Raw genomic sequence first — 142,300 nt, 5'->3', positions numbered from 1 at the left:
AGACAAGACAAAGGCCTGGTTCCCACATAATGCTCAGCAAGGAGGATTTAGATTTTCGTGCATGAGCAGGTAAGGACTCACGTGAAGCATGAGGCTCAAGCACTCCCCCCCCCCCCCCCCGGTCTCCTGCATGTCTGGAGAAGGAATAAACCAGAATTTAGCTTTACTTTAGCAGATTCCTGCTTTTTTTTTTATTCCAAGTGTGAACCAGAAATTGTGTTCTAAAAGAAACTAGCCGGTTGCTAAACAAACCAAAGTCAAACCTGGATTGTTTTTCTGATTTGTTTAGCAAGCAAGAGTTTCTTTTAAAACTGAATCATACATATGGACAAACCAGGAGTCTGCTAAAGCAAATCTAAATTCTGGTTTAGTGCATGGGAGGTGGAGAGAAGGTGGGGGAGGGAAACACTCAATCTTAGCACTTTGCATGAGCCCATTGCTTCTTGTGCACATAATGCTGAGTTGTAGTTTAGCTGTGTTACTTGTGAGCAGAGCATTTCGTGGAAGATGGAGCTGTCAGTGACAATTAGACCTGATAGCTAAATGGGACCTCCATGTTTAGAGGCAGTGTACCTCTGAATTCCAGATGCTGAGGGCAAGCAAGAGAGGATAGCAGCCTCCATCTTGCTCTGCTTGTGAACTTCCATGGGGCATCTAGTAGTGAATCACCCATAGTGGGTGTACTGGTCTGATCTTGCATGGGGAGTTCTTACGCTTCTTTTGAAATCAGACAGAGATAGACTTCTTCCAAGGTTTTGTGCGTGGGGCTGCTGTTTGATTCTAGAACATGATGGCCCTGTTCAGAAGGTGATATCAACCACAGCTTTAACCACAGTGAATAAGCCGTGGTTTAAGGTGTCTTCTGAACGGGGCCAGTCTTAGGCGGATCGTACAGGTTAATGTTTTGAAATGTGTAAACCCCCACACTTCTGTCTTAGGACTAGTTGGTATGTACTGTGCCACTTTGGCAGAGAATTAGGGGTGGGAGGAACCTGAAAAGGCTTTTCTAACTCCACAGTTGGTGGGCCTGGGAAGGGCCATAGCTCATTGTCCCTTTATAGAATCATAGAATCATAGAATAGCAGAGTTGGAAGGGGCCTACAAGGCCATTGAGTCCAACCCCCTGCTTTGTATGCACAGGGGCTAAAGATCAGTCTTCAGTTGAACAGAACTCAGGTAGCAGAGCTGGGTGACACCCCACTCTTTAAATTGGTGGAGAGCACCCAATAGATGCATTAGATATGTGATCCTGGTTCCAAGGCACGATGGCATAAGAAGATGCCTTCTATAGGCTCTGTTCAGAAGACACCTTAAACCACGGCTTTAACCATGGTGAATAAAGCAAAAGGCTTTATTCGTTGTGGTTAAAGCCATGGTTTAAGGTGTCTTCTGAACGGGGCCACAGTGTCAGACCCTTGGTCCATCCAGCCCAGTATTGTCAACACTCGCTGGCAGCAACATCTCTTCATGGTCTCAGCATGGACTCCCCCCCCCCCCCATGTCAGGGATTGAACCTGGGACCTTTGCATTCAAAGCAGGAGCTCTGTTGCTAAGCCACGGCCCCTCCCCACCGCTTCTAGGCCAGTCTTGCCCAATCTGGTGCCCCCAGACGTTCCGGACCACAACTCCCAGCATGCCCCTGGTCACGTGAGGTGCTTCCAGACAGAGGGCTCCTCTGCTGCTGTTCCAAAGTCACTGCACACAGCTACACCTTGCCCTCCTTAGCAGATTTTTGATAGTAACAAAAAGAGGGAAGGAGCAATGGGGGGAAAAACAAGGGAGGGGGTAAAAATGGAAGGCAACCATGACTGGGCCCCCATAACATGCTGTGAAGAAGGCTGGGCAATTGTACAATCACAGCACCTACTGGAAGCACACACCCCCAATGGCCTTGAGTGCAAGCAGCCAGCCCTTTGACCCATTTCCCCACCTCTGAAATGGGTCAGCTAAAAGCCTCAGCAACCTTGCATGGATGTCATGAGAGCATGGAATCACTTTGGGCTGAGAAGGAATGACATTGGGTTGGATCCAGACTTCGTCGTGTTTGGAGTACACCCATAGGAATCAATAGGACATAAGTTAATCAGGAGTGAGTTGTCCCATTGATTCCAGTGGGTCCACGCTAAACATGGCTAAGCCTGGATCCAGCCCATCATACGATAATAATGAGAGAGGTTAGGCCTCATCTAGAGTACTGTGTCCAGTTCTGGGCTCCACAATTCAAGAAGGATGCAGACAAGCCGGAGCGTGTTCAGAGGAGGGCAACCAGGATGATCAGGGGTCTGGAAACAAAGCCCTATGAAGAGAGACTGAAAGAACTGGGCATGTTGAGCCTGGAGAAGAGAAGATTGAGGGGAGACATGATAGCACTCTTCAAATACTTGAAAGGTTGTCATACAGAGGAGAGCCAGGATCTCTTCTCGATCCTCCCAGAGTGCAGGACACGGAATAATGGGCTCAAGTTAAAGGAAGCCAGATTCCAGCTGGACATCAGGAAAAACTTCCTGACTGTTAGAGCAGTATGACAATGGAATCAGTTACCTAGGGAGGTTGTGGGCTCTCCCACCCTAGAGGCCTTCAAGAGGCAGCTGGACAACCCTCTGTCAGGGATGCTTTAGGGTGGATTCCTGCCTTGAGCAGGGGGTTGGACTCGATGGCCTTGTAGGCCCCTTCCAACTCTACTATTCTATGATTCTAGGTCCATCTTCATGGCTTCTTATAGATATCTGGCACTGCAGGCTAGACTGGAAATAAGTCCAGCCTTCCGTGTCTACAGTTAATCATCCACCCAGCCAATCAATCAATCAATCAATCAATCAATTTTGGAAATCTGGCAATGGACCCAAATGCAGAAAGAACTAGATCAGCACAAAACAGGCCATGGCTAGACCAGGCCTTTGTCCCGGGGTCATCCCTGGGCATCCAAATGACACACAGGGGATCCCAGGAGCAGGCAGGGATGACCCCTCCATTTGCCTGGGATAATCCTTAGGTCTAGCTAAGGCCAAAGTCTCAGACTGGTATAGTGGCTTCCACAGTGCTACTCTGTGGTAAAAGCTCCAGGCATGCTCGTGGTCAGCAACATCTCTCCAGCCGATCTAGGAATTTCTTGAAGCGCTATTCGTAAAAGCTGCACCTTTGCCTCCCTCAAACAAGGACTCACCTGCTGTCTGTGTGAGGCTTGTTCCTGACATGTTTAATTGCCCACAGCCTAGAATAGACTTGAGATCCCATTTATCTCAGTTTTAGATGCCATCACAGAAATTGTGGAAGCTCACCCAGAATCTCAGATTCCCTTCATGGTGTGTGTGTTATTAATCAACTTCCTAATGGTGTCAAAGGGCCAATTGAAAATATATGCTTAGCAATCTATCCACAGAACCACATCACCTCTATGAATCGGTTAGTTTGAGCCCGGAATTTTGGCACAAAATTAGAATTTCCTTAGTGAGGTTTGTGTGTGCCTGTGCTTAGGTCTGTGTGTGTGCCGTGTATGAACATCGCCGCCCGTTAATATCTGCAAAAGCGTTATCAGTTCACCGCAGAAACCATGCTGTCATTGTTAGCCATAACCTTGGTAGGGAAAATAATGAATTGTTCTTCCAGGGGTGAGTAGGTTGCAAGGATGAGAAAGAAAGAAGGAAATTGGAGCCTGCCTGGAAAGTCCCTTGCTCTGAGAGTTTCCAAGCAATTATTGTCTTTGAAGGAAGTGCTGAATGTTTGGAAAGAGTCGTTTTCTGGAGTCTCCAGAAGGAGGGTCCTGTGATGTGTACACCAACCTCTCCCAACCTGGTGTTCTCCAGATGTGTTGGGCTAAACCTACCAGCATTTCTCAGCTAGCCAGCTGGGAGGTCTGGCCCAACACATCTGGAGAGCGCCAGCTTGGGGAAGGCAAGTGTAGATCATCTTATGAATTCTGTTTGTGACCACAGAAGAGAGCTATCCATCTCGAGGCACCAGCTGTCTGTGCTGTTTTGTGACTTTCCTACTTTAGCGTTATTTATTGAAATAAAGGATGCCAAGTTGCTGGAATGCAAGTCTGTGGGCAGGGATACCTATCTGTGAAGGCTGTTGCAAAGGCTGGGTACCAGAACTAAGAAGATTCACCCCAGAGGGCAAAGGTGGGGGTGGGGTGGGGACACGGAGGAGGGCCTCCAAGATGGAGCTGAGTTGCTGGGCAAGTTTATTCTGGAAGAAATGATTCTGAAGAATAACTTGGCCCAAGGCCATTGAGAGATTTAAAGGTTAAAGCCAGCACTTTGGATTGAGCCAGCCCCTTGAATGATTATTGCCCCCAAAACTGTGTGCATGGTGCTGCACAGGTAGGCCCTGAAAGCGAAGCGCCTCCCTTTCTGTCCTTCAACCAGGCCCAACCTCTGAAATATGGGTGGGTTGCCCTGGGTGACAAACATAGGTTTGGAAGGACTTACATAATAATGCTCACCCTACTGCCAGCTACAAGACACCTATCTAAAATACCTTTTTCGGGGGTAAAAAATAGAACAGCCCATTTTCATCTCCACTCATGGAGATTCTTGGAAATGGCCTTGGGAGACAGGTAATTCAAAACAAAACAAAACACGGATGCCCCATTCAGACACCACTTCCTGCCTTCATCTATTCCTTCCTCCTCCACTGCCTGGAGCAGGCTTCGTCACCCTATAGCCATGACGCTTACTTAGAATCATGCCCCATATCTGTAAAGTTTACTAGATGGGCTTCAGCCAATGGCTGTCTCTCAGTCTATTCCACCTTGCAGGGTTGTTGGGAGGATAAACTGAGCGCAATCCCACACAGCTCTGAGCTCCTGGGAAGAAGGATGGAATAGAAGTATTAAGAAATAATAATACTTAAAAATTGTAGCTGGTGAGTTCCTTTGCAGCTAGTTAATTTACTGCATCCCTCTCAAACCATGTAAGTGTGTCATGTTTAGGGTGACCCTATGAAAAGGAGGACAGGGCTCCTGTATCTTTAACAGTTGCATAGAAAAGTGGATTTCAGCAGGTGCCATTTGTAGGCATGCAGGAGCTATACTCGAGTGACCAGGTACAAAAGAGGGCAGGGCTCCTGCAGCTTTCACTGTTGTGATGAAGAGGGAATGTCACCAGGTGCTGCATCATGCCTACAAATGGCACCTGCTGAAATTCGCTTTTCAATGCAACTGTAAAAGATACAGAACCGCTGGTCCTCCTTTTCATAGGGTCACCCTAGCTCATGTTAACAAGACTAAGGATTCGCATGCTTTGTACCTACATTTAGAAACTCTTTTTAATGGGCCTTTTCTTTCGATCGAACCTATACCAACACAGCAAGGTAATACGCTGTGCTGGATCTTCATGCGGTGCTGACTCTCTTATCCAGGACACACACGGATGTCATCTTGTTCCTCCTCCAGATTGCTGAGACCTATGCTTTCCTACCGAGAGAAGCTGTGACCAGGTTTCTGATGAGCTGCACGGAGTGTCAGAAAAGGATGCATTTTAACTCCAACGGTGTGGAGCCGAAAGGTAAAACAGTTGGCCTCCATGGGGCCACCCTTCACTTCCTTGCCTTTGCTGGGCATATATTCCAAATTATTTAGCATAGGATAATTACATCTCTTAAGACCTTCTCTGCACGCTACTGTGCTTGTAATCACCCAAAGGCTTTAAACATCACAGCTTAAACGGGCAGCAGTGTCAGAGGAGGACACAGCGGCCTACTCAAGGTGACTACCTTTGTTTTGCAGCCTGTGGGCTTCATGAATTGCCCTTTCTTTCCTGTGTTAAGGCAGCTGAGGGTTCCTGCATCTCATCTCTCTTGCTTAGCAATGACTTTGCAGAACTATACTCGGAGGGCGGGGTGTGGGTGTGGGTGTGTCGTCTGCTGCAATTCCACTGGAGGGCAGAAAAAATGCAGAACGTAACCTTAGGTACAGAATTCAGCTACCTGAGAATCTTGGCTCCCGTTATAGAAGAAGGGAAAAGAAATGGTGGCTGCAAACAGATGCTTGAAATTGTGTGGGCTGAAACCTCAGGAGCGAGAGGTGGCTGAATAAGATTCCCAGGGGGTGGTGAAGAGGCATCAGTACCCTGAAGAACGCCTTCGCCTCCTACCACATGACCAGCAAAACTAGAATGGAAAAATACGAAATTAGTCAAAGCTGTAGAATAAATTGTGCATAAATTCACTCAGTTTGCATAATGGATGTATTGCAGAATTCTATTTACCTTGGCACAAAATTCAGACGGCTGGGCACAGAACTGTAAAATATTATTTAGCATAGAGTATACACAGTCCTACTCATAATATAAGCATTTGTAGCCTGGGGTCTATCTGAGGAACTTAGTTATTAGAAATCTTGAAAATCCCAAGTCCCACTTCCTCTTTTCAAATTAAATTTCTGGTCATCATGGTTCTAGAGATAAATCTGAGTATATGATGGCAAAAAAAGGCCATAAAAATAAGAAACAAAGTTATCCGTTGTTTTCCACTGCATTTTTTGGGTTTAAGTTCATTTCCCTTTTCGTGAGTTGACAGCCCCGAATTCAAATGCCATCTTTAATGTGAGTTTACCCAGTTATTTTGGGCAAGTCATTACTTTCCAACACCAGTTCATTATCTGTAAAATCGGAATAGTATATATGTCACAAGGGTGCTGTGAGGAGAAAGCAAATAGAGATTGTAAATGCTTTCTAAATCTAGAAGTGCTGTATAAATGGTTAATGGAACTAATGTTGAAATCTTGTACGTCAAGGTTTTCTTTAGTTTTCCTAAAGAGTCCCTGTGGGGAGAGAATGAAGGGATGGTGGACTAATACCTTAACCTCCGTCCCCTAAAGTGGCCTGGCACTTTTTCTGAACCATTTTCCCTCCCTGGTTGACAACTGCAGGATCAGATAGTCCCAGGGCATGTCTACACCAGTGTTTATCCCGGGGATCATAGAATAGCAGAATTGGAAGGGGCCTATAAGGCCATCGAGTCCAACCCCCTGCTCAATGCAGGAATCCACCCTAAAGCATCCCTGACAGATGCTTGTCCAGCTGCCTCTTGAAGGCCTCTAGGGTGGGAGAGCCCACAACCTCCCTAGGTCACTGGTTCCATTGTCGTACTGCTCTAACAGTCAGGAAGTTTTTCCTGCTGTCCAGCTGGAATCTGGCTTCCTGTAACTTGAGCCCTTTATTCCATGTCCTGCACTCTGGGAGGATCGAGAAGAGATCCTGGCCCTCCTCTGCGTGACAACCTTTTAAGTATTTGAAGAGTGCTCTCATGTCTCCCCTCAATCTTCTCTTCTCCAGGCTAAACATGCCCAGTTCTTTCCGTCTCTCTTCAGAGGGCTTTGTTTCCAGACCCCTGATCATCCTGGTTGCCCTTCTCTGAACACGCTCCAGCTTGTCTGCGTCCTTCTTGAATTGTGGAGCCCAGAACTGGACGCAATACTCTAGATGAGGCCTAACCAGGGCCGAATAGAGAGGAACCAGTACCTCACGTGATTTGGAAGCTATACTTCTATTAATGCAGCCCAAAATAGCATTTGCCTTTCTTGCAGCCATATTGCACTGTTGGCTCATATTCAGCTTGCAATCTACAACAATTCCAAAATCCTTCTCGTTTGTAGTATCGCTGAGCCAAGTACCCCCCATCTTGTAACTGTGCATTTGGTTTCTATTTCCTAAATGTAGAACTTGGCCTTTATCCCTATTAAATTTCATTCTGTTGTTTTCAGCCCGGGATCATCCCTATGCATCCAGATGACGCACAGGGGATTCCGGGAGCAGGGAGGGATGATACCTCCATTTCCCCGGGATATCGGCAGGCCCTTTTAGCCTGATTATTTATTTATTTATTTATTTATTACGTTTTTATACCGCCCAATGGTCAAAGCTCTCTGGAATGATCCTGAGGACCTCAGGTGGTGTGGACACCCATCCCGACTTCTTCCCTCCTCCCTATGAGTAGCGGGGTTCAGTAGAGGGAAGGAGCTGGACTGGGGGGAATCCAGGGCCATCAAAGTGAGAGTGCGGAGTGGGGTCAGGGCTTTTTTAAAAAAACAAACGAACACCTCACTTTTTCACTGGAGTGCAAGCGTGCTCCAGCTCCTCTTCTAATTAAAAAGAAAAGAAAAGGCGGGCACGACATCCTGCTTCCTCCCTGAACATCACGTGTGCTGCATGTGAACCCAGGGGGAGGACCTCGCGATCAGCATATCAAGAGATCCTCCCCTCCCCTCCCCTCCCCTCCCCTGGTGTAGACATGCCTCCAGAGACAAAACCCTGATTGAAAGGCCCGATTCAGATTTTTCGTATTTTGAAGGCTGCAACTTCAGAAGAAGACTATTTATTTATTTATTTATTTATTACACTTATATACCAGCCCCTGGGCGGTTTATAATATACCGGCTCTCTGAGCGGTTTATAGAAATTCTAAAATTGAGATAAAAGCGGGTATACAAAATTTAAAATTCTAAAACACAGAACATACACACATAAAGCATTAAAAACCGTTTAAAAAGCTAAACATGTGGGTGATTAAGATGTGCCGCTATATGCCTGGGCAGAGAAGAAAGTCTTAACCTGGCGCCGGAAAGATAGCAGCGTTGGCGCCAGGCGAGCCTCATCAGGGAGATCATTCCATAGTCTGGGGGCCACCACCGAAAAGGCCCTATCCCTTGTTGCCACACTCCGAGCCTCTCTCAGAGTAGGCACCCGGAGGAGGACCTTAGATGTTGAACATAGTGACCGGGTATATTCACGTTGGGAGAAGCGTTCCATCGGGTATTGTGGTCCTAAGCCATGTAAGGCTTTATAGGTCAAAACCAGCACCTTGAATTGGGCTTGGAAACGTACAGGCAGCCACTGCAAGCGGACCAGAGCAGGTGTTATATGGTCGAACCTTCTGGTTCCCGAAATCAGTCTGGCTGCTGCATTTTGCATGAGCTGCAGCTTCCGAAATGTCTTCAAAGGCAGCCCTATGTAGAGTGCATTGCAGTAATCTAACTTGGAGGTTACCAGAACATGGACAACTGAAGCCAGGTTATCCCTGTCCAGATAGGGGCGTAGCTGGGCCACCAACCAGAGTTTGTAAAAGGCACTCCGTGCCACTGAGATCACCTGAGCCTCAAGTGACAATGGTGGCAGGTGGGCATTCTGCATGAACCCCACATGCAGAATGCCCACCTGCCAACTTTAGCCTGGCATTTGCCGAGGTTCATGAGAAGGATTTGCAATTAAGTTTTAAGCGTGTCCAAAGCTAATCTGTGCCTCATGACATATTGTGCCCTGAGCAAGACTTCCTCCCCTTGCTCTGTTTCCTCCACCCAGTGCAGTGAGAAACTAGCTGCAGCCGATATAGCCAGACAAGCTACATGGCTTGTATCCTCCACAGTTTGCAAGAAGAACCTTGGCAAAAGTGCCTCTTCCGCAGCAGGAGCGCCTAAAAATAAACCAGGCAAGCCAAACGTTTTTGTGTTTTTTAAAAACCCTTTGTATGCAAGTTTTTGTCGCTTTGCCAGAAGCGACGGGGGAAAACGAATGACCTTTTTGTTCTAGAGCAGCCTTCTTCAACCTGGGGCGCTCCAGATGTGTTGGACTGCATCTCCCAGAATGCCCCAGCCAGCTGGGGCATTCCGGGAGTTGTAGTCTAACACATCTGGAGCGACCCAGGTTGAGGAAGGCTGTTCTAGAGCTTTTTGCTCTCCCTGCAGGGAGAAGGTGATGATGGAGGCACCCTTGTCACCTGTGAAGGAGAGATAGATAAGATTATATTTGATGATCAACTTTCGCAAAGAACATTATCTTCCCCTGCATTCATCTACTGGGAATGCAGCTAGACCCAGAACCAGCCCCGTGTGTTGTCTTGCAATGTTGCCTGTTGAACCTTGCTGGTTCGAGAGGATGCTCCTGACACCACTCAGCCTTTCTACAGTAAAGAACGGCATTGTTTAGGCACACGGGCACTCTTCAAGGCCAAGTGTGAGCTGCCTTAGTACATGGCACTTAGCCAGTGCCATAGGCTGGAGAATAAATATCAGTGAAGCAATGAACTGTTACAGGTGAAGTGTCAGATTCAGGCTGCAACACAGCCTCTACCCTAGAGCAGGGCTGGGCAACTGGTGGCTGTCCAGATGTTTTGGCTGGCAACTCCCTTCAGCCCTAGATAGCATTGCCGATGGTGGGGGTTGTAGGCCAAAACATCTGGAGGGCCATACGTAGGGTGACCCTATGGAAAGGAGGACAGGGCTCCTGTATCTTTCACAGTTGCATAGAAAAGGGAATTTCAGCAGGAATCATTTGTATATATGGAGAACCTGGTGAAATTCCCTCTTCATCACAACAGTGAAAGCTGCAGGAGCCCTGCCCTCTTTTAAATCTGGTCACTCTAGTATAGCTCCTGCACCTTTAACTGTTGTGCTGAAGAGGGCATTTCACCAGGTTCCCCATATATACAAAGGACACCTGCTGAAATTCCCTTTTCTATGCAGCTGTTAAAGATACAGGAGCCCTGTCCTCCTTTTCATAGGGTCACCCTAGCCATGTGTTGCCCAGTCCCGCCGTAGAGGCTGTGTTCTCTAAACCAGGGGCCCTGAGGCCAGGTAACGCTTTGATGACCCTACAGGGGTGAAAGGTCAGCCTTGTATTTATACCAGAGCCAACCAATCCAGCACCCCCCTTACTCCCTACCAATCACAGGGGCTGATGTTGTACGCCACTATTCCCTTCTTTTCCGGAAGGTGTTTCTGATTCCTGAGTGTACACAGTCCCCAGTAATTCACTGTGCTCAATCCCAGCCTCAGGCCCAGAGTCCTTTTTTTTTTTTTTTTGTATCTGCTGCCACTGAACACTTGTTACTGGCTTTCATGCTGATTTCCCTCCATATGTCAGAGTAGAACATTCAAACCCAGGTCCTCAGGGCCATGCTGAGGGAAAAAGTGGGATTTATGCATGATTACTAGCTAGCGTGAATGAATGATCATCTTCAGTTTGCAAAAGTGCATTAGCGTCCTCTTCACATTTCTCGTGTGTGTGTGTGCGCCTGCCTGTGCCTGTGTGTGCGCGCGCACTGCAGGAGCTGAGGCTGAGAGAGTTACGGCAGCCCTGTTGCCAGGCGATGAAGACCCTTCCTCTTGCCTCATGGGCGTTGTGAGGGAGGCAGGCTGCAATTAAGGGCTACAGCAGCCATAGAATCATAGAATAGCAGAGTTGGAAGGGGCCTACAAGGCCATTGAGTCCAACCCCCTGCTCAATGCAGGAATCCACCCTAAAGCATCCCTGACAGAGGGTTGTCCAGCTGCCTCTTGAAGGCCTCTAGTGTGGGAGAGCCCACCACCTCCCTAGGTAATTGGTTCCATTGTCGTACTGCTCTGACAGTCAGGAAGCTTTTCCTGATGTCCAGCCGGAATCTGGCTTGCTGTAACTTCAGCCACTGCATCCCTGGTTTAGAATAATAGAATAGCAGAGTTGGAAGGGACCTACAAGGCCATCGAGTCCAACTCCCCACTCAGTGAAGGAATCCACCCTAAAGCATCCCTGACAGATGGTTTTCCAGCTGCCTCTTGAAGGCCTCTAGGGTGGGAGAGCCCACAACCTCCCTAGGGAACTGGTTCCATTGTCGTACTGCTCTAACAGTCAGGAAGTTTTTCCTGATGTCCAACTGGAATCTGGCTTCCTTTAACTTGAGCCCATTATTCCGTGTCCTGCACTCTGGGAGGATCGAGAAGAGATCCTGGCCCTCCTCTGTGTGACAACCTTTTAAGTCCTTGAAGAGTGCTCTCATGTCTCCCCTCCATCTTCTCTTCTCCAGGCTAAACATGCCCAGTTCTTTCAGTCTCTCTTCATAGGGCTTTGTTTCCAGACCCCTGATCATCCTGGTTGTCTATTCAGGTACAACATGTAGCGAACACTTTGTTGGCAGGAACCTGTCATATTTTTATTTAGTTTTTTTTTACATTTATTTTAAGTATTTATAAATCAGCTTCCTAGGAAACGTCTTGTCAAGGTTGTGCACAAGAATGCAAATGCTATAATAAAAGCACAATATTAATTATATTAAAAACTTTAACCTCCCCCAAATAACAAAAGAAAGCAGCGATACTTTAAAGACAGCCTAAAAATAATTTATGCCTGTAGAAACAGTTTTTCACCAGTGTGTCCAATGAAAGCACATCAGTTCAAAACCACTCGAAAGAATTAGGGCCCGTTCAGAAGACACCTTAAACCATGGCTTCAACCACGGTGGTTAAGCCAGAAGGCTGGGCTGTGTTCAGAAGACACCTTAAACCATGGCTTTAACCATGGTGAATAAGGCTTTTTGCTTTATTCACCATGGTTAAAGCCGTGGTTTAAGGTGTCTTCTGAACACAGCCATGCCTTCTGGCTTAACCACTGTGGTTAAAGCTATGATTTAAGGTGTCTTCTGAAAAGGGCCACAGGCTTTTTACAGCCTTTTTGACTTAAGGGGCCAACTTTACATCTCTTGGGAGGGAGTTCCAGAGAGTAGGGGCCACTACTGAAAAGGCCCTGTTTCTAGTGCCCACTAATAGGAAAGGCCTTCAGTGCTGGCCTCAAGGCATGGGCATGTTCACATGGGTGCAGGTAGTTCTTCAGATAACCGGCCTTTAAACCATTCAGGTCTTTAAAGATCAAGACTAGCACTTTGAGTTGAGAACGGAAACAGACTGGTGACCAGTGCTACTGATACAGAATTGATATAATGCATTCAACTGCCTAGCTTCAGAGAAAATTCTGTACCAGCTGAAGTTTCTGTGTCATCTTGTACAGCACCTAGCATAACTTTAAATAATAATCCTGTGTTTAGCTGGAAGGGGATGACTTGCTAAAGCATCTGATGAACTTTGTAGCAGACTATGGATTTATTCTTCGGGCTTTCATGCTGTCCATACTGCAGTTCAGTGGTAAAGCATACGGTTGCACTCAAAAATCCCAGCTTCAGTCTGGGGCATCTCCAATTTGAAAAAAGGATTTTGGTGCACAGATGGTATGGGATGCCGGTAAAACAGAGCTATTTTAATTATAATGTGAACCCTAGTTGTTGGAGGGATGGAACCACAGAAACACCTACCTGCACACATGATGGGACTGTCCACATGTGCAAAGGTTTCGGTTCCAAGTCTTTGCTTTCATAGGTGAGATTACACACTGTCTGCAAAACTGGGACTACTATATAGACTCTAACAAACAAATAAGGCATAAAGTGCTCCTGTCATTTTCTAAAACCGGGATAACCGAGACCTCGTTTTCCCGGAAAATGGAGGGATCGCCCCTGCCTGCTCCTGGGATCCCCTGTGCTTCATTTGGACATAGAGGGACGATCCAGGGGGAAAAGGCAGGTGTAGAAAGAGCCCAAATAAGGTGTAACAGGGGAGCCAGGTTAATTGTTCTTGTGATCCCTGCCTGCTCTCTTTTAGCCAAGCACTCTTCTTTTAGCCTGGCACCGCTACTGGAAGTGTGTCAGGGAGCAAAATTGGGTGGGATAGCTAATACTCTGGAAGGCAGAAACAAACGTCAAAGTGATCTTGATAGGCTGGAGTGCTGGGCTGAAAACAACAGAATGAAATTTAATAGGAATAAATGCCAAGTTCGACATTTAGGAAATAGAAACCAAAGGCACAGTTACAAGATGGGGGATACTTGGCTCAGCAATACTACAAACGAGAAGGATATTGGAATTGTTGTAGATCACAAGCTGTAAACTGCCCAGAGAGCTTCGGCTGTGGGGCGGTATATAAATGTAATAAAATAAATAAATAAATAAATAAAATATGAGCCAACAGTGCAATATGGCTGCAAGAAAGGTCAATGCTATTTTGGGCTGCGTTAATAGAAGTATAGCTTCCAAATCACGTGAGGTACTGGTTCCTCTCTATTCGGCCCTGGGTCGGCCTTATCTAGAGTATTGCGTCCAGTTCTGGGCTCCACAATTCAAGAAGGACGCAGACAAGCTGGAGTGTGTTCAGAGGAGGGCAACCAGGATGATCAGGGGTCTGGAAACAAAGCCCTATGAAGAGAGACTGAAGGAACTGGGCATGTTTAGCCTGGAGAAGAGAAGATGGAGGGGAGACATGAGAGCACTCTTCAAATACTTGAAAGGTTGTCACACAGAGGAGGGCCAGGATCTCTTCTCGATCCTCCCAGAGTGCAGGACACGGAATAACGGGCTCAAGTTACAGGAAGCCAGATTCCAGCTGGACATCAGGAAAAACTTCCTGACTGTTAGAGCAGTGCGACAATGGAACCAATGGAACCTAAGGAGGCTGTGGGCTCTCCCACACTGGAGGCCTTCAAGAGGCAGCTGGACAAGCATGTGTCAGGGATGCTTTAGGGTGGATTCCTGCATTGAGCAGGGGGTTGGACTCGATGGCCTTGTAGATCCCTTCCAACTCTGCTATTCTATGATTCTATGATGCAGTGGAGCCTGGGCATTTAGGCAGCAATGGGGGAAGGTTCTGTTCCTCTCATGCACCTTTGATTGCAAAAGTTAGACTTAACACTGCCACCCCACCCCACCCCCCAGGCTTTATATGTCAACGGGGAAGACATGAGAACAATGAAATGTGGCTTGCTCTCATTGTGCCTTGGTTGGGGCTTACGCTTGGGGCACAGGTGACGATGCAGATATTGTTTGGCTTTGCTAGCTTTCAAAAGACATCTTTCTTCTTCTCCTGTTTACTTATAGAAAATGAGCCTCCTTCGTCCCTGGTCTCTGGCATCATTGACTACAACATGCCGCTCACCTCCACCTATTTGAAACAAATGAAGCTGCGGGTCATGAATTCCCAGGAACAGGTGAGCTGCTTTTTCTCATCACCTTATCCAATCAGCCTCATTCCAGCAAGCATGTGGAAAATGTAGCGTGGCATTTCGCTAATACCTCTGTTAGGACTAAGCGGCTGTGTTCACAAGGAGGACCTTTAAACCACACTGAACAGGCTGGGTAGAAAGACGGAATAACGAAAATGTTCGTTTGTGTGTGTGCGCGCGTGCTCTGGGTGAAGTTGTGGTGTTACACCCAGGCTTAAGTTGTTAATGGAAGAAGCAGGCTAATTGCACTAGAGCTGTGCCTAATGCAAAATGTCTTGGGGTCCATCGAGAAGAGAAGCAAATGTACTTCTCCCCTTTGGAAATATGAAAGCAAGCCAGTAGCCCTGACTCTGTCAGAATTTTCCCAGGGATGGATGTCAGACTGACTGGTCTGTAGTTCCCAGGTTCCTCCTTTTTGCCCTTTTCAAAGATAGGGACAATGTTAGCCCTCCTCCAGTTGTCCAGCACCTCACCCGTCTTCCATGATTTTGCAAAGATAATAGACAGCGGTTCTGAGAGTTCTTCTGCTAGCTCCTTCATTACTCTAGAATGGGAAATTTTTGGAGCAGATTATAAAGAAGTCAGTCTGTTAGCACCTTGAAAACAATGCAGTGATTACTAGAAGCCAACATGGATTTGTCAGGAACAAATCCTGTCAGACTAATATGATCTCATTTTTTGATCGGGTAACCTCCCTTGTGGACTGTGGGAACTCTGTGGACATAATATATCTTGACTTCAGCAAAGCTTTTGACAAAGTGCCCCATGACATTCTGATTAACAAACTAGCTAAAAGTAGTCTAAATGGAACAGCTATTAGGTGGATCCACAGTTGGTACAGAATTGGACTCAAAGAGTGCTTATCAATGGAACCTTCTCAAACTGGGGAGAGGCAACGAGTGGGGTGCCGCAGGGCTCAGTACTGGGCCCAGTGCTCTTCAACATTTTTATTAGTGATTTGGACGAGGAGGTGCAGGGAACGCTTATCAAATTTGCAGATGACACCAAATTGAGTGGGATAGCTAATACCCTGGAAGACGGAAACAAACTTCAAAGTGATCTTGATAGGCTGGAGTGCTGGGCTGAAAACAACAGAATGAAATTGAATAGGGATAAACGCCAAGTTCTACATTTAGGGAATAGAAACCAAATGCACAGTTACAAGATGGGGGATACTTGGCTCAGCAATACTACAAACAAGAAGGATCTTGGAATTGTTGTAGATCACAAGCTGAATAGGAGCCAACAGTGCGATACGGCTACAAGAAAGGCCAATGCTATTTTGGGCTGCATTAATAGAAGTATAGCTTTCAAATCACGTGAGGTACTGGTTCCTCTCTATTCGGCCCTGGTTAGGCCTCATCTTGAGTATTGCGTCCAGTTCTGGGCTCCATACTTCAAGAAGGATGCAGGCAAGCTGGAACATGTTCAGAGGAGGGCAACGAGGATGATCAGTGGTCTGGACAGAAAGGCCTATGAGGAGAGACGTAAAGAACTGGGCATGTTTAGCCTGCAGAAGAGAAGGCTGAGGGGAGACATGACAGCCCTCTTCAAATATTTGAAAGGTTGTCAAACAGAGGAGGGCCAGGGTCCCTTCTCGATCCTCCCAGAGTGCAGGACACAAAATAATGGGCTCAAGTTACAGGAAGCCAGATTCCACATGAACATCAGGAAAAACTTCCTGACTGTTAGAGCAGTACGACAATGGAACCAGTGACCTAGGGAGGTTGTGGGCTCTCCCACACTAGAGGCCTTCAAGAGGCAGCTGGACAACCCTCTGTCAGGGATGCTTTAGGGTGGATTCCTGCATTGAGCAGGGGGTTGGACTCGATGGCCTTAAAAGCTCCTTCCAACTGTACTATTCTGTGATTCTATATCCTAGTGTCTGTGACTAAGGCCTTAGCTAGACCTAAGGATTATCCCAGGCAAATGGAGGTGTTGTACCTGCCTGCTTCCCAGATCCCCTGTGCGTAATTTGGATGCACAGGGATGATCCCGGACAATCCTGGGATGTAGGCCTGGTCTAGCCATGGCCTAAAAGAAAATAGGAAATTGACAAGGTTCTATTGTTTGCCTGGTGTATGTTTTGAAGGAATCTGTTTTGTCATTTCTGGGTTTCCATGAAGCTTCATATTTATTTGTAGGAAGGAACTTCTACCTTTGTGGGTTTTGTTTTGTTTTTGAAGCACAGAATAAGCCAAGCCCAGCTTAAAGAGGATCGTTTTGTTTCGGATGAAGAGAGCGGAAAGTGTCAGAGGGGGTAATCTGTTGAAATGGACTAATTCCCTTCAATCGCTTTGGCCTGAGAGTCAACCGAATGTTTGCAACGTTATTGTTGTTTTTCATCTCTGATTGGTAACCTGTCCCTTTGGTATCTGAAAAAACCGAGACGCTGAACCTGGTTGTTTCTGTCTGCTGTGGCTGGGACATTGTAAAGCCTCCCCTTTTGCTGCCGTGTCCCAATGAGCGAGACCCACGCATCTTTTGTGGTTTCTTTTTCCCTCCCCAAGAAGGTGTGGCGGAGATATTTCACAGGCCTATGCTTGCTTGTCTTAGGTGACTTGGATGGTTTGGCAGAGAGCATTGGAAACTTTTGATTAGGCTGTGCTCAATCCCATCCCTATATTAGAATCGCACCCAGGGTCTACGTGCTGGGATACATTCAGGAGAAAGTCAACCTAATAAATATCAAAAATAACATTCCTTACTGTAGTCCTGCCCATTGAGTCTATCCAGTGAGTCTACCCAGTGAGTCTACCCTGACCCCCTTTCCCCTCTCACCCCCCTACTCATTACGTTCCCTGTACTATGTTCGAAGTACGACGTTTGTTTATTTATTTATTTATTTTAGCATTTATATCCCGCCTTTTTTCCTCCAAGGAACCCAAGGCGGCGTACGTAATCCTCCTCCTCTTCCTCTCCCATTTTATCCTCACAACAACAACCCCGTGAGGTGGGTTGGGCTGAGAGTCCGTAACTGGCCCAAAGTCACCCAGTGGGTTTCCATGGCCGAGTGGGGACTAGAACCCGGATCCCAGTCCAACACTTTAGCCACTACACACTGGCTCCCAATTATCTTTGCTAGATACAAGACCGACCTGAACAAATGTATGAAGGTTTGGATTTTCTGTTCTAACGTCAGAATTGTAGCCCAGTTGGGGGCAGAGAGATCATATGATGTTGGGACTTTCCACCCACTTCCATCATTCAATTCCCAATTCCATAAGTTAATTATGTGCAACAAATAATTAACTTAAGGAATTCTGGTCCACAAGAGATGGTGCTGGCCACTGGCTTAGATTGCTTTGAAAGTGGATTAGACAGATTCGTTTTGAATTGCTCTGTCAATGCGTGTAGGTCACGGTAGCGAGAGTTGGCGGGGTCATTCTAAACCTCCTAATCCCTGCTCTATGCGGGAAATCCAGAGCTAGACCAACGCCGACAGATGGCTGTCCAGCTCCTGCTTGAAGACCTCTGAGCAAGGGAAAGCCACCTTCCAGGTCATTGGCTTCATTGCTGAAGGGCTCTTTCAGTTAAAGAGTTCCCCTTAATATTCATCTAAAATGATCTCCGTGCTAAATGGGCCTCCATGTTCAGAGGTGGGGGCTGGGGGCAACCAGTGGACTGTCTTCATGCTGTGGTCGTGGGCATCCCAGAGGTATCTAACTGACCACTGTGGAGAGCAGTGAACTTTGGTCTGGTCCTACAGGGCTTTCCTATTCTTATGAATGCACAAAGATAGCCAAAGTAATATTTTTTCTTAGACAGGTTTTTGCTGCTGTTCAGAATCTGATCAAAACATCGTGTTTGGGGCAGCGAAGGCGCTGTTCTCCCAAGTCAGGCTGCTTCTTGACCCTGTGGGCTCCATTTCTCCCTCCTCTGCTGCTGAGGATTGGGTCGCTTGTTTGAGTCATGGGGAGAGGTTTTTTGAACCCCCATTCTGCTGTGCCCCTGGTCTTTAATGGTGGCATCCCAGGGATTATGTAGGGCTGGGGGTTGGATGGGTCTGTCTCACTGCAGGCAAATGGATTCAGTGGCCGTTTGATCTCTTCAGTTCTGTGCTTCCATGAGAAGCAGGTTAGTGTGCTTGTGCGTCTCATTTCAGTAGGGGCTGTGCAGGATTGAGCCCATTATTGCTCTTGAGGTGCATTAGCTGCATTCCAGTCTGGAAGCCAAAGTGGATTATCAAAATATTTTATTTTCGAAGCCTTCTTCAGCGGCAGCCAAGATGAGGTTGTTTTGTCAGCGTACAGCAGTAGCTGCTGTTGGAACCCAAATACCTTATGTCCCTGGTGGGCTTCTGGCTGGTTGCTATGGATCTGCAAGACTCATGAGTGCTGTTTTAAGGGGCAAAATGGCCACAGCGAGGGCCAAGCCCTTCCTCTGCAGCACATCCTCAGCCAGGGCTGGGGGGCCTGTGCCCCACCAGATGTTGGATTCCATTCTCCATCAGCCCCTGCCAGTCTGGTCAATGGTGAGAGATGCTGGCAATAGTAGTTCATCAGGTGTGTTAAGAAAGGAGGGGTGTCACCCTTGATACAGGGAGAATGAGAAGACTGGGTATTGTGGAAGCCTAGCGAAGTGAGTGGGAGGTTAGCATCGCTTCATGATGGTGAGGATTAATGCCTTGTGCTCTTCTTCCTCCAAGGCTAAAGGTGCTTCTATAGAGTGTGGGGTGTGTGTGTTTTGATTCTGTCATTGCTGGAATAAGCAAACTACCCTTTCCTTTACATAAAATGGTCCTCCTACAAAACTTCCCTCTTCAAAATTATTATTTATTTGATTTATAGCCTGCCTTTCAAACCCAGTGTTCATCCTAGAACCCAGGGTCATCCCATGAAGCTGACTGGTGGGAGATCCAGGACGAATAAAAGGAAGGACTTCTTCACACAGCGCATAGTTAAAGTATGGAACTCACTAGCCCAAGATGTAGTGATGGCCACCAATTTGGATGGCTTTAAAAGGGGGTTGGGTCAATTCTTGGAGGCAAAGGCTATCAAGGGCTACTAGCCCTGATGGTTGTGTGCTATCTCCAGTATTTGAGGCAGTAAGCCTGTGTGCACCAGTTGCTGGGGAACATGGGTGGGAGGGTGCTGTTGCACCATGTCCTGCTTGTTCATCCCTGGCCGATGGCTGGTTCACCACTGTGTGAGCAGAGTGCTAGACTAGATGGACCCTTGGTCTGATCCAGCATGGCAATTCTTATGTTCTTATGTTCAAGGTAACTGATCACACAATAGTCAGGCACCATTGAAAGCTTAAAATAACATGAGCCAATAAAAACAAAAATAAAGCCATTAAATGAGAGCTAAATTTCAGAACAATTAGCAATTGTCCAGTTTTCTACCCAAAGAGAAAAATAAACATTTGTTTAGTGGTGCCACTTGATTAAAGATGTCTTAGTCCATTGATTGATTGATTAATTAATGGATTAACTGTGCAATCCTATACATATTTACTCAGAAGTAACCCACATTGAATTTGATGGGACTTACTCCCAGGTAAGTATCAGATTATGCAGCCTAAATCTGCATAAATCTGTATGAGAAAATAAATAGTTCTAAAGAAAAAGAATCTTTTTTGCTTATAGATGATGATCACATGTTGCAGAAGTTATCATTTTAGAAGAGGGGGAATTCATTCTTCTCTTGCATAGGGAGGGAATCCTTCTTCCAAGATGGTACTTCCTATCTGCAGTTTGTATTAAATATTTGTATTAAAATATTTTTTAAGTTTAAATTTTAAACCTGCTTAGAAATAGGGTAAGCTGTATATAAATTTTAATAATAACAACAACAACAACAACAACAATATCAAGTTCATTAGTTGGGGCAGTAGATCGCTAATATGAAGCCTAACACAGATTCAGCCCTAGAATCATAGAATAGCAGAGTTGGAAGGGACCTGCAAGGCCATCTAGTCCAACCCCCTGCTCAATGCAGGAATCCACCCTAAAGCATCCCTGACAGATGCTTGTCCAGCTGCCTCTTGAAGGCTTCTAGTGTGGGAGAGCCCACAACCTCCCTAGGGAACTGGTTCCATTGCCGTACTGCTCTAACAGTCAGGAAGTTTTTCCTGATGTCCAGCTGGAATCTGGCTTCCTTTAACTTGAGCCCGTTGTTCTGTGTCCTGCACTCTGGGAGGATCGAGAAGAGATCCTGGCCCTCCTCTGTGTGACAACCTTTGAAGTATTTGAAGAGTGCTCTCATGTCTCCCCTCCATCTTCTCTTCTCCAGGCTAAACATGCCCAGTTCTTTCAGTCTCTCTTCATAGGGCTTTGTTTCCAGACCCCTGATCATCTTGGTTGCCCTCCTCTGAACACGCTCCAGCTTGTCTGCACCCTAAATGGCTTGGAGCCAGGCTATCTGAAGGAACACCTCCACCCATTTGTACCTGCCCGGACCCTAAGGTCAACCTCAGGGTTCCTTCTCTGTGAGCCCTCCAAAGGAAGTGAGGCAGGCGGCTACCAGGAGGAGGGCCTTCTCTGCTGGAGCCCTGCCCTCTTTTGCATCTGGACACACTGGCCATAGCTAGACGGGGCGAAATCCCGGGGTGATCCCCAGGATCATCCCTGTGCGTCCACATGACACACAGGGGATCCCGGGATCAGGGAGGGATCATCCCTCCCTTGCCCCGGGATCTCGCCCTCCCCTTTAGCCCCGGTTTTTCCACAGTCTCGGGCTGAGCCCAAGACCACGGAACAAGTGGCCACGCACCGCGGGTTGACCCAGCTCCTCATGATTGTAAGCCTATGCGGCAGGGTCTTGCTATTTACTGTTTTACTCTGTACAGCACCATGTACATTGATGGTGCTATATAAATAGATAATAATAATAATAATAATAATAATAATAATGATTCCTTGCGAGGAGCCGGGAGCTGCGCCCATCGGGGGTAGGGTGGGGGAAGCGTGGAAAATAACTTCAATTTAAAAAATTACTTCCCTTTTGCGCACGAGTGTTTGTGCGCTGCTGGCCCTTTAATAAAAAAATGGCGGGGTTGTCGCGCGTCGCGTGTAAACAGCGGAGGGATCTCTCAATAAACACAGCGCGAGATCTTCCCTCCTCTGTCATGTGCTAACAGGTAGGTCTAGCTAAGGCCACTAGCTATACTCCTGCATCTTTATCTGTTGTGATGAAGAGGGAATTTCACCAGGTGCTGCATGCATACAAACAACACCTGCTGAAATTCCCTTTTCAACACAACTGTTAAAGATACAGGAGCCCGGTCCTCCTTTCCATTTGGTCACCCTACCTAATATAGCAGCTCAGGTGAGGGTAACTCTCCAACATCTTCTGCATTGAAGACTGACTGACTTAGGGAATTTACATGCCATTTTTTTTTTTAACACTGTGCTACCAAAGTAGTGTACAATTAAAACAGCGATATAACACAATACAAATAATTAAAAAAAGAACAAGTCAATCAAAATGAACATAAGAACATGAGCAAAAATAAGCAAGAAAAGCAGAGAATTGCAAAAGCAACAGTCTGGTAATGTCAGAATTCTTACTTTGTTTTTAAAAATCTCCCTGTGTTTCCTCAGTAATCCTTTCACACCTTTGTCGTTGAGTGAGTTCTACTACCTACCTGGTTTATTTCCTGCTTCTGAGGTTTTCAAAGGTTTTTTTTTAAATGGTTTTATTTAATGTTTTATTTAATTTTTTAGCAATTTGCCCCTCTGATCCTTTTTGTGCTTGATTTATTGATATATGCCTCATTTGCACTTTTTAAAGGAAGCCTTCTGGCTTTTTACAGTTTCTTTGTCTCTGCTGTACAACAATGCGGGTATCTTTTGCTTTTCTAATCGGATTTATTTTATCTGGATCTCTATCACAGTAGATTTATATAACTATTAACCTTCCTGAAGGGACGTGACTCTTCTGACTCCCCCCACCCTCCACCCCCAATTTCCTTTTAACTAATCTCTTCGTTTTTGAGGAATTCCCTCTTTGGAAATTATATGCAACCGTATTGAAGTTTGATGCCTTGGCATCTAGCAATGTTAGCCCTGAGGATGGCAAATCTCCTGAGTGCCGTCTCCCTTACCATCCTCTGTTCAGTCACTGAGGTCATCAGATGGGATGCTCCTGGTCATTCTGCATGGACCTATGGTCCGATTGGAGTCCACTCCGGAGTAGAGCCTTCTGTATAGAGGCTGCATTTAGGCTTTTTAAAAGCTTCCATTTGTGCCAATTGCAATGTGGGGGGGGGCGGAAGGGGGCTTCTGATCCCCTCCAATGCTAACCTCCCCCTCACAAAGATTTCTCCCTCCTCTGCTGCAACCTGGCTTTTAAAAAGCCTAATAGCAGCAGGGCTGCTGCTTCTGGGGTGGAGAGGGTTAACCTGCCCCTCCCCAATGGCCTAACTTACTTGAAAAATTGTAACATGGGGGAGGGCATTTTGAGGAGGGGGAGTACGTGTTTTGTGTGTGTGTGAGTGTGTGTGTGTATGGTCTTGCCCACTTCACCTTTGGTCCCATTCACCACTGTAATGCATCTAATTTACACTTCACCTGCAATACCGAATCTGGGGAATTCGGAACTATGTTTGCAGATTACCTATTCGCAGGGATGCATGCAAAATTCCTTCTTGTGCCCCCTTCAGCTTCCATCTACCCACACTGGTGACCCACACTTCCTGTTTTTAAATATGTCCCTTAAAATTCATGTTTGAGTCTGCAGAAACCAATAAGAGGAAGCTGAAAAGGCAAGTGCACCTTGTGGGCATTCTAGCACTCCGCTGGTGAGCAGGAGTGGTGCCGGCCCTTGGCATCATCCCTCCAGCCCCCCCCCCCCCCAAATTATTTTAAGACTAGGAATCTTCCAGTGAGGTTGATTGGCAGGAGATTCAGGACAGACAACAGAAAGTACTTCTTCACATGGGACACAGTGCCAAAAGACAGGGCGATTGCTCTTACCCTAGAAGGCTTCAAAAATGGATTAGACAAATTAGACATGATAGTGAAAGGGAGGTCTGAACTAGGGCTGTGCACGGACCCCCCGATCCACTCCGGATCCCAATCCGCAACTTCCGGATCAGGTCCGTCCCGCATCGATCCTCCTATGGTCCGCTCCACTCTGGCACCAGGTAAGGCCCCCCCTACCCCCTCAAAACTGCCTCCATCGTGGTCCAGCGGCGGCTTCAACTGAGGCCGAGGACTCAAACAGGAAGACCAGACCGCAGCCATGGCCTGGTCTTCCAGTTTGAATCCTCAGCCTCAGTTGAAGCCGCCGCTGGTTCGCGATGGAGCCAGGTAAGCCGCCCTGCCCCATACCTGGCTTTGCTGCCGCATAGACTGCGGCAGCGCCAAGTAAGCCCCCACTTACCTTTTTTTCGGAGCTCCGGATCGACGCGAAGGATCCACTTGGTCTCGATCCGCTTCGTTTCGATCCGCAGCTCCCCCGACCCGATCCGTCTCCGCCTTTGTCGGAGGCGAATCAGGCCGCCTCGCTATCGCTTCTCCGATCTGAAGCGAAGTGGAGCACAGACCTAGTCTGAACTCTTATTCAGAGGCAGAATATCCCCAAATACGAGACGGTGGGGGAACAATGGGAGTGGGGGGGCTCTGTTGCCTTGAAGCCCTGCTTTTGTTGTGATCAGGACTGGATGTACCTTTTATCTGCTCTGGCAAGGCTGCTCTTATGTTCTTAATTTTCTGCAGTGATAACTGTTGAAAAATTGACCCCCAAATAAAACACAAAAGAAGTTTGTTGCTTCTCCCTCTTTGTGCTAAACACTAAATCCAGTGGAGTGAGCTGTTGCTGGATAGTGTGGTGTAGTGTGGTGTCGTGGCTAAAGTGTTGGACTGGGAGTTGGGAGACCCGGGTTCTAGTCCCCCACTCGGCCATGGAGACCCACTGGGTGACTTTGGGCCAGTCACAGACTCTCCGCCTAACCTACTTCACAGGGTTGTTGTTGTGAGGATAACATGGAGAGGAGGAGGAGGATTATGTACGCCGCCTTGGGTTCCTTGGAGGAAAAAAGGCGGGATATAAAATAAATAAATAAATAAATAAATAAAGAAAGAAAGAAAGAAAGAAAGAAAGAAAGAAAGAAAGAAAGAAGGCCAGTAATCAGAAATGCGGTGGTAGTTGCTGGAATCACACTGAATTCCCCAGGTTCGTTCCCTGGCATCTCCCATCATAAAGGATCCCAGCTCATAGGGCTGGGAAAGTCCTTGGAGAGAGATTGCTGCTATTTGAAGCAGAGGGCACCGGAATGAAGGACGCAGTGGCAGCATGGGAGAAAGGCAGCAGGGTGCTTGCAAAAACCTGGAACGAGATTTGTCAGGAGATGGCAGCTAAGCCAGAAAGCCAAGTGGGCAGTGTGGACTTCCCCATCCTGAAACTCAGATTTCTTAGTAGGTTCTGACGCCGAGGGATGAATCTACTGTCACCCAACTCCTCAAGTCAACCCGTCTCTCCCTCCACCTGCCTGCTATGCTCATGTCGCCTCATCTCCTCGTGTTCTTTCTCTCAGGTGTATGGCTTACCACTGGTCCCCTTTGTCTCCTCCATCCATTCCCGTACTTCTCTGTTCCTCTTACTGCCTCACTTTGGTTCTTCAAGGCCCAATCCTTTGGTGAACCTTGAAGAGCTCTTCTCCCGTCATCTGGCCATTCTGTCTCCTTTCACCATCCCCACTAGAAATCATGCCTGCTGCAATGATTCAGACGGTCTGGGAAGGGGTGCATAATGGTACACTGTACTAGACACAAATACACTGTGCCAGTGCGTCATTACGTTTTTTTATTTTATTTCATTCACCAGATTTATATAGCGCTCCGCATCCAAAAGGTATAGTGACGTGTCTGCTCCAGAACTAGAACTAGGATGTTACGTGGCGTGGAGCTGAAGTCTTTAAAACGCTTTTGTTGGGAAGACTTGATGCATGGGTTATTGGTGTGTGTCTGAATATGGGGTGCGCAAGAGTGTGTGCACACACGCGAAGCCCCAGCAGACATCCCATGCAGCCCAAAATGTTGTACAGTCCTGGTTTAATCTTAAGCTCATGGCCTGCAGGGCCAGGGAGGAATTCTCCCTGACGTTGTACCATGCAGCGATCCCTGGTGTATTTTGTCTTCCCTTTGGTGCATGAAAGAACTGGGCGTGTTTAGCCTGGAGAAGAGAAGATTGAGCACTCTTCAAATACTTGAAAGGTTGTCACACAGAGGAGGGCCAGGATCTCTTCTCGATCCTCCCAGAGTGCAGGACACGGAATAACGGGCTCAAGTTAAAGGAAGCCAGATTCCAGCTGGACATCAGGAAAAACTTTCTGACTGTTAGAGCAGTACGACAATGAAATCAGTTACCTAGGGAGGCTATGGGCTCTCCCACACGAGAGGCCTTCAAGAGGCAGCTGGACAACCATCTGTCAGGGATGCTTTAGGGTGGATTCCTGCATTGAGCAGGGGGTTGGACTCGATGGCCTTATAGGTCCCTTCCAACTCTACTATTCTATGATTCTATGTAGCTTGGCTCCCTTGCTTGAGTTATCGAGAGGTGTTTGCTCTGCAGCCACCTTTCTGCTGTGAACTTCTCTGCTTGGTCTGGTAGATGAGGAGAGGGAGGAGCTGGTGCATTGACGGCCCTGCTTCTTGGCAATGGGTGCAGACTGGACAATGTTTTAGACTTCACCTTGTAAACCGCATGTGGCAAACTTGTGCCTGGGCTGTACCACTTCGTACTGCAGCTGAGGCTGGCATGATGGAGTGTTCTTTCATGGGTAGCGGTGTGGGGCAGAGAATTCCTACCCTTAGAAAATGTGTACGTCAGAAGGAACGGGCTGGAGCCCTTCTCCCTGGCATCTGCTCTTAAATGTGCAGGGATATTTCATTTGGCATGGCGGAACATTCCATCATGTGAGCCCCCACCTGCAGCCTGGTGTGGTACAGCCTGTCTTCCACCTCATCTGCTGTTTATGACAACTTGGCACAAGGCTTTGGTTACTCTAAATCAGCCTTCCCCAACTCCAGAGCTCGCTGGGGGATGCTTTGAGTTGTAGTTCAACACATTTGGAGGTCGAAGTCGCTGCATAATTTAAGCAGAAGCTAACACATGCTGTGACTGTTTCCACCACCACCCCATGCACCTGTCAGGCAGGAGCATGTGACTGACCATGTACAGAGTTCCCACAACTCCATATCCACATTTTTCACTCTGTGTGTTAGTGAGCAAGGCTTACCTCTGAATTTTTCTTCCTTTGAATTAAGAATATTTGGACTAGGGATCAAATATTCCGAAAGCGTAGGCAATGGTGTGTATGTGTGTGTGTTTGGAGGGATCTGGATTCTCAAGCTTAGGATGCATTTAATTTCTTTTATGGGCTGCCGTGCCCGCCTATTTAAAAACAGGAACTACTTTACAGAGTGGAGATTGCGTTGCTAGCTAGAACAAGTGTTACTTTCAAAGAGGGTCTGCTGTTGCCACTTCTGCCATGGGTGCCTCCCCGCTTCCAAAAACCAAATCTGCCTGTGAAGCTTTAAAACCTTTTGGTGTCTTATATTGGAATACAGAGCTCAGTCCTTTTTTAAAGTGAGAATTACCCGAATGGGTTGGTTTTGAAGTCCTGCCTTCGTGGGGACCATAGTCAAGTGTTATGCCTCTGGGTGGCAATGGAAGAGACACCGTTTTTGGCGGTCAGCGTAGCAACCACAGAAGAGAGATTGCCGTGGAGAGAAAGGTTGGGTTATTAAAAGCTATGGAGTGATGGGATCGTTTATACGAAGTTGCACAAAGTGTCTCTTTGATCTGTAGTGGCAGCTCGAATGGTTTGCTAGGGACTGTTGATTGCTCCCATAGCCACTGCATCTATGGAAGAGCTTCGGCTATGGGGCGGTATATAAATGTAATAAATAATAATAATTTGGAAGGAGTGCAGTCTCCCTGGTCGGTCACTGCCTTAGTCAAGAGGTGCTTGATAGTGCTTTGTCTCTCTTGGCATGATTCTCCTCCTCTCCCTGAACGCATCCTGGTAGCTAGTCCTTGTTCGTCCTCCCACCCATTCGTTTTGTATAAGTTAACCTTGTGCTACTTTTTTTGTCCCAGCATGTACTTTGCACATACATTGACCCTCGCCTACCCTTCTGTTACTGAAGTTGGAGAGACTTTTTGACCTCTTCAGAGTTTTCTTGGAATGTTACCATACTGAATCCCTTCGGGTCTGTTCACTCTTGCCCCCCAGACTTCTGTTGGAAGTTGGAAAAACTATTCAAGTAGTTTTGTATTCCTGTTAGGTTATATATGGCATGATGTTTTTATAAAAATTTAACAGCTCTTTATTTAAAATAAAGACTACATTTATTTATTTATTTATTCATTTATTACATTTCTATACTGCCCAATAGCCGGAGCTCTCTGGGCGGTTCACAAAAATTAAAAACATTCAAAGTATAAAACAACAGTATAAAACCATCATATAAAATACAATATAAAAGCTCAACCAGATAAAAAGAGCAGCAATGCAAAATTACAACTTTAAAACACCAAGTTAAAATTTATTTATAGACTGTTAAAATGCTGGGAGAATAAAAAGGTCTTCACCTGGCGTCTAAAAGCATATAATGTAGGTGCCAAGCGAACCTCCTTAGGGAGCTCATTCCACAGCCGGGGTGCCACAGCAGAGAAGGCCCTGCTCCTCCTGGTAGCCACCTGCCTCACTTCCTTTGGCAGGGGCTCATGGAGAAGGACCCCTGAGGATGACCTTAGGGTCCGGGCAGGTACATACGGGAGGAGGCGTTCCTTCAGATAGCCTGGCCCCAAGCCGTTTAGGGCTTTAAATGTTAATACCAGCACTACAGACTACACTGTAGTCTGTTAGTTAATTTATTGTTGAAGAGGCAGTCAGCCTTTTTAACTGTAATCTGTTTGTGGAAGACCTATAGGAAGTGTAAAGGACAAGGAACCAGAAGCAGTGTGGCTAGGAAAACTGAGAGCAGGGTGGGAGTATGGCTAGTGTTGGATTTTGATGATCAAACAAGATGTTTCAAAGGCCTGCTCAGCTCTTGGGGGCTCTTTGGCAACTGCCCAGATTATCCAATAGCTGCTCAACCCTGTTCCCTGAGATTGTTGAGAGGCGTATCAATTAAATAAAAACTTTACAGTATAAAAGAGGCCTTGCCTGCGGCTCTAAATTGCCCTGCCCAGTTTCAGCTTCAGCTTCCTTTACAAAGAAGAGGCTTCTTCCCTCCGATAGGAAGCAGGTTGAAAGTCTTATTTAAATGAACTTATTTCAAAAGCAACAGTGCTGAGCGAATCCTCATCCAGGCACCTGGGTGGCCTTAAGAAGCCACAGCCTCTGATGACGCCCTCAAACCAGAGGTGACCCTGCTACATCCAGCAAAGCGGGAGGTGAGCAGGTCTGGTCCCATGGGACGCAATCCACCTGGAAGCTCTCCTTCGCGAGACTCGCCGAAATAACGGGCACTTCCATTCTCTCCACTGAGGTTTGACCAGGAGAACTTATTTATTTCACTTATTATTGCATTTGTATCCCAAGGAACCCAAGGCGGTGTGTGTACATAATCCTCCTCTCCATGTTATCCTCACAACAACAACCCTGTGAGGTTGGGCGGAGAGTCTGCGACTGGCTCAAAGTCACCCAGTGGGCTTCCGTGGCCCAGTGGGGACTTCCCAGGCCCATAGTTTAGCCACTACACCACGCTTCCCGGCGGCTGGGGTGGGCTGGGGGACTTCCTGCCTCGGGCCCGGCGCTGCCTTCCGCTGGCCCGTGCTTCCAAGTCTGCAGGGGCTCGGCCGGCGAGGCGCTGCAGGAGCCCCCCCCCCCGGAGCTGGCTCGGTGCGCGCACGCGCGCCGCGGGGACTCGGGCCGGAGCGCGGCTGGGCTGCCTTCCCGGGCGCATCCTTCGCTCCCCGCCTGCCTCGTACCTGCCTTCCCTCGTCCTCTCCCAGGCAGGCCGCTCTTCAGGAAATGGACGGGCTGCTCTCCCTGGCGCTCCGCGCGCGCGTCCACCCCTCCCCTCCCCTCCCCCCTCCCCTCCCCTCCCCACCCTCCGGCGGCGACACAACACCGCTGTGTCTCCCGCTGGCTTTCGCTTCCTCCCTTGCGCGCTCCGTGCGCCTCTGCTCCGCTGCGGGGCGCGCGCTCCTCCTCCTCCCCCTCCCGGGGTGCAGGCAGGAGGCTCCGGCTCCCCCCTCCCCTCCGTCCCCTCCCCAGCCCGCTCTTCTCCGGCTCTCTCTTCCTGCCTGCCTCCCTCCCCCCCCCCGCGCCTCCCCAGCGCCCGAGCTGGGAGTGACGCGCTCCGCAGTGCCAGCCCCCCCTCCTCCTCCTGCTTCCCCTCCTCCTCCTCCTGCTCCTCTCCCCTCCCGGCGGGGCGCTCCTCCTCGGGCAGCAGCTGGCTGTCAGCCTCCTCCGGAGCGCCCCCTTCTCTCTTGGCCGGGGCTGGCGCAGGCCGGCGGCGGGCCCCAGGCGCCGCAGCGGCCCCGCAGCAGGTAGGCAACGGCTGGGCACGGGAGCGCACGGGCCACCTCGGCCGCGGGGAACCCAGGAGGAAGGAAGGAAGGAAGGAGGGCCGGGCGCGCCTGCTTCGCCAGCCGACGGCGAGGAGCCGCCGGGTCGATCGGGCGCGCCGGGGCGAGGGGGGGGGGGGAGACTTGTGGGGCGCAGAGCGGGTCGCCCGGGGCAGGTGGAGCCCCCGCCTGGCACGGGGCTCGGAGGCGAGACGGGGCCGGGGGTGCCGGGAGGGGGACGAGCCGCCAGGGGGTGGGGTGCGCGCGCGCGACCGTCGGGCGTGCGGATGAAAGAGCCCCGGAGGTGGCCGCGCCGGGCCGGAGGGGCTCCCCGGCGCCCTCCCTCGCGCGCTTCACTTTCCGGCAGCCCCAAGTGCTCCACGCTCCCGGGCCCCCTTTTTTTTTTCCAGGGGGCGGTTCCGCGCGTGGACAGTCCACGGTGCGGGGGGAGGCACGCGTGGATCCGCTTATGGAAGGGGCGGGGTAAGTTTGGGGGAGCGTTAAACAGAGCCTGCCGCTAGAGGGGCGCGTCCTTCGGGGGGGGGGGGCTTTTGTTTGCCTGCCTTGGCAGGAATTCCTTGAGATCCGTGTGTTGCGCGGGGGGTGGAATTAAGATCCGATTGGAGAGGAGCGCGCTCAGGGAGGGGGGCGTGGGTGCCTGTGCGTGTTCGTTTGGAGTTGGCCAACGGGCCGCATCCCCGGTGCGCTTGGAATGCGCTTGTGGGGGGGGGGGCGCGCAACGGTAAGAGGTGGAAGGAAGAGTGTTCGGCGGTGCCTGGAGCGGTGCGGGGGGGATCGAGGAGGAGCGCGGCGAAGGGGGCGTGTGGACACCGGGCTGAACCCGCACCCCGGCCGCGCGTCCTGCGATTGTTGACAGGTTGCATTGGTACAGGGAAGGGGGGTGGGGAGGTGGGGGGGAGGCGGGGCCGGGGGGCGGCCGCGCCGTCGCTGCTCCGCGTAACGCCTTCGCTGCGCGCGTGTACAATGGAGAGCGGCCCCGACGCGCCTGCCTCGGGCCAGGAAGTTGCCAGGAGTTTCTGGGTAGGAGCGGGCGATGCGCCTGTCCACATGGCCACGCGTCTGGAGGGGCTTCCCGGACTTGTTGGGGAGAGTTGCGCGCGTGCACACGCTCCGCGGGAACGTGGGCATCCGCGGAGGGAGCGGCGGGGCATCGTAATTCGGACGTGCGCCGGAGCGCTGTGCCCGGCTGGAGCGCTTGGCATCGGGCTGGCCCTTGGGCGGGGGGCGGGCGAGGGCGAGGGCGGCGGGGCGCGCGGAGCCCTTGGCCGGGCCCCGGCTCCGTTGGCTCGAGGAGGGGGGGGCAGAACCTCGCCGTTTTTTGAAAACTCCCTCGCGCGTTCTGATTCCAGACCGGCCCGAGCGACCGACTGACTCTCCCTCCCAGGCAGCTGCCCAAACCGAATCGTCTGGTCTGGCTCGCCCCCTCCCCCCTCCAGCACCTAGAACTCTCTCTCCCCCCCCCCACCCCCGCCGGCTGCCTCTCATTAGCGTCTCTAATGAGCCCGATGCCTGGAGAAAGGTTAAGGTTAGCGCGTCCTTCGCTCCCCTCCCCTCCCCGGAAGAGTACAAAAGCGCAGAAAGAAGAAAGTGGGGGGGGGGATGGAGGCGGCCCTGGAGGCGGATCAATGGGGAGCTCCAGACCCATCAATTCGCCCAGGGAGCTGATTCTCCTCCTCGACAGCATCGATTTTCCCTTTCCCACCCTGGGCGCAAGGAGACACACACACACACCCTTTCCTAGCCTCCCCTCCATCATCTCCTTTCCACCTGGAGAGAAGGTGGAGGAGGGGCAGCGTGTGTGTGTGTGTGGGGGGGGTGTCTCTTCCCTGCCATGCCGATGCTGCTGCTGCTTCTCCAGAGCTTCCCTTTTGGGTGGGGGTTGGAGGATTGGACTGGAAATAGATTTCTCCCTAGAGGTAAAGCTGGGCTTTATGGGTCAATCCCTGCTTCAGGCTGCAACCTCTGGGCACCAGCTCGTTGCAAACGCTCCGTTAAGATCTGCCTGCCTGTGTGGGAGGGGAAAGGGTTGGTGCAAAACAGGAAGGATAAAACTCTCCAGCCAGAGTTCTGAGGAATGGGTGTAGCTGGGGGTAAGGAAGTTCTCCCCAAACAAGCCTTGAACGCCTAGCAGTAGTTTTATTAGTGTGAAGTCTTCTTTCTCTCCTCCCCCCCCCCAAGGCCCTTTGCCTTTGGAAACCTTTTCTCGGACCAGATGTTTACTTCCTGCAGGGTGGGTGAACAATGGAACTGGCGTCACTAGTTAATAGTTTCTTGGCAATGCCTCTTCCCTGAATATTTGGTTGAACAGACAGCAGCCGACTGTTGGCAGGTTACAGGTTGGGCAAAGGGGAGAGTTTGGACCTGGAACGGCACAGAGTGTTTCTATTGGCTCTCAGGGTAGGGTAGAGTAGGGTAGGGCGTGTGTTAATTCCATATACCCCCTGTTTCCTGTGTGGTCGACAAGGAAACAGAGTAGGCTACGTCAGGTTCCTTTTCCGTGATTTTGAATCCAGTGCTACTTTTATTTCAATTAATTCTCCCCTATCTATAATGCAGACATTTTGTCCCTTTTCTCATTTAGAAGGTGTGCCAGGTCACCTGGAAATAAGTCCCATTGAATTCACTAGGAGGTACCTCTGAGCAGACACAGGTAGAATTGCAGTCAGCCTTTGGCTACAAGCCATCTGCTTTCTTTAGAGTAGCCCATTAGAAGTTGCAGAACTTTTGGGGCAAGTCTGTTGATTGTGGCCTTCATACTATAACAAAGAGTCTTTAAAGACTAAGCAACTTATTTGTGGCATAAGTGTTAGTGGTTTGTAGTCCATATTATCACAACAGTCCTGTAAGGCGGGGGCGTTGTCTCCTCTCATTCAGCCCACAGGCAGTAGAAACTCTGTAATATTTATTTGTTTTATTTATTATTGTGTTTATATCCCACCGTTTTTTCCTCCAAGGAACCCAAGGTGGCGTGCATAATCCTCCTCTCCATTTTACCCTCACAACAACAACCCTGTGAGGTGGGTTGGGCTGTAGTGATTTGCCCAATGCTGCCTGATGAATCTGTGGCAGAGGACCCCGGCTAATTGTAGTCTTAACTGGATTGCATGGTACTTTGCTGTGGATAGCCTCACAGTTTTAGATCCCGGAAGGACACCCTCTTGAGAACTGGGTTTCCACAGGAGGGCACCTAAAGAGGTCTTTCCAGTTGTTGCGCACATCTGTGGGATTCCCTTCCCCTTGCGACATGCCACAGCCTGAGCTGCATTGCGTGACCTTGTTTCATTCTCAGCACATTTCAAGTGCCCGAAGTGCTTCTCAGCTGGCTTTTGGTGGCCATGGATGTGAGTGTGTGGACTTGAACATGGGGTGTGGATCGGAGTTTTGTACGCGGCTTATTTTGCGTGATTGTTTTTCAACTGATTTTTTTTTTTAAAAAAAATAAATCTGTTCTGAGTCTGAGGGTGTGGAGGGGTTAGCAAACCAAATAAATGAATCCATCTTTCTTGGATTTCTAATGGACTTTGGAACAGGCTGCCAGGGTGTGTGGGTTTTTTTTTGCCTCTGAAGGCTGAGCAAAGATTGCTTGGCTTCAGGAAGGGTGGTTTTAAAGAGCTTACCTGAAAGCAGTTTTCAGTTGCTTGGTATAGCCCTGCTTTGCCTCCCACCGCGTCCTTTTTAAACAGGCCTGGAGGCAGAAATCCGGAACCCTCTTTCTATAGAACTTGCACCTTTTTTGCCTGGAGCAACGGCATATGGAATACACTCTCATGTTTAAATAACTGTCTCTTTTTTACATCTTGAAAAGAACAGGAATTGTGGGTGACAGATAATCTAGTAGATATCAAGGATGTTCATTTGTAGGGTGGCCCTATGAAAAGGAGGACAGGGCTTTGTATATTTAACAGTTGTATAGAAAAGGGAATTTCAGCAGGGATCATAGAATCATAGAATAGCAGAGTTGGAAGGGGCCTACAAGGCCATCGAGTCCAACCCCCTGCTCAGTGCAGGAAACAACCCTTGTGCTGCACACACCCATTTGTATGTATGCAGCACATGGTAAAATTCCCTCTTCATCAAAACCGTTACACCTGCAGAAGCCAGTGTGGTGTAATGGCTAAAGTGTTGGACTGGGAGTTGGGAGATCCGGGTTCTAGTCCCCACTCAGCTATGGAAGCTCACTGGGTGACTTTGGGCCAGTGACAGACTCTCAGCCCAACCTACCTCACAGGATTGTTATTGTGAGGATAAAATGGAGTGGAGGAGGAGGAGGATTATGTATGCCGCCTTGGGTTCCTTGGAGGAAAAAAGCAGGATATAAATGCAATAAATAAAAATAAATAAATAAATACAAAAGAGGACAGGGCTCCTGCAGCTTTAACTGTTGTGATGAAGAGGGAATTTCACCAGGTGCTGCATGCCTACAAATGACACCTGCTGAAATTCCTTTTTCTATGCAACTGTTAAAGATACAGGAGCCCTGTCCTCCTTTCTATATGGTCATCCTATTCACGTGAAGCCCATATACACATATAGAGCTCTTCTCTCCCCAGAAAACTGATCAGGCTTATGTGTGTATAATGTATGTTGAGTTTGCCCATCCGTTTGAAGATTTCAGGCATCTCACTTTGAGCACACTTACCTGGCACTGCAACCCCAAGGCTGAATGACAAACGCTCACCTAAGAGGAGGTCTCATTAAACTAGTAGGATGTACTTCTGTATAGAGGTGTACAGAATTGTTCTGTTGTGTTGTCTTGGAAATAAATTGAGTTACAGGGAACAGGTCTCTTAAGTAAAAGTGTTCAGGATCAAGGGGTGTTAGTCAAATAACTGTCTTGTTTTTAAGTAATTAATCAACCGTTAATGTTAAGCTGATTACAACAGCTACTTCTGTCTCAGCCCAGGTGGTATTTTGAACATATCGTTTAATGGAAGTGATTATTTCATTATAATAAATGAAAGGCCTATCATGTATTGTTTTTAAAATTCTTATAGAAGCATGGTTTGAATCCAGGGTTGTATATAGACCCCTGAAACACGTCCCCCCCTCTCCTTTCCCCAACAAGGCTATCAGCACTGAACATTCTTTTAGGGCTGACAGCTCTGATTAAAATACATCTGCAGCTAATGTATTGTAATTGATTAATCAAGTAATGCTTCCAGCTCCATTCCTTATATTTTAATGTCTTAGCTGGTACAGCGTGCCTGACCAGCTTCTCTCCTGTTACACCCAAGAGGGGTACAGTTTCATGCAATGGATCATGATGAGAGCAGCACTTGCTGTGAAGAGCAGCACGCATTAGCCCGCCTGTCAGAATGGCTTTCTCTGCAAGTGATTTGTACGGTATAAAAGCAGATACCTCCCTTTGTCTTTTTGTGTGGTCTATGGATATGCCCCTGGGTTTCATCAGTGATGCAATTGATGAAATACCCCCAGTATCCCAGGAAATGCTTTTCTGTGGGTTGAAGTAGTTAAGTCCCAGGGTCAAATGCGGCTCAGTACCTTCTAGGCCTGCTCACACGGCTGTGTTTAATCCTTGGTAACTTGGGTAAAAGGGTTGTGATCACCATTGAGGTGGAATACTCCCCGGGGTTTCTTTGGCCTTTTGGATAATATTATGTAGGGTAGGCCCACAATGGCCAATTCCTGCCTTTTCTTCGAGCATCGAATATGCACTTGACGGCCACACCCCAGGGCCACTTTGTATTGTCCCGTTTTTGTTTTTAAGCACGAAAATGAGTATTCTGCAGAAGGGGTTGGAATGTGTTCTTCAAGTGTTGGTTACATCTCACCTCTCCTCCCACACTGAGTTTTAAAATACCTTTCTAAATGCTTAGATTGTGCTTCTCTCCTTATTCACTCACTTTCACAAGTTTTCCTTCCTCTATCCTTAAGACTCTGTCCACCCCCTGTAAGCAATGTATAAAGGGGCACGTGCAACGTATTTCGGATTTCCCCCCCTCCTTTTTAACATGCATGTTGCCTTGTGCTATTTTTAGGAAAGGTGGCTAATACATTTCATAAGTACAATTGTATACCACAGAGCTGGTGTGGTGTAGTGGATGAGAGACTGAACTATGAACCAGGATGTTCTCGGTTCAAATTTCACTTCTGCCTTGAACTTGATAAGCGGCCTTGGCCAGGGAGGGATTCCCCAAATGTGCTGATAGCCAATGCAAGAGCATCTCCCCCCCCCCATTTCAAAAAATTGGAATCGCAGTGGGGGCAGGAAAGGATGAAAATTCTTCTGCTCTTAATTTAAACTAACCAAAAACTAACATGATTGGAATTGACACATTTAGTGTCTCATTCTCCCTCCCCCAGCTGGTAATATGGAGATAATAATATCTAGTAATGCTACCTTAGCATTACTAGATAATGTACACTTGAAAGCGCTCTCCAAATACTTACTGCTGTTATAATAATTGTTGTTGTTATTTCACATTTAAAAGCCAATTCCTGGCATTTGGACACGCTCTGGGCTGATCAAGAAAGAGAACCCAGGGTGTGGCTATGCAGAGGACAAGGCAGGGCTGTCCAGATTAAGCCTATGCGGCAGGGTCCTGCTATTTATTGTTTTACTCTGTACAGCACCATGTACATTGATGGTGCTATATAAATAAATAATAATAATAACCGGAGGGTGGAATTGCTTTTCAGGGGCTTGCAAGGCGTCAGGGATGCCCCATTCCCAAGCACGGTCCTCTTTTCCTCCGAAAGTGGTGAATGGCTGTTGTTCATTTCTGTGGATAAAAATAAAGCACCAGGCCACAATGTTTCAGCTAGCGCCACTCCTGTTTATGCACACTTGAAAAGTACATTAGAAGAGCCCCACTGGATCAGACCAAGGGTCCATCTAGCCCAGCGTTTTAACGAATTCCATAGCTGTGTGAGGAAGGCCTTCCTTTTATCTGTCCTGATGACCATATTGGGTTCTAGTAGAACCATAGAATCATACAATAGCAGAGTTGGAAGGGGCCTACAAGGCCATCATGTCCAACCCCCTGCTAGATGCAGGAATCCACCCTAAAGCATCCCTGACAGAGGGTTGTCCAGCTGCCTCTTGAAGGCCTCGAGGGTGGGAGAGCCCACAACCTCCCTAGGTAACTGATTCCATTGTCGTACTGCTCTAACAGTCAGGAAGTTTTTTCCTGATGTCCAGCTGGAATCTGGCTTCCTTTAACTTGAGCCTGTTGTTCCGTGTCCTGCACTCTGGGAGGATCGAGAAGAGATCCTGGCCCTCCTCTGTGGGACAACCTTTTAAGTATTTGAAGAGTGCTCTCATGTCTCCCCTCAGCCTTCTCTTCTCCAGGCTAAACATGCCCAGTTCTTTCAGTCTCTCTTCATAGGGCTTTGTTTCCAGACCCCTGATCCTCCTGGTTGCCCTCCTCTGAACACGCTCCAGCTTGTCTGCGTCCTTCTTGAATTGTGGAGCCCAGAACTGGACACAATACTCTAGATGAGGCCTAACCAGGGCCGAAAAGAGAGGAACCAGTACCTCACGTGATTTGGGAGCTCTACTTCTATTAATGCAGCCCAAAATAGTATTATGAGAGAGGGAGGGACGGAGGGGGTAGTAGATGACCTACCCAGAGGGACCCTCTTGAGAAGGAGCGGTGTCCCTCCTCCTTACCCTTTTGAAGGTAGCTTCAGGGTTCTGCCCAAACTCGGGAGTCAAGTTCAGACAGTGAGAGGGAGGAAACCCGACACCTAGGACGGGAGGCCATGTTCAGAACGGGCACGGAGACCGGTCTTGAGAAAGGGGTCTGGCTTTGCTTTTTTCTCTGGGGGTGGCAGCGGCCTTCCCACCTCTATCGTGCGCATGCTACCTGTCAAATGCAGCTGACCTCTCGCTGGCAATAAACACAATAAAATCTTCCGACGGGGAGGGCGGGCGGAGGGCACTTGGGCTTACTGTAAATAGAGGACACCGTGCAGGCTGCACAGCAAAGGGCGGTGCGTTTAAAAACAAAGGCCAGGCTCTGGGCCCACCTCGCCTGAACAGCCTCTCTCTCCGCTGCCCCCCCTGAGCCATTTGGAAAATTGCTTTTGAAACCGAGGAGAGCAGCCGCTTGTGTCTGTGATCTAATTCAAAGCAAACTGGGGAGGGGTGGGGGACAACGACGACGACAACTTAAAACTGCACGCTGGGTGTGCTGAAGCCCTTGTTCATACTCTTTGGGCCTTCGCCCAAATATTGTTATGCTGGAGACGTACTGGTGCAGACGCGTACTGGTCCGAGCCAGCCTCACTGGTGTTGCGGACCCATATAGGTGTGGAGTGCAGCTGCAGGAAATCCATATTAGGAGGAGCGGAAAGCAAGTCCCCTCTAATGTAAAATTCTTGGTGTGACTGTGCTTTCCCTCCCCCAGTTTGTATTCCTCCAAAGGACTATGGATGGCAAAATAGGCAACGAAAGGGTTGCTTGCATTAAAGTTGAAGATCAGAATGGGAAGGAGAGGTAAGAGGAATATTCTGGGGTGGGGGGCGGAGGTGGATCAGAGCGTTTGCAGCTCTGGAATCATACACAAGCCGGAGAAACTGACCCTGTCTGTAAAAGAACCAGGTTATTGATAGTGCTCACTTCTTACATTGACCAGGCAGGGTTACATGAAAGGCTCTTGAATCTGACATTGGCAGCAAAATTCATAGATCATAGAATCATAGAATAGTAGAGTTGGAAGGGGCCTATAAGGCCATCGAGTCCAACCCCCTGCTCAATGCAGGAATCCACCCTAAAGCATCCCTGACAGGTAGTTGTCCAGCTGCCTCTTGAATGCTTCTAGTGTGGGAGAGCCCACGGCCTCCCTAGGTAACTGGTTCCATTGTTGTACTGCTCTAACAGTCAGGAAGTTTTTCCTGATGTCCAGCCAGAATCTGGCTTCCTGTAACTTGAGCCCGTTATTCCGTGTCCTGCACGGGAGGATTGAGAAGAGTTCCTGGCCCTCCTCTGTGTGACAACCTTTCAAGTATTTGAAGAGTGCTCTCATGTCTCCCCTCCATCTTCTCTTCTCTGGGCTAAACATGCCCAGTTCTTTCAGTCTCTCTTCATAGGGCTTTGTTTCCAGACCCCTGATCATCCTGGTTGCCCTCCTCTGAACATGCTCCATTGTTTCACGGGGTAGTTTTGGGGGGAATCCTCCTCCAAAAGTTGAGTGGCTGGAGTTAAGCACTAAAAAAGGCAGCGGTACAAATCCTAAATTAGGATGTTTTCCTTGGAGGCATTCTAGGCTTGGTCTGTGATTCTAAATTCCAGAACTGCTAGTGGCTGCTTCAAAAAAGTAAACTAGCCAATAAGGATTTTATTGATTTATTTACAATATTTATATACTCATCCATGTGTAAAATAGATTCCGCAGCGGTGAACATAGGAATAATACAGTAAAAAGATTAAGACAGCATATTAATTTTTTTCACCTATTGTGTTTACATTGTGTTTTTGCTCCCATGAAAGTTGGAAGGCTTAACAAATGTTAATAAAGCTCTTTCCCGTGGTGGGACGGGAGTGTCGCAAATGCGACTCTCAGCCATGACAGGTGGGGCAAGATGGGGATGTCCGGCTGGTGCAAGGCGCAGGTGCAAGGTGTCTGTGCGGACGTGGAGTTGGGTGCCTGCTTCATTCTTTGGGTGTTGCCTTGCGAATGTACCTGGCAGGGGGTTGGTTGCTCTTTCGGAGAAGGAGCTGAGTAAATATTCCATGACCGCACGCGCTCAATCCGTTGAATGTTAGTTGTGGAACTTTATTGCCAGGCGAGAGAATCTCTCCTGTGAGTTGGAAGAGAGAGGGAACTGGAGGAGAGGCCGGAGGAGGGTTAGGCCAGGAGAGGCCGGGCGAGCGATTGCGCTAGCTGATTAGGGCCGTTGCTGTCGCTTTCATCTGTGTCATCCCTGGTTGTTGAGGAGGCCAACCCAGAGAGGGGCAGCAGTAATGGATTTGTGCTCTATTTCCTAATGAAAGTTTCATTGGTAGTTTGTTTACAGGAAAGAAGAAATTAGCAGAGCGAGATCTCCTGAGAACTCGGGAGGAAAAGAAAAGAGATGCTTGGCTCTCAAGCTGAAAGGAAGTAGAGGGGGGCAGATTAGATTGAGTGGCCTGTGAGTTTCCAGCTGGGGCAGCCAGATAGAACGGCCGATTCACGTGATAGGAGAGGCGTTTCTCCTCCCGCGTCCCCTGGTCCTATTTTGTTGGAGCCATGTAGAACATGGTCTTGCGAAGGAGTCCCAAACACTGGACTCTCCGGTCGCCGTTCCGTTCCAGGGCCCCACCCTAAGCTGTGTTGGGGAGATCGGTCTTGCGAACCGATTGGGGAGAATTGGTGAAGGGTGGGGTATTTTGAATCTAAACTAAATTCCAGGTGCTTTTGTGTGTGTGTGTGTGTGTGTGTATTTGATTGCAAGAAAGGCAAATGCTATTTTGGGCTGCATTAATAGAAGTAGAGCTTCCAAATCGCGTGAGGTGCTGGTTCCTCTCTGTTTGGCCCTGGTTAGGCCTCATCTAGGGTATTGCCTCCAGTTCTGGGCTCCACAATTCAAGAAGCACGCAGACAAGCTGGAGCGTGTTCAGAGGAGGGCAACCAGGATGATCAGGGGTCTGGAAACAAAGCCCTATGAAGAGAGACTGAAAGAACTGGGCATGTTTAGCCTGGAGAAGAGAAGATTGAGGGGAGATATGATAGCACTCTTCAAATACTTAAAAGGTTGTCCCACAGAGGAGGACCAAGATCTCTTCTTGATCGTCCCAGAGTGCAGGACACGGAATAACGGGCTCAAGTTAAAGGAAGCCAGATTCCAGCTGGACATCAGGAAAAGCTTCCTGACTGTTAGAGCAGTACGACAATGGAATCAGTTCCCTAGGGAGGTTGTGGGCTCCCCCACACTAGAGGCCTTCAAGAGGCAGCTGGACAACCAACTGTCAGGGATGCTTTAGGGTGGATTCCTGCATTGAGTAGGGGGTTGGACTCGATGGCCTTGTAGGCCCCTTCCAGCTCTGCTATTGTATGATTCTATGATTTGTGCCTGTGTGGCATATGTTGATAGTTTTCAGGTATTAAAAAGGATCTGAGGTTGCAGGTGGGTGTGGAGAAGAGACAGTTGTTCACTTATCTACTGAGGATAAGACAAGGAACAAAGGTTTTAAACAGGCTTATGAACAGCCGTTTGCCTGGGCGCCTGTGACAGGTGAGAGCGGCTGGCTCCAAACGACCAGGGAGGGAATCCTTTGGAAGTGGAACGAGAGGTGGTCTTTTCTTTATTTCAATCCGTTAACGCACTACAAATGGCTAACAGAGGCATGCTGAGCAAATGGTTGCTAAAAACACACACTGGTGAGCCGGTACGTTTTGTGAACTTTGTAAGTCTTTCAAGTTACGGGGAGGTTTGAGTCTGCTGAAACGTTAGGAAGCACTTTCTGACTGCAGGAGTTATTCCATTGGAATATGCTGCTTTGGGAAGATGTGGAATATTAAGAGAAAGTTGGTCCGGCATCTGCCAGGGATGGTCAGATGAAAGACGTCCTTCCTTGGGACAGAGGGATGCTCTGATCTGTGGAGTTGCTTCTAAGGCTGCAGTTTATATATTTTCTATTTTTTTCAGTCTGATGTTTGGGGTCAGAGGAGGTTGTATGTATTTCTGCCTACCTGCAAGCTGAAGTTAGATGTCTCCACGTGAGAGGTTTGAAGAGGCACGGGTGGTATGCGTATACTTTCCACTCTTGTGGTCTGCATGCACATGTGCTTCATCTTACCCAGCCCCCCCCCCCATTTATACCACACAGGTGGTTGCATTTGTGAGTCCAGTGCAGGCATCTTCCTGGCTGAGCCTCTTATCACAGAGATCCTTGTGACACGAAGAAGGCACGGCCGGGCGTTGTGGCTGGCACAGGAAGGGCAATGCATCTTCCTGGCGTGGGCTCTTGCTGGTTACGACGAGCACCCTGGTGAGGCTGTTGGCAAGTGCAGAGCTTAGCTGGTAGTGACAGGCTGCTTCTGAGAGCAACAAAGAGGCTCACAGAGAGATGGATTTGGTAGCTGATTTCTCAGCTGTGCCGCTCACCCTTACAAAGCATTTTCTGGGAGCTTTGGATGCCTTTGCTGCGTGGGGTAGCTGCCAGTGGGTTCGTTAAAGTCAAATGTGGGCCGGGTTTAGCCAAAGATTGATTAGTTTATTCATTTATTATTTATTTATTTGTGTGTTATTTTGGTTCCAATAACAAAATCTGGGCAGATTACATGGTAAAATAATAAGAATAATAAACACAACAACAGTAATTGACATAGGAAATACAAAATACAATATATAAAAGCATCCATTCCAGTGCTGCTTGGTTAAATCTAGACTATAAAATAGTGGGTTCCCAAACTTTTTCAGGTAATTGCCCCCCTGGTTCCACAAACTCATGCCCAGTGCCCCCTATCCTACACTATAAAAATCATTATTCAGAATGCCCTTTAAATGGGAAGCACCCGCCACAGGCTTGCCGAGGGAGGGAGGTAAAAGAGAGCGAAAGCCTCTGTTTTGCAGCCAGCGTGGCAGGGCACACCAAGCAGGATATGCCTCTTCATTAGTGTTTTGGTGCTTTTGAAACATTTCAATTCACCTTTAAAAGGACTCTTCTTAAATGCTATTAATACATGTGTGGATTCTTCCCCTATACAGCTTGGGACCAAACTACCTTCTCCCATAAAAAAAATGTCCCTGGGTTTTAAGACCTTCTGGAGAGGCGCTTCTCGGAAAAGACCACCTCAACCGCCCCCTGCCACCCCCTTGCCTCTTAACGCCCCCCTGTGCAATCCCACCGCCCCCAAGGGGGCAGTACCGCCCACTTTGGGAACCACTGCTATAAAATCTAGAATCTAAATGCACAGGAGAAAAGCAATGTCTTTGCCTGGCACCAAAAAATAAATTAAAAAATCGCAGTGTGGGCACCAGGCAAGCCTCCTTGGGGAGGGCATTCCATAAGCTGAGTGCCACAATCAAGAAGACCCCTCTCTCTTGTAGCAGGCTTGCACTCCCACTCCCCCGTCTCTTGCAGCGGTCATTTCACAGGGTGACCAAGGCAGCATCTGCCCCCAGATCAGGCCTAAAGCTGGATTGAAATGGATCTAGAAGATCAATTTTATCCAAGAGTGCCTGGAGTTGATCAGCAGGTACTCATTGAAGGAGCTTGCCCAAGAAGGGGATGCTAGCCACTGACCTATAGTCGTTCTCTACTTCTGGGACCAGGTTAGGTTTCTTCAGGACCGGTCTGAGTTCTGCTTCTTCCAGAGAAGCTGGAACTGCTCTTCAACTCAAGGAGAAATGTATAACCACCTGGACCAAACGGGCCAAGCCCTCCTTATTAGATGTAACAAGTCAAGATGGGCAAGAGACAAGCATACAAGTGGTTGGTCGAACTTGTCCAAGGATGTTGTCTTCAACCCTGGGCCTATACAACTGGACTAGAGGATGTTCTGTATACCTGTGTTATGGAACTGCTCTAACCATGGAGTCCAAGTCATGCCAGATGTGGGAGGTTTTACCTTGGAAATCTCTTACAAATTTATCACAGCAAGCTGTCGAGGGACTGATCAATTCCATTGTAGGAACAGGTCCCCATAGACCCTTCACCCTCTGGAACAGATCCGTTGGGCAATGCTGTGAAGACACAGTAGAGGTGAAAATGGAGTCCTTTTTTGCCACCCTCACATCCCAGGGTAGGGTTGATAATGAGCTCTAACACACATTCAGTTGGATTCAGCAGAAGCCTTTCACCATTTTCTCTATCATGCCACTTGCTTCATTGCCCTCCGGTCCCAAGGTATACGAAGGAACTGCTTTGGCTTTGCCAAGGGAGAGATGACATTTGGGGATGATTGCGTTAATCACCTGAATCAACTCTGTGCCATGTAACGTGACCAGGGCTTCAACAAGAGCATCAGTCGTGACAGTCGGAAAATCCCCCAGGATCTAGTAAGCTCTGGGGATGAACCATTCTAATTTATTTATTTCATTTCTATTTCTTTCTTTCTTTCTTACATTTTTATACCGCCCAATAGCCGAAGCTCTCTGGGCGGTTCACAAAAATTAAAACCATAATAAAACAACCAACAGGTTAAAAACACAAATACAAAATACAGTATCAAAAGCACAACCAGGATAAAACCATGCAGCAAAATTGATATACGATTAAAATACAGAGTTAGAACAGTAAAATTTAAAATTAAGTTAAAATTAAGTGTTAATACTGAGAGAATAAAAAGGTCTTCAGCTGGCGACGGAAAGAGTACAGTGTAGGTGCCAGGCAGACCTCTCTGGGGAACTCGTTCCACAGCCGGGGTGCCACAGCAGAGAAGGCCCTCCTCCTAGTAGCCACCTGCCTCACTTCCTTTGGCAGGGGCTCATGGAGAAGGGCCCCTGAGGATGATCTTAAGGTCCAGGCAGGTACATATGGGAGGAGGCGTGCCTCCCAATAGCTGAAGCTCTCTGAGCAGTTCACAGAAATCAAAACCACAAGATACAGCATGGACTATAAAACATGGAAGCTTAAAACCACAATATAAAAGTACAACCAGAATATAACCAAGCAGCAATGCAGAGATTTAAAATACAGATTTAAAACAACAGAGCTAAATGACTAGGATGCTAAAATACTGGGAAAATAGAAAGGTCTTCACCTGGTCCTGAAAGGAGTACAACCTAGGTGCCAGGTGAACCTCTCTAGGCAGCTCACTCCACAGCCAGGGTGCCACAGCAGAAAAGGCCACCCTCCTCACTTCCTTTGGCAGGGGCTCATGAAGAAGGACCCTTGATCTGAAGGTCGGGGCAGGTATGTGTAAGAGGAGGCGATCCTTCGGATATCGACGTGGAAAGTCTAAACTTGCCAGGTACTGATCAGATCAGGACAAATGGGGTGGATGTTAAATCCTCCACTTTTGGATCACCATATTTCTGTGAACTGCCCAGAGAACTTTGGCGAATGGGCGGTATAGAAATGTAATAAATAAAATAAATGTTCCTGCCCGACCATGAAAACCAAATCCAGAGTGTGATGGGCAGACAATACGTTGGTTCTTATGCCAGTCCAGAAGTCCTGGGCCCCATCCCACATTGGGCAACCTCTGCAGGACAGACAGAAACGGCCGCAAGCGTGGCAGACATGACATGTCAGGGGAAAACGGGAAGAAGTGAATTTGCTTAGCTTGGAAATGACTGCAGGCCTTGTTCTCATGGCTGTTTTGCCCATGACAGCTGACTTTTAGCTGGACTTCCACACCAAAGTGGTCATATTAATGCCGGCAGTACAAGTTGAAGTTGGCAAAGCTGTGTTTGAAGGATGGCACTGCCACTTGACATTAGTGCACAGCCCCAGAAACGAAGTTTAGCTGACTTAGAATCATAGAATAGCAGAGTTGGAAGGGGCCTACAAGGCCATCAAGTCCAACCCCCTGCTCAGTGCAGGAAAGCATCCCTGACAGATCGTTGTCCAGCTGCCACTTGAAGGCCTCTAGGGTGGGAGAGCCCACAACCTCCCTAGGTATCTGATTCCATTGTCGTACTGCTCGAACAGTCAGGAAGTTTTTCCTGATGTCCAGCTGGAATCTGGCTTCCTTTAACTTCAGCCCGTTATTCCGTGTCCTGCACTCTGGGAGGATCGAGAAGAGATCCTGGCCCTCCTCTGTGTGACAACCTTTTAAGTATTTGAAGAGTGCTCTCATATCTCCCCTCAATCTCCTCTTCTCCAGGCTAAACAGGCCCAGTTCTTTCAGTCTCTCTTCATAGGGCTTTGTTTCCAGACCCCTGATCATCCTGGTTGCCCTCCTCTGAACACGCTCCAGCTTGTCTGTGTCCTTCTTGAATTGTGGAGCCCAGAACTGGACGCAATATTCTAGATGAGGCCTAACCAAGGCCAAATAGAGAGGAACCTTACAATAGAGAGGATGTTGTGCAGACTTTATACTGTTAGTTTTACCCTACCCTGTGCCTGCTTACCCTACCCTGTGCCTGTTTGCATTCTCTTCCCCTCCTTATTGTTTTACTATGATTTTATTAGATTGTAAGCCTATGCGGCAGAGTCTTGCTATTTACTGTTTTACTCTGTACAGCACCATGTACATTGATGGTGCTATATAAATAAATAATAATAATAATAATAATAATAATAATAATAATAATAACCAGTACCTCCCGTTATTTGGAAGCTATACTTCTATTAATGCAGCCCAAAATAGAGGCCTTCAAGAGGCAGCTGGACAACCATCTGTCAGGGATGCTTTAGGGTGGATTCCTGCCTTGAGCAGGGGGTTGGACTCGATGGCCTTGTAGGCCCCTTCCAACTCTGCTATTCTATGATTCTATGAAATAGCATTTGCCTTTCTAGCATTTGCCTTTCTTAGTCAACATTTGTGGCAGCATAGCTGAAAACCAACATAGCCATAAGGCCCAGTTGCCACGTGCAGGAAGAATTGTGAGAACATAATGGAGAATGGATTGATAACTGCATTCAGTTACCAGAATTTGCATTGGGGGTAAGAATTGGTTGTTTTTCTTTTCCTCTGCGGATAAGAAAAGACATCTTTGATATAAGCTTCAATAGAAAACATTTAGGCTGGACGTTAGGGAACGCTTTTCTAGCTGCCAGAGTGGTGTTTGCCTTAGGGTGTGGTGGACGCTGTCTCTGGAAGCCTTCCAGAGCAGGTTAGACAAGCACCCGTTGCACAAGTCCACGTCCCTGAGATGGCTCTCTTTCTGTGGTTCATTCAGGAGGCAGGGTGACGAGGCTGTGATGTATGTCAATCAGAAGAGGGAGAGGCATTGCATAGGCCTCTGAGGTTTTTCCAGCCCCCATGGGTGACGTTTTGCAGTGCTTGTAGTAGTTCTTTTCTCCCAATGGAGCTTTGCGTATTCGTGAAGACCTAGAACCTCGGAGCAGGTCTGCGGGCCAACCTTCCCTTGGAGAACATAAGGCACTCGTGCAGGGCATCTGCGTCCTGTGGCCCTATGCCCAGCACATCTTGAGCCTAACCTCATCTGTGCCCCATCTGCTTGACCGATCCAGGCTGCAGCAGGTCCAGTGTGGGCTGCACACACTCTTCATGGTGGAGTGATTGGGTGGGGTTGTCCCTGGCGGTACCGTCTTCCCTTTGGCGGGGAGACTGAGCTTGGGAACTGGGAGGTCTCTGGTTCAGCCATGAACTTGATGGGTAGCCTTGGGCAAGCTGTTCTCTCTCTCTCTCTCTCTCTCCCAGTCCTCACTGTTGACAATATGGGGATAATAGCTGACCTACTTTACAGGGTTACTGTAAGGATTAAAGCAAGACAGCGTACACGGAGTGTGTAGAACACGCAAAAGTGCTATTAAGTGCTATCTAAATGTTTTATGATTGATTACGGGCCGTTGGAGGAGCTTTGGGATGGATCCTCTCCCCATTGCAAAAGATCTGGAGTGACTCGTGCTGGTTGCTGGGTAAGAACAGCTGAGGGCAGGAGGCGACCTGGAGGTGCCAGGACTCTTGCCCAGATGTTTGAGCATCCCGTGCGCCTAGTTTGGCACTCTGGTGCACAACTGGGGCTGGGAAGGAAATCAAGGAGCCCCCAGTTCTAGTGCAGCTCGGTCCTTTCAGGGAGCAATTCGGGTGGTGACGGCTGTGAAGCAAGTAGGGCTTGCCCCATAGAGGTGTGGGGGCTGCGTGCGTCTTCCCATCGTAGTCCTGTGTCGGCATCCCCTCCCTCCCTCCCTCCCTCCCACGCAGCTTTGAAAGGGGAACTAGACATACAGGCTCTGCGTTACTCCAGCGTTTCCTTATCTCTGTGTGAGAAGCATCCCACAGAAAATGAGGGCCCCCCGTTCCCTCTAGAATGCGCCCACAGTGAGCGTGGAAAGAAGGCTGCATAGACAGCACAGCCCAAGGTGGCTGCTGCTAGCTGCGTGTTCTCTCCCGGGATCTGTGGAGGTTGATGTTTGTTTGACTGGATTTTATTCCAAGTTTCCTCCAAGTTGCTCAGGATGACAGATGCAGTGGGACACCCATCTTCCCTCATTAATTTACCCTATGTGAGCCACTTTGGGGGTTTTTTTGGGGGGGGTTGAAAAGTGGCATAGATATAAGCTATGGAACGCCTCCTCCCATATGTACCTGCCCGGACCCTTAGGTCATCCTCAGGGGTCCTTCTCCACGAGCCCCTGCCAAAGGAAGTGAGGCAGGTGGCTACCAGGAGCAGGGCCTTCTCTGCTGTGGCACCCCGGCTGTGGAATGAGCTCCCTAAGGAGGTTCGCTTGGCACCTACATTATATGCTTTTAGATGCCAGGTGAAGACCTTTTTATTCTCCCAGCATTTTAACAGTCTATAAATAAATTTTAACTTGGTGTTTTAAATTTGTAATTTTGCATTGCTGCTGTTTTTATCTGGTTGAGCGTTTATATTGTATTTTATATTATGGTTTTATACTGTTGTTTTATACTTTGAATGGTTTTAATTTTTGTGAACCGCCCAGAGAGCTCCGGCTATTGGGCAGTATAGAAATGTAATTAATAAATAATAAATAAATAGGCTGTAACATTTTAACTTTACAACAACCTTAAAAGGTAGGTTAGACTGAGAGGCACTCACTGACCTACGGTCTCAAGCCAGGACATCTTGGGACTGGATTTTGGAACAGAGTACAGTAGCATTACCTGTGAGTTAGGATATTTATTTTATTTATTATTTATTTATTACATTTATATACCGCCCCCTATAGCTAGAGCTCTCTGGGTGGTTTACAGAAATTCTAAAATGAGATAAAAACAAATATACAAAATTTAAAATTCTAAAACACAGAACATACATACATGAAGCATTAAAAACCGTTAAAATAAACATGTGGGTGATTAAGATGTGCTGCCATATGCCTGGGCAAAGAGGAAAGTCTTAACCTGGCGGCGGAAAGATAGTAGCGTTGGCGGCAGGCGAGCCTTGTCAGGGAGATCGTTCCACAGTCTGGGGGCCACCACAGAAAAGGCCCTGGATACATGCTGTGCTGAACGCTCTCTCTCTCTCTCTCTCTCTCTCTCTCTCTCTCTCTCTCTCTCTCTCACACACACACACACACACACACTTACTTTCCCACCAAAGTCACATTTCCACAATGATTTTTTCTATTGCTGAGAATTGCCATAGTGGTTCACCAGGAGTGAAAACAGTGGAAGAGACGTGGATGTGAGTAGGGGAGGAATCCCTCCCCCACTTCAGAGGAATTCAGTGGTAACCGGATTCTAACGAATGTGTGTCTAGTTCGGCCTTAATTCTGTAATTAGAGCAACCTGGACAAGTCACAATACAGCCCAGGTACTATAGCATTGCGCATCATGTGAATGGTTAGAGAAATTAAAGTTCTTACGATTTATGGGTTCGGCTGAGAAAGAGGTGGGCAAAATGTGTCTGTCTGCATCCTGTCTGTGCTCAGGATGGGATTGTTTTGTATAGGCCAGAAAAAGTTGCTGCTGGTACTTTTGCAGAGTTCCTTACTATGGATTTTTGTAGCACTTTCAGCACGAAGAGTCTCTTCCGTTCAGCACTGCAGCACTGTCGTGAGGAGAGTCGCTGATACCAAGGCAGTGTCTGCATCGAGAAATGCAGAATGCTGCAGCCTGTATAAACTTGTGTAATCTGGACACTTTTGCATAATTTCTCTTCTTTTGCCTAATTTATTCTGGTTGTGCAACTCCTAGGGAGGGCAAGAAGCTATGCAGGGCGCAGAGGCCCCACCTCTGACCATAGGAAACCTTTATTTATTTATTTATTACATTTTTATACCGCCCAATAGCCGAAGCTCTCTGGGCGGTTCACCTTGTGCAGCTCCACCCCCCCATCCCTCAAAGTTTCATCATGTACTGGCCACACACACTTCCAAACCCACCTTTACATTCAGAAGGGCTAGAAACTTGATTCAAAAAAATAAAATAAAGCTGTGACTCTCTGGAAACTGGATTATGAGACCAGTGCCAATTGTGGACATCTTTGTGTTCTCATGGAATTAGTGTGTTCACACAGCTCTGTTACTCCCATTTTTATGGCCAAGGGACCGAAGCTGAGAGACGTTTCCCTGCCCATAACTGCCCAGGAAATTCATGTCTGAACGGGGATTTAAGCCAGGTTTGCCAGATGATAAGAAAAAGAAAGAAGAGCCCTGATGCTGGATCAGACCATGGCTCCATCTTGTCCAGCAATCTGTTCACACCGTGGCCCACAGGAAACCCACAGCAGGGTAGGAGTGCAACAGCACCCTCCCACCCATGTTCCCCAGCAACTGGTGCACCCAGGCTTACTGCCTCGAATACTGGAGATAGCACACAACCATCAGAGCTAGTAGCCATGGATAGCCTTCGCCTCCGGGAATTTATCCAACCCCCTTTTAAAGCCACCCTAATGGGTGGCCATGTTTACATCTTGTGGCACTATGCGCTGTGTGAAGAAGTCCTTCCTTTAGGGTGGACTATTCCTGCACTGAGCAGGGGTTGGACTCGATGGCCTTATAGGCCCCTTCCAACTCTACTGTTCTGTGATTCTGTGATCTCTTTTAGGTCATCTTTGTGCTCTGTAACAGGCCACTCATACTGCTTCTGTTGTCGAGGTCTGCACAGGTTAGTGAGTGGCTGTGCCTCATGGAAGTTTGAATTTGCAGGAGCTCCTTCAGGGCATTGTGTCCTGCATCCAGTTTTATAAGCCAGGCAGGCTTGAGGCTGTGCAGAAGCCATAAATTCCAGGAAACTCCCTGCAGGGTGCACCTCGGTCAGGATTTGGGGTGGGGGAAGGAGACAGGATGAAGCCAGCACTTCCTGCCCTGTGTGAGCAGATCTGCCTTGCAGCCAGCAGGACAGGAAGAGGAAGAGTGAGCGCTCCAGCCTGCTCGGAAGACGTTTGCCTGCAGTAAACATCCAGGAGTGAGTGGGAGGTGGGGAACGGGGCAACGGGGTCTGTTTGGGGAAGGAAGCCCAAATGTGGAATGGCCTGCCGGAGGGGACTCTTCAGACTGACAGTCTTTTAGCATTCAAGACAGTTGTCAAGACTGATCTCTTCTGGCAGGCCTATCCGGTGGAATTTTAGGATGCTTTCAGTATGCTTTTAGGATGTTTTTAGGATTTTTTAAAACAGTGTGTACTATGTTTTTAATCAGAATTTTATGTATTTTATGCTTGCTGCTGTTCCCCGCCTCGATCCAATCGGAGAGGTGGGTTAGAAATTTTATTATTATTATTATTATTATTATTATTATTATTATTATTATTATTGCCCCTCATTGTATCTATATTGTATCTCAAAGGAATTGTCAGGGAAGGGATAGGAAATTAAAGCAGAGATGAAGTTTCTCCATTTTGGAATAGAATCATAGAATAGCAGAGTTGGAAGGGGCCTACAAGGCCATCGAGTCCAACCCCCTGCTCAATGCAGGAATCCACCCTAAAGCATCCCTGACAGATGGTTGTCCAGCTGCCTCTTGAAGGCCTCCAGTGTGGGAGAGCCCACCACCTCCCTAGGTAGCTGATTCCACCGTCGCACTGCTCTAACAGTCAGGAAGTTTTTCCTGATGTCCAGCCGGAATCTGGCTTCCTTTAACTTGAGCCCGTTATTCCGTGTCCTGCACTCTGGGAGGATCGAGAAGAGATCCTGGCCCTCCTCTGTGTGACAACCTTTTAAGTATTTGAAGAGTGCTATCATGTCTCCCCTCAATCTTCTCTTCTCCAGGCTAAACATGCCCAGTTCTTTCAGTCTCTCTTCATAGGGCTTCATACGACGGCTTAATCTACACCAAGCAGGATATAGCGGTATGGAAGAGGTATATAAAAGGCAGGAGCCACACCAAGCAGGATATAGCGGTATGGAAGAGGTATATAAAAGGCAGGAGCCACACCAAGCAGGATATAGCGGTATGGAAGCGCTATATCAGCCTTCCTCAACCTGGGGCGCTCCAGATGTGTTGGACTACAACTCCCAGAATGCCCCAGCCAGTTGGCTGGGGCATTCTGGGAGTTGTAGTCCAACACATCTGGAGCGCCCCAGGTTGAGGAAGGCTGTGCTATATGGTCTGTGTCCATGGGCCTCAACAGTTTTCCTTGCAGTCCAATACCGCTATAAAGCAGTCGTGTGGCTCCTGCTTTTTATATACCGCTTTCATAGTGCAGTATCCTGCTTGGTGTAGATGAGGCCTCTGTGTGGTTCCTGATGCCCCAGAGGGAGAGAGAAAAAGGCACAGACAAGACAGCTCAAATGCTAGGGTTAGGGTGGGCAGGCTGTAATTTCCGTTGTGTGGGGGGGGGGGGAAGGCTTGAAACCATTCATATTTTTCTACTTCCGAGGAACAGGGTGGAATATGTTGCAGGCCTATAAAGCTGTGACTAGCGTGGAGAGGGGTGGTCCCCCTGAAACGGATAGGCAGCGGATGGAAGGGAGGTAAAAGGAAGCATTTCCTTTCCCAATACATGGATGACTTATGGCAAGAGGATTGGAGAACTCGGTTTTCTGAGAGAGATGAGATCAGATCTTTAGGCTGGTGAAGCATTGGCTCATAGGTGCTAACACCAGTCCTTTTAAGGTGGCCCAAATAACATGGGCTCTGGGTTTTTTCTAGCTCTCCCTGTGGAACTCATTATCACAGGATATCGAGAAAGCCACCAGCTTAAGCCGCTTTTAAAAGAGGTTTAGATACCTATATGGAGGGTAGGTTTATTGGGGACTGCTAGTCCTGATGGTCAAAAGCAAAGCATATCTGTACAGCTCTATTGTGGCACCCTGGTTGCGGAATGGCCTCCCCTTGGAAGCCCAACTGACGCAGACACGTGGCTTTTTATCAAAGCCTTTGAGGGCTACGCTTGCCTAAAACTGAATTTTTTTTACTGCGCTTAAATTTCCTACTGGTATCAGCTTGTCAATGGTTTAATTCGTTTTTAGCTGCGTAATTTATGTGTTGATTGACTTTACCTGTACGCTGCCCTGAGATCCCAGTGGTATTGGTGGGATACAAATGTTTTAATAAACAAATATCTCTGACTGTCAGATGCTAAAAGCTTGGGTACAGTCACCCTGCGATCTTCACTAGTTTATCTGGCTGGCCATGGTCAGATGCCAACGTGTGAATTTAGGGTGGGCTAGTGGGGGTCTTGTTCTCAGGCCTTAGCTAGACCTACCTTTTATGCCACGACGGAGGAGGGAGGATCTCACGATGTGATTATCACGAGATCCCTCCTCCGTCTACACGTGTGGCGCGATGACTTCAGGAGGAGAGGCGTCGCGCCCACCATTTTTTTTTAAAGCAACAGGAGTGCACGAGCGCTCAAGTGCCTAAAGTTTAGTTTTTAAAAAAACTAATTTAATTTCCCTGCTCCCCACCCCACCCCCTACCCCCGATGGGCTCAGCGCTCCTTAGGAGTGCTGCGCCCCATGCGCGGCTCCTCGCGCGGAGCAGTGCCAACCCGCGGCAACGGGCCACATATTCTGCGGTCTCGGGTGGAAAAATACCTGACGGAACGCCTCTCCCAACGTGAATATACCCGGTCACTACTTTCAACATCTAAGGTCCTCCTCCGGGTGCCTACTCCGAGAGAGGCTCGTAGTGTGGCAATGAGGGACAGGGCCTTTTCGGTGGTGGCCCCCAGACTACGGAACGATCTCCCTGACGAGGCTCGCCTGGCACCAACGCTGCTATCTTTCCGGCGCCAGGTTAAGGCTTTCCTCTTTGCCCAGGCATATGGCGGCACATCTTAATCACCCACATGTTTAGTTTTTTAATGGTGTTTAATGCTTTATGTGTGTATGTTCTGTGTTTTAGAATTTTAAATTTTGTATACTTGTTTTTATCTCAATTTTAGAATTTCTGTAAACCGCCCAGAGAGCCCTGGCTATGGGGGCGGTATATAAGTGTAATAAATAAATAAATAAATAAATAAATAAATAAATAAATAACCCGGGCCGAAGTGAAGGGCTCTATCCCGGTGCAAGGGAGGGATGATCCCTCCCTGATCCCAGAATCCCATGTGGACGCAACAGGGACGATCCCGGGGTTTGCCCCGGGATAAAGTCCCATCTAGCTAAGGCCTTAGTTTTGAGCATCCTTTGAAGTCCAGGACAGGGGGCCAAGCAGAGCAGAAACTCCTGTGTTTGTATGCACAGCGGCTCTAGCCCACAGTTAGGGATGGGGCCTGTCTCCTGTCTCTCATTTCAGGAGGGAAAAGGGAGACAGAAAACCCATTAAAGCGAATGTTTTCGAACAGGGGCTCACTTCAAGTCCTGCTGTGTCAGCCCTCGCCGCAGGGGCCTTTTAGGGGAGGGGTCCCTCCACTTTCCCATTCATTCGTCCTCTTAACAGCTGCCTTTATGGCGACGCTGATGATTTTGAAATCTCGTGGCTGACCTTTCTGGCTCTGGAAGCCGTCCAAGGCCTGTGCCTGGAAGCGCAGTGAAGGTTAAGGCGGAGGGAGAGCGGGGGGGGGGGGGGGGGGGAGAGCGAGCGCACGTGAGAATGTCCTCTCGAGAGCGGGAGTGGGAGACAGGAATGCAATCAGTGCCATAGGAAGTGCCGTGGAGATGCCAGGCAGGGCTTTCCGCGACCTTTGAGAGGGCGTGTTTGTTCCCCTTCCAGCAAATAAGGATCCATAGGCAGAATATTGTTCAGCTGTGAGAGGCCAGCAGGAAGCACCCACAAACGGCCACCGGTGGCACCGAGGGACGAAGGTGAAAAGCAACATTGACCTCTCCTGCATAATTTTTGTTGTTTATTCGTTCAGTCGCTTCCGACTCTTCGTGACTTCATGGACCAGCCCACGCCAGAGCTTTCTGTCGGCCGTCGCCACCCCCAGCTCCCCCAAGGTCAAGTCTGTCACCTCCAGAATATCATCCATCCCTCCATCTTGCCCTTGGTCGGCCCCTCTTCCTTTTGCCTTCCACTTTCCCTAGCATCAGCCTCTTCTCCAGGGTATCCTGTCTTCTCATTATGTGGCCAAAGTACTTCAGTTTTGCCTTTAATACCATTCCCTCAAGTGAGCAGTCTGGCTTTATTTCCTGGAGTATGGACTGGTTTGATCTTCTTGCAGTCCAAGGCACTCTCAGAATTTTCCTCTAACACCACAGTTCAAAAGCGTCTATCTTCCTTCGCTCAGCTTTCCTTATGGTCCAGCTCTCGCAGCCATAGGTTACTACAGGGAATACCATTGCTTTACCTATGCGGACCTTTGTGGTCAGTGTGGTGTCTCTGCTCTTAACTATTTTATCAAGAGTTGCCATTGCTCTCCTCCCAAGAAGTCAATGTCTTCTGATTTCCTGGCTACAGTCAGCGTCTGCAGTAATCTTTGCGCCCAGAAATACAAAGTCTGTCACTGCCTCCACGTTTTCTCCCTCTATTTGCCAGTTATCAATCAAGCTGGTTGCCATAATCTTGGTTTTTTTGAGGTTTAACTGCAACCCGGCTTTTGCACTTTCTTCTTTCACCTTCGTCATAAGGCTCCTCAGCTCCTCCTCGCTTTCAGCCATCAATGTGGTGTCATCTGGTGTCATTTGCATAATAAGCCCATTGAAATAAACGGGAAAGTGTCCATGTCAGTGGAGATTGTGCAGGAGACCCTGGCAGTGAACAGGTTTGCACGTACCAGATCACTCCTGGCAAGACGAGACATCCCTTTTCGGTGGGATGGGTTCCTCTCCTTCCCCTTCTGACAGATCCACAGGTTTTAGGAAGCTTTAACAGTGCGAAAAACCAACTTTATCCCATGATATTTCTTCTGCCTCTGTTTGTGTTCTGGTCATGAGAATGTAGGAACTACTTGCAGGATGAGACTACAGGGTTTTTTTGCCATGGATACACTCTGGGTTTGTGGGAACACCACTAGGGTGACCCTATGAAAAGGAGGACAGGGCTCCTGTATCTTTAACAGTTGTGTTGAAAAGGGAATTTCTGCAGGTGTCCTTTGTATGCACGCAGCACCTGGTGAAATTCCCTCTTCATCACAACAGTTAAAGCTGCAGGAGCCCTGCCCTCTTTTAAATCTGGTCACTCTAGTATAGCTCCTGCAGCTTTAACTGTTGTGATGAACAGGAAATTTCGCCAGGTTCTCCATATATACAAATGACACCTGCTGAAATTCCCTTTCCTATGCAACAGTTAAAGATACAGGAGCCCTGTCCTCCTTTTCATGGGGTCACCCTAAACATCACAGTGTGTACAATATCCGTAAATACCTATGCATTTTCACCTGGGAGTCCCACAGGTTTCCTTCAGCAGCCTACATGCAGCAGGAATTCGCTGCTTTCACCTGCAGGCTGTTATGGTGAGGGTCTCATTCGTTACTTGGGCACAAACTTAAGTTTCCTGCCTCTACTTCTAGAACGTAGTAGGGGATGCCTGTGATTTAACCCACAAGGTCCGGTGGCACCGTAAGCGAACAGACGTGTTCCAGAAGAGCCCGCTTGGACAGATGCCTGGAGTGGGAGAATGTGCTTAGCGAAACCCCCTTCGAATGCTCTTTGCCATGGACTCACAAGGTTGCCTTTCAGCAAATCTCTTCCTCTCTCCACCCCTACCCCCACCCCGGTAATAATACCAGCCTATCTTACAGAGTTGTTGTAAGATTATTGCGATAACGTACGTGAAGTGCTTCGAGCAGCTGGAAATAGCATTAAATATTAGTATAACCATCAGAAAAAAATAATTTGTTAAATTGGAATTTAATCGCATTTTAATGGGAGCGTTTCCTCGTTTTACTTTAGCTGCTGTTCCCTCAAGGTTTCACGTTCATATTATACCGGTGTTATATATATTCTCCAGCTTTTGGGCTCCAGAACTGACGTGACGTGGTGCGTTTCCTGTTTCCGTGCAGAGTGCTGCTGTGTGCTGCTTACCAATTTGAGGGGACATTTCTCGCCTGCCTGGTCAGGCGGAGGTGACAGCGGCCTTCCTCTTTCTCCTCCTGATGCCTGTGGACCTTGGACCACGCTTCTCATGATGCGTGGACGAGTCTCCCCTTCATATCTGCCGCCTTGGAGCAGGGGAGCATGCAGGTTGTGCAGTGCTACCTGATTTTCAGACCACATGTGATTTTCTCCTTGGGAACACTTCAATTTCATAGAATCACAGAATCGCAGAGTTGGAAGGGGCCCACAAGGCCATCGAGTCCAACCCCCTGCCAGTCCACTGATTCTCCACTGAGCGACTGTTGTGGCAATACAAATGGGCCTACGTTTTTGCCTTGCGTCTCAAAGGCACAAATCCCTCTGCTGCAAAAGTTCTTAAAATGGCCCTGGTTTTTGTTGCTGTTGACTTGTCATGCTTTTGCCTCCCCTCGTCCCCCAAATATAACATGGTACCATTGTCAGGAAAAGCCGTGCCTTTCCTGAATCGCTCTCGTAATATGCTTCTCCTTTGCCTGTCAGTCCCAGAATGCTCGCCTCTCCCTGCTTTATTTATTCTACTCTATTTTTCAAATGCATGTGTTGATATTTTGGCCGAAATGGGCCTAAAGCATCTTTGATCCTCTCTTGGATGTTGCTAAGCCTTCTGTAGTCTTTCAATCACCTGGCACCCCGGGGTGGCCATCAATCCACGCAGAAGAGAAGCACAGTGGCGCAGAGGTGAGGTTAAGACGCGGGAGATCCTGGAGTCAAATCCTAACTTGGCCGGGAAGCTCCCTGGTGACCTTGTGCAGGTCGCCCCTTCTTAACCTGCCACCTGGGGTGGTCAGGAGGATAAACAAGACAAGACTTAGGCAGATGTGAATGCCGGGGGAAAGGCTGCAGAGTCTGCAACGGATGGCCAGGGTCTCCTGACGGTGACGTGTGTATCGGGGGCCCCGTCAACAGCAGCTTGCGTTTCTTCCGCACCAGCATCCTCTCGTCCGCGCCCCGCTTTTAGCAACTGCTCTAAGCTCGGCTGGTTGAAGTCGCCAATACAGGTAGAAGCTGTGCCCCATCAGCGTGGCTTGTACAGCCAGGCTGGTGTAGGCGGCCCTCTGCCATGAGGAGGGAGATAGGGGTGACTGCCAGGCAGGGCCAAAGCCATCTGTCCCTGGAAGCAGGCCTTGCCTAATTGTCCTTAATTATGGTCTGTGCCATTCCTCATCTTCACGTCTTCAAACAGGAAGCCCCAGCGGGAAATGAGCTGCGTTGGGGAAGTCTGGAGTCACGATTTGGGGGTGGGTGGGAAGGAGGGGGGGCAGATAGGAAGGCAGAAGCTTCCTCCCTCCCTTTCTTGCATCTTTTAACCCTTTCTTGCCTCCTTCTAGGATGAGACATCGGTGAGCAGTGAGGACTTTGATATGAGTGACTCCACATGGATGTCAGCTGACCAGCATCTTAACTCCAGTTTGAGCCCAAGCCAGGAGGAAGGGATGCGCAGCCCACAGAATATCCACAGCCAGGAGGATGGTAAGTGGCTATTCATGCCCTTTTTTGTGGGGGGGGGACGGGACAGGGAAATCCTCTTAGGAACTCATTGAACAAGAACTGCACCGTTTTGACCAAGCGCACTCCATTCACAGGGCAAAATTCATGACACTCTGGGCATTTGGAGGAGCTTGGGTCCTTACTCTTTGATGCTTTGTGAACTCATGTAAGAAATGCAAATTCTGCATCTCTTGATATAATTAGTGCTCTTCGGGCCACGTGCAGGTGTTAAGTGACTCCAGGCCAGTGATAGAGGGTCTCCTTGCAACGGTGTCATCATAGCCTGAATCCTTCTCTGGTGGCAACCCAGTAACTCTTATCCTGCAATAACAATCACATTTTCTTAAAAATAAAATCTGACTTACTTAGATGAACGGGTACATTAGAGGTTAAAGTAATTGTTGTAAACCGCCCAGAGAACTTCGGCTGTGGGGCGGTATATAAATGTAATAAAATAAATACATAAATAAATAAGTAAGTAAATTGCATTGGGAGAGAGGCTGGCACCCCAGCGATATCTGACCTTGCTGCTCTTTCACACTCTGAATTAAGGTCTGGTATACACATGCAACAGAATGAGCTGGTGGGAGAGCGGGCTGTGCACGCAGGGGCACCATATTTATATGCTCCCCCGTGCGTAAAGATCTCCCTGCAAGTAGAAAACTAGTACAGCAGGAGAGAGGTTCTTCTAACCCAGTCCGTTCCCTGACTTGCTAGTTTTGTCCTTGCAGAGATTTTCCAAAAGAAAATTCAGTAGAGTGTTAAAAATGTGATTTCTCCCACCTTCCTCCAACCCAAAAAGCAGTTCAGCCTTACCTTTATGTAGGCCAAGCTAAAGTCATTGTCTAAACCAAGCTTCATCTGGCCCCTGAAAGCTCTACCCAATGTTAATCAGGATACAATTAATTGGTGTGTGGGTGTGGGTGTGGGTGTTGTTGACCATTTCATTTGTTAGGCGAAAATAACCCCATGCAAGACAAGGTGCAGGTTTCGTATGGATTTTGTTGCATTGCTCTCTCCAGCAAAATGCCACTGCTGAGCTGCCTGTTCACAGTATCTTTGAGGAAGCACGTTTATTCCTCTGCCTTCTCCTCTGTTTGATGACTTCATACTATCGCAGTGCATGTCGCCTCACTGCTTGCTAGGTGATGCCAGCTTTGTTACAGAATCTGGTCCTCCACGAGAGGGTTGGATTGTTCCAGCCTCCAAGCTTCTCTGGTGAATAGAACAGCCCACAGGAACATGGAGGGCGGCCATCCCTGGTGTAAACAGTAGCGTGATTGTTATCTCTGGTGGACGTGGTTCTGGAACGTGCAAGGCAGTGACCAGTGACTTCCACAGCAAAGCGGTACATAGCTCCGGCCTGTCTTCACCAGCGAAAGAACCTCAGACCGTGGGGTTGGGAAAGACCCCCTCCTAGACCTGGAGAGCTTCAGCCAATCGGGATAGCCAGTAGCAGGCGAGGTGGGGCGACGACTTGACTGGAGGCACTTCAAATCGAGGCTTTTATCAGGCCATCGACCTGCCCCATTTCCAGAATTTTACGGGAGGTTCAGGCATCATTGTCTTCCGCTTGCAGCCCTCCTTGTTTTCTCATTGCTAGTTCTGACTCCTTTTCTTTCTGCAAAAAAAAAACATTAAGGAGGAAAAGACAGAATAAATAGGGGCACAGGGTCTTTTGGTGAGTAGTGTCCGTCTGGAAGCCCCCTTGGTCTAAGGCAGTTTTCTGAAGCCAAGGCAGCTGTGGAAAAATGACTCTGAGAGTGAGCGGCTAGAAAGTGTGGGCTCTCCCACCCTCGAGGCCTTCAAGAGGCTGCTGGACAACCACCCGTCAGGGATGTTTTAGGGTGGATTCCTGCATTGAGCAGGGGGTTGGACTCGATGGCCTTGTAGGCCCCTTCCAACTCTGCTATTCTAGGATTCTATGAAAGCCTCTCGTGAGTTCCCCCGTGAAGGATGGAGCTATGATGTGAGGTGGGGACAGTCATGGTACACCTTTTGACCACTGACGGTCTTCCCTGGGCTTGTGTTCTGTTTTGCCTTTGGAAACGGCAGCTGTGAAGTTCCCAGTTCAGATCGGGAGTGCCGGTAGCAAGGAGCGAGAGGGGTGAGCTGTTTTCCCGCTGAAAACCACTCCCCCCACCCCGCCCCGCCATGCACACAAAGTGCCACCTTAGGGGGCAAATACCAGCTGCAGAGAAGCACCTTTGGGTGGGAAAACAACGCAAGGGCAGAGTCAATCCCTGCTCCCTGGAAGCTGCAGTCCCAGTCCCAAACAGGAACCTCTGAGCTACTATTTCTGAAAGAAAGAAAGAAAGAAAGAGAGAGAGAGAGAGAGAGAGAGAGAGAGACCAAAACACAAGCTTGGGGTAAACCCTCGTGGGTCAGATGTAGTGTCTAATTCCAGCCTGTAGCTAAACATGACAAGGAAGGGAAGAGAAAGGGAAGAGTCGCTTAACACCGGTAGCTCCGACTCTCTTGTGAATGACTTGTTACTCCCTGAGAGCTGCCACAACACTGGTTGCATTTTGCTGCTTCATTTCCAAATGTTAACTACCTTAATGGGCTGGATGAGCTTCTGGGCTACTCATATGCCATCCTGGCAAAGATCTGGTAGGGTACTAGCCAAATTTGATAGGTCTGGGGATTTCCCAAGCCAAACTGCTGGGTTTGAGTTTGATTGCTGTTGCTGCGAGAGACGTAGGATTTTTTCTCCTGCCGAGGACTCTGGTCCTTTAAATGCCAAATTAATCTTAGGATTTAGTTGTGAGCCTTGAGATTTTAAAATGCGCATTTTTAAAAAACAACAACAACACTTCCCATAGAACATTTTTCACGGTAATGTTTCTTTTGTTGTCATGAGAGCTAGGACCTTAGTCTTAAAACGAAAACTCCTGCTTCCCGGTTCCATTGGCAGTTGCTGGGTTAAAATGCCTTGAGGGCTCCACGCTCTGCATCTTCTCCACTCCGTTGTCACCTTGTGGGAAATACAGGTGGAAGGAATCAAGTGGTGTTTTTCGACCTACAGGAAAAGGCAGGCTCTGATGGGCACTGGTATCCCGGACATCATTGTGGCGTCCCAGTGAAGGCTGAAGCGTCCTGTGGGGTTAGAATCATAGAATAGTAGAGTTGGAAGGGGCCTACAAGGCCATCAAGTCCAACCCCCTGCTCAATGCAGGAATCCACCCTAAAGCATCCCTGACAGAGGGTTGTCCAGCTGCCTCTTGAAGGCCTCCAGTGTGGGAGAGCCCACAACCTCCCTAGGTCACTGGTTCCATTGTCATACCGCTCTAACAGTCAGGAAGTTTTTCCTGATGTCCAGCTGGAATCTGGCTTCCTTTAACTTGAGCCCGTTATTCCGTGTCCTGCACTCTGGGAGGATCGAGAAGAGATCCTGGCCCTCCTCTGTAAGACAACCTTTTAAGTCTTTGAAGAGTGCCATCATGTCTCCCCTCCATCTTCTCTTCTCCAGGCTAAACCTGCCCAGTTCTTTCAGTCTCTCTTCATAGGGCTTTGTTTCTAGACCCCTGATCATCCTGGTTGCCCTCCTCTGAACACGCTACAGCTTGTCTGCGTCCTTCTTGAATTGTGGAGCCCAGAACTGGACGCAATACTCCAGATGAGGCCTCGCCAGGTTCTGAGCATGACTGGCTTTGCTTTGGGAAGTTCATTTAACTGCCCCACCACCACAATCAGTACTGAGGGGACGGGCCCAATCCCCAGGGGGTTGTGGAAAGGTGCCCTGCACGTGAGGCTTGCAGCTGGGTGCAGCTTGAATGGTTTCCTGGAGGGAGGTGGGTGTTTGGGGAGGGGAGGGGAGGGGCACTGGCGCTTGGGAGGGCAGGTAATTAAGAGGGGTCAAAGGTGAGCTGCGCGGGATGCGTCGGAGGCGGCCAGCTGGGCCGGGGAGGTGTTGTGTTAACGCTGCAAAACTTGTTAGCTTTCGAGAGCAAATAAGGGGGTGGAAGTCGAGGCGCTTGGGTCAAGGTTCATCTCCATGGCATTTGGGCCGAATTGCCGGCTTGACTCTTGTTCTGGTTTCCTGGAGTGCTTGAATCCGTCATTGTCCCCCCGGGGGCCTCTGCGCGGAGGCAGCTGGAGGAGCCCCGGAGGAAAGGCTTGGTCCCGGGGCGCACCCGGCGCTGCTGGGAGGCGAGGGCAGGGGAGGAAGAAAAACCTCCCTATGTCTAAGGCAAGAAAGGCCTATTGTCTGAGCGCCGCTCCGAGGCCGCCGGGCCCGTGGGAGGAGGGTGCTGGGGCACGGCCCTTCCTGACTCTGCGCGCCCGGGGGCTCGTTCCAGAGTCTCCGTTCCTGACAAAAGGCCGGTTGGGGCCTTGGAGAGGCTTCAAGCTGAGCTTGTATTGCCTTCCTGCATCGCCCAGAGAATGAAACGGCCCTTACGGGGTGGCTGACTCGGTGAATAAGGGAAGCCGCCAGGAGGTCTCCGCAGACCTGCAAATCCCGTGAGCTCACGGGCTGAGCTGCGTACGGTGGCCCTCCTGACACGGGATGGCTTCTCCCCTTTCTGCCGCCCCAGGCGGGCAGCCAAAGCAGAAGGGGTGACACTCAGCCCAGCGGGTCCTGGCTCAGAGCAAAGGATGGCGAGTAGACGTGTGAGTCATTGGCTGATGGGAGGAACATCTAGAGGTCCACGAGTCCACGTGCCACCCTTCCCGTGGCAAGCATTCCACTGTCCCTTGGGGAAGGTGACAAGAGCCTGGAGTTGGGGACAAGGCAGGGCCGGCCCCTGGCGGTTTGACGGATTTTCAGGTTGTACAGTGCAACACGGTTTGGTTCTCCAGTGGGGCTAGGAAACGTTGGGAGGCCAAGTCCTGCCAAGACTGAGCTCACCAGAGGGGAAAGAATGTCAAGGCCAAAAGCAGAAGTGGAAGCAGAGAGTAGAAGCTGTGGTTGTGGAAGGAAGAGCTGTGGGGCAGGGGAACCGGGAGCACGTGGAGAGGGGGGGGGGCTGGTGCTGTGGGGCAGGATATAGCGGTATGGAAGAGGTATATAAAAGGCAGGAGCCACACCAAGCAGGATATAGCGGTATGGAAGCGCTATATCAGCCTTCCTCAATCTGGGGCGCTCCAGATGTGTTGGACTACAACTCCCAGAATGCCCCAGCCGCTGGCTGGGGCATTCTGGGAGATGCAGTCCAACACATCTGGAGCGCCCCAGGTTGAGGAAGGCTGTTCTAAGATGTGGCAGTCCCCCCAAGCAACTGAACTGCTTGGATTGCTGGTGCCCTCAAACTGGCCCTGAGCAAAGGAAAGGATGCCGTCTCCATGGCATAGCGGAGGCTTCTCACGATCGGAAGCTTTGAGCCATTTTGTGCACGTGGAAGAGAGTCCATCACTAGCTGGCCTTGATCTGGTCTTGTGGAAGGAGCAAGAATGTCCGTCAGAAATTGGGCCGGATCAAACTCGGGCCGGATCATCTGCGACAGGTCGTAATGCCTGGAGGAGTTCTCCTTGGGACGATGATTCTCGGAGCAAAGACCCACCTAATAACGTCTGTGCGAACTTTGAGTGAAGGTGTTTATTTATTTTCAGTATTTAGATCCCGCCCAATAACAAAAGTCCTGTGGGTGATTTACAAGTTGGAGACATTAAAAGATGTAAAATCCCAAAATGCAACGGGAAGCTAAAACCTAAAAGAGGAAAAAAACAACGATAGAATAAAGAGAAGACGTAATGTTTAAAAGGCAAAGAGTTCCCATTGCTGCCCTTGAACCCGCTTCCCCCCCCCCCCCAGCAAGCTGTAGGGGGCAGAGGGGGGGAATGTTCTTCTTAGTATCGTTCAGGGTACACCAAGGAAAAGCCAGCCATGGTGGCTGTCGGTTGATATTTGGTTGTGACATCGCTACTCCACAGACAATCATAGAATCATAGAATCATAGAATAGCAGAGTTGGAAGGGGCCTACAAGGCCATTGAGTCCAACCCCCTGCTCAATGCAGGAATCCACCCTAAAGCATCCCTGACAGAGGGTTGTCCAGCTGCCTCTTGAAGGCCTCTAGTGTGGGAGAGTGTGCCCGCACAGACACACACACACACACCAAAACACAGTCCCGGGACCAGGTCCACAGTTAGAATCATAGGATCATAGAATAGTAGAGTTGGAAGGGGCCTATAAGGCCATCGAGTCCAACCCCCTGCTCGATGCAGGATGGCAAGAGAATTCCAGAAAATGTCTTTAGTATCCAGAAAACAATACAGAGCTTTCAAGCCAGCTCCTTCTGAGCTAACTCCAGTCCTACAAACCCTTAATTCCATGATGCATATTTGAATAGTCAGGGCAGGAGACACCCCCCCCCCCCAAATCGCTCAATGAATGCCCTCCCAACTTGTTCACAGACTAGAGGAGAGTCTAAGACAGAGGGTCTTACCTCAAGAGTATCAAAGATCTGCTTGACCTCCAAGATGTTAGTGTTGTGCCACGTATATTTAGAAAAGGCACCCAGGGGCAAGGCATCTTTCCGGACAAAAGCTTTAGTTCTTAACTAAAGAAATCAATTCACTTGCTGTTCCTTTTTGAACAGATGTTTTTCAGAGCATGGGGTGGGTGGGGGGGCAACTGATAGAAAAGGCAAAGACTGGGTTCGGACAACACGATAACCAACGGTGGGTTAAATAGCCAACGGTTGATTACCGTGTCGTCTGTCAGGAGTTTTTCACACCACGATTGGTTATTGGGCCGAAATAACCAACACAACCAACCAACGCTGTGTAGAGTTGATCATTTCAACAACCGTTGGTTTTCGTGTCGTGTGTTGAGCACCGTTGACTATTTTGTCGCACACAGTTGATTATTTTTGGCAACTACGGAGTCCCCTGGCAAGGGCGACCACTCTAGTCCAGGTGGCAGAACTCACAATGGCTGATGGGATACCAGCAGGAGGACTGAGCAGGGAGAGAGGGTGGGGGATGTCTCCATCAATAGTCAACTTGGCACTGGCCTTAATACACACCACGGTTGATTATAATCACGTTGTGTGGGGAGTTTTTACTGCTTGGGGGCTATTTTGCATTGTAACACTCCAGTGTGAGCAGTTTTCTTTTAAAAACTTCCTGACTGTTAGACTACAGGCCTTCAAGAGGCAGCTAGACAAGCATCTGTCAGGGATGCTTTAGGGTGGATTCCTGCCTTGAGCAGGGGGTTGGCCTTGTTGGCCTTGTAGGCCCCTTCCAACTCTGCTATTCTATGGTTCTATGAGTACACCCTCGATAATCAACCGTGGAATTGACTATTAACACACCGTGGACTATTGTGTTGTTTGAACACAGCCGAAGCCTGCTCATTCCTGACCTAATGGCTGTCGTTTTCCCTGGTCCCACACAAGCCAATGGAGGGTGTGAAATTGATGATTCTGGATAGTCAGTGGCTTTTGATCTACTCCCTTCTACTCCTAAGGGAAGAAAAGAAAATGGTCTTGAACGGCAGAGCATTGCTCAAAGGGAGGGGTGACCTCACTCAACCGGTGTCCTCCCCCTCCTGTTCTAAAAAAAGTTTACATATGCGGACAAGTGTTTATGTTTTCACGTAGGTTGTTCTTTTAAGCTTCAGATAGCATCAACATCAGTTGTAGTGGGGAAGCTGGGAATTGTAGTCTAACACACCTGGAGGGCACTAGGTTGGGGAAGGCTGAATGTGTCTGTGACTTGCACTGTTTCAGCAAGCTTACAAAGCCGTACGGCAGCTTTTGTTATGCCTCGTGTACGTTATATTCCTGGGAACTGTTTTTTTGGCTTTCCTCAGGGACACGAGATAAATCAATCTTACCTTTTACACCGCCTTCGGACAATAACATTGCTCTCAAGGAGGTTTACAGCAGACAGTAATAGTAACAGTAAGTAATAGTAATAATAAAACAAAATATCTGTCAAAGATACATCATCCTGCCAGCGTTTCAGAGAGATGGAATAAAAATTCTTAACTACCATCCAGGACAATAATTCATTCAGTAAAAACATTTCAGCAAAAAGAAGTAACCAGGGTTGTAACAATAAAGCAAGACATGATATAACTACAACTTTCACAGAATTGAAATAGAATAATACTTCATCGCAATAATCTATCATTGCTAAAATAGCAAAAAATAAATAGCTGGAAACAGCCTCCACAAATACCTCCAGAGTTGCTCTGTAAAACACAAATCTTGCAATATGAAGGTATAGTGCATAAGTACAGTGCATCAGGAAAAACTTCCTGACTGTTAGAGCAGTACAACAATGGAACCAGTTCCCTAGGGAGGTTGTGGGCTCTCCCACACTGGAGGCCTTCAAGAGGCAGCTGGACAGCCACCTGTCAAGTATGCTTTAGGGTGGATTCCTGCATTGAGCAGGGGGTTGGACTCGATGGCCTTGTAGGCCCCTTCCAACTCTGCTGTTCTATGATTCAGCAGGGGGTTGGACTCGATGGCCTTATAGGCCCCTTCCAACTCTACTGTTCTATGATTCTAATATGTGCTCAAATCACGGGGAGTTTTTCAGCATCGATAAAATTGAGTGTAAGCAAAATTCAGAACAAAAATGTATAATTTCCTAATGTGCATGCCTCTTGCCCTATTTCCCACCCATTAAACTCAAAATGTCCTCACATCCTCACATTATTATAAAAGGAGGAGGAGGAGGAGGAGGAGGAGGAGGAGGAGGAGGAGGAGGAGGATGCACGGACTACCATGGAGAACGGCCTGCCTCTCTTTCAGAACCCGTTCACCCCACAGTTCCCACCCCTTACTCTTCACCTGCCCTCCTCTCTCCAGGAGGCCTCAAGAAGAAGCATACCACTGCATCTGCCCTTGTTCTTGGGACAACCTTGGAAGTGGCAGTACCCAAAGGGGACATCCCCTTTGAGGCCCCCTACAGCTGCCTCGTTCCAACACTTTGAGATGGCTCACAGCTGGTGCCCTTGGCCCTCCTCCACACTGGTTGGTAGCAGGAAAGAGGAAACAACGTTGGGAGTGAAAAGATCACACTTGTTGGATCACACCCAAGGTGCACCTAGCCGAGCACCTGTCTGCTAATTGTGGTTTACCGGAAATACCTCGGAGGCTTCTGAGTCAGGTGGGAAGGCAACAGGCCTCCCCAGGCCATGTCTCCAAGCACGTCACATTCAGAAGTGCGTCCTGCCTCCAAACATGGAGGTTCTGCACAAAGCACTCCAGCCCCCTGCAAAACCAGAGAGGACAAGGCAGAAAAAAATATATATGAAGGTGAGCATCGGAAGTGAGAACCCTTCAGTACCACTTCTAAGTCTTAGGAAAGCCATTGGCTGCATGCAGCATTACAGAGCAGTAGGTGACCCAAACTGGAAAAACACACACACACACACGCACCGTGATGTGACTGCCTGGAAGCCTTTGGCCGCGTGTCTTCCTGCAGCAAGAATCCTTCTAAAACTTCAGAACAGCAGAAGGGAGCCAATTAGTGCTAATGGGCTTTGGCACAGAAGGGAGAGCAAAAAAGCATTAGGAAAAGGAACTTCGCCGTCAGCAGGGCAGGTAGAGTTCATCTCAGGTGAAGCAAGGATTCGGATCTGGGTACCACCACCACGGGCCGGTTCGCAGGGTTGCCAGGGCCAGTTTGCTTAATTGCCCTCGCCGCCTGAACCCTGGTTAACCAACCACCCCAGAGCCCTAAAGCAGCCCAACAGTATTTTATTTATTTATTTATTTGTTTTATTTATTTATTACATTTCTATACCGCCCAATAGCCAGAGCTCTCTGGACGGTTCACAAAAATTAAAAACGTTCGAAGTATAAAACAACAGTATAAAACCATACTATAAAATACAATATAAAAGCTCAACCAGATAAAAAACAGCAGCAATGCAAAACTATAAATTTAAAACACCGAGTTAAAATTTATTTATAGACTGTTAAAATGCTGGGAGAATAAAAAGGTCTTCACCTGGCGTCTAAAGGCGTATAATGTAGGTGCCAAGCGAATCTCCTTAGGGAGCTCATTCCATAGCCGGGGCGCCACAGCAGAGAAGGCCCTGCTCCTGGTAGCCCCCTGCCTCGCTTCCTTTGGCAGGGGCTCGCGGAGAAGGACTCCTGAGGATGACCTTAGGGTCCGGGCAGGTACATCTAGCCTGGATGTTTTGGGGGCATGCGTTGTTGTGGCCAGGTCATCTCTCTCCAGGAAGGGACGTACCTGGTCCCCCAGATCCGCCGAAATGCCTCCTGGTCCAGGCCACAAGCTCATCCCTCCTCTAAACAGCTCCCTTGGAGCCCTGCTGTGGCATTTCTGGCTGCTGGTTAACTTTAATTGTTACCGTTAGAATTGGTTTACGCACATGGTGCAAAATGATACTCGACTGATCATTCTTTAAAACGTAACTAAAACCAAACTTTAAAAATAAAAAAGAAGGGCAGGTAGAAATGCATGAAGAAATGCCTCTGATGACTAGTTGTCAGGGGGCAAAACCATGGGGCAGGATAGTCGCCTTCGTGCCCCCTGACTGGACTAGAGGGACATTGGCTCCTCCTCTGTTCTTAACTGGTGTTCTTCGAATTGCTCCTCTTCGGTTACTATTTATTAGCAGCTGCATAGTTTGAATGGCAAGTGGTTTTGGTGGCAGACGGGTGGAGGGAGATGAGAGGCCTGAGGAGAGTGCGGCAACAGGAGGCCAGAGAGGTGAGAGGTCAAGGCAGGAGGGGACCAGGGATCTTGCCAAAGGAGGGTGGGTGGGGAGAGAGAGAGAGAAAGGACGGGCGGGCCGTATTTTGCCGTGTTGCACAGGAAAAGGGTTTTTGGAAGGGGTGAGCAAGAGGCGTTCCACGTGAGTAGCCCACTTCCCTGGCAGCTGAAGGGGCAGCGGTGGGATCTCCAAAATCAGGCTGAATTGGTCCTGAAACACCAGCAGCCCAGATCCTTTGGAGGCCTGCCTTTCCCCAGCAGGGAAGAGCGTCTTGTCTTTTTCACGCAGCAGCGTCCAATCTCCCAAGGGCATGGAGGGAGGGGGCGGGGCTCACCCCCCCTCCCCACTTCCTGCTGTCTCAAGAGAAATAGCTGCTGCTGGGCCAAGGCCTCCCTCCGCTCCGATCCAGCCCTTTTCTCTTGATTGGAATGTGAAAGCCCCTCAAGGCGTTACCAGAAGCACCCTGCATATTCTGCCCCTCCGTAAGCAAATTCTGGGCCCAGGGCATTATGTAAATCAAGCACATTTACTTTGAAAACTTGCAAACTCTGTGTAATTTATTTTGGAAGCAAAGTAAATTACACAAAGGATTGTGATTTATTTATTTATTGGCTGTATTTGGGGATGAGGAGGGGTGTGAAGGGCTCAGAAATTGAGCTAAGTGTTGTCTAAAAGAAATTATTCTACATTCAATTTACTGTTCTTTCAGCTCTCTAATAAAACAGAGAAGTTGCTTTGCAGCAATAGCATGGAAGGTGCTGTACAGAACAGAGGCAACTCCAAGGGCGGATTCATAGAACCATAGGATCACAGAATAGCAGAGTTGGAAGGGACCTACAAGTCCATCGAGTCCAACCCCCTGCTCAATGCAGGAATCCACCCTAAAGCATCCCTGACAGAGGGCTGTCCAGCTGCCTCTTGAAGGCCTCTAGTGTGGGAGAGCCCACCACCTCCCTAGGTCACTGGTTCCATTGTCGTACTGCTCTAACAGTCAGGAAATTTTTCATAGAATCATAGAATCATAGAATAGCAGAGTTGGAAGGGGCCTACAAGGCCATCGAGTCCAACCCCCTGCTCAATGCAGGAATCCACCCTAAAGCATCCCTGACAGAGGGCTGTCCAGCTGCCTCTTGAAGGCCTCTAGTGTGGGAGAGCCCACAACCTCACCAGGCAACTGAGTCCATTGTCATACTGCTCTAACAGTCAGGAAATTTTTCATAGAATCATAGAATAGCAGAGTTGGAAGGGGCCTACAAGGCCATCGAGTCCAACCCCCTGCTCAATGCAGGAATCCACCCTAAAGCATCCCTGACATATGGTGTGTGTGTGTGTGTGTGTTGGGGTGGAGAGTGTACATTGAGCAGGAGGCTGGGCTCACTTTCAGAAATGAGAGGTTGCAGGGCTTCCGGCTCAGCCCTCAAGCCTGCTCTCAGTACCAGTTATCAGTCCTGGAACAGAAAAAGCAATAAAGTGGCCGAGAGTACCCCTGAGCATGTGTAGAACTCGTTTCTGTTGCCGCTGAGAAAGTGCAACTAGGTCCTGTACCTCTGGGGTTAGGGCGACGAGATTCCAGGACAACGGGTGTGGCTTCTCAGCTAGCTTGAGTCTCCGCACCTTGGAGTTTACAAAGGAGTTTACAAAGGAGAGAGCTATTGTACTTTTTGCTCCAGTATGTTTGGTGGGTGGTGATGGTGGTCATGCCATGCAGGGAGCCTAGCAGAACTGGAGTTGCCGCTTGAGGCCCTGGGCAGACCGGAAGAGATGTCTGTTGCTTGCTTGCGCCAATGAAATGCCTCCGTCACTCCCCAGAGGCGTGTGGCACCGTTGGCCTTGGCGCCTCCAGCACCGGCTGCAAGGGAGGCAGGGCTGCTAGGCGGCCGGCACAGGGAGGCACCTTTCACGCACAGCCCCCGGGACAGTGCCACTTGGTCCCCTCTCCCGGCCCGCCTCTGGCTGGATGCTGTAGTGGTCGCGTTGGGGGCACAATAAGCAGCTTTCTGCTTCAATGGAGGCACCCACGCGACATAGGCTCCCGTGTGTGTGGGGGGGAGAGGGCTGGGATTTTCCCTGCCATGTAACGAGGGGAGTCAGGAAGGAGCTTTAGCTGGGCCTCGGTCAGCCCCGCTGCGCCCGGGAGCATCTTGAAGGACGGCTTCCTGGAGGGGCCTCGGGGAAATGGGCCTTTACGGCCGCCATCTATTAAGCAAGGGCTGCAGCTTTGTGGACAGAGCGGCTTTTGGCGAGGAGCTGTTGTGCTTCCGGGCAAAGCTGGTCTCTCTCTCTCTCTCTCTCTCTCTCTCTCTCTCTCTCTCTCTCTCTCTCTCAGACACGCATGCACGCACGCAAGCCCACTCCCCTCGAGGTCCCCCCATTTCCTCTCCCTCACCTGCCCTGAGCCTGCATTCCCTGCCCAGCTCCCCTCCTGCCTGCCCTCACCCCTTCTGCCGGTGAATAAGTCATGGCATTTTGCATCTCGCCGGCCGTCACTACGGCAAGATGCCTGTGGGATGCTTTGGAAGCTCCCGGTGGGCTGCTGCAAGCCAGGCACGGTCCTAAACCAGGCCGTTTCTCCGTGCAAAGGGGTGGGGTGGGGTGCTTCCCTTTCCTTTGGAAGTGGAGAGCCAGCCAGAGGGGACAGAGCAAACTCCTCTGGGGTCTGGGCTGCAAATGGAGAGCGGTTTGCCTGCCTGCCCGCCATCCCAGGCAGTGCCAAGCCCAAATTCCTCCAGGGCCGAGGCGAGGTCCTCGGGAAGAACCCAACCCCCCTTCCGAGAATCCCAAGTGGTGGTTGGCGGATTCCCCTGGAGCCCTTGCGATCCCCGGGTGGCGATTGGCGGGGCTGCCGCGGAGGGGAGGGCCTGTTGTCCTTCTGCCGGGTTGTCCGTGGGCCACGGACTCTTGCATAAGCCTCATTGTTCTCCCGCAGTCAAAAGAGGTTTTTGTTTCCCTGCTGGCGAAGGGACAGCAGGAGGAGGGACGCGGCCAGGGCCCTGTGCTTCCCTTCCCCTCGCCACCCCTTCCCATTCAAGGGGGACCCCGGAGCAGACCACCTCCCCCTGCCCTTCGTGCCAGGGAGCAAGTGCTGCAGGTCCCCCCCCCCGCCCCGCCCCACCCGGTAGCCTCCCTGATCTCTGTAAATCCTGCACTGCAGGAATGAGGATAAGCAGCCGGCAGCCTCCTCCAAAAGCAAGAGGCTGGTGATCCCCGATGGGTTTGCTGCCCCTGCCCTCTGCCGCCATTCCCGGGGCTTCCCGGAGCCATTTTGCTGGGCCTCTTCCACGTTTTCTCCCAGGCAGGGCAGGGCTGCAGCGGGGAGGCCTCTCCCAGCGCTCGCGGGCCCCCCCCCCGCCAGCCAAGTCAGGTTGGACTTTGGCGCACCGGCTGCCCTCCTCCGCTTGGAAGGCAAGAGGCAGGTTCCAACCCTCCAGCGCCAAACCTGCCATCGGGGCGCTTGAGGGGAACTCCCAGCCCAAGGCTGGGCTCCTTCCGCCTCCCCCCCCCCCCCCCGCCATCGCAGCGCGTTGGCCGCCACAAGCACTCCAGGGTGGCAGCAGGGTGGCATGTGCTGTTGCCGCCTTCTGCCCGTGCGCAGCGTGGGTGAAACCAGAACTGTTTCCTTTCCTAAAAGTCAGGCCGGGCCAGCTGGAGGGGCCGGCAGCGTTTGGAACACCCCCACCGGCTCCAGTGGGGCTCATGGTCCCTCCCTCAAAGTGGGAGTTGTGCGCCCTGCTGTTCAACCCACAGAATTCCTGTTCCTTGGCTTCAGCAGTTCGGACGACCCGTTTCTCCTGTCCATGCACGGAGTAACCTCATGGCTTTGTCCTTGTAGATTAACGTACTACATGGGTGTGCGGACTTTATTCATTTGCAGCATCTATATACTGCATTTCGTTTGAAAACAATCGTGACTTAGCGTGGCTGGACGGAGCGTTTTATAGGATGCTGGAGTCGGAAGGGGCCTTCAAAGCCATCGGGTCCAATCCCTGCTCAGGGCAGGAATTCAGCACTGCCGGTGGGGGGTGGGGCTGCATTGGAGGTGCCGGTGTCTGAACCCGGGGCCTTGTGAATGTAAAGCGGGTGCCTTGCTACAGAGCTTTGGGGGGGCCCCAGTGGTTTGTCCCAACGTGTTTCTCTTGCTTCTGGGGTGCCTCCACTTCATGGTGCCCTGCCTCTGATACTCTCAGCCAGGGATGGATCGATGGCCTTGTAGGCCCCTTCCAACTCTACTATTCTATGATTCTAGAGTGGCAGAATAAGCCCCCCGGATAGTCCGGAGCCTGGATCTTTGCTCCGGCATCAGCTATCCTGGGCTGCTGCTCCTTACTGCTTGCTTGCCCAAGGATTTCTCCTCCAAGCACTCTTGTGGCTGGTGACCACTAGCGTGGTGCAATTACGTGGTGAAGCTGCTGCGAGATGATCCATTGTGAGAGCTGTCCAATACATTTTTAGGGTTCTGGGCTCCACAACCCGAAGAGCTTCTAAAGCAAAAGCTGAACCAGGAGGCTGGGGACCTGCCGACCCGCCCTCTTGACTCAGGCTTGAACATTAAGAACATCAGAAGAGCCCTGATGCTGGATCAGACCAAGGGTCCATCTAGTCCAGCACTCTGTTCACACAGTGGCCAACCAGCTGTCGGCCAGGAATCCACAATCAGGACATAGTTGCAACAGCACCCTCCCACCCATGTTCCCCAGCAACTGGTGCACACAGGCTTACTGCCTCAGATACTGGAATACATTCACAAACATTGTCCTGTGGCTTCCATGGCTGTGAAGAAGCATTTGCCCTCTTTGAGGGTCTCTTCCAAGGGATAAGACAGGCGTAGTTACCTGCTACACATGGATGCGTGTCATGGAATCCAAGCCCCCCCCCTTAAAAAGAGAGAAAGTTGGGAGGCTGAGGAGGGCGGTTTAAACCTCCCCCCCCCCCCCCCCGCACTCAAAACCTCCTCCATCACCCACTCCCAGCCTCTGTTGGCTTCTAAATATACCTGAGGGTTGTAGGACCAGGACCTGTTTTGCAGTGTGTGTGTGTGTGCATGCGTGCGCACGCGATTTGGACTGCTAAACTGGGGTGGGGGGCACCCCTGACTTGCTGGATTGGTCAAAAATGTCCCCCACCCACCCCACCCCACCACTAAACATGTCTTTCCCCTTAAAACAAAGCAAGCAAACAATGCCACAGACGTTCTGGTTTGCATTTTCCGCCACTCTCCTAAGACGAGTACTTGGGAATCACTCGATTAAATTGACTGGCCTTGGATTCAGAACAGACCAACAGACGTCCTTCTTCACACGAGACATAATTAATTCATGGAATTCAATGCCACAAGATGAGGTGCTGGCCGCTAGATTAGATGGGTTTTTAAAAGGGATTAGGCAAATTATTGGAGGATAAGGTCTCTCACCGGCTCTTAGGCATGACAGCTAAATGGATCCTCCATGTTCAGGGGCAGTGTATCTGTGGAATCCCAGGCGTGGAGGCCTGCGGCGTAGGAGAGGTGAGGCTTCCTTGCCCTAGAATCATAGAATAGCAGAGTTGGAAGGGGCCTACAAGGCCATCGAGTCCAACCCCCTGCTCAGTGCAGGAATCCACCCTAAAGCATCCCTGACAGATGGTTGCCCAGCTGCCTCTTGAAGGCCTCTAGTGTGGGAGAGCCCACAACCTCCCTAGGTAACTGGTTCCATTGTCGTACTGCTCTAACAGTCAGGAAGTTTTTCCTGATGTCTAACTTCCTGTAACTTGAGCCCGTTATTCCGTGTCCTGCACCCTGGGATGATCGAGAAGAGATCCTGGCCCTCCTCTGTGTGACAGCCTTTTAAGTATTTGAAGAGTGCTCTCATGCCTCCCCTGCTTGTGGGCTCCCTGACAGCATCTGCATGACCGCTGTTAGACTCCGGATAAGATGTGATAGAGGAACTGGGTTCTCTAAGGCTCTCTTCTCTCGTGAGGATGGGTGGGAGAAACGTGCCCCCAGAAAGGAGAGGTTCAGGTCCCAGCAACCCATAATAGTCACTGATAAAGCCAGTGCTGGAGTTCTTTGTGTTCGCCCCAGTTCAAGAAGGACTCATTCTCCAGGATGAATAAATTATGTAGATTAGCACGCGTTCCTTATTTTGTGGGAGGGAGCCATGTGCGTTTCTGTGTGTATGCGCTAGAATTTAGCATTTAACCCTGTACACTTCCAAACCGCCCAGAGAGCGTTGGCTGTGGGGTGGCATAGAAAATGAAAATACTATTACTATTAAAATACTATTTTAACACTTAATTTTAACTTAAATTTAAATTTCATTGTTTTAACTCTGTATTTTAATCTTACATCAGTTTTGCTGCGTGTTTTTTATCCTGGTTATGCTTTTTATACTGTATTTTGTTTTTGTGCTTTTAACCTGTTGGTTGTTTTATTATGGTTTTAATTTTTGTGAACCGCCCAGAGAGCTTCGGCTATTGGGAGGTATAAAAATGCAATAAATAAATAAATACTATTACTAATAATAGGAAGAGGAAAAGAGAGGCCATGGAAGTCAAAGAACTGTGGCAACAGGAAAAAGTCACAATTATTCCGTTAGTCACATCAGTCAACGGCATCACATCAAATAACTATACAGAAAACCTCCAGAAATTGGGCCTACCAGAATACATTTGCACCAACATCCAGAAAGCAGTCATGCTTAAAAAAAATGCCCAATTGTCAGGGAATTCCCGAATCTGTAAAAGACAGCATGACCTGGCAAAGCCCATCATGTCCTTCTGAAAAACCCAAATAACAAGAATGCCACCCGGCACACAACTGCGTAACACAGCCTTCCTCAACCTGGGGCGCTCCAGATGCGTTGGACTCCATCTCCCAGAATGCCCCAGCCAGCAGAGCTGGCTGGGGCATTCTGGGAGTTGTAGTCCAACGCATCTGGAGCGCCCCAGGTTGAGGAAGGCTGGGCTGTAACCATATAATGAACAGCGATGATACACAGAGTCAGAATAACGACTTGTATTTTATATAGTGCTTACGAACACGCAAAGTTACAAAGATGACAACACAAGGCAACACTAGGCAGGATAAGACAAGGTTGCCTTGTGTTGTCATCTTTGTAACTTTGCGTGTTCGTAAGCACTATATAAAATACAAGTCGTTATTCTGACTGTGTATCATCGCTGTTGATTATTATTATTATTATTATTATTTATTTATTTATTTATTTATTTATTTATATAGCACCATCAATGTACATGGTGCTGTACAGATAACACAGTAAATAGCAAGACCCTGCCGCATAGGCTTACAATCTAATAAGTTGTAGTAAACAATAAAGAGGGAAGGAGAATGCAAACAGGCACAGGGCAGTGTAAACAGGCACCGGGTAGGGTGAGGCTAACAGTATAGAGTCAGAACAAACTCAATATTTGAAGGCTATAGGGAAAAGAAAAGTTTTTAGCTGAGTTTTAAAAGCTGTGATTGAGTTTGTAGTTCTCAAGTGTTCTGGAAGAGCGTTCCAGGCGTAAGGGGCAGCAGAAGAAAAAAGACGGAGCCGAGTAAGGGAAGTGGAGGTCCTTGTTACGCAGTTGTGTGCCGGGTGGCATTCTTGTTACTTGAGCGCGAGAGTCAGATGATGATGCTAGAAAGTCCAGAGTCTGGATTTATTCAAGGTAATAAATTTGAATACCTCGTATCTGGCATTAGTTTTGAGAGCCCCCCCCCCCCCCCCCCGCAACTTGTCTGGTTGGGAACATAATCACATTTGTCCAGTTATCTTCTCCCCCACTCCGGTCTAAATGTAGAGTGTAAGTTCCTATGGGCAGAGACCTTTCCATTACATGGATAATACATCAATGGTGCTGTAGAAATGGCGACGTCAACGTGCAGGTAGCGAAGAGGCCCGTGCGAAAAGTAGGATCCTATATAATATCCTACATTGTTGTTCGTTCGTTTATGGAGTTGCCTTCCCCCCGCCCCCCAAATGGTTCTAAGCAGCCCAAGGTGTGCCTTAGGGGTCTCCCAACCCCCCATCCGCACGCTAAGCGTGCATTGAAAGGGGAGGTGCCCGTGCCCCCCACGTTTTTGTCACCTGGGCAGTGACTTTAAAGGGCGATGCAACGGGAGGGAAGACACGCACGCACGCACACCCCGCGGAGCACAGGAGAAGCTTCTGGCAAGTCCTGCCCTTGGCCTTTTTCTTCAAGAGCTTGCAATTTGAAAAAGCGCCGCCTCTGCAATTCTGGATGATTTCTGGCAGCGGAGAAAGCTAGCTCTGCAGGGAAAGGTGCCAGGGAACCTTCTCCGGCAACTTGCGCTGCAGAGACGAGAGCGAGCTGCTGAGCGAGGCTGGATTAGCCGCGGATGGGCCCGGTGGCAGTGGCGTGGGGGGGGGGGCGCGCCGCTAATCCACGGAGGAGCCAAGGACCCAGGAACGGTCCCAAGGCAGCCCACGCGGCCTCCCATTGGCCTGCGGGGAGGCCCGTCATTGGCCGCGCACAACGGAGAGGCTCTGTTGCTGTGGCGATGCCTGGGCCGGCTGTGCAGCTCGTGCCTCCGAGGCCAGGAATAATTCTCCTTAATCCTTCAGAGAGGCATCACTGGATAAAGCTGGGCGCCTCCAGGCGGGGGGGGGGGGGAGGGAGGGAGGGAGGGAGGGAAGGAGACTCACACGGTCAGCCCGGCACTCTGTCCCGCCCCGCCACCCCCCCCTCCTCCCTGGGGGGGAGTCTGCCCCCATTGCCCCATATCAGGGCAGGGGGTCCCACGCTCAGCAGATCTAGGCAGGCACCAGGCCCCAAACGGAAGGGACCAGAGCCCTTTGCAGTGCAAGAGCTGGCAAACCAGGTGGAGAAAGCGGGCTGGAGCCGAGAGGCCATCCCGGGCGCCTCCTTGCTGAGGAGGGGGTCTGGCCCTGGGGTTTGCACCCCCACTGCACAATAATCCCTCTCCCACCCACCCCAGGCCCACTTTCTGATCTGTTATTCGCTACTGTGCGTAAGTGAGAATGTAGGTGTGGCCATTTGCAGAGGCTCTCTTAAGAGGCTCTCGGGAGAAGAGTTGAAAACACCCCCCAACTGCGCAGGCAGCCCTAGTAGCTGTTCGGGATAGAATCATAGAATGGCAGAGTTGGAAGGGGCCTATGAGGCCATTGAGTCCAACCCCCTGCTCAATGCAGGAATCCACCCTAAAGCATCCCTGACAGAGGGTTGTCCAGCTGCCTCTTGAAGGCCTCGAGTGTGGGAGAGCCCACCACCTCCCTAGGGAACTGATTCCATTGTCGTACTGCTCTAACAGTCAGGAAGTTTTTCCTGATGTCCAGCTGGAATCTGGCTTCCTTTCACTTGAGCCCGTTATTCCGTGTCCTGCACTCTGTGAGGATCGAGAAGAGATCCTGGCCCTCCTCTGTGGGACAACCTTTTAAGTAGTGTGGCCAGTGTGTGAATGAAGCAGATGCAGGCTGCCAGCATCTCTGGCGATGTGCCGTGCAATGCTGATGCGCTCATCTGATGGTTCTCCACCCGCCCCTGGTGCCCAAATCTGTGATGCAGGAAGGGAGCCCAGCAGCCCCAGCTTCGGAGGGCCTGTGGCCGAAGAGGACGCAGCTTCCAACACTCCTTTCCACCCCTGAGCCCCGTTTCCTTTGTGCGCCAGGGCTTTCGCGACAGCTCTGCCAGGGCTTGGGGTGATGCCACTGTGTAGCCCTCGAGAATCCAGGCCAGTGGCCCCTCCCAGCTGACAGTGGGTTGTGGGGAACGCTGGTCCTCTTCCGTCTCCGTGGGCGCCGACCCCTGGCCTTCACACACACACAGAGCCTTGCCTACCAGGCCTGTTGACGCTGTCTGCTGAAGAAACAAGTGCCACATTTGTACGTCAACGTGCCAGCCTGTGATTTCATATGACGTGTGGCTTGGCTTACTTACACGAGCCATCTGATTGGGGGGACTTGGTGTGCCCCAGATTCTTTCTTCACTTGCTGGTTTAATGCCGGGATGGTTTCTTGGTTGAGGGGCGAGGAGAAAAATGCTGAGGCTAACCCTGGATCTCGGGGTGCAACTCCTTAGGGCATCAGACTCACCACCCAGGCAGGAGGGGCTCCCTCGGGGCCCTCCTCTCAGCCGCCCTCTCTCGGCCTGTCTCACAAAGTGGCTGTTCTCCTAAAACGAGTAGAAGTCCACAAGGGTCACCCTGAAGTTACTCAGGGTCTGTCAGTGCAGGATTTGGCCGGAGGATGGTTTCTTCAGGGTTGGGGGCACATTGGGGAATGGCCAGTTACAAACAACTCTCTCTTTACAACATGCTACAACCGCTGTCCTCTGCTCTGGACTGGGCCACGGCCGTGTCCGCCTCCTCTCCCCAGCCTTGTGGCTGCAGGACGAAGGAAGGAGGGGGGTTGGGGTCAGGAGCGCTGTTTCATCTGCCGGAGCACACACTTGGGGGGCTTAGCCCACATCATCGAATCATAGAACAGCAGAGTTGGAAGGGTCCTCCAAGGCCATCGAGTCCAACCCCCTGCTCAACGCAGGAATCCGCCCTAAAGCGTCCCTGGCGGAATAGAATCATCGAATCATCAGCTGCCCTTTAAACCAGGGATCCCCAACACTTTTGGACCTGTGGGCACATCTGGGAATTTGAGGACGTGCCGGGGGGCGCCACCACAAAATGGCTCCTACAGAGGATGTGGCTAGTCCCATAATAGCTGTCAGGGGTGGGGGTGGGGGGCTGGCTAGTCAAAAGGGGGTGGGGGCGAGGGGAGAGAAATAGCGAGGCTGGGTGGGAGGGGGGAATAGATTGCGTGGCTTCCTGGCTGGCCCAATCTTCCCTCTCTCGGCTCCCAGCCTCGCTCTTTTTCTCCCCCCCCAACCGGGCTGCCTTGCTTCATACCTGCTGACCAACTGACCAGCGGCTGGTTCAGGGAGGGGGACCTGGCCCCCTAATGATTTTCCAATGTTTTCTTTTTTAAAAAAAATGTCAGGGGGCAAGGAGTGAAGAGTTTTGCATTGGAGCTGCTCACAGGTGCCGTGTTGGGTCTCTTCCCCCCCCCCCCCCCCCGCTTTCAACCCCTCTCTGAAACTTGGAGTCCGGGTGGATTCCGCCCCCCACCCCACCCATGATTCCAGTGGGAATTTTCATCTGTGCTTGTCGTGGCGCAGGCCAGCTGGGCAAAGACGCCAGGAGTGAGGGAGCGATTGGGGTAGGGTGGGGGGCACTGGCCCAGCAGGGTTGGAGAAATGAGTTTGAGCTTCCGCCTGCAGCGGGGTCTCAATTGGGTGGCCCCGTCCTGCCTTTGAAGGTGGTGGTGGGGAGGGTGTTGCAAAGGACACGAGAACCTGGGCAAGAGAAGTCATTCTGGAGCTTCCTTGTAGATTGCAGGGAGGGGGGGCAGGCAGGAGGGAGAAGAGGGCAGCAGCAGACCCCACCCACCTCTCTGCCCCCCCCCCCAGCTCCCGCCTGTCACAAGGACACGGGGCTTTCTCCGCCCTTGGCAGCCTGACCCCGATTGTCCTGCCGCCTGGGTGAGGAAGCAGGCTAAGGGGAAGTTCGGGGCGGCCATCTGCAGCTCCTTTGTTCGGCGCCCAGCAAGCCGCTTTCGGCAAGCCCTTCGCCCTTTCCCCCCTGCCCACACGGCACCGCGTGAACCCAAGGGGGTTGGCACGGCGCAGAAGGCAACGGGTGGGCCGGCCGGCCGGCCGAGAAGCTTCCGCGGAAGGGCGTGGGCTGAAACATCTCCTGCTCGGCCCCACAGCAGACTCTCACGGAGGAAGGGGCTGGACGTCGGTGGCAGCGCTTATCAAAGGGGCCTCCTGACGGCACCGTATTTGGGGCCCCAGAGTGGACAAGCCCGGGGCGAACGTAGACCCCGCCGCACACTTGCGCCTTCTTCCTCCGAGGAAGTGCGAGAGCAGCGGGGACCCCAGGACCGTCTCCCCGTTGACTGAGAGTTGCGAGGGGAAGGAGAAGGCTGCGCGCTGTCCGGAGGCCTTGGAGATGCACACAAGGGGGACCTCACGCCCTTCTGCGGTGGCCCGAGATACAGCCCCATGGCCATGGGACAGGAGAGGGCACATCCTCATTGCTGGAGGCAAGCTTGCAAGTAGGCCGAGCTGGCCGTGCGTGAGATGCCCCCCCCCACCAGCCCCTGCGCACGGAGAGTCCTGCTCTGCATGATGGATGCCGGCGCTGGAACAAATGTGTCAGGGCGGGGGGGGGGGAGGTAAGGAAAGACCCGCGGGCCATCTCCATGGGAACCAGGGGAGCAGCAGAGCCTGGGAAAGGGGGGGGGAGGGAGAAGGAGCTGGTGGCACATCTGCAGGCGCGGCGGATCCGATGGGAAGGCTGGCCTGGCTCTGGCTCCAGAAGCAGGCCAGGTGGGTCTGGGCCTCCTTCAACAGATCATAGAATCATAGAATTGCAGAATCGGAAGGGGCCTACAAGGCCATCGAGTCCAACCCCCTGCTCAATGCAGGAATCCGCCCTAAAGCATCCCTGACAGATGGTTGTCCAGCTGCCTCTTGAAGGCCTCTAGGGTGGGAGAGCCCACAACCTCCCTAGGTCACCGATTCCATTGTCGTACTGCTCTAATAGCCAGGAAGTTTTTCCTGATGTCCAGCTGGAATCTGGCTTCCTTTAACTTGAGCCCGTTATTCCGTGTCCTGCACTCTGGGAGGATCGGGAAGAGATCCTGGCCCTCCTCTGTGTGACAACCTTTCAAGTCTTTGAAGAGTGCTCTCATGTCTTCCCTCAGCCTTTTCTTCTCCAGGCTAAACATGCCCAGTTCTTTCAATCTCTCTTCATGGGGCTTTGTTTCCAGACCCCTGATCATCCTGGTTGCCCTCACTGACCATGCCTGGTCAAGCAGGTTCTTCAGTTTTCCGTTAACAATAGAGAGAAACCGCGAGAGGCTGGTTGACCCGCGGCAAATGTGGGGTGGGGGGCGCCCGCCACACGCAGCCATCCCTCTTTCACTGCCCCCCCCCCAACTCCTATTTCCGTCTTTGGTGGAAGCGTTCTCACCAGCGTAGCAAGCCCAGGCCTTCAGAGCCACCACCGTGAAGACCTCTGGCCTCTGTTGCCCACCCGCCCGCCCACCCACCTCCGGCTCCTCTAGAGTTTCATCTTGCTGGGATGTATCCTCGGTCGTCCCTTGCGCTTTGGGAGGAGGGTTGCTCTTTGCTGAAAACTGGTGGAGAGCAGAAAGTTTCCCCAATGGAATAGTCCAGGATGGGCGCTTGCTCGCTCGTGTGCTCCTGACATGCCCAAGGAAGCAGCCCAAGGCTTTGGCGTGTGAAGGCAGAGAGGCGGGTGCCCCGAAGGTTGGCACTATTACCCTCACGTTGCGGTCTTGGTGGGATGGAGGCCGAGGGAAGCGTGAATTGAGACTGAGGCCTTAGCTCGACCTAAGGTTTATCCCGGGGTCGTCCCTGCCTGCTCCCGGGTTGCCCTGTGTGTCATTTAGATGCACAGGGATGACCCCGGGACGATCCCGGGATAAACCTTCCGTCTAGCTGAGGCCTGAGCTGATGGCTGAACAGGCTGCTTCCTGGCTCACAGGGTCCCTCGCTCTGAGCCCCCGGGGGAGTGGAGTTGACTTGATTCATTAAAAACCTTTCTAAGCCACCTTTCAGGACAGGAGCCCTCCCAAAACGGCGTACAACAATAAAACAACAACGACAACAACATAGTTTAAAAATGTAATAAAAACAGCACATGCCCCAAGAAACAGCGAACGCAGAGCACAAGACATAATCTACAACGCAGTTGCAGCTACATCCCAGTCTGAGAAAAAGCGTAGTCGGGGAAGGCCGGGGTAGACGCCTTCAGGGCCTTTTCGGATGCCTACAGTGATGGGGCCCCCCCGAGGGCAACTTACTCCAGAAGCGTGGGGCCGCGGTGGAAAGGGCTCTGTCTTGTGTACTCACCCGCCTAACTGTTTTCACACATGAGCAGGTGAAGAGAGGCTGTCTTGCGGATCTTAACATCCCCCCCACCCCCCCGCTTCCTCATCGATCATGGCTGTGACCATCCAGGGGCCTGAGGACGGATACCTGCTGGATAGGACAGCCTGTCTCTCTCCTTCCTGGGGGGACGACAGCTCTGTGTGTGTGTGTGTGTGTGTAGTGGGGTGGGGGAGACGCCGCCCTCTCCCCCGCTGCTCCGTGACGTGCAGCGGATCCTGGCCGGTGGGCGCTGAGGTGACTCGGCTTTCTCTTTGCAGATGATTCCTCTTCAGAGAGCTGCAGCGGCAACGGCTCCTCCACCCTGAACCCCTCCGCCTCCAGCAGCACTCAGGGGGATGCCGCCTACCCTGAGATGAACGGGAATGGAGCCGCCGCCCCCATGGACTTCAGTGCCTCCTCGGAGGACCAACCCATCAACCTGTGCGACAAGCTGGCGCCCGCCCACCCCGCCCCCTCCTTCCCGCCGGACACGTGCAGTGCGGACGGCCTCCGGAGCCGTGCAAAATACGGCACCAAAAGCACAGCCGAGGTGCGTCCAGGGGAGGCGGGGGGGAGGGGCCGGCGGCAAGATGGCGGCGGGATGTGGCGAGACCCAGCGTCCGGGACCGAGGTGGGGGGGGTTGCTCGGGGGAGACGGCAGGGCGAGATGGAGGCAGCCCGTTGGGGGAAGAAGGCTCCAGCGGGTTTGCCGAGGAGGCCCCGAGGCAGCCAGACCCAACCGGGCACCCTCCAGGCCGGTTGGGCTGCCCCTCCTGCCTTGCCCAGCCAGCCTGGCCAGGGGGTGGGCAGGCTGGGGATCGTGGGAGTTGTTGTCAGCCTTCCCTCTCTGGAGTTTGGGGCAGGCTGCCCTTGGGGGGGGGGTTCAATTATTGCGAGAAAAAAAAGTCACGCCTTCCCCTGGGGATGGGAACTCCAGTTCAAGGACAAAACGAAGGATCTCCGACAAGAGAGGTCTTTTATGGCCTTGCAAACACCCCGTGACGTTTCTGGGAGACGCCAGGGAATGCAAGCAAGCCCAGCGTCTCCTCTCTGCCCACCCTCTGCTAGAAACATTTCCTTTGAGGGCAGGAAGGGCAGCCGGGCCCCGGGAGAACCAGGCCCGGCGCCCCTCCTTCGCGGGTGGGGGGATGGTGGGTGGATGCTGTTCACGAAAAGTCATGTTGGCGGACTCCTTTTCAGGACAGTAGCGCATCAGCAGCACACACAAGGAAGAGCCCCTTTGGCACGAACTTCCGTAGCCACGTAGCTTCCGCTTCCCAAACCTGCTGCCCAGGTGCCGTGGGCAGTGCCCGGCCTCACGGCGGCTTCGCCCTCGCGATGGCTGCTTGTGGCGACGGTTGACCAGCACCTTGCCTGTTCAGGAGCAGCGTGGCAGTGCTTAGAACAGGCAGGCCAGCCAGGAAAGAGCCCTGCCTGCTTTTAAGGGCCCACCTCCCCTGGGAAGCCAAACTGGTTTGAAGGCCGTCGCGTCTCCCGGAAACGTCACGGGGTGCCAGGGCGCTTAAGTTTTGCAAGGCCATAAAAGACCTCTCTTGTCGGAGATCCTTCGTTTTGTCCTTGAACTGGAGTTCCCATCCCCAGGGGAAGGCGTGACTTTTTTTTCTCGCAATAATTGAACGGCCCAGAGAGCTTCCGCTGTGGGGCGGTGTACAAACGCAATGCAATAAATACAATAAATGTTACTCGTTTCACATGTAAAACCGACATGAAAAATAAGCTCAGGAGGGAAACGTTTATTGCAGCCTTCCTCAACTTGGGGCACTCCAGATGTGTTGGACTACAACTCCCAGAATGCCCCAGCCGGCTGGGGCATTCTGGGAGGTGAAGTCCAACACATCTGGAGCGCTCCAGGTTGAGGAAGGCTGGTCTATTGGCTCCCGAAGTTCACTGACCAGGTACAGGGTACAGGTGGTGTTTTGAAGCATGCGCAAAGCGCAGCAGCGCACATAGGCCTAATCTACGCCAAGCAGGATAGAGCACTGTGAAAGCGGCACACCAGGCAGGATAGAGCGGTCTGAAAGCGGTCTGTGGTCTGTGTCAATGGGCCCCTGCAGTTGTCAGTGCAGTATTAGTGTGGCTCCTGTCTCTTATATACTCCTTTCATGCCGCTTTCATAGTGCTGTAAGCTGCTTGGTGTAGATGAGGCCCTAGTTTGGATCTCAAGGTTTTGGTGTGGGAGGAGGAAGAGGGCTTGGTGCAGCAGGTAAACTTTCCACACAAAGTACGGAAGTAGCTACCAGAAGATGGGGTGATGGCAGCCAACTTGGGGTGCAACCCAGTGGCTGCTAGACACTGCCTAGATGGCCATAGGATATTTTTGGTTCCTGGGATACGAGGTCGGAGCCAGGGCCTGGCTAGCCAAAAATGTTCGGCAGCCAGAACTCGGAGGCGAGGGTCAGAGGCTGACGCTGCCTCCATAGAGGTAAGCCCCCTGACTGTTTCCAAAGTGGATTCGGCAGATTCAAGGAGGCGAAGGCTATTAATGGCTGCTAGTCGTGATGGCTGTAGGGTCAGAGGCCGTGTGCCTGCCAATACCAGTGGCAGCAGGAGAAGGCTTTTGCCCTCGTGGCCTCCTTGTTGGGACTTGTGGTTGTCCATTGTGGAAGCAGGAGGCTGGACTAGGGGAGGCCTTTGGTCTGATCCAGGCTTGGCGCTTGCCTCGTGTTCTCACGCAGGAATCAAGGGGATTTTTCGGGCAGGAGAGAGGAGGGTGGGACTGCCACCCCCAGTGCCAGAATGGCTCAGGGCTATGCAAGAGCTGTTCCAAGGAATCGGGCCCTTTCTCTCCAACTCTGCCGCTCTTGGGTTGCCTGGGATGCTCCCGTCGGGAGTGCTGTGGTGCTGGAGGACTTTCTGCAGGGAGCCGGGTCTCTTTCCCCTTTGTAAGATGGACACGATCCAAGCGCCTGCCATGCGTTCCCCTGCCGTTCCCCGCAGGCTGAATAAGGCAGGGGTGGGGGAATGGGTGGAGGAGGGGGCAGAGCGGTGACTCCCTGTCTCGCCCCTCAGTCCCCGCCGTACAGCTCCGGCAGCTACGACTCCGTCAAGACCGAGGTCAGTGGCTGCCCCGAGGACCTGACCGTGGGCCGAGCTCCCACCGCGGACGACGATGACGACGACCACGACGACCACGAGGACAACGACAAGATGAACGACTCGGAAGGGATGGACCCGGAGCGGCTCAAGGCCTTCAATGTACGGGGCGACAAGGCCTAGAGCAGCCTTCCTCAACCTGGGGCGCTCCAGATGTGTTGGACTGCAACTCCCAGAATGCCCCAGCCAGCTGGCTGGGGCATTCTGGGAGTTGCAGTCCAACACATCTGGAGCGCCCCAGATTGAGGAAGGCTGCCCTAGAGCATGATGGGAGGCTGGGGGGCCTTGGAGGGGGAGATGGGGGGCTCGGCGGCATCCCCGAACTTCACCCTTCCCTAACGGAGAGGAGGGGGGCGTAGCTCAGTGGCAGAGGTCGCGAATTCAGCTCCTGGCCTCCCAGGGAGCAGCAGGTGATGGGAAGGCCTCCTTGGGCCTGAGACCCTGCCGGTCAGAGCTGCCAACACTGGCCTAGATAGACTGCTCCTCTGAGCTGGTACAAGGCAGCGTCCTGCATTCCTTGTTCTTCCCGTAGATGTTTGTACGCCTTTTTGTGGATGAGAACCTGGACCGCATGGTCCCCATCTCCAAGCAGCCCAAAGAGAAGATCCAGGCCATCATCGAATCCTGCAGCAGGCAGTTCCCGGAGTTCCAGGAAAGAGCTCGCAAACGCATCCGCACTTACCTCAAATCCTGCCGGCGTATGAAGAAAAACGGCATGGAGATGGTGAGTTTCCCCGTCGTTTTCGCCGCTGGACTCTTGGCTGCGGTTCCTTCGTGCGTCTCCTTTCCCTCCGGTGCAGCTGAAAGCCCCCTCCTGGCACCTGGCACCACTGACCCTCCATAGGGTTAGGTCCACCCTAGATTGGGTCCTTGTACTTGTGGGGGTGGAGGTGTCATAGAACCATAGAACCATAGAATAGCAGAGTTGGAAGGGGCCTACAAGGCCATCGAGTCCAACCCCGTGCTCAATGCAGGAATCCACCCTAAAGCATCCCTGACAGATGGTTGTCCAGCTGCCTCTTGAAGGCCTCTAGTGTGGGAGAGCCCACCACCTCCCTAGGTCACTGATTCCATTGTCGTACTGCTCTAACAGTCAGGAAGTTTTTCCTGATGTCCAGCTGGAATCTGGCTTCCTTTAACTTGAGCCCGTTGTTCCGTGTCCTGCACTCTGGGAGGATCGAGAAGAGATCCTGGCCCTCCTCTGCGTGACAACCTTTCAAGTATCTGAAGAGTCCTTGTTACTCTTTTTGTCTTGGCCACACCGTGACTCGATGGGCAAAGGTCGAGTTGCAGCCCGGGCCTCTGTCCACACACCACAGACGCGCTCCGTTCCACATCGATGGTGGACAGAATATCATTTGCGCTGAGCCAGCTTCTTGCTGGCGAGCTTTTCAGCTTGGCCTTCCCGATGACTTTTGATATTGTCAACCCTGAGATCCTTCCCAGGGCCCCCACTTTGTGCTGGCTCCAGTCTTAACTGGAGGGAAGGGCCCAGGACACGTCTGCCGTGGACCCATTGGCCTGTGGGGTTCCCACGCAGCTCCGCCTTTTCCACCCTGCTCTTCAAATCTCCGTGAAGTTGCTGAGACAGACCGGCCAGAGATTGGGGGCATGGCGCCGCCAGCATGCTGACGACCCCCAGTTCTGATTCTGGGAAAGCCGTGGGGCTCATAAGCCGAGACGCCCGTCCAGACGGAGCAGAGGTGCTGTTGGTCCGCAGGAGAGCTGATCTGGGGCTGCGTGTGCCGCTTACACATTCCCCTCGAAGGGTCAGGTTCACAGCTGGGCAGTTCTCTTGACCTGGCTTTGCTCCTGGGCGGCCAGCTCACGCCTGGGACCAGAGCGACTGTCGTGTACGCAGACCAGCCCAGCCCACCGCCACCACTGCCCGTGCTTTGGCCACGTCCACACATTACCCGGGGGCTGCCTTTGAAAAGCGATTGGAGACGTCGGCTGATGCAATACGCAGCAGCTGTGGTTTTGGCAGGGGCCCCAGCTTTTAATCCCATATTGCTTAAGCTTCTCTGGCTTTCAGGCTGTTTCTGGGCACAATTCAAAGTGCTGGTGAGATCCACCTTCAAAGCACTGAGCGGTTGGGAACCGGGGCGTTTAAAGGACTCCCTTGTCCCGCGGGAGCACCTGCCGTCCCGTGCCCCGCCACCAGCAGGCGTTTCAGGTGGCAGGGAGGTGGGACCACCCCCCTCCCCTTTGACTCCCAGCCACTAACGTTGCTGTCGCTCTGCGTCCTCAGACCAGGCCCACCCCGCCCCACCTGACCTCCGCCATGGCCGAGAACATCCTGGCAGCTGCTTGCGAGAGCGAGACGCGGAAGGCGGCCAAGAGGATGCGGCTGGAGATCTATCAGACATCGCAGGTACGGGGGCAGCCGTGGGCACCGGGCGCAGCTGGCAGTGCCCTGGCGGGGGGGGGGGTGTGACGGACAAGGGTGCACCCACACCCCACTCCTGGCTCTCTTCACAGGTTAGCCAGGGGCGGACGTGGGGCGCGAGGGACAAGTGCGCGCAGCGCAGGACACATTTGCCTCTGGCCTCTCGCCAGCCACTCTCAAAAAACCGTACCCATGCTTGGAAGCGCCTCTTCTTGCACATAAAGAAATAGCTGGTTCTGTTTGTTCAGTAGAAACCTGAGAACATGGGAGCGAGGCCTGTGGTGAAATGTGAGGAGCCAGAGGGCGGGGCGGGGCAGGACATGACCCCCGGTGTTCAGAGATGTGGGGACTCGAGCACATAAGAACATCAGAAGAGCCCTGATGCTGGATCAGACCAAGGGTCTAGTCCAGCGCTCGGTTCACGCAGTGGCCAACCTGCCATCGGCCAGGGACCAACAAGGCAGGACCTGGTGCAACAGCACCCTCCCACCCATGTTCCCCAGCAACTGGTGCACACAGGCTTACTGCCTCGGATACTGGAGATAGCACACAACCATCAGGGCTAGTAGCCATGGATAGCCTTCGCCTCCGGGCATTTATCCGACCGGAATTGGTGGTAACCCTTCATTGCCTGCAGCCTTGCGCTGGGAAGGACCCACACATAGATCAGTGGGGCCCATGGAGCTTGGCTTGGCTGAACCCAGGAGGACCTTGCCTCCCGCCAGACTTCAAGCTTCTACGGAGGTAAATCAACTAAAGCTTTGGTTGATTCATCAGTCGCGGCGAACATAAATTCGGCTGGGCTGTGAGTCCAGGGCATGGCGGCGCATTGAATGGGCTGAGGCTGCTTTGGCCAATGCGCGTGTTGTACTGGGGAAGGCGAAAACACACACGTTAAGAATGGCTTTCAACAATAAGTTAGGTGTATTAAAAGCATTCCTCCTTTAATATTTTCTTTTGATATCTTAAAAGGGGACCTATATTGTCTCTTCATCATCATCATTTGTTACCCGCCTCTCCCTCTGGATCGAGGCGGGGTACAACACAAATCAATAATTTCTGACGACGAATCAAAGTGAAAAAAACTATATAAGGTTATAGTGATATGTACATTTATTTTAATTTAATAGATTTTAGTGCTGAAAGCAGCAACTCCAATTTTCAGGCTACTGGAGCACCTCCTTCCCTAGGAAAGGCTAGAATATTCCGTGGGTTTTCGTTGAGAAAAAAGACAGAACACAAGTGGGTCATGATAGAAACTTTAGAAATATGGCACATTGTAGAGATAGAACATGGGTAGAGAATTGTTTTCATCCCTCGTAATACTAGAATGACTAATACGATTGCTGTGAACAGGCAAAAGGGCAACCTTTTCACACTGGGCCTAATTTGTTTGTGGAACTCATTGCCACAAGTAGTGAAGGTGGCTCCCCACCCAGGTGGTCCTAAAAGGGGATTAGACAAATTCGTGGTGGTGGGGAGGAGGAGGAGAACTCTTGACTGGACAGCAGAATAGCTTTATCAAACTGCCGAACCCAGGCAAGGAGCAGGAGAGGGCCATGAAGGCTGACCCCTGGCTATTTGTTGTGGGGAACCAGATAGTGAGGCTAGATGGAGCATCCGTCTTCTTGGTTGACCTCCCACTTCCGCAGAATAGAATCATAGAATAGCAGAGTTGGAAGGGGCCTCCAAGGCCATTGCGTCCAACCCCCAGCTCAATGCAGGAATCCACCCTAAAGCGTCCCTGATAGATGGTTGTCCAGCTGCCTCTTAGAATCATAGAATAATAGAATAGCAGAGTTGGAAGGCGCCTACAAGGCCATCGCGTCCAACCCCCAGCTCAATGCAGGAATCCACCCTAAAGCGTCCCTGATAGATGGTTGTCCAGCTGCCTCTTGAAGGCCTCCAGTGTGGGAATAGAGGCTGTGTCTTGTCATTCTCATCCTCCATTTCATTCCTCTCCCAACCTGGTGCTCCGGCCGGGGCATTCTGGAAGTTTTAGTCCAGGGAAGAGAGAACTGGGTGGAAGAACACGGCTCTGTGGTCTTCCCCATTCTCGCTGATGGGGTGTGGTCCCCTAGCCAGCCAGCCAGCCAGCCGGCATGGAGAACAGCCGGGCACCATCTTTCCCCCGGCCTGGTATGATCCTTTGCTTCCTTCCTGCCCTCTAGGATGAGCCCGTTGCCCTGGACAAGCAGCACACGCGGGATTCGGCCGCCGTCACGCATTCGTCCTACTCACTGCCAGCCTCCTCCTTTTCCCAGGATCCTGTCTACATCAACGGGAGCCTGAACTACAGTTACCGGAGCTATGGGAGCCTGGGAGGCAACCTGCAGCCCACTTCTGCACTCCAGACAGGGAATCACAGTAATGGTAGGTGGCAGCTGCAGCAGCGGCGGAGGGTGGCCAGAGTTGCAGGAGGCAGCAGGGTGGGGTGGGGTGGGGTGGGGGTGACCCCCCCGGACGCCCCCTGTGATCGCCATGCTGCCTTCCTGCTCGGCTCAAGCCCTGTCTTCCAGGGGCAGGTCCAGGCCAAGGCCAAACCTTCATGAGAATTAAGTTAGGAAAACGGTTTTGGATCTAGCAAGTCAATATTAATTATTTTACTTTGGGCAAGGGTCTGATTTGTTAACCCTGCAGCCCCTGTCCTGTACGTCCGTCATCCGTGGGGGGCCCTGCCGCTGCAGTTCTAGAGCCCCCCCTCCCCAATGGGAATGCAATTTCCCATTGAAAGAACAAAACAGAGTCTGGTGGTGCCTTTATAGACCGGCACATTGATTGTGGCAAAAGCTTTTCTGGACTAGAGTCCACTTCATCCGAGGCAAACGGGGTCCTCCTGAGTTGCAGACGTAGACACACACACAGACGCCCATGACGGCTCGGCTCAGCAACGGCTCTTTGCCAATGGCCACAGTTAAGAAGGTCATTGTCACTGCCTGCACTTTCTGCATTTCGTTTCCCTCTTACGCCTCCCCGCCCGGTCAGGGATCTGTCAGGGATGCTTTAGGGTGGATTCCTGCACTGAGCAGGGGGTTGGACTCGATGGCCTTGTAGGCCCCTTCCAACTCTGCTATTCTATGATTCTATCACAAGTATATACACCTGCAAGATAGCACTTCATACATCCAGGGCACAAGCCAAGTCTCCCAAATCCATGGGCCGCACGGTCTTGCCCCATTGACACTCAGAATGGAGCGGGATCCTTCGTAGTTTGTCTTCCCATGTAAGAAGCCTTCCTGGTGCCCCAGCGTTGGCCCGTGGCTGAGCTGAGGCGCTCCCTCGTCCGCTCCGGCTCCCAGCTTGCCTTTACTGGAAGAATGTAGTTTCCGGAGTCCTGAAAGATGCCTTTCTGGGATTAAAGGCTTCTCATCCCTTCCTAATGCTTCTTAACCCTTAAGCGAGATCCCACCCTGGGCTCCAGCCACTGAGGTGTAATCCCCTCGAGCAAGAGAAGAGGGCGAGGAGGGTGGCAGCCGGCCTTCCAGGGCTCTCCCTGCCTGGGAGAGGATTTGCCCTGTCTCTTCCGGAGAGCCCCAGGGCCTCATGTCTTTGGGGTCAGCGGAGAGAAAGCCTGGTTGCTTTCTCCCTATCCGGGGGCTCTTCCGTCTTTCAGGCCCCTGAGCTTGGCTCCTTCTTCCATCTTCTAACTCCTGCGGAGGGATCCAAAGAAACAGCCCCAAACCTGCGCTGTGCCGCTCTCCTCCTCCTCCTCCTTCTCCTCCGTCGTCCCCATCCTGGCCTCCTCCTCTCCGTCTTCCGTTTATCAAAACAGTCTCCAGCAGAAAGGCCTCCTTTGAGCCGGGCCGTGTGCTGGTGCCCCTGGCCGAGTGTCCAGAGCCCGGGCTTCCGGAGTCGCCATGATGCATCGCTTGCGTAAATCGCTTCCGTGCCGCGCACTGCTGGATTAAGCCTGCTGGGAAAGGAGCATCCAGATGTACAGCCAAACAGGAGCCGGCCTGGTTTTCTTCTGCCTCCTCCAGCAGCACAGAGACCGGCCTGCACAGCGAATGCCGATGGCCGTGGCAGCTGTGCACCCCCTTCCCCCCTTCCCCCCAGCAATTCCTCTGGTGGGCCTTCCTGCCTTCTGCTGTTCCTGTTTGGTTGATTATATGCTTAAAAAAAAGATTCAGTACCTGATTTTTAAAACCAAACCAAGCCACGGTCTTTTGCTTTTAAGCCACAAATGATCTGGGGCCCTCTGAGGAGGTGTGCGTCTGTTCTGGTGCATCCCTTCAGCCCGTTCCATTTCAAGCCAGCAGAATTTGATTCCCAAGGGAAGACTCGGCATGTGTCAACACCAGGGCACATCTTTGCAGAGTGGGGCTGGCTGCTGTTCTGGTGGGGGGCCCATCCCGGTGCCTGCCTTGGGATCTCTGAAGCTCTCCCTCCAGCTGTAAACGGAATGGTGGCCCTCTTAGCACCAGGATAGGAAAGCAGGGCCGCCTTTTGAGCTCCTGGGAGCAGTTCAAGGGCAGCCAGAGAGCTCCTCCGGGCCAGCGTTTTATTGCATGCTCCTTGGCACTCACGGATCTTCGCGGGTCCCTCTCACGACGTCACGTGCCTCCCGCCCCGTCTGGCTTCCTTCGCGCAACGAAAGCACCCCCCACAAAGCCCGACTTCTTTTTAAAAGACGGAAGTTGCCTCTTTCTCCTGCTGTGTGCAGGAGGAGGAGCGGGATCAAAACCGGCCCCCTGAATGGGCCATGGGCACGTTGTTTACTTCCTCTTTCGAAAGAGGAAGTGATGAGGGACAATCGCGCGGGTGGAGAAGCGACGGTAAGCAATCGTGATTCCCCCCCCCCTCCCCGGTGTGGTGACGCTCTAAAGCTCTGTTCTCAGATGGCGGTTCCTACGGCCAAGAGGGTCGTGGGTTCCAGGAAGCCAGCCTCTCAGGCAGCTGTGGGTACAAAGAACCTGCACCTTCGTGAAGGATGTCTTGCATTTTCAGTTGGCTACCTCAACCGTGGAAGCATTTGTGCGTGTCTCAAACCGCCCACCCCCACATCTCTTGAAGTAGAGACACCGTCCAGCCCCGTTCTGAAGCCTCTGAGAGAACCACGTGTGCTTGAGGCAAGATGGTGGTGGAGGAGGAGGAGTATTCGCTCAAGGACTGAAGTGGTTTCCCCAGGAGGTGGTCCGGGGCGCTCTGGCCACCCCCTGCTGTCAAGGGGCTGATTTATGTATTTATTAGTTAATTTATTGCATTGAATGAGCCTCGTGTGGCGCAGAGCGGTAAAGCAGCAGTTTCTGCAGCTGAAACTCTCCCCACGGCCTGAGTTCGATCCCAGCGGAAGCTGGTTCTCAGGCAGCCGGCTCAGATCGACTCAGCCTTCCATCCTTCTGAGGTCCATAAAATGAGTACCCAGTTAGCTGGGGGAAAGGGAATCACGGCCGGGGAAGGCAACGGCAAACCACCCCGCTATAAGGCCTGCCAAGAAAACGTCAGCGAAAGCGTCCAGTAATGACTCAGTGCTTGCACGAGAGGTTCCTTTCCTTATTGCATTGATATACCGCCCCGTAGCTGAAGCGCTCTGGGTGGTTTACAGACATTAGCCATGGAGTTCTCCGTGGCTCTCTCTTCCCTGGGGCTGGGATGGTGAGCCTGAGCCTGCTGCCGGCGCCCTCCGTGCCTCCTGACGCCCCCCTCTGCCTCTTTTCCCGCAGGCCCCACTGACCTCAGCATGAAAAGTGGCGTGTCCACCACCACCACCACCACCACCTCCCCTGCCAACAGCACGAACAGGGGGGTGCCGGCCGCCCAGCTCAGCCCCACGGAGATCAGCGCGGTGCGGCAGCTGATCGCCGGCTACCGGGAGTCCGCCGCCTTCCTCCTCCGCTCCGCGGACGAACTGGAAAACCTCATTTTGCAGCAGAACTGACTGCTCGCCTCCCTGGGGGGTTCCTGTGCCAGGAGGCTCCGCGCACCAGGCTCTCGTTGATAATCTGCTCAGGACCGGCTGTTCCTCTGCCAACCGGCCGCGACCAACCTGGCACAGGTCCTTGCTTTTGCTAAGGTGGGATCCGCAAAAGACCGGCTTCTTCTCAGGCGAGGAGCCTGGGGCCCCACGGACCTGCCTTTTCAGCCTACCTGCGCCGGAGCACCTCACTAAGCCCGAAGGAGATGGTGGACCATTGTTAGGGGGAGAAGGAGCCGGGGGGCCAGGGTGGGCTGGAGCCTCAGGCGCCGCCCGAATTCACTTCGTGGAGCCCAGCAGTGGGAGAGGCCTTGTCAAGACCGGCCGCCCACCCACTCGCCCACCCCTCCTGCCTCTTCCATGTCTTAGGAATTGCATATTTATTGAGAAATGGACCCCCCCCCCTTTCCAGGACCTCTTCCCCACCGCCCTAATTTATTTTACCCCCTGAAAATGGATTCTTGAGTTTGTACAGATTTGCCACTTTTTGTGTCTGTCTGAGGAGCGAGAGGGTTCCTCCTACACCGTCACACATTCCGTCCCACTGTGCTGCTCCCAGCGACTGGAGGCCCCCCCTTTTCGGTTGCTTTTCTACCCAAGCCCCCACCAACTGGCTCAGAGATCAGACCGACCCTCAACCTCAGCCACATCTAGGCGGAAGGACTTGCTCTGAGCACTTTAAAGGGAAAAGCCTCCTGGCCCAAGAAATAGCAGCTGCCTGGCCTTTCTCCTCCACACTCTACCTCACTCTGCATTGTAGTTCCCCCCCTCCCACCTCCCCAGAATTGGCTCTTGCTGGTGCAGCGGTGGGGTGGGGTGGAGTCCGACCGTTAACCCTGGGGGGGGGGGCAGGGGAGGGCACGTGAGCTTACAGCCCATGCCTGCCCCAGGGTGCAGGTGGCAACTCTCCCTCTGGGGTCTTTGTGGGGAGTGCCGGGCTCCAGCCAGACTTGCGTTAACCCGAATGGGGTGTGGAGCAAGGAGGGCAGCAGCGTAGCATGAGGGAAAAGGCGGCGAAGCAGGCCGTCCTGTTTATGCCATTCCTGCAAGGTTTTCGAAGAAGGCATTTTGCAGCTCAACAGGCGAAGTGTTGCTGCGAGCCGCTCACGGTTTCTGAAGTGTGGAAAAAGAGACTGAGCCACTTTTTTCCTCCTCAAATCCCACCCCCACCCCCACCCCCACCCCCACCCCACGTAATGCACTTGCTTTTGCTCAGTGCAATATTTTCCAGTGCTGCTGAAATCAGGAACCTCAGGCGGCAAAGGCCAGCCATGCCACCTTCTCAATAGCAGCAGCAGCAGCAGCAGCAGTGAGAAAACCTCCCACCTGGCCAGCTGGAGGCGTTTCTTTCCCCTCGTGGCTGGCCAAACTCGGACTGCTCCCAAGCGTCTCCGCCGTGCCAGCTTCTCCAGGGAATGGAGCAGCCCACCCACCCACCCAGCCACCCCTCTCGTTCTCAGAAGCGCCCCTCTTCCGCGCAGGGCTGGCCATTCCCTTTCCTGACCCAAATGACCGTTGGAGAGCTTTTATTTGCCTTGTTCCACAAGGTGAGGAAATGGAATGCTCCATTCGAAAACCCACTTGACACGGAAGCCAGTTTGAGCAGAATTTCCTTCTGCGCACATTTGCTTGCGGGGGGTGGGGGGGTGGGGGGGGTGGGGGGTCAGGCTGGTAAGTTTTAAGCCACATCTTACACAAAATATGTCCTCAGGAACAAAACTACTGCAGAACCTCTCATGAGAAAATTCTTAGTAATTGCTGATGTTCATGACCAGGCTGTTGTTCCCTTAGAAGAGTGGGGGGGGGGGGGGATTGCTGCACATGAGAATTGCTGGTCCTAGTTCACATCCTGTAGTTTCTTAATTTTGAATATACCCGAGTAATGTTCTAGGGGATTTAGGGAGGCTGGGATTAGCCTTTTTGGCTCAAGGTCCCACTGTCAGCCCCTCTCACTTGATTCCCCCCCCGCCAGCAGACCACGACCCGGGTGCGCTTGGCCTGCTGTTCCTCTTCCCACTTTGACTTTGTGTAAATATTCATTGTTGTGCAAGGCACGGGCAAGGAACAGCCCTAGTACAACACCAACACCAACACCCCCTTTGTGAAAACCTTCGCATTAAAGTGGCAGAGACAATCGCTGTCCTCAAAATCCTGTTGTTCAATTCCTTGTGTGGAGCCTTTGGTGTGCCGGAGGCACCGCCTGGAACCCATAGCCATGAGATGGGGGGCTGGTTACCCAGAGGCTTACAATGGAGCAGACTGCTTAGGTAAAAGGTCCCTTTGTGTAACTTTGAGTCCTCTTCACTAGATCACTTTGGAACTTCTCTTAATGTGCTGAAGTTGCTGCTTTTGATTTCCAAACCACTGGTAGAACATTTGAGACTGATTAAGGGGCGAAAGAGACCCAACAGCCAGCCAGCTGGAGCTGGCAACCTGCATCTGGGTTGTGCGGCGCTCGGGCAAGTATAGCGTTTGTGACTACTTCCTATTTGGATCACAGAAGCCATTTTTGTGAGTTTATAGCTCTAATCATCTTAGGACTTCTGCGGTCTTTTGCTGATCCGTGTTAAGTAGGGGCCCTTCTTTCTGCCAAAGGCCAGCTTTCCTGTCGTCTCACAAGCAGGAATAGAATTCACTGCCTTCTCCTTTCTCCAAGGAAAGGAGAATGTTGTAGGTTGGCAGTTCCTTTAGAGGCAATCTCCACCCTTTATTTCTCTCCCCTCCTCCCTATGGCAGCATTTTGGCCAATGGCCAAAATTCCAAGCAAAAATGAAATACACACACACACACACACACCCATTGCCCTGAGGGCTACTCCCCTCTCCTAGATGGCTATAACATTTAGTACCAGTTCATTTACAAGAAATGCTGCTTTGAACTCAGAGGGTTAAATAAAATTTTGATTTCTAATTTTTTGTAAAACTTTTTACAAAGGTAGCCTAGCAGTTTCACAAGAATACCAACTACAATCCTGTCCATGGTCTGATTTTTATATAATTTAGTGGTGCTTTAGAAAGTTTGGTTTGGTTGTTGTTTCAGAGCTGTACAGCTCAGTTCTTCGCCTGTATGTACCTAAGACCAATGTGAACCTTTGTACTTTTTGCTCCTGACTTTGGACTCAGTGAAAGTGTACTGTTTACATGTACAGAATTCCCAGCACCCCCCTCTGTGTACTGCAAGACCTGTTCTTGGCGAGGAAGACACACCTCACCCTTGTTCATCTGCTTAGTAAAGCCACAGACTCTCTTAATCTGTATCCCGTCCATCTCTGTACACAAAAGCCCACACAAACCGCTCCTGGGATGTACTGCAAGAAAAAGGGGGCTGTTTGCAAACACCCCTATTTTCCTTAAATGGCCAGTCCACCATCAAATCTCTCACAGGAAGAGAAAAGTTGAAAACAACCAGGATTTTACTCACTATTTGAATCACAGGATGATTCACTAGTTTCTGCTCCCTGGCCACCAAGGCAAGAGAGACAGAAGTTGTGAGGCTCCACCAAGGAAAGAAAGGCAGGCCAGAGAACTAAGACCTCTCGTGCAGATACACACCTGGTAGGAATCCCGACGCTTTAAAACTCCCCAAGAGTCGCCCGTATTTTTCTAGAGACGCTTATACAGGAAGCAAATGGCACTTAAAACCAGCTTGAGAAGGTAGCACGTTCTTGCTCAAATCAGTTGAATACTTCTACAAAAAAGAGACCTTCCTGACGCACCTATGCAACTTCATGTGGCTCTTCTAAGCAGACGGGCACTTCCTCTTCCAAGTGCTATGGAAATACTTTTGTGTTATATACAGTGAATCTTTTTCCAGTAAATGTGGCTTAATATTTTAATTCTTAGAACGTGTGTTTGTTCTATGTGATGCAACTTAATTCTGTTCTGTTTGTGAAATGAGTAGCACAGGCCAACCTCCCTGTCCCATTCACTTAAAGACCAACGAGCTGTTTAAATCAAGCGGTTCTTGTTTCCATCCATGGTATTACTTGCTAAATGCACTGATTTCATAAGTATGTGGTTTTTTTTCGAGTCTGTATATCATATTATAAGACTGAATCTACTTAATAAACACTGTATAACAAACAATGCATCTCACACCTTCCACCACGGCTGCAGTGGCTTCTTCGCCCTTAGGCTCTCAAGCACCTGCAGGTTTCATAGAATAGCAGAGTTGGAAGGGGCCTACAAGGCCATCTAGTCCAACCCCCTGCTCAATGCAGGAATCCACCCTAAAGCATCCCTGATGGGTGGTTGTCCAGCTGCCTCTTGAAGGCCTCTAGTGTGGGAGAGCCCACAGCCTCCCTAGGTAACTGATTCCGTTGTCGTACTGCTCTAACAGTCAGGAAGTTTTTCCTGATGTCCAGCCAGAATCTGGCTTCCTGTAACTTGAGGCTGTTATTCCGTGTCCTGCACTCTGGGAGGATCGAGAAGAGATCTCTTACTGGAAGGCCCACCCCAAGTATCCACTCCCACACACCTAGCAAGCCACTCCTGTTGAGTAGCACGGCCAATTTTACCTTGGTTCAAAACTGCAGTAACAAGCCAGTTATAGGGCATCTGCATGCCTTTAACTCCCCTGGCTCAAGGGCTCATTGTGAAGTTGCAGCCTTCTGTACAACATACACACATCCGTGCTATTCACCTCTGTCCTCAACCCACAATCCATCAGTTTAATACCAACCACAATAAACTGGCAGGAACATCATAATATGTACAGCAGATGCCTGCAAAGTTGTGCCTTGCCATACCTGCCACATGGGCAGTTGGTATCATTCTTGCGAAATGGAGGAGAGACATTTCTATGCGTAGCTTTTCATCACAAGAGGAAGGAGTCGCCTAGTTAGCCATTCTCCTAAGGAGCCACTGGAAAGGAGGCAAAGAATTCCTCTGGATGCTGTAGATCAGCCTTCCTCAACCTGGGGTGCGCCAGATGTGTTGGACTGCATCTCCCAGAATGCCCCAGCCAGCTGGCTGGGGCATTCTGGGAGTTGTAGTCCAACACATCTAGAGCGCAACAGGTTGAGGAAGGCTGCTGTAGATGGAACAGGTGATGGGGAGGGAGGGGTCACACAGCCCCACTGGCTGAAAAGGGGAACACCCACCCCACTTTATGACTCAAGCAGCTGCCCAGGACGGCAATGGTTTTGGAGCCATGCGGTGTGGAATTTGGGATTACCGTGAGATCTTTAGTAGTGCCAATAACAGCTAGGAGGGTGGAAGCACTCGCCTGCTGCACCCCATAATCCTCAACAGCACAGCATGGAATTGGGTCATACAGTGCCACTACTTGAGGCAACTTGTCCTGGGGCATCAGAACCAGTGACTTAAAACCAAGTAATCTACAGTATTGAAGTAGCAGCATTAGATGTCAACACTGGTGCGTCCAATCCAGTATTCCTGCCATCAGACAGCAGTCCCAGTCCCAGATGGTGGAGGAAACCCCGCAAAATACGCAGTTTTAATATTATTTTTACCACTCCAGGATCTATTTTAGACATGGAGTAGTATATAAATATTGTAAATAATAAAGAGATTACGCTCCCAGTTATTTAAAAGGAAGGTCATCACACATCACAAACATAAACTATGGAATTCACCACCACAAGGTGTAGCGATGGCTACCCATTTGGATGGCTTTAAAAGGGGGGTTGGATAAATTCCTGGAGAGAAAAGGCTATCAATGGCTACTAGTCCTTATGGCTATCTGCTCTCTCCAGTATCAGAGGCAGTACACCTAGGTACACCAGTTGCTAGGGAACACGGATGAGAGGGTGCTGTTGCACTCACGTCCTGTGTGTGCATAGAATCATAGAATAGCAGAGTTGGAAGGGCTCACAAGGCCATCGAGTCCAACCCCCAGCTCAATGCAGGAATCCGCCCTAAAGCATCCCTGACAAAGGGTTGTCCAGCTGCCTCTTGAAGGCCTCTAGTGTGGGAGAGCCCACAACCTCCCTAGGTCACTGGTTCCATTGTCGTACTGCTCTAACAGTCAGGAAGTTTTTCCTGATGTCCAGCTGGAATCTGGCTTCCTGTGGAATCTGGCATTTCCTGTGGGCAGCTGGTTGGGCACTGCATGAACAGAATGCTGGACTAGATGGACCCATGTTCTGATCCTACATGGCTTTTCGTATATTCTTAATAAGCTGTTTGGATCATTCTTTATTTTCCGGGGAGAACACCCACAGGATCAACAAGGAATCACATTTCAAGGTAGCCTTGGTTAGAACTCTTAACCACCATGTCACATGGAATTGAGCCAACCTCAGAAGGAAGATTTTAAGTACATGTTCAGCTTTTCAAAAGGTTTTATTTTTTTTTCCAATACCACAAGGGACATACAACATCAGGGGTCGTCAGAGAGGACTCCCTCCCCCTCCCCACCAGACCAGCATCAGTCTGTACACAATAGTGGCCCTGGAGGATGCAGAGCGAGGGGCCCCCAGTTACTGCCCCCCCATCTTTGGTAAGCAGGTTTCAGACCATCAGCTTAGTTGCCTTTAATACCGTGATTCACTTCACCTTACTCTTTCCCACGTTCCCGACTAAAAAGCTGCCACTGATTTAGGAGTAAACCATTTTGGAGATGAAGCCCAGATTTTTACACTTCTATTAGCTCTCAAGCGAGGAGGTCTGCAATGAAAGAGAGGAGCCCGGTCAAGGAAGAGGTAGGTAAGAGCTAAAGAAAGAGAGAGAGGGAGATAAACAGACCTTCACTATCCATTCACTTTTAATAAAAAGGGAGAATTTGCTTCCTCCCTCACACCGTCGTAGGGAACACGGCCGCTAACTCCCAAAGATGAGACACTGGGTTGCCTCCTCACGTGAGCCAGGCCCCCTTCTGCTCCCGCTAAGAGTAAAGGCGGAGGGGGGGGGAACAAAAACCAAAACGTCAACGCCTGAGCAGCCGGGTGAGGCCTTCCACAGAAGCACACACTGTCCTCTCCCCAAAAGGCAGCACAGCCCACCTAGACAGTCAAACGGGCAGTCACAGCTGTGAGGCGTGGGCCAGCCTTGCCTCTACGGCAGGGCAGCATACAGCAGCTCTGACTATGGATAGCAATTAGAAATCAACACCACTTTAATGCAATACTGCTGCAGCCTGAAAAATGAAGGAATTTAAAAAAAAAAAAAAACCCAAAAAACCCCCCAAACAAAAACCTTTATGTACATAACATCAATTTACAGAATTGGCCAGTACTGTGTACAACATATAAATACATGATCGAACAGATGCATAGAGGGTACATATAGGAGCCAAACATTTCACTTTTTACACCCAAGAACAAAAAGTTTAAAATTATATTTATATATATATCTATATATATACTTTTAAAAAATGACACTGCTCAGGAAGCAAGGAGTCATGTGCAGCCCAGCACTCACGGGTGGCCCCAGTTCTCAGGCTGTTGACAGCCACAGACTAAAGCTGCCCCCAGGACAGATGGGGAGGCATGCTCACCACTGCAGTGGCCACCCCGCTTCCTGCATGCCACATCTGAAGCCCACAGCCACTGATTTCCCGCTGTGCCTAGACGGAGGCCTCTCAAAAAGGTTTCCCCACGCCCATAGGCCAAGCGAGGGAGACGGCAGGAAGGGAGAATGGAAGACAGAATTCTGCTTCCCTTCAGCAAGCTGGGGCAGACCTAACTCCGGCCTTCAGCAACAGACGGCGCTGGCTCTGGTTCCTACGGAGGCATCAACAACAAAAAGCAGCCCTCCTTTCCCCAAAGGCTCATGGGACAAGATCACCAGTGCCAGGGAGGGCATTGACCAGGCAACCTATTCACCAGTTCCTTTGAGGGGCAAGCCCTGGGAAACCGGACCGTCCCCATTGTGGCAGGAAAACCAAAAGGTACACCGTCGACATCACCTCCAGAATGACCAGAATATTCCGCGTACAGGTCCAGGGATCCTCATTTATCAAAACAGACACACTAAATATACGGCGGTTCCTCCCAGGGGCCGGAAATGCATCATCTGACCACAAGGCACAACACACACAGCTTGGAGGGGCCGATGCAGTCATCGTGGCAAAACGCCCCGCAGCCTTTGCACATGATCATGGCTTTCAGGCTGCAGGAGCACTTGAGGGCAAGTTCTTCCATGGTGCTGCTGTCGGCGAACATCTGTGCAGAGAGGGACACGCCGCGAGACGCGGCAAAGTTCACTTTGTGGCCCAGCGGCATCAGGCTTTCCGCGAGACTTCTGGGGAAAACCGGCGCGTTGGAGGCGTGGTTGAGACCGGCAGGATGAAGCTGCAGCTTCGAAAGCTTCCCGTAAAAGGCCTGCTTGATGTTGAGCTGGGAAGGGATGGAGGACGGCTCCAGCGGCTGGGCCGGCCCCCTTCCCGGCTCTCGCGGCAACTTGAAGAAGGGCAAGCCCCTCACCAGGGGGATACTCTGCAGATGCTCCATGAACTCGGCCGAGCCCACCGAGGCCTCCTTCCGCTTCTCCACGTTCCTCTTGACCGGGCCAGCGGAGGCCGGGACGTGCTTGTTCTCGGCTCCGCCTCCGCCATGAGCACGCGGCTTCGGGGGACCGTCTTCCCTCGTGGGCTGCAGGCCAGCTCCCAACGGGGCACCCTTGGGTGGAGGCAGCATGAGCTTGCTGTGCGACAGCATGCCCGCCATGGGAAAGGGTTCCGGCACGCCGGGATGCTGCGCTCTCGCGGTGAAGCCAGAGCCAAAGACCTTCTTCCCACGAGCTCCGTGACTCTTGGGAACAGGCTCTGCGCTCAACTGATCAGGACCCAGAGAGGTTCTGCCGGGAGGTAACCTGGGTCCTGTGGCTGCATTCAGCTGCTTTTCTGGGCTCCCGCCAGCCACAGGCAGTGCAGGGGCTGCAGCGGCGGCAACATCCTTCTGATCGACGGAGTCGTGGGGTGAGGACGCTCCCCGCCCTCTCAAGCGAGAGGCGTCAGGCTTCCGGGTAGTGCTCACTGCTTGACCTGGAGCGTTTGAGGTGGAAGTCAGCGGAGGGCTTTGCTCTGGGCCCTGTGGCTCTTTCTCCAGCCTCTCCACAGGCATGGGAACTGGGCCGGGGGCGCACTGGCTTTTGGGAGAGTCCCTCAAAGACACTGGCACGCAGTACCCGTTCCTGACGGTGCCGCTCACGTCAATCCCCTCATCCCGGAGAGACTTTTGGGAAAGGCAACTCTTGCTCCCTACTGCAAATGAACGCTCTGCAGAGGGCCTGTTCGGGGAGGCGGCAGCGGCCGCCGTGGCGCCACTGAGAGATGATCCTGGAAGGGCCGTTTCCGGAGGCAGGCCGCCCTTCAGCAACTGCACCACGAGAGGGTTGCACGCTTCGACGGGCAGCGGTTTGGGGCTGCTCAGCAGGGGCCTTTTCTGGCTTTCTAAATCGGCAGGGAGAGCAGGTCCACAAGCTTTCGGGAGAAGAGATGGCTGCAGCAGCCCCCAGCGCTGCGGCGGGCAGAGGCCGGTGAGCCCCGCTTCCGCGGGCAAGTCCTCCCTGCGTGGCCGTGCGCCAGTTCTTGCAAAACATTCAGACCTGATCCCGTTACATTGCTCCAGGCGGTCCCTGTGGGGAGCAGCTCCATTCTGTGCAGCTTTGCTGCTGTCCTGGCTCAACTCCGCATTCTCGTCTGTGAGCTCCGCTTCTGATGCCGTCTCCGTCGTCTCGCTCACCATGCTCTGGGTGTCGTCATCGCTGGAGGGGGTGGTTCTTGGCACAGCCTCCGCTGGCTGGCCGGCTGCCTCTGCTCTGGTACCCAGCAGCATCTCCCACGGGGGAAGGCTTTTGGGGACGGAACTGCCCTGGGAAGCATTTAAGCCGTCGGACACTGGAACCGGCTTGGAGGACGGAGACGCTTCACCCTCGTCACCTGGCCTTTCTCCTCCATGCCACTGGGTTGTCAGCTGCTGCGGGGACGACACAGGGACCTTCTGGGTCAACTCCTCTGTCCCAACGGTTCGAGAGCTCCCTGGAGGCTCCTGCGCCTGAGAGCCAGACACAGCAAACCTCTCTTCCTCGTCGCTCTCCGGCGGCAGATCCAGAGTAGAGCAGGAGCTGCTGCCGGTTTCCTTCACAGCAGAGACGCAGTTCAGGACGACTCCGTCAAGCCCTTCCGCTCTCCTCGGGTCTCCAAGGAGATCCATTGGACAATTGTCTAGCAAAGAACGGCTTGGTGGGTTACTCGGAGGGAGTTCCCGCCCTTCCTTCTCATCACGGCTTCCCTGCGAAGCAAGAGCTGGGGGCGGTTCACTACGGAGGCCACTGCGAAGATGCCCGGAGCTCCCCACCAGTGTCTCCGGGGCTACGCCGTCAAGGGGCAGCTCAGGCCCCGGGCCGCCCAAGCGGCTGCTTCCTGAGGACTCTGCAAGCGGGATGGCACCTTCGCCCCCCAGTGAAGCACGGCGGGCAGCCTGCTCAGGTGCCACGTCGCCCTCAAGGGTGGGAGAGCCGGCCTCGGCCCTCGCCCAAGCAGGCAAGCTTGCTTTAGCCAGCTCAGAGCCGGCCTCTTCTTCTAAGTGGGGAGGCGACAATAACTGTGCTCGCTGTACACTTGGCATGCACTTGCCACGGGTTCTCTTCGATCTCCAGCACTTGGGGCGCTCACTGGGTGGCCGGATCCGGCTGCTGCGGCCGCCGCCACCACCGCCACCGCCGCCGCCGCCGCCTTCGTCCGTGCACCTTCCGCCTCCTCCCGGCCCACCCCCACCTCCAATGGCGGCGGCAGGAGCAGCAGCCTCTCGTTGGGTCCTGCCTTGCACAGCACAGGCCTTAAAGTCAGCAGAGGTTGGGGCCTCAGTTCTGTCCTGGCTGGAGGGCTCTGAATTGGGGATAATCCTAGGACATATCTGGTAGGTTGGCTGACCTTTAACCACCCAGGGGGGTTTGATGCGGGAAAGTTGAATCTGAAAAACAACCAGACAAGAAAAGAGTTTCACACAGCGGTCCGGTGCCTGCAGAACAAACAGCCCCTCTGCGGCCCTGCTTTAGAACCAAGGCACATACGAAGGCACGGTTTGGCCTTGATGGGGCAACCCCAAGGAGGTCCGTTTAACTGTCCTGGGTCCTCTCCCCCAAATCCTGGGAATGGTAGTTTGGCAAACGTTCTCCCAGTCACCTCTGGGAAGAGAGAATGACCGGTAAACCATTTTCTGTGTTGGTTTTTTTGAAACCATATTGTATTTTAAGGGTTTTTAATTATTGTTGAAAGCCACCTTGAGCTTTGGAGAGGTGGCAAATAAAGGCTTTAAATACATTTGTAAGATGGATAAGCCCAGGTAAAAGATTCTGACTCAGGGATTTTCTCAGCCAGAAAATGCATGATTGAAGTTCTGCCAAACATGGGGCTAAAATAACTCCACTGAACTGGGGTTGGGGGGGGACCTCAAAACCTATTCAATGAGGGACAAGCTAGAGGGGCGGGAGGTGGGGAAGACCGAGCGTTTTTAATGCCGCAGCTGGATCTACGCCATACTAAACGGCTTGAGGCCAGGCTATCTGAAGGAACGCCTCCTCCCGTATGTACCTGCCCGGACCCTAAGGTCATCCTCAGGGGTCCTTCTCCGTGAGCCCCTGCCAAAGGAAGTGAGGCAGGTGGCTACCAGGAGGAGGGCCTTCTCTGCTGTGGCACCCCGGCTGTGGAATAAGCTCCCTAAGGAGGTTCGCTTGGCACCTACTTTATATGCCTTTAGACGCCAGGTGAAGACCTTTTTATTCTCCCAGCATTTTAACAGTCTATAAATAAATTTGAACTTGGTGTTTTAAATTTGTAATTTTGCATTGCTGCTGTTTTGATCTAGTTGACCTTTTATATTGTATTTTATAGTATAGTTTGAATGGTTTTAATTTTTTTGAACCACCCAGAGAGCTTCGGCTATTGGGCGGTATAGAAATGCAAGAAATCAATCAATCAATAAATACTGCACCGTGCACAAGATTATTTTTGAAGCTCCGGTAATGGGAACTCTTCCATTTAAAGAGCAATGGGCAGAGAAAGGAAGGAAGAGCCCAAGTGGGCACCGAGGGGCAGCTTTTTCTCAGCCTCTGCTCATTTGTTTATCTCCTATCCTCCTCGCCCCGCCCCCCACCGTCCCTCCCACACAGAAACAGAAGATAGATACGGCTGCTCAGGATGGGGGCACCCTGGCTATCCGAAGACAGCCCTCCACGTTACATCAGGGCCCCCCAAACTGAGTGCAGCTAGCAGGAAGAGCAGCGAGTCCCCCAGATTCTGATTTGAGCCAGGGGCTCGAAGCACCTGCAGGCTGCTCCAGGAAGCTCTAGCCCTGCGCCCCAGAGGCAACTAAGAGCCATGAGACTCTCTCGTACCCGGATGGGTGGGACTTTGGGCTCCTCTTTGGTGGGCTGTGGCTTTTCTGGGTGAACACTTTCAATTGTGTTACGAAAGGACTGACGGTCTTCGAGCCGGGGCTTCTTCTCAGGGAAGGAGGCGGAGGCCGCCTGCTCGGAGCACTTCCGCTTCTGCTCCTTGGACTCCTGGTCTTGGGGCTCCTGAGGCAGGCTGGGAATCCTGGCCGCTGCTGCCGCCGCCACCGCCATCACGTCTTCCGCCTTGCTCAGGATCCTGGTCGCTTCGGGCGGAGTCTCCGTCTTCAGAGAGGCCCGGCTCCCTTCACACAGCTCCGCCTCTGGCTTTGTGTCTTTACAGTCGGTGGACTCGGCCTCCACCGACAACGCCTCTTTGGCAGCCTCTGCTTGCTCAGACTCACGCAATTTATATAGGCTCCGCCGGGTCCGGCATCGCAGGGAATGCTTCTTGAAATGCCCGTCGCGCTGCCGGGTGACAGGACCGCGCTGCGCCCGGCCAGGTTCTTTGTGGGAGGCGGCGGCGGCGGCCGCCTTGTCATCCGTGTCTCCGGGCGTGGAGTTTTTCTGCTGGGGTTCCTCTCTGGCCAAGCCGAGCCTGTAGGGCAGTGACACAGAGCCAAGTTAGCGGACCGTTCACAGAGGGAGGAATCCTGACAACGGCCTGGCTGCTCTCTGAGCCCCTGGCAAAAAGGTACACCGGGCGTAGCCCCGGAGGAGTTTCCCTGCACAACCCACTGGGATAGGGACAGGAGATCCCTCTCATTTCCATCCAACTTATACACAGGAGAAAATTTCAGTCGATTCTCATGCCATGTCAAAGAAGGTAAGGCCCACCAACAGAATTTTATATCCCTGCGTGGTGACAGTTAAAGATATACTGAGGTGGCCGCAGAGTTGAAACACTGAAAAAACAATGTGCCAATTTTCAACACGATTTTAAAAACAACTGGGGGGGGGGGGGAGGTTAGCTTCTTTACCAAGCCATTGGTGTTACGAATACTACAGGCATGCGCTTTCAGCTCAGTAATGAAGAGGGGGCCGGGCAAGCCTTAATTAAGAAGTCCCAGAGAATGAAAGCCGGAGGCAGAAAGAGGGCGGGGCCCGGGACGCTCCTACCATGGCACTGGGGTTATTTGGCATTTTCAGAACCCGCCACACACTTACTTCTGCCCATAGTAGTCCTCGAAGAACCTCTCTTTCCACTGCTCCGTTTTCTTCTCTTTCTCCATTTCCTGCCTTATGCGAACCTGCATCTCGTGAGTGAACTCCCCTGCAAAGGAATGAACAAGCTGCTGCGTGAAGAAGCAGATGCAGGCAAGCTTCACTAGGAAACGGCGCAGCAGGAAGGGATCCAGGACCCACGAACTAAGTCTCTTGAGTTCTATGAGGTGGGCTGTGCCAGGCTCAGCAAGACTCTCGCGGACAGAATAGCACAAAAAGGTCAGCATCCGTCGCGACACGTCATTTCGGGAAAGCGTGCTTTACACTTCCGGTAAAGTCTTACGTTATTTACCCTTTTCACTCCAGGATTCTATCCATTCTCTTCAAAACGAAAAAACAGCAGCTGAGCGCTCCAGAGGAAGAGTTTTCAAACCATGTCCCAGGGAACCTGGGACCCCTGCCAGTCTTAGGGGTTCCTCGAGGAGGAGAGGAGCCAAGTACGAGTGGACAAGCTTCCGCAAAATACAGCTTTCCCATCACCACCAGTACACTGCATGGGAGTATTGGGACTGATCTGAGGCACGTTCACAGTTTGCATGAGGCCAAGCAGGGTGCTCTAGAACAGTCTTCCACAACTGGGGCCCTCCAGATGTGTTGCAGGATGCTGAGAGGTGCAGGACAACACATCTGGAGGGGTCCAGATTGGGAAACGCTGCCCAAAACCATTGCTGAGAATCCTTTGTCACGTGCAGGAGTTGTGGTGTAATGTTCTTTTAAGATTAAGCATGTCCCAGCGCAGCCGAATTGGATTTAAGTAATCAAGGTTGGTTGGTTGTTCCGTGTAAGGAGAATGTGCTGCCGCTTTGCTTTCGACGCCGACATTACATGGTGTCAGAAGTGCCATATCAGTCTGGCAGCAAACTGATATGGAAAGGTATGGAATGGAATTGAGATCCTGAAGGTAGCCCAAGTGTGACTGCTTTACAGTTCCGAAACACTTCCCCCTGAGAACCACTAAAAAATTGATGATGATGATTAATCTTGCTTTTCCACTAAAAAATATTGCACTCAAGGTGGCTATCAATAAGTTCATGAAACCAATTGCAAGATACTTTGATTTAGACTAGCTTTACAGGCCCAGAAGTGAAAAGACTTTGAACTATGCAGACCATTCAAAATGCTCAAGAGAATTCATGACCAGAAGCAAGTGGGGAGGCAAACACTGAAACACAGAGGCAAACACCACGGCCACCTCCGCCGTTATAAAAGGCTTTTTATTCACTTCGTATAATCCACCAGAGGTTACCCAAAGATTTTTAGGGCCACTTCCTAGAAACCAGGGACACCATTTCAGGGGCTTGTTTACCAAAGGGTTTGACTGCAAAAGAGGCAGCAACGGATTCCAATGGACCCACCTACAAGGTGGGAAACTGGTGAAAATGACGGATGCTGGAAGCGGAAAACAACCACACAGCCCCATGTTTTCTGGTAGAGATGGTTGGGATCTGTGTGCTCACAGTAGGAGGTGGCCACTTGAGAGATCAAAACAGTCTTGCCTGAACGGTGCTTCTTGGGCCCAGTCCAGCAACGGGCAACAGAGTCCAGCAACTCGCCCAATGTGCATGTGCAACACACACTCAGGACTCACGTTGCCCCGCTTGACCAGTGTTGCCTTATATAGCTTCTGTGGATAGAGGGTGGGCATGAAGCCCCTGGGCTACCCTAGGGGAATTCAAAGTCCCTTCCGAGCAGCAAGTCATGCTTCAGAACTGAAAACACGCCCCCTTGCCCACCCTCAAGAACAGCCTTCCTCAACCTGGGGCGCTCCAGATGTGTTGGACTGCATCTCCCAGAATGCCCCAGCCAGCACAGCTGGCTGGGGCATTCTGGGAGTTGTAGTCCAACACATCTGGAGCACCCCAGGTTGAGAAAGGCTGCAAAAGAAGGACCAGTGCACGTACCGTCGGCCAGCCTCTCCCTCCAGCTCTGAGCAGCATGGGTGAAGAACTCGTTATTCAACGCGCTTCCACTGAGCCGCATCAATCCGTCCGCGCCAGCCTAAAAGGGGGCGAAACACAGCGGATGAGAAGGGTGCTCCCCTGTCCTGAAGCAAAGGGGGGCAAAAGGCACCCCCGGGATGTGGCTGGAGTGGGGGGGGGGGACTCGTACCTGCCGGTCCACCTCGGGAAGGAGAAGCAGGAGCTGCTGCTGGAAGGGCAGGGGCAGCGCGTTGAAGGTCCTGGAGTTGATCAGCGCTCGCAGGTTTGTGTTGACGAGAATGGAGCCAGGCGTCTCGAAGTCTATATCGTCGCCTCTGTTCCTCTTCATTTGTCCTGCCGTTTCCAAAGAGCCAATAAAACCAGAGATATTTACACAGCCAAGAGACCCTGCCCTCCACACAGCTGTAGCCTTGCGGCACACGGAGAGCTTTGCTCAAGGAAGTTTCTAAAAATCAACACAGCCAGCGCTAGCCTAGATGAAGGAGGATACAGGGAACTGAGAGAGAAAGAGGCGGACAGAAAGACACGGACTCTGACCGTTAAGAAGCCGCGGCTTGTTTGGAAGTGCATGGTTCAAACTCCGGGTTGTTTCTCCCTCAACAATCTGGTTTCGCGCATCATGGAGAACAACCCAGGGATGGGCCGTGTCTCGGTTGCCCAGTACTCGCTCCCACATGCTCCGGAACAGCCCAATATTAACAAACCATGGGTTGTTTGTCGCACGCAAAACGGGGCTTTGCTTGCAAACAGTCCAGATTGAGCAATTGGGCCTCTCAAAAGCAGCTGGCCCTCTCAAAACACCATCAACACAAACACAACCAGGCCTCCTGCTCAAGGTGTTCCGCTCCAAGACGACGGCACTTGGGAGCATGTCTCGAACGACGCGCACGTGAGCCACTCATAGGCTCGGAAGAAGAACTTGGGAGCTACCCAGAAGCACAATGGCCTGGTGCTCCTTGCGTCCGATGACAAATGCCTGTCCACCCTCTACTTTAGGGTGAACCGGCCAGAGAGCTTCGGCTATTGGGCGGTATAAAAATGTAATAAATAAATAAAAAGGAGGTGGCATCAGCGTCACATAACATTGAAAAAGCACTGCAGGAAAACAGGATGGCAGTTTGACATCAGCTTATGCTGGGAGACCAGATATGCTTAAGGAATTACTTTCACTCCTAAGCTATTCTGGATAAAAACGCCCAGCAATTCTGCAAATGACAACTGGAACAGGAAGCAGCAGCGAGAATGCTTATAGGAACTGGGTGTTCGGATTAATATTTCACCTATTGTGCACCAGTTACAGGGGCTGCGTATTTGTTCCTGGGCCCAACGTTAAGGTGCTGCTATTAGCCTTTGAAGCCCTAAACAGATTGGGAACAGGTCTGGAACCTGAAGGACGGCCTGAACCTGGCAGTTTGGAGTCCGAAGAGCCACGGAGCTCGAAGAAGCAGCTCTTCCAAGAGTTAAGGCAGCAACGCGGCGGGTAGGAAGGGGTTCTACGCGACCGTGCTCTGTGCTCTGTCCTGCCTCAGGAGACTGGAGAGCTTGAGCCGGGGCTGGGCAAATACAGGGGACATGGCCTTTTCAAGGATAGCCCCATTTCTCTGGAGCGCCCTCACCCAGGAAGTGTGTCGGGCCCCTTGTTTGTGAGCCTTCAGGGAGATTTAAAAGACTTATTTATTCCAGTCTCCACTGGGTTAAGTTTGGTGTCCTGTGCTATTAACTAAGGTTTTATCTGCAGCTATTTGTTTTGTTATTTTAATAATTTACGCATTTAACATTCTTTATTGTTTTAATGACCTCATTATTTATTATGTGTTTTAAAATATTTTGTAGTCTGCTTTGTGAAGGATTTTATCCAGAAAAGCAGGCTAGAAGTAGATTAAATAACAGTAATAATAATATCACATTATCCCCTCATCACCAAAATATTTACAATTTTAGAATTTTAAAACCTATATTTGCACAAGCAGAGAAACTAATTCGCTTCACTCCTGCTCCTTGACTATTTGTACACAGCTGTATTTATTCGCAGGGGTATAGACCAAGGTCACATTATTTAATGTTTTAACTCCAGACTTTTGCTTATAGAATACAAAGAGCAGCGTATATCAAAGAAAACAATACAATTAACAACCAAACTCATATAAACTAAAAAACAGAAATTCAACACAGTACCATCCAAAATTAAAGGTCCCTTTAAGAACCAGCAGAAGTACACATTAAAAGTCTGACAAAATAAAGATGTTTTTGGCATCTGTCTAGAAGACAGCAGAGGAAGGCTGATGAATCTCCGTCGGAATGGCACTCCAGAGCGGCAGCACCAGGCCCGGATTCGCCTTGAAGCAATAAAAGCACGTGTTCAGGGCACCAAGGGAAGGGAGGCGCCACAGAGGACCGGTACCATAGCCGTAGCCATCGAATTTTAAGGCATTCCAGATTAAAAATAGTTTATATTTAATATAGTTGTGTGTTCTGGCGTTGGGTTGGCCTTGAAGGAAACTGAGGTTTTTAATGTCTTATTTCACCTGCAGCACTTATTGAATCTTAATGTCTTGCCGGTGAAGCAAAGGAAGGGCCAAGAGGGCACCATGATGGGGCTGTGCTTAGGGCATCAGCGAGCCTTGATCCGGCCCTGGGCAGCACTACAGGTGAGAAGGCCCCGTCTCTCATGCTCCTTGGCCCACGGTGCGAGAGGATGGCAGAGAAAACAGCGCCTCCAAGGCAGACCTGACAGTCCAGGCAGGCCTGTAAAAAGCCTGGAACGACTTCCTTCCAAAAGCAATGAACCTAGGTACGGACACAGGATGACGCCTACCGCCTGAGGGTTTACGGAATCCCCGGAACAGCTGGGGCGGCTCCCTGGCGATTTCTGTCCTGCCACGCACCGTGCTGCCGCAGAGGGTTGACGAACTGCCACTGCTGCTCTCGCCACCAGCCTGTCTCCCCGTGAACCCTGAAAAACACACATCATTGAGCGGGAAGCGACCCACTTCACAGCAGCAGCAGCAGCAGCTGCTCCCCACCTTCCTCACACAACCTCCTAGCAAGTTAAGTGGGAATGGCTGCTTCAGGTAAGGGCACGCCTGGTGCGTATTAGCATAAAACACCCGGAGTTCGCATAATTAATTCCGACTGCCATTATCTGCGTTTCTGCGGGGAACGGGGCCAAAGCGAGAGATGGCACAGAAGCCAATGAGGCACAGCAATCCTACAAAAAGTCCACCCTGGTTTCAAAGACTCCCTTTCTCATTACCATTATGCTCACTCATTTTTTTAAAAAAAAATTGGGTTGGGTTTTTTTTTGGTAGTGGACTAATTGGTAAGCCTCTTATTTTGCAAATGCATTATTATATGGTATTTGTTTTTATAACGTTATGTACAAGGCCTTGGGATCGCCTGTGGATGAAGCGCTGTTTGTAAAGGTTAAAATAAATAAATAAACACAACAATAGAATAAAACAATGATTAGTCCCTTAGAGCCTTCCCTTTCTGCCTATCTTTAAAATTCAAAGCCTGCCTCTCTCATTATGTTAGTTACAGTGCCTGTACGCAAGCACTGTGTGAACAATAAGGACGCTTTGGTCATGGCAATATTATCACTTTAGAGCAGTGGTTCTCAACCTGGGCCGCTCCAGATGTGTTGGACTGCATCTCCCAGAATGCCCCAGCCAGCTGGCTGGGGCATTCTGGGAGTTGTAGTCCAACACATCTGGAGCGGCCCAGGTTGAGAAAGGCTGCTTTAGAGTATAAACTGTCTTGGAGCGCTTGTCTTACTTATGCTCACAACAATGTAAGGAGGCAGGTGAAGGTGAGAAATGTTAAGCTGTTCAAGGTCACCCTCCTAAGAATCATGACTAAAAGGTTTGAACAAAGGGCTCTCATGGCAAGAGCCAGCAAACTGTCTACCATTGGAGAGGCCAGGTCTCTCTCTCTCTCTCTCTCTCTGTGTTTCCTGTTGCTCCACTTCCCCCACACCCTGCTCCATTTTTCTCATTTTTAAAAACAGCGTTATGTGAAGGAAGGAACAGGAACTCAAAGCCTGTGGGACAGACATTTCAACTTTTCAGGAAGTCACATTACGGGCAAGCGCAGTGCACAGAAACCTGATTAAGAGAACTGGCAGATTTAACAAGAGCCAAAGAAATCTCTATTGCAAATTCCACTCAGGAGCACTTCTGAGAGCAGCCTGATGAGACTGGACAGGGCCGTGCAGATGTGTCAGTCAGGAGTGAGGAAGTTTGCTCACCTGATGAAGTTTCCATATGAGCACCATTTACTTTCAAAGGAGTCAGAACAACACGGGGAAGCATCACGCCTGTCTTTTTCTTCTGTTTGCTTGCCTGTGTTCCAGAGATGACCAAAAGAGAGCGTTAGTAGGAAAATAGGGACGCGCCCCTAAGGGGCAGCCATCTCTTCTCAGCAGAAAGACCAAATGCTTCGGTATCCTTTCCGTAGCAATTTGTAGCAGAAGACGCTAGCTCAGAGAGGGCACAACAATTCCTTTCTTGGAACTTGTCAGAATACTCTGAACTATAATGACAAGAAGCTTGCTCAAGGGTCCACAAATGTGCTTGCCATGTTACCCATGGCAACCATATCGATTGATCTGACAAGTGGGGTTGTTTGGAAGGCAGAGGCTCATTACCATGGTTGCACTGAGGTTCAGAGACACCGGGAAAGTAGTGAGACTCTGGCTGCTTTCCGAGAGGTTCTGAATCTCAGCCTCCTGCCACGACTGTCGAGATCAGCCTTCCTCAACCTGGGGCGCTCCAGATGTGTTGGACTGCATCTCCCAGAATGCCCCAGCCAGCTGGCTGGGGCATTCTGGGAGTTGTAGTCCAACGCATCTGGAGCGCCCCAGGTTGAGGAAGGCTGGTCTAGATGCTACATTCTGGGGACCGCAAAGTCTGCCTGCTAGCCAAAATGTGTGGACCCTTGAGCCCTACAACTGAGCTCTGTAACTATGGAATAAAACACAAGATGAGGAAATGCCTGGCCAAGGACCACAACTGCTTTGAGGAATTTGACCAATTTTATTATGAAGCACTCAGTAATGTTCACTTTAAGCTAACGTTTTTAAGAGAGGAGCGGATGAAATTTGCTGCCCTTTGCGACCCAGCCTCCAAACGCTGTGCTCTCCCAGCTACCCGGATCCCTGCCCCGGATCCTATCCAGCCTCCCTACCTGAGAAGCCGCTCTCTGGCTCTCCCGGACAGCAGACACACTCTTGCTCTGAGGCTCAGTGGAACAAGAGGCGTTTGAAGAGGTTTCGTCTAGAGATACTGGAAAGGAAAAAAAAAACATGCCATCAACGTCAACAGAGGAAACCCACGACTCAAGGTTTGGGCAGACAGGCACTTACCATCATTATCGCCACTCACAGTGCTGGCAGCTTCGTTGGAGCTGCTGCTTTCAGCATCAGCAGTGTCGTCTAGCTCCTCTCCCTCAGGTGCAGACAGGTTCCGGGACCACTGCACAGCATCTTTCTGCAAGAACCAATCAGAGCCCTCATTAATTTTCCTCCATGAGCCAAACTGGAGGATCACATGGAAACCCTCACACCCAATACCTAGTCACTGCCTGCTTAGCAAACGCATCAACACTGATGCAGCCACTTTGGTAAGGTGGCATGAACAAGAAGAAAAGAGGCCAGATGTTACGATAGCAGGTATTGCAATGGTCATGCTTGAGCCCTACACAATATTCTATGGTTGCTATGCAAGCTGAACAGCAAGTTCAGGGATATTCATTGAACTGAGCCCTGGGAGCCCAAAGGCTGGCGTGAAAGAAATTCTAGACCCGAGATCCTATCATCTGCCAGGTGTTAGATTCATATAATATTCATTAGCCATCCAGCCTTCACCCAATCCCTGGACTGGAGGAAGAGTAATCTGGTCTTACCTTGAGGGTGAAAAGGCTGATGCGCCCGGGGAGTTTGTAAAAAAGCCCATCACAGCTCCTTGAATTGGAGTGGAGCATAGCGTTCAGGCAAGCCAGTGGGGATGTGCCACTGAAGGAAGAAAACACGCGTAACTGGATCTGACTGGACAGATACCCATCGCTTCATGGAAAAGCAGCGGCAGACGTCTGGCACTCCAACACCCCAACACAGCACATCATGACAAACCCAGGGAGGTTGCCAAAACTCTTTCAGATAATAATAATAATAATAATAATAATAATAATAATAATAATAATTCTTACCCACCTCTCCCTTTGGATCGAGGCGGGGAACAACATTAGAACAGGAATCAATACAGCTTAAAAATTCATGATTTTACATTGATCTGGATAGGCCTGCCGGAAAAGGCTAGTCTTTAAAGCTGCCTTAAAATCACACAGAGAGTTAATTTTACGAATCTCCTCCGGAAAGGCCATTCCACAATCTGGGGGTGACAGAAGAAAAGGTCCTCTGGGAAACTGATGTCAGCCTAGTTTTAGCTGACTGAAGTAAGTTCACCCCAGAGGACCTGAGTGTGCGGGACGGACTGTATGGGAGAAGGCGATCCCGCAGGTAACCTGGACCAAAACCATTTAGGGCTTTAAAGGTAATGACCAACACTTTGTACTTTGCCCAGAAACTAATTGGCAGCCAGTGGAGTGATTTTAATGTTGGGGTAATATGCTCACCCCTAGATGTACCGGTGACCAACCTGGCTGCCATATTTTGAACTAGTTGAAGTTTCCGAACTAGGTACAATGGTAGCCCTATGTAGAGCGCATTGCAGAAGTCAAGCCTTGAGGTTACCAGCGCATGCACTGTCTTTAGGTCTTCTGGCTCTAAGAAGGGGCGCAGCTGGCGTATCAGCCGAAGCTGATAGTAGGCACTCCTGGCCGTCGCATCTATCTGGGCTGTCATTTGGAGCGACGGCTCCAGGAGCACCCCCAAACTGCGAACACAGTCTTTCAGGGGGAGTGTAGCCCCATCCAGAACTGGTTGACACACCATATCAAGATAGACTTGACATGGACATAAATTCCACATCCTCTTCGTCAAACTCCCCAAATACTGGAGCAGTTCACAGAACCACTTTTTATTTATTTATTTCATGAACTATTAAAGTATGCTATCTGGTCTCAAAGTATATTCTGAACAGATAATTTTCAATCATCCAGCCAAGCAATTTTTGCTGAAGGGCTGAAAGCTGCTTCACCACAGACCATCCAATACATTTCCCACGCTGTGCTTGGGAAGAGGAGAGATCCTTCGGTTTCCACTGGGACAAGTGTCCAAACTACATAGTTGTGTCCCTTGGGTTTCTCCTAGAAGTGCCGAAAAATCCCCTATCCCACATACTTTTACTCCAATGAAGGCACCACGCTATCTGGAGACCAGAAGAGTTCTAAATCTAAAGAGGACATGGTGAATAAAAACAGAACTGAAACTTGTTCTAAGGCAACATTTTCAGTCTTAGAGATAAAACCCCTCAAGATGTTCTGAGTTTCAGCTTTTCAAAAAGGAAGCCAGCTTGATTCAACTCTTGGCTTCACCTTCAGCTCAATTTGTTTGCTGGAATCATTTCTCTAGAATTCCTTTGATGGCCACTGAGGACACTCAAGCCACATCTTTGGGAACACAATAAGGAAATCCCACGAGGATCATTTTTGTAGTGATAAAAAATTCTTCTCCCTTAGGCCCCCAAACCAAAAGGAACGCTGAAGGGAATTACCAGCCACACAACTATGTATTTTCCATGGACAACTCTTGCATGACCCACACAGAGACACAAGGGTTTCAGGAGGGAAAAGCACCAATATCCATGCTGATCTGTGTCCCTAAAGCTGCTCAATGGGATCTCTTCGTTTAGCTAAAATTAGCCGGAACAACAACAACTAGGAATACAACTATGAAGTATTAGCTGACCGGTAAAGCCTGTCTCTCTAAAATTTGTTCATTCCCATAACCAAAGCCCTTGAAATAATGAAACTATCAACATAAAGATAGACCTAGTTTTAATTTTTGTAAACCGCCCAGAGAGCTTAGGCTATTGGGCGGTATAAAAATGTAATAAATAAATAAATAAATAAATAAATAAATAAATCAGCAAGAGATGAGCTGTGAAAGCAAACAGAGAAACGGATCAGAGCTGCCTGTTTAAGGAGGGCAATGCGATTTTTTAACTTTTAAGACTCCACAATTTTAGAAAAATACACACAGCAGCTCCCTCCAAGGAAACAGAGAGGTAGCCTCCCCCCTCCTCCCCCCCTTTGCTCCTAGAAGACATGGAGGGAAGATTGCCATAACCTACCTGCTTTCTCCCTCAGACTTAGAGCCACAGACTCTTTCTGCCAGGGAGAGAAAAGCGGGTAGAAAGGGAAAGCAACAAGCCAGCTACACTGCCTTTACCCTGGGAAAAAAGCAAAGCTGTGTGGCCTTGCATCTCAGTTCCTCTCTGCGATAAGCAATGAAGTGAGAATGAGCCAAAGATCACCTGCTTGCCTGGAGGTGATTCTTACTCGCCACAGGTCGCCAGGAAAGTGGCTTTTCACAGGTAGAGCCTAAACTAACAGAGGTGTCATAGGGTGACCTTTTATTTTGGAATGCTAAAAAAAAGGAGACGTGAAAAACTGGGATCGCCACTTTGGGATCATTAAATGTTGGCAGCGCAGTTAGTACTCATAGGCCTGTGATCTGCACAGTGATCAGGCTGGCAAAATCAAAACAAAAAACTTAGGTCAGAGAAAACAGTTTCCTTTAAACCCTTGAAGGAGGCTTTTTTGCAGATGCTCCATCCTTTTTCAGAAGTCATTTACCTTCTGTGGACATGCAGGGTCCCATTGCAATGCCGGTTACATGTGTGTGGGGGAAACAGCCCATGAAAAGAAATGGGAAAACAGAGTGGAATTAACACAAAATGAAATGTTCAAACTTTAAGACAAAAGGAAGCAACAGGGAGTAGTCAGCTTGATCGATATTTACTTTTGAAGCACAAAGCAAGGTACTTCCCAAATCTGATGCTCTCCAGAAGGCTTGGATTCTATCACCCACCACTCCCAGCCAGCATGGCCAATAGCTAGGGATCATGGGAGTTGTAGCCCAAAACATCTGGAGGGCACTAGGTTGGAGATACCTGCTCTACAGGGTTAAATGCACACAGAGACTACAGCGATAACTAATTAGATCTATCCTTGTTGTTGTAAAATGTAAGATTATATTCTGAAGATCCCCCCCCTGAAATCTTAAAACAAATGGTTTCACTCCAAGACACAGCATCAGAGTATAACAAGTTAACTCTAACATTCTTTGCAGTCATCACATTCACAGACACTTTAGTCCTTTTCCTGCCCCACATCTGTCACTAGATTACTGGAACAGACCCTACACATGTTTGCCCAGAGTCTTCCTACAGGTCCTCTACTGATCACATGCAGGTCAGGGGTCAGGGGTCCTGCTAGCATGACCTTGCTAACTCCAGATTTGTTCCCTGTTCACCTATTTATTCAGGTTTAACAATAGGTAACAGATTTTGTCAATGCCAGATCTGTATGTAACCCTTTCAAGGACTGACTCCTTAAAACTACAACTCCCACAAACTTTGCCTTAGTTTGAACTTACTTTTGGCCACCACTAAACCCACTGCAACCTACCTCCAAGTCTTTCAGACAACTGCGAGTAAGGTCTGACTTGCACTTTGCACCAGGATTTGGAAGAAGTCAGAAATAGTGCCAGTCTCTCTCAATGGCTCTGATCCTCCCTTATGCGGAAAACTTGGTTAAGTCTGAAGTTGTGAGATACTTGTGCTACGTCCATACTACATCCATAATATATATATGCAACCTGAACTCAATCAACAGTAACATCAATACTGATAAATGTGGTGCTGTAATCTGTTCCTTGTTTGCACCATCCCCATATAACACTTTATGCAGGGGGGAAGATGAGGCTATCCCATAATCCCATGGGAAAGATCTCACACAGTGGAAGCGAGGAGCAATGATAATGCAATCTAGAAAATAATACAATGGACAAAACTAGCAACATGCTATTGAAGTACAGGAACTTTGCGAAAAATTTAAAACAGCGAGTTAAATGCCCAGAATATGACATTATTAATTCCATCTGTTTTAAGCGTGCCTTTTGCCCTTGTCAAATACAACCACTTATCATGACAGGGTAACATACAGTAATAAAAATGCTCCTGGAAACTCTGCTCATGCACTGAGACAAAACACAGCAGCAGCACCCTGAGAGAACATGGCCCACAGCACTTCCCCACGTCTTTAACTGGCACTTGGCATATTAAAGACAAGCACCGTGACTCCAACTAAGGGCACAGCTCTCTGCCCAAGGAAATGCCCCGACTGGAAATGCTCCCTCTGGTACATTTCTCAAACCAAATGGAGACTTTTAAAGGCAGAGGAAGAGGCAGGTTAGAGAACGCAAAGGAGCCAACTTTAGCCCACCCCACTCTTTGATTTAGACAGGAAGGTCAGTCAGGGATGCTTTAGGGTGGATTCCTGCATTGAGCAGGGGGTTGGATTCAATGGCCTTATAGGCCCCTTCCGACTCTACTATTCTACGATTCTATGATCTTTACCAACCTCATTTCCTTTAGGCCTTCCGTTTCTATAACCTGAAGAATCTGTTTTGGAGTCATAGGTCCATCAGAATAGTTTTCCAGCACCTGAAAAAGACAGAAACATCCCAGGTTTGCATAAGCCTAATCCCTGATATTCAGCCATAAATTAAAGAACATAAATCTGCCTTAACATTTCCACGAAACTACCATGTACGAACTTCAGGTCACAACAGTCCAAATGCATGTCCACTCCACACCTATTCAAACTGACAGATTGGCTTGGAATTTCATTGCCTATGGGCCAAGATAGCTGAGACACAGGCGACTAGATCTCCAGACCTTTTTTTCTTTTTAAAAAAAGCAGTCACATGTGATGGAACTGAGAAGGAGCCAATGTTTTGGCATGGGGCTGTTTACCTCCCCACCCCCACCCCCACTTCCTGTTCCCAAACTAAATTGCTTCCCTTAAGTATGCTATTTGCCCTGCTGAATACAATACATCTACTTTGGCCCTAAAACCATGGTTGTAAACTGGGTGAAGCGGTGCACCTGGGCACTATTAAAAGTCTTCCAGACTGTGCAGCTAAAACAACTAACTTATAAGGGGCAACTGTGACAACTTTTTCTTTGGAGCAGAGATGTCTTTTTTCACTCTTTCCAAAAGACTGAATACTGCTAGCACAGTTGAAGAAAATGATCGCCAATGATAGGAGGGCAACCAGGATGATCAGGGGTCTGGAAACAAAGCTCTATGAAGAGAGACTGAAAGAACTGGGCAGGTTTAGCCTGGAGAAGAGAAGATGGAGGGGAGACATGAGAGCACTCTTCAAATACTTAAAAGGTTGTCACACAGAGGAGGGCCAGGATCTCTTCTTGATTCTCCCAGAGTGCAGGACACAGAATAACGGGCTCAAGTTAAAGGAAGCCAGATTCCAGCTGGACATCAGGAAAAACTTCCTGACGGTTAGAGCAGTACGACAATGGAATCAGTTACCTAGGGAGGTTGTGGGCTCTCCCACACCAGAGGCCTCCAAGAGGCAGCTGGACAAGCATCTGTCAGGGATGCTTTAGGGTGGATTCCTGCATTGAGCAGGGGGTTGGACTCAATGGCCTTGTAGGCCCCTTCCAACACTGCTATTCTATGATTCTATGATTAACGCCACTCTTCAAATTCCTGGCCCTCATCCTTTGAGTAGAAAGTTGCCTTATACTGATTGTCAACACTTAGCTGGCAGAGGCTCTGCAGGCAGGATTCTTTCCAAGGCCTAACTGGAGATGGTGGGGGTTGAACCTGGGACCTTCTGCACACAGAGCAGGGGATCTATCCACTGAGCCATGTACGTCCCTTAGTAAGGATGCCCAAGCATTTACAATGAAAGGCCAGACACACACCCTCCCCCCAACTAAGCACCCCAGTCTGGCAGGCAAGATGTCCTTGGCTCTGATCTGTATGCCTAAGGGATGCTAGGCTGCTGGGACAAAGATCAAATGGTGCCTCTGCTGCTACTTTCATGCACTTTCTGAACAGGGTTCACACAAATTTCAAGCGTACTCCTACAAAAGCCTTCATTTACAACGCTTTATCCAATTACCTCTACGGCCGGGTTCAGACGATAACCCTAAAAAAGACTGTGGGTTATGTGATGGTTGTTTAACACTTGCATAACCCATGCTCACTGGACTCACACAACCTGGCTGGGATTGCATATTAAAAGAGGTAGCTGCACATATGTCACAACCTCACCATGGGTTAAATTTATTTATTTATTACATTTATATACCGCCCCATAGCTGAAGCTCTCCGGGTGGTTTACAAAAGTTAAAAACAATGAACATTAAAAACAAATATACAAAAATCTAAAAGCATAAAACAGCAATATCCATTTATTCTGGGATCAGTTAAAAACTCCGCATATGTTGTTAACTGCCTGGGAGAAGAGAAAAGTCTTAACCTGGTGGCGAAAAGATAACAATGTTGGCGTCAGGCGAGCCTCGTTGAGATCATTCCATAATTGGGGGGCCACCACAGAAAAGGCCCTCTCCCTTGTTGCCAACCTCCGAGCTTCCCTCGGAGTAGGCACTCAGAGGAGGGCCTTAGAAGTTGAGCACAGTGTACGGGTAGGTTGTTGGCTGCTGTGTTGCGCAAACAGCCCGTACATCAAATTAAAATACAATGCAGAGACTTGAAGATAAGCACTGAGAAAAAATGCATGTCACTCAGACTTCTACGTAGAACTGAAGAAGACTAGGACATTACACATATCGAAAATATGACTAAGTCTGATCAGTTGGGTTTCGTGGCACCATTTCTTCCTGCTGGCCTTGCACACAGGATGGGGTGGGGGGTGGAGAAATGAATGAAGAGGTTTCTCCAAGTCTTATGGCAGTCCCTGCTAAAGTAAATAAACATCAAAGCCTTGTATTCATATTTGCATAAAAAGATGAGAAATGCCCATCCCTCCCTTACCAAAACAAGATAATGCTAACCAGCACACAACTGCGTGAAAACCTACATATCAGAAAAACTGGGGTAAACCATCTTTTTATATAACATCATAATGATAATACACATCACATATCAAGCGCAAGTGTACATGTGTATATGATACCACTAGAGAATATACATGATGTACATTCTGCATGTATTATATAAAAAGACTGATTACCCCAGTTTTTCCGAAGTTATTTAGATTTTCTAGCAGTTATGTGCTGGTTAGCATTATCTTGTTTTGGTTTTCCCAACTGCTGCCTTCTGTATTATGATTTATCCCTCCTTCACCCACACCTTCCACCCCATTTACTCTTTGATGCTGACACTGAAAAATATGTCAGCACAAAGGTGGGACCCGTTTATAGCAAAAACACCTATGTGGATCTGCCGAGTTCAGGCTGCATCAGCACATCAGGCAGTGGGAGTGTTGCATGCTCAGACCTCAGTGAGTCCATGCAGCCATGTTCTATGGATGGCGCTTCCAATAGGGCACCCGCGGGTAGAGGTACACCAGAGACCTACTTGCAAGGAGCTGAGATTGTAGGCACAGGTCTGCCCACACAAGGCTTTTCTCTGCTCTCCACACTCTGGCTTCTTCTTCTGCTTCTTCCCAGATGCCTCCCTCTTTCCCTCATTCCTTTCTGATTGGACACCAGTGTAACTCCAGATACCAGGCGGGGGGGGGGGGGGAAGCAGGTGAATGGAAGGGTGGGGGAAGCGGATGGATGCATCTGGGGACAAAGGAACTGGCAGATGGGGAAAGGAATTGCTGCAGTAGCAACAGGTAGAACTATTTATTTATTTGAAGCATTTTTATGCTGTTCCTCAGCCAAAAAAGCTCCCAGGGGAGCTTGCAGATAATGAATTAAACAAAACAGTCTCTGTCTGCAGACTTACAATCGAAAAAGGAACGGGGAGAGAAGACTGGGGGGGAAAATAACTATTTTCGCAGGGGCAACGGCCCCACTTCCCCTTTTCTTCTCTCTCAGTACAGCCTGCTGGTGGTGACAGGTGAGGGAGGAGGAGGAGGAGCCTTCACAGGGAAGGTCTAGGAAGAGACAGGGTGCCTGGAGGGAGGGAGGGAGGCAGGCAGCTGACAAAGTACTGTAACTGCCCCCACTGCTCACATGTGACCTCCAAGGGGGGGGAAGCTTTGCGTGCCTCTTTCTCTGCAGCAGGACCTGCAACAAAGGGCAGCCAGGAAAGTGCTCTAAGCAACTTTGTGAACCACCCAGAGAGCTTCGGCTATTGGGCAGTATAAAAATGTAATAAATAAATAAATAAATAAATAAAAACTTTGCAGCAGCAGGAAGGTGGGCAGAGTTGAGAGGAAGAGCTTTTTTATTCTAAAAGTGGAAGGTAAAACTGAATATGGAGCACTGGATGCAAGCACTGGCCTGGTTCAGACAACACGCTAAACCACGCTGCTTAACCACAAAATGGTTAATGGAATGCATTAAGGTCAACGCATTCCGTTAACCATTTTGTGGTTAAGCAGCATGGTTTAGCGTGTTGTCTGAACGGGGCCGTGACACGGTATATTGACCCATTGCTGATTTTGGAGTTTCCTCTGCACAGTTATTCTAGGATCTTCCCCTTCATTTCATTTCATGTATTGCATTTTTATACCGCCCAATAGCCGAAGCTCTCCGGGCGGTTTACAAAAATTAGAACTACAACAATATTTAACAATATACTAATCAACATCACAATAATACTCAAAAATATACTAAATACAAGTTCACAGCAAAACAAACCAGATAAAAAGAAAAGAAAGCTTGGTTGGAACAGCGTTTCTCCCCCTGAAGCAGCACCTCCCTTCAGCTCCAGCCTTGCTTTTAAAGCCTCCAGGTGGTGGGCGGAGGAGAGCAGGTGGAATAGCTCACCCTTGGTGGAACAGCGTTTCTCCCCCTGAAACAGCGTTTCTCCCCTGCCTTTTATAGGAAAGGAAAGGAAAGGAACCTCTCGTGCAAGCACTGAGTCATTACTGACCCTTGGAGGGACGCCAGCTTTCGCTGACGCTTTCTTGGCAGGCCTTATGGCGGGGTGGTTTGCCGTTGCCTTCCCCAGCCGTGATTAACAGTCCAGTTTTCAAAAGGAAAATCCACACTGGTTCTACACTTCTGCCACCCCAGGGTCTTGCAAACAGGACACGGTGACATTCAGCAGGCAGAAAATGGGCAAGCAGTTGCCCTTGGCTAAAAAGCTGTGCGCACCTCCAACCAATGGCTGTGGGAAAGTGCTGAGCACAAGGTAAACAGCTTTTCTTACTTCAAGAAAAGCTTTTCTTACTTCATTTTCAGCTGGTCAATACAGTATTTGGCAACAAAACCAGGGACGGATCCACTGTTATGAAGCGCTCCTCACCCCAAAAGCAACTGGAAGTATCTAATTCAAAATATCCTTTAATGTTCATCCTATTTTGGCTTCACAAGCCCCTCTTCAGGGAACTGTAGGCTTCAACCCTGTGCACATCTTCCTTGGAGCAGACCCTGCTGAGCACAGTGGGGCTTCTGAATAAATCTGTATAGGATGGCTTTTCAACAAACTGCTTCAAGAAAACGCAGCATGCTTCCTTTCTCTCAATAAAATTTCAATGAAAAACACACATGTGAAATCCGGTTTGAATGGAATTTATATAAAAATGTTCCTGCGTGAATTTCTGTTGTAAATTGTCAGAACCTACTATGGTGTGCATTAAGATTTCCATATAAATTGGATTAGATGTGTCGCTTCAACTTGTTGGACTGCAATCCTAAACACACTTTCCTGGGAGGAAGCACCATAGAATCATATAATAGCAGAGTTGGAAGGGGCTTACAAGGCCATCGAGTCCAACCCCCTGCTCAATACAGGAATCCACCCTAAAGCATCCCTGACAGAGGGTTGTCCAGCTGCCTCTTGAAGGCCTCTAGTGTGGGAGAGCCCACAACCTCCCTAGGTCACTGGTTCCATTGTCGTACTGCTCTAACAGTCAGGAATATTTTCCTGATGTCCAGCCGGAATCTGGCTTCCTGTAACTTGAGCCTGTTATTCCGTGTCCTGCTCTCTGGGAGGATCGAGAAGAGATCCTGGCCCTCCTCTGTGTTACAACCTTTTAAGTATTTGAAGAGTGCTATCATGTCTCCCCTCCATCTTCTCTTCTCCAGGCTAAACATGCCCAGTTCTTTCAGTCTCTCTTCATAGGGCTTTGTTTCCAGACCCCTGATCATCCTGGTTGCCCTCCTCTGAACATACTCCAGCTTGTCTGCGTCCTTCTGGAATTGTGGAGCCCAGAACTGGACGCAATACTCTAGATGAGGCCTAACCAGGGCCGAATAGAGAGGAACCAGTATCTCACGCGATTTAGAAGCTATACTTCTATTAATGCAGCCCAAAATAGCATTTGCCTTTCTTGCAGCCATATCGCACTGTTGGCTCATATTCAGCTTGCGATCTACAACAATTCCAAGATCCTTCTCGTCTGTAGTATTGCTGAGCCAAGTATCCCCCATCTTGTAACTGTGCATTTGGTTTCTATTTCCTAAATGTAGAACTTGGCCTTTATCCCTATTAAATTTCATTCTGTTGTTTTCAGCCCAACACTCCAGCCTATTAAGATCACTTTGAAGTTTGTTTCTGTCTTCCAGGGTATTAGCTATCCCACCCAATTTTGTGACATCTGCAAATTTGATAAGCGTTCCCTGAATACTGAATACTGAGTGCACCGGAACGTCCACAACGTTTAGTGTCACTCAAAGGACAAGTTGGAAACACTAAATGCTGTGTAGGTGTATATGCGTACAAAGACATTGAGAGTAGAGAAGCTGCAAAGCTGCATCAGGGAACAGCAGCTGGGCCCCCCCCACCCCCAAGAGAGGCAAAGCAGCATCTATTGGACGTCTTTGCTAGAAAGGAATGCAGGTGACTGACCACTGGCAGAACCCCATGTTCAAACCTAGTCATATATCTTGCTCTCCTGCTGCAGCTGGGAATCTGCCTACACTTCCCAGGAAAAGGAAAACCAAATTAGACCCACCATGAGATGCAATCCTGAGAAAGTGATATACCACATGCAGCGAATTTAGTTTGGCAGTGTGTGAAGCACGCAGCTAACTGAAACGGACGCTCCCAGAGAATCTAAATAAGCAATCTAAAAAGGGTGTTAAGCTACATGGCACGGGAGCAAACCATTCTAATGCTCAGCAAAGACAACTGCTAACACAATCAAGTCCAAGGCCTTGTTCAGAAAGAGTTAAGCTTTCTTACTAGAGAAAAAACGGAAGCAAGAGTGTGACGCAAGGGTTGAGCTGTGGTGCAAATTACAGTGTTGTTCTTGCGACACAGTAACACACTTAAGACACCTTTGACACAAATCACACTTTCTGACTATTAAGCCAGAAAGAAATGTAACTGGAGCCATACACTTATGGATCACATAAATCAGGTCTTTAAAAATTACATGTGAGATTAAGCAGAAGTTTGAAGACAATAACAGTATGTAATGCACACATAAACACACACACATAAACATCAAAGTACAGAAAGTATGTTCCTAAAGGGCACCATTTTTACAGACAGGAAATGTGTCAGGCCTAACCTCACGCTGTAATGATTCCTAGTTTCAGCAATACTGCATGTACTCCCTGTCATACCTATAATGTGTGAATAAGCTATGGGTGTTGGATGCAGTCAACTGTGAGGAAAAAAGCACAAGCAGCAAGCCACATGTTCAACAGCATGGCTTAGTGGTTTGCTCCCTACAGTTAAAAAAATAAATAAAAACCAACCCACTTCCCGCCTGAAAGAGCAGAACGCTACGAAAAAAGGATAGCTTCAACCAACTCTATCAGTTCAGAAGTCATTTTTAACAAAGCACACAGGAGTGAAAATTCCATGGGATTTCTTTGTTGGATATCACAAGCCATATCAGTTATCAACAAGGAATGATACCTGCAGCAACTCTCCTGTTATCAGGGCACACTTTGAGTGGGTTTGGATGACACAATAGTTAATGGTTGCTGAAATAGCCCACCGTTGTCTTTTGTGTCGTCTTGTCAAGCCTTTTCCACACAACGGTTGGCTATTTCCTAGAAATAACCAATGCAAATAACCAATGGTGTCGCGTGGCGGGATCCGTTGACTATTTCACGTGCCTACTGAGTTAAGAGGCAAGAGTGGCAGAAACCCCTGTCACTCTGGCCTTTTAGGGCTCTGTAGAGATGTCTTAGGCATCCTGGGGCACGCGTGTGGCGCTGTCGATCGTGCTGTGCTGGGTGGGGCGCCATGCTCGGCAGCTCCCCCCACGCTTCCCGGGATGTGCACATGCTGTCTCTGGATGGAGCGCTGCAATTGGAGGAAGGGTTGCTCCTGCAGCTTGACGCTGCACATCAAGCCGTGGGAGACATCCTTCGCCCGCCCCCACAATCCATTTCGATATGGGGTTGGGGTATAGCAGGAGAGCTCCTTCCATCCCAACCCCATATCAAAATGGATAGTGGGGCAGGGCGTCAGAAGCACGTCTCCTGATTCTTACAGCCGCAGGAGAGATTCTTCGGCCACTGCCCACCCTTTCTCCACAAAGAACGGGCGGGCGGGCGGCATCACAAGCATCACTCCTGCAGCTGTCACAAGCAGGAGAGATGCTTCTGCCCCCCCATCCCCATTCGCCACAAGAGAAGGGGGTCGGGACGCGCAAGCATCTCTCCTGCCACTGCGAATGGGGACAGGGGGCAGTGGCAGCATCTGTCCTGCTTAAGACCAGCTGCAGGAGAGATCCTTGTGTTGCTGCCCCTGCCTGTTCTTTGTGAACAAGGGGCAGGTAGTGGCACAAGGATCTCTCCTGCAGCTGTCAGAAGCAAGATAGATACTTCCCCTGCCCCACTATCCATTTGGACATGGGGTCAGGGGATGGAAGGAGATCTCCTGCCATCCCCCCACCAGCCCCATATCCAAATGGATTGCGGAGGGCGGGGGCGAAGGATGTCCCCTGCAGCTTGCTGTGTAATGTCAGGCCACGGGAGAAATCCTTCCGCTGATTGCAGCAGCAGCCCGGCCCCAGCCCCCAACTCAGGGACGGGACATGCACATCCCCGGGAACATGTGGGAAGCTGCATATCGTGGCGGCGTCCCACCCAGGGACAGCATGTGCACTTCCCAGGAAGCATGTGGGGAGCCACCGATCACAGCGTCCCACCCAGGGACAGCACGTCCCATGAGAATCCCGCGTCACGCTGGGTCCTGAGAGTGGGGGGACCTGGCACAAAAGGGGATTCTCATGGGAATCAGTGCTGCTATTCAGTTTGGAGGGCAGAGAGGGGGTAGGGGTGGGCAATAGTCAACCATGTGTTAATAGTCAACTCCACAGATGACTATTTAGGGGGGACTCCCAAGACAACATTGATAACAGTCGACTATTAACACATGGTTGACTATTGTGTCTTTATCCTCACAAATAACTTTCTGAAGCAGTTCTTTGATCAATGCACAGGGGAAATGACTTCAGAAGAGAGCAAAGAACTGGAAGCAAGGGCTGAAAACACATCAGTTTATGATGACCTCAGAATCCTCGACTGCTGCTCCTTCAGTTAGTTCTCTACCAAGATTAGACGTCTGACCTTGACTTGGGCTGCGTAGCATTCCAACCGTGAGCATTTAAAATCTTTTCCTTAGAACTTGCCTGGCTAGAATGTATCACAACACCCAGGGGATACAAAAGCTACCACTGTGAAAGTTAGCACTTCAAACACTATAATTAGGAATGCACAAATGCTTAGTCTTGAGTAAAGGTTTATTTTGGATGGGCAGACAGTCGGCTTGAGAAGCAACTCATAAACCAGGTGCAGGGACAAGAAAGCCGCTAAGTAGATAATCCAACCTGAGGTTGAACCAGCCAGAAACCAAAAATAGAAAAATATACTTTGTGCGTTTAAGAAAGCCTCAAAACAAGAGGTGGGCAAGGAAAAACCCATCTCAAACAAGTTCACTCACAGACCAAGAGGACAGGAAGCTGCTGAGCCGTTAAAAGTGCAACAAAAACTAGCGAAATTGAGCACAGGGGGTTGAGATGCAGATATAGACTCAGCCATTAAATCTCAGTAATTTTCAAGAGTAACCCAGGGCAAGAGACCACATTCCCTGAAACCTTCCCCTGTTGTCCTGATACCACCTTACAGCTCCATATGCGCTGCTGGCACTAGATGAAGCTTAAGCAGCAGCAGTGAAGTATGCCAGGTGTCTAAGCAAAATGTTTGACCCACAAAGCTTAGCATCCCTGCCTGAAGGGTAGATGGGAACACTGTAATGAAGGAGCCTGCCTTGCGGTTTCCTCCATCTCCAGGTGTGAGAAAGCTAGCAGACTCACTGGGATCAGGATGATCAGGGGTCTGGAAACAAAGCCCTATGAAGAGAGACTGAAAGAACTGGGCATGTTTAGCCTGGAGAAGAGAAGACGGAGGGGAGACATGAGAGCACTCTTCAAATACTTTAAAGGTTGTCACACAGAGGAGAGGCAGGATCTCTTCTCAATCCTCCCAGAGTGCAGGACACGGAATAACGGGCTCAAGTTAAAGGAAGCCAGATACCAGCTGGACATCAGGAAAAACTTCCTGACTGTTAGAGCAGTACGACAATGGAATCAGTTACCTAGGGAGGTTGTGGGCTCTCCCACACTAGAGGCATTCAAGAGGCAGCTGGACAACCATCTGTCAGGGATGCTTTAAGGTGGATTCCTGCATTGAGCAGGGGGTTGGACTCGATGGCGTTGTAGGCCCCTTCCAACTCTACTATTCTATGATTCATTATCATCAATGGGCAAATTCCTACTTGGGTTTTACTGTTTAACTGGATGAGACTAAAATCATAGAATAGCAGAGTTGAAAGGGGCCTCTAAGGTCATCAAGTCCAACACCCTGCTCTATGCAGGAATCTTGAAGGCCTCTGGAGTAGGAGGGCCCACAACCTCTGTAGGCAATTGGTTCCATTGTCGTACTGCTCTAACAGTCAGGAAGTTTTTCCTGATGTATAGCCCATGATTCTGTGTCCTGCACTCTGGGATGATCGAGAAGAGTATTTGAAGAGGGCTATCAGCCTTCTTTTCTCCAGGCTAAACATGTCCATTTCTTTCCTTCTCTCCTCAAAGGGCTTTGTTTCCAGACCCCTGATCATCCTGGTTGCCCTCCTCTGAACACGCTCCAGCTTGTCTGCGTCCTTCTGGAATTGTGGAGCCCAGAACTGGATGCAATACTCAAGATGAGGACTAACTAGAGCCAAATAGAGGGGAACCAGTACCTCGCCCAATCTGGAAGCTATACTTCTATTAATGCAGCCCAAAATAGCATTTGCCTTTCTTGCAGCCATATCGCACTGTTGGCTCCTATTCAGCTTGTAATCCACAACAATTCCAAGATCCTTCTCATTTGTAGCATTGCTAAGCCAAGTATCCCCCATCTTGTAACTGTGCCTTTGGTTTCTATTTCCTAAATGTAGAACTTGGCATTTATCCCTATTCAATTTCATTCTGCGGTTTTCAGCCCAGCACTTCAGCCTATCGGGATCACTTCGAAGTTTGTTTCTGTCTTCCAGGGTTTTAGCTATCCCACCCAATTTTGTGACATCTGCAAATTTGATAAGCGGATGACACAGCAGCCTTTCCAAGAAAGGGGAAGATTCTGGAAAGAATGAGAATTCACAAGCTGCCTTTTCTTCATTGGGGCTGCAGTATGAGGGTGAAAAGAGAGTTTATGTCGGGATTCCCTGAGGGTCGCAATGTTAAATATTTTCATAACTGAAATAAATACAAAAGCATCCTTGTAACAAAAATACTTTTTTGTTGACTTTATTCCTAAAAGAGTTCTTAATTTCACAACCAATGTACATAGTTCTAATTAAGTATATCGGAAATTGATATGACTCTGAGCCCATTGAATTCTTTGATTTGGGGTTGGCCCCATGTAAAACAGTCAAGATTGTGTATTTTAAAATACAGAAAATTGATATCTACCAAACCGTACCAGTTTCAGCCATCAAACCGTACCAGTTTCAGCCATGTACCTCTTAATGTTATTGGCTCCAAAAAGGCAATGCCCCCCCCCAAACATCCCCCCAACCTCTTTTCAGAGCCAATAATTAGTCATAAGGTACATGGACGAAACAAGTAGCATCTGTTGGGGAATACCAGGTATAATTCCAGGCTGTCCAACCTGGCTGACTTTGTTGGGGCACATCCCCTTTCTGACCCCTCCAAAAAGGGTACCGCTAATTACATCATAAGGTACATCCTAAACGTCCCAGCAGTTGCGCATAAGACAGGTAATTTTGGAGATAAAACTCTTTTGTAAGATGTCCAGATAGTAAAACTTTTTGTACCTTATGACATTTTTTTTTGACATAGGCTCTTGTACTATCCAGCTAAGAAAAGTCAGAAACTTTACTCACTTATATTGTCAGGACGCTGACAACCCAGCTTTGTTCACCCCTGTTCAGTCATATTAGTACCCGAGTCAAATCAAATCTTGAAGAAGTTTAAATTTTATTATATTTTTGAATTTCTATGTTACCCCATCCACAGAACTCAGGATAGCCCTGAAACCTTCTCCAAAAAAAGTTTTTAACATTCTTTTGGGAATGCACTAAACTTAAAAACGAAATCCAGGGACTATTGACTATTGTTGGGCAGCCACCAAGAAATCTAAAACCACAGGTAGCCACAGGAACTTGGTCATTTGCATCACTTGTTGCTACCTGGGATTAAGTGCTGCTATCCTTAACCTCCCAATACGTTTTGCAAGTGAAGTACAATGGTGTGAACTTGTGGGATGTGGTGTTAAATTTCAATAAGGCAACACTGGAGACAGGGCATGTATATAGGGCCACTAGTGATCTATCATCTTTAGTTTCCCAACCTTCCTTTAAGGCAGGGGTGGGCAACTCCAGATGTGGTCAGAACTGCAATTTCCATCAGTCCTAACTAGCACAGCCAATGGTGAGGGATGATGGAAGTAGCAGTCCAACGACACCTAGAGAGCCACATATTGCAAACCATTGCTCTAAGATCTCAAGGCAGCATGCACAGAATTATTTTACTATGCATGCCTACTCAACGGTAAGCTCTGTGTTCAATAGGACTTACTACCAGCTAAGTGTGAATAGGATTGCAGCTTCAATCTTCAAAACAACCCTAAGCGGTAACTAGGATGAGAGGGAGAGAGAGAGTGTGGCACCCAGTATGAAGCATGGGTAATTTGGGATTTGAATGCGGGACTCTGCAGTCCAACTCCAACATACTGCTCACTATATCACATTGACTCTCATAATTCCTACTAATACAATCAACTCAATTAACAGCTAAATATTATAATCTTATCTGCCTCCCCTTCAATATCTTCAAATTCAGGTATATATTATCAGGTAAACAGTCTTTTTTTTTTGGTGGTGGTGGTGGTGGTTTTCCAGGGAAAGATTTTGGTTGCCACCATCCCTGTCCCCTTCCTCCGCATCCTCTGGCATATGCAGGTAATTTGTGGAGAGGTGTTGTGTTATCTCTCCTTTCCACCAGGCTTCTGAGAAAGCCTAAAGCAGCACAGTAGTCTCTTGCTGCTTCCATGAAAGCAAGACATTGTAATTTTAAGCCAGCACTTGGGAAAATCAAAACAGTGACGGGAAAGTCAAAACAGTGATGGGAGTCTCAAACTGCTTCTTTCTGCAAAGCCTGGTACGCAGCGGCAAAAGCATTCTTCACTTCTCCCCCAAACTTCTGCAAGAGGATTTCGGAGGGGCATGATCTCTTATGCTCAACACAAAATGAGAGAGAACCCCTATGAGTTGTCTATGATGCCTAAATAACTCCTGAGAGAAAATGTCTTTCACTCCACATTAGGCATCTATCGGAATATCAGACAAGTCCCCATAATTATGTTTATGGTTGTCACTGGCAAGTGGGTGACTATTTTATGGACTCCTGCACATAGAAAAGATCTCATTTTATGAATACCTTTACCCTAAACTAATGCACAGACCCATACAAGTCAGTCACTAGTCAAGAGACATTCAAGTACACAGTTCAGAAAGGAAACCACTATTATTATTATTATTATTATTATTTATTTATATAGCACCATCAATGTACATGGTGCTGTACAGAGTAAAACAGTAAATAGCAAGACTCTGCCGCATAAGAGTTTCATCCTCAGTCAAGCAACATACAAATGACAAATCATCCAGTCAAAGCCATCTATAATGGGCACAGCTTTACAGATTCTTTTTTGAACTGGAAGAGAAACATTACTTCCTGAAACCAGTCCCTGAAAGTAGCAGTAAAAGCACACAGCTGCATAATCCATAGCCTGCAAAAAGCTGAGCATGTCGTTTGCAATGTCAGACTTCATTTCGACATTGCAGGGGCGGGGGGGGGGGGGGGGGGAGAGAGCTGTTGCCAGAATTTTGAGGAAATGTACTAATAGATGGGAATCTATTCCCCTAACATGTCTAACCATCTCCAATTCTCCACATTCCTCCTCATGCCTTCTCTTTTTGTATTTTTGGTAATGTGGACGAGAGGATTTTGTTGTTGTTTTAAAAGTATCATACGAACATAGGAAGCTGCCATATACTGAACCAGACCATTAGTCCATCTAGCCTAATTGTTATCCACGCTGAGTAGCAGCAGGTCTCCTAAAGCAGGATGCTTTAGGATGGATTCCTGCATTGAACAGGGGGTTGGACTCGATGGCCTTGTAGGCCCCTTCCAACTCTGCTATTCTATGATTCTTCACATGGGGAAGAAAGGGGATGCAAGTAACGACCATGTGGACACCCACCAAATCACGGGAGGTCCTGGTTCCTCTCTATTCGGCCCTGGTTAGGTCTCATCTAGAGTATTGCGTCCAGTTCTGGGCTCCACAATTCAAGGACGCAGACAAGCTGGAGCGTGTTCAGAGGAGGGCAACCAGGGTGATCAGGGGTCTGGAAACAAAGCCCTATGAAGAGAGACTGAAAGAACTGGGCATGTTTAGCCTGGAGAAGAGAAGATGGAGGGGAGACATGAGAGCACTCTTCAAATACTTAAAAGGTTGTAACACAGAGGAGGGCCAGGATCTCTTCTCGATCAGAGCAGGACATGGAATAACAGGCTCAAGTTACAGGAAGCCAGATTCCGGCTGGACATCAGGAAAATATTCCTGACTGTTAGAGCAGTACAACAATGGAACCAGTGACCTAGGGAGGTTGTGGGCTCTCCCACACTAAAGGCCTTCAAGAGGTAGCTGGACAACCATCTGTCGGGGATGCTTTAGGGTGGATTCCTGCATTGAGCAGAGGGTTGGACTCGATGGCCTTGTAGGTCCCTTCCAACTCTGCTATTCTATGATTCCACACAGGATTCTTTCCTAGCCCTACCTGGAGGAGCCAGGGAGTGACCCAGAGACATCCCACATGGAAAGCATGTGCTCTACCACTAAGTTACGGCCCCTCCCCAGAGTGCATCAAAAGTAGAAAGAAAAAAGAGATGCACCTCTAGTTACGATTTCACAATTCAGAAGGTTCTTAACCTGTTGGTTTATTATGGTTTTAATTTTTGTGAACCACCCAGAGAGCTTCGACTATTGGGCGGCATAAAAATGCAATAAATAAATAAATAAATAAGGCATAGAGAAGTCTTTTGCAACTACAAAGTAAATTCCTGAAATAAACATTTTTCAGAATATAAATCAGCCTGCTCTCAGGAATCATTGGAAAGTATTGAATCTTCAGATTACTCTTTGCACAATCCTACACATGTTTACTTGGAAGTAAGCCCTACTATATTTAAAGGGGCTTACACCCAATGCGTTCACAGGATTTTTCCAGAGGTGAAACGCTACTCACTTGTCTACTCCTAATGACACCACATAATTAATTCGTTAAGCCTCTGACAAAGCAAGCCAGAAATTCTGTCCATATCTAGAGGGGAGATATTTTAAAATAGATATTAAGAAATCTAATCAACGCCCACTAACTGTTGGCAGCTTTTTCAGAGTGAACGCCTTCTTCTCTTACTTCCATAAATGGAAACACTCATACGTACACGTGCACTCACCTCCAAGAGTGCACACTCATCCTCTAAACCAGCGGTTCTCAACCTGTTGGTCGGGACCCCTTTGGGGGTCGAATGACCCTTTCACAGGGGTCGCCTAAGACCATCGGAAAACACATATTTCCGATGGTTTAGGAAACTGTTTTGACTGAACTATGTCATGTATCATATTTTGTATTATTAAAGCTATTGTTATGTATTATTTTCATTAGCAAACCATCCCATGACAATGGATCGTGTAGAGAAGAACGAAAATAATTTTATGGTTGGGGGTCACCACAACATGAGGAACTGTATTAAAGGGTCGCAGCATTAGGAAGGTTGAGAACCACTGCTCTAAACCATAACATAAGATTCAATCACTGTATCTTCCTCACATCTGTCTAGTAGTATGAACAAGAATATGGAATTGAGGAGAGCTACTTTCTTCTGAAAAATAACGTTCTCTGCACATAGAAAGACCTTGTGAAAAATCTACTCTTGAACAAAAGGAGAAGCAGGCTTCCTCCATGTTTGAAGGAAGTCTCTTCCTTATAAAAGGCAGACAGGAATGCCATCTGGGAATCATAGTATTTCAATATATGCCTTACAGAAAAAGAGAGCAAGAGAAAATGGTAAGTCATCTATTCTCACAGAACTTCCCTCATAATGGGGAAAATGCTGTCATGCTTTAGGAAGCAGCCCTTCCCTCACTTGAATATGGAAATATGATTCCCAGCTTCTACCCAGATGTAGCATTCTGCAGCTTAAACACAGGGGCAGCCAGACACTTATATAGGAATGACCCAATGATGTTGTAGCCCATTGTCTTACCTTCCTCCTCTCCCTCCCCACATACCACTTGTGAAGAAGAACCAGAGTCCTCTTTGCTACAGCCAATGGGGGGAGTAAGAATGGGAGAATTTCTTGAGCCAGCAACATTTCCCATTTGATACCTTGTTGCCTCAAAAAACAGAGCCTATCACTGACTGGGTTCAGACAACATGATAACCAATGGTGGTTTAAATAGTCGACGGTTGGTTATTTAACACACCATGGATTATCGTGTTGTGGGAAGGGAGTTTTTAAACTAACAGTTGGTTGTTTGGCCGGAATAACCAACGCAAATAACCAACATTGTGCAGAGTTGGCAATTTGAACCACTATTGGCTATCATGTTGTGTGGAGGACACCGTTGGTTATTTCCTTAGCCACCGTTGGCTATTTCATCAGCCACAGAGTCGCAAGAGAAGGGCGGTTAAAGCAGTGGCTGCCACTCTTGTCCAGCTGGCAGGTAAGGTTTTCGGCAACAATGGATGATACGACACTAGCAGGAGGACTGAGGTGGGAGAGAAAGTAAGTGAGTCAACTCAGCATGGACTAATAGTCAACTCAACACTGATCCTAATCCACATCACGGTTGATTATCATCATATTATGTGGGTGTAGCCCTAGATAAACAACTGTGGAGTTGATTATTATCCCACCATTGACTATTTATTTATTTCATTTTTATACCGCCCAATAGCCAAAGCTATTGAGACAAACTATATAGCGTTGTCTGAATGCAGCCACTGTCTAAGGCAGGAGCTGAGAATCTATTTGGGAAAGTCAGCTGGAAATGGCAACAGCTGGGCAATTTTGATGTGTGGAAACACAGAGATGTATCCTGGTCAGTCTGAAGATGTGAACATGTGTGTACCCGTTTTCATGGCCTTAAAAAGGCCACATTAACCAATTGTAAGGAATTCCTCAGTCCTGCCTCTACCCTACCATTTTTGTCTACAAATTGCTACTCCAAGGGAAGCATCTACTCTCTTCATATTGTGGGAAAGGGTTATCACAATTTTTGAAAGCACTGTTCCCCATAATGAAGTGTCTCTGTCCTTAAGTATCCTAGATAACCTGCACGAACACGTTAATGACACTTTATGTGTCCACTCTTTCTATTGCTTGTATACCAAAAGCGAGAAACAGCATCAATCTTTGGAAACCCTATATGATTTTGCTCTGCTCACCAAATTGATACAGAGTGACTAAGTGGTGACCCCATGTGAGGATTTGCAAAAACTCTCCACCATGCCTGTTTGTGAGATAACACATATCCCTTCCCATTCTCTTAGCTCTCTGTCCATTCCCACAAGAACATATTGGAATGGAATAAGTCCTATGCAATACAGCGATCTCTTTTCTCATACAGAGAAAAGTTTCAATTAGGGTCTGGCTTTGAATTTGGAAGTTAATTTTCCCACACTGACCCAGACAGAACTGCCTCTTCTGCAGCCCTCCAGCTATCTCTTCAGCGAATTCCCTTCTGCCACATGGTACCTTGCCTCTGGCGTGAAGATTTCTGTATAACTCACTCCAACACCTATAACGTAGGTGAATTCCTTTCACTCTGAGTGAGGGGGCTAGATAGACAGCAAATGAACCACAAATCCCCAATACACTGAGGAGTTTCTCAATACACAAATGGAATCCCAGACCAATGTATCATTATTTCCTGACAGTGGGGGTTCAATTTCAGTTGCCATCCAAGGTTGTTGAAAGGATTACAACTAGATAAGACACTCTGAACACTTGAAAGTGCTATGTAAATATTGTGTTGTTGTTACTTCTCCCTATTATATGGAGAACCAAAATGTTATTTGTTATCGTTTTGTGGAAGAACACACAACACTGCTAACACAGCTTTCATGGGGATCAGAGAAATCCCAGCTACCTAGAACTGTGCTGGTAGGCTGAAGCGCTTCTTCACAGGGCCAGGCTACTGACGCTGACCAACTGCCCATTTCCAAAGGCTGGGCCTCGATATTTCAGCGTTTACCTCTCCTTCCATACAAGCGCTATCCAGTTACCTTACGCTCATCCTTACGGAAATGCTCCTTTGACACCTACTCACTTGGGCGCCCATCAGTGAGCACTAAGGGAGGTTTTCTGCATGATTCCAGGCCCCATTCTATTGAAAAGGCCTTCATGGAGATGCCTTTATGGTAAGGATCGGGGGGGGGGGAATATTTTATTTATTTATTTTATTACATTTACCATATTTCTTCGATTGTAAGACGCCATCGATTGTAAGACGCAAACTAATTTCAGTACCACCAAAAAAAAAAAAAACACCCCAAGACAAACCCGCGATTCTAAGACGCACCCCGTTTTTAGAGAAGTTTATATGGGGAAGAAAGCGCGTCTTAGAATTGAAAAAAGGTATATCCCATGTTTTTTCCTCCAAGGAACCCAAGGCGGTGTACATAACCCTCCTCCTCTCCATGTTATCCTCACAACAACAACAACAACCCTGAGAGGTAAAAAAAGAAAAAAAAATCTTTTCTTTTTTCTAAAGCTTTTAAAACTTGATTTTGATCTGACTTTTAGACTGTTAGTTTTACTCTCCCCTGTGCCTGTTTGGTGCATTCTCTTCCCCTTCTTATTGTTTTATTATGATTTTATTAGAATGTAAGCCTATGCGGCAGGGTCTTGCTATTTTATTGTTTTGCTCTGTACAGCACCATATGCACTGAGGGTGCTATATAAATAAATAAATAAATAATAGGTAAGTTGGGCTGAGAGAGTCTGTGAATGGCCCAAAGCCACCCAGTGGGTTTCCATGGCTGGATGAGGACTAGAACCCGGATCTCCAAGTCCGACACCTTAGCCACTACACCACACTGGCCCTACATTTCGGCATAGCAGTTGCTTCCTTCTCTCCATGGAGCTCCATCACCACACTATGGGAGGTAAATGGGAAGGGAGGGAGAAGGAGGAGGAGAGAAGAAACGTAACACCTTTCCCCCCTCTGGCCTTTCAGCATCCCTCCCTCCCCCTCCCTCCTTTATAACCTTTGTAAACCACCCAGAGAGCTTCGGCTATGGGGCTGTATATAAATGTAATAAATAAATGAATATAAAGAGAAGCCCCCCCACTCTCCCCAGTGGCAAGGAAGGGTCTCTCTGCCATATGTGCCCCTCAGAAAACGGGGGGTGGGGGTGGACACCCCATAACCACTGGGACCGCATGGGTATGGGGGGGAAGCCTCTCTGCACCCCCCAACCCCCCCACACACACGCCGCCGTCCCCCCCCCCCTTCTCTCACCAGGCGGGCGGCCTCGGCCCACGTGCGCTCCTTCTTCCTCCTCTGCTTCATCTCCTTCATCTTCGTCCGAGAAGGGGGGGAGGGGAAATACAAAACGACGGTGGCGGGAGGGGGAGGGGCGCCCCGAAGGCAGGCGGGAGCGGGGGAGGGGAAGAGAGAGAGAGATTGAGAGAGAAAGAGAGAGAGAGAGAGAGAGAGCGAAGAGCGAGGGAGGCGACGGGGGCGCGCGCGCGCGGGGCCGACCGTTACTCAGGCGCGGCTGCGGTGAGGGGGAGGGGCGGGGCCGTCGGTCGGTCGGGGGCGCGCGCGCGCGTGTGAGCGGCTGAGGCTGGGGGGCAAGAGAGGCCCAAGGGCGGCGGCGGCGGCGGCGGCGGCGGCGCGCGCTAAGGAATGCCGGCGGCGCTGTTGCTGTGGCGGCGGCGGCAGCAGCGGCTCAGGCCCGACATAACAACGGGGGAGGTCAAAGGTCTTCGAAGGGGTGGGCGGGAAAGGAGAAAGAAGGGAGGAGGGACGGACGGAGCGAGAGAAGGGAGCAGCCCACGACGGAGGCGCGCCAGGGCTCGGACGGTGGCCGCGGAGGCACAATCCCCCCCACACACTTCCTCCTCAGAGCAAAAAGAGGCGCGAGCGGGAGGGCAGGGAGGGGTGGCGGGAGGGCTTTTGGAGGAAAACAAACCGCGGTGGATGGCGGGACACGTAGTCCGGAGGAAGAATAGGCGGGAACCCGCTCTGAAAGGAAAGCTACAACTCCCAGAATGCAATGCGCCGGGGCAAGGGTGGGGGGGACGGGGAGCGAATCACCGCGCTGCTGAGACAGGGTTGCCGCAGTGCATGATGGGTCCTGCCGTAAAAGCACTCCGGGGTGGGGCTGAATACATCCGGGTACTTGCGGCGAGGCCTGGCTTGACTTGCCCGTCTCTGGCTCCTTGCGAAGGGCACCTGAGGCACCGACAGCCGCAAAGTAGCGATCGAGCTTCCTCACGCTGCCCTCCGGATGCGGGGGCACTACAAGTCCCATCATCCCCACCCACCCCAGCTAGCACGGCCGTGAACGACAGGATATGAAGGGCGGTCTTCCCCCGCCCCCCCCGACCTGGCGCTCTCCGGGTGCGGCGCGACTACAGATCCCATCATCCCCCAGAATCGGCATGGCTGAGGGGTGACGGGGCTTGTAGTCCCAGCACATCCGGAGGGCGCCAGGTTGGGGAAAGTGGATGCCCTGACTAGGGGGGCTCAGAGCTCGTCTTATTAATTTATTTTATTTATTTTATTTATTACGTTTCTATACCGCCCAATAGCCGGAACTCTCTGGGCGGTTCACAAAAATTTAAAACATTCAAAGTATAAAACCATCATATAAAATACAGTATAAAAGCTCAACCAGATAAAAACAGCAGCAATGCAAAATTACAGATTTAAAACACTGAGTTAAAATTTATTTATAGACTGTTAAAATGCTGGGAGAATAAAAAGGTCTTCACCGGGCATCTAAAGGCATATAATGGAGGTGCAAATGCATCACCTCCCTCTATCCGCTTTTCTAAGCTAAAGATCCGGAAACATTAATAATAATAATAAATTTATTTCTTACCCACCTCTCCATTTTGATCGAGGCGGGGAACAACAGGAAGTATAAAATACTGATTAAAAACATAGTATACATTCTTAAAACATCCTAGAAACACACTAAAAGCATCTTTTCCTCATAAGGGAGTTGCACCAGCTGCTTGCTCATTTTGGCTGCCCTTTTCCAGCTCTGCATTATCCCTTTTTGAGGTTGAGTGGCCATAACTGTGCACCGGATTCCTAATGCAGCCACATCATAGGGTTGTATAAAAGCATGGTGATATTGGCAATTATATTCCTTTCCTAACAATTTCCAGCATGGGATTTGCCAGGCGGATCCAGTCGCTCAGGTCGGGAGGTGCAAAATTCAGCTTTTCCCACTAGCACCACCAATAGTACCTAAATGTCTGTTTTGCCCACCGCCGCCATTTGCAAACGGCTGCCATTTACTCCTATGGGGAAAAGACAAAGTACTACTCTTGTATCCTGTGAGTGGGAGAACCTT

The 142,300-nt window shown here is 50.0% G+C and overlaps 2 protein-coding genes across 4 annotated transcripts; one reads left to right on the top strand and one right to left on the bottom strand.

Moving 5' to 3' along the window:
* The first annotated feature begins 30,188 nt into the window (after positions 1–30,188).
* NOL4L (nucleolar protein 4 like) lies at positions 30,189–94,844 on the top strand. Its single transcript, XM_063147460.1, has 8 exons — positions 30,189–30,247; positions 58,507–58,648; positions 83,497–83,768; positions 86,249–86,434; positions 86,865–87,056; positions 88,584–88,706; positions 90,893–91,094; positions 94,385–94,844. The coding sequence occupies exons 2-8, from the start codon at positions 58,540–58,542 to the stop codon at positions 94,597–94,599; spliced, it is 1,299 nt and encodes a 432-aa protein (XP_063003530.1). The 5' UTR covers positions 30,189–30,247; positions 58,507–58,539; the 3' UTR covers positions 94,600–94,844.
* A 6,077-nt stretch (positions 94,845–100,921) lies between these two features.
* Positions 100,922–140,485, bottom strand: ASXL1 (ASXL transcriptional regulator 1). 3 transcript variants are annotated; one of them, XM_063147451.1, is made up of 12 exons: positions 140,230–140,485; positions 120,638–120,720; positions 115,997–116,105; positions 115,458–115,581; positions 115,280–115,377; positions 114,342–114,435; positions 112,911–113,048; positions 110,265–110,428; positions 110,057–110,153; positions 108,099–108,204; positions 106,935–107,529; positions 100,922–105,511 (listed from the first exon to the last, which is right to left on the bottom strand). In XM_063147451.1, the coding sequence occupies exons 1-12, from the start codon at positions 140,287–140,289 to the stop codon at positions 102,608–102,610; spliced, it is 4,572 nt and encodes a 1,523-aa protein (XP_063003521.1). In that variant the 5' UTR covers positions 140,290–140,485; the 3' UTR covers positions 100,922–102,607. The 3 variants fall into 3 exon arrangements, with proteins under 3 accessions (XP_063003521.1, XP_063003523.1, XP_063003522.1); XM_063147453.1 differs by lacking the exons at positions 120,638–120,720; positions 140,230–140,485 and adding an exon at positions 118,850–119,260; XM_063147452.1 differs by lacking the exons at positions 120,638–120,720; positions 140,230–140,485 and adding an exon at positions 117,042–117,985 and having other exon boundaries at positions 115,997–116,240.
* Between the last annotated feature and the right edge of the window lie 1,815 nt (positions 140,486–142,300).

This window comes from Elgaria multicarinata, chromosome 1 (assembly GCF_023053635.1).
Source record: "Elgaria multicarinata webbii isolate HBS135686 ecotype San Diego chromosome 1, rElgMul1.1.pri, whole genome shotgun sequence".
Classification (NCBI taxonomy): domain Eukaryota; kingdom Metazoa; phylum Chordata; class Lepidosauria; order Squamata; family Anguidae; genus Elgaria; species Elgaria multicarinata.
Note: the sequence above shows the minus strand (reverse complement) of the source record. Positions and strands in the feature narration are given on the sequence as shown.

Coding starts and splice junctions, on each gene's coding strand:
- NOL4L (XM_063147460.1), top strand. CDS start 58,540: ATGAGTGACTCCACATGGATGTCAGCTGACCAGCATCTTAACTCCAGT. Junction 86,435..86,864: donor AGCGGCTCAAGGCCTTCAAT/GTACGGGGCGAC, acceptor TTCTTCCCGTAG/ATGTTTGTACGCCTTTTTGT. Junction 91,095..94,384: donor GACAGGGAATCACAGTAATG/GTAGGTGGCAGC, acceptor CTTTTCCCGCAG/GCCCCACTGACCTCAGCATG.
- ASXL1 (XM_063147451.1), bottom strand. CDS start 140,289: ATGAAGGAGATGAAGCAGAGGAGGAAGAAGGAGCGCACGTGGGCCGAG. Junction 108,205..110,056: donor GAGGGAGAGGCTGGCCGACG/GTACGTGCACTG, acceptor ATTCCTTTGCAG/GGGAGTTCACTCACGAGATG. Junction 107,530..108,098: donor GAGGACTACTATGGGCAGAA/GTAAGTGTGTGG, acceptor ACTGCCCTACAG/GCTCGGCTTGGCCAGAGAGG.